Source organism: Apteryx mantelli, chromosome 28, assembly GCF_036417845.1.
Source record: "Apteryx mantelli isolate bAptMan1 chromosome 28, bAptMan1.hap1, whole genome shotgun sequence".
Classification (NCBI taxonomy): Eukaryota; Metazoa; Chordata; class Aves; order Apterygiformes; family Apterygidae; genus Apteryx; species Apteryx mantelli.
Genome location: NC_090005.1, coordinates 1,241,963 through 1,365,883, shown reverse-complemented (window position 1 = coordinate 1,365,883; position 123,921 = coordinate 1,241,963). Strand labels below are relative to the sequence as shown.

General features: G+C 58.1%; 6 protein-coding genes across 7 annotated transcripts; 2 read left to right on the top strand and 4 right to left on the bottom strand.

Annotated features, from left to right (window-relative positions):
• Positions 1–3,548: 3,548 nt before the first annotated feature.
• Positions 3,549–28,152, top strand: RARA (retinoic acid receptor alpha). Of its 2 annotated transcripts, XM_067312042.1 has the most exons (9): positions 3,549–3,659; positions 11,501–11,833; positions 24,631–24,779; positions 25,316–25,457; positions 26,305–26,465; positions 26,549–26,725; positions 26,822–27,026; positions 27,253–27,411; positions 27,853–28,152. In XM_067312042.1, the coding sequence occupies exons 2-9, from the start codon at positions 11,656–11,658 to the stop codon at positions 28,062–28,064; spliced, it is 1,383 nt and encodes a 460-aa protein (XP_067168143.1). In that variant the 5' UTR covers positions 3,549–3,659; positions 11,501–11,655; the 3' UTR covers positions 28,065–28,152. The 2 variants fall into 2 exon arrangements, with proteins under 2 accessions (XP_067168143.1, XP_067168145.1); XM_067312044.1 differs by lacking the exons at positions 3,549–3,659; positions 11,501–11,833 and adding an exon at positions 18,596–18,810.
• A 1,607-nt stretch (positions 28,153–29,759) lies between these two features.
• On the bottom strand, positions 29,760–30,404 carry GJD3 (gap junction protein delta 3). Its single transcript, XM_067311779.1, has one exon. It carries the CDS (start codon positions 30,402–30,404, stop codon positions 29,760–29,762), a length of 645 nt encoding a protein of 214 aa, XP_067167880.1.
• Positions 30,405–33,293: 2,889 nt separating this feature from the next.
• Positions 33,294–54,895, bottom strand: TOP2A (DNA topoisomerase II alpha). The gene is made up of 35 exons (XM_067312003.1): positions 54,824–54,895; positions 54,037–54,183; positions 53,750–53,840; positions 53,158–53,221; positions 52,444–52,589; positions 51,876–51,973; positions 51,324–51,536; positions 50,977–51,150; positions 50,720–50,821; positions 50,085–50,222; positions 49,772–49,910; positions 49,367–49,524; positions 48,810–48,935; positions 48,235–48,345; positions 48,036–48,141; positions 47,185–47,294; positions 46,308–46,400; positions 45,712–45,826; positions 45,271–45,392; positions 44,764–44,912; positions 43,796–44,027; positions 43,538–43,672; positions 43,216–43,416; positions 42,418–42,613; positions 41,009–41,100; positions 40,247–40,387; positions 40,077–40,160; positions 39,256–39,453; positions 38,206–38,311; positions 37,755–37,898; positions 37,192–37,342; positions 37,000–37,061; positions 36,534–36,659; positions 35,214–35,434; positions 33,294–34,865 (listed from the first exon to the last, which is right to left on the bottom strand). Exons 1-35 carry the CDS (start codon positions 54,854–54,856, stop codon positions 34,716–34,718), a joined length of 4,674 nt encoding a protein of 1,557 aa, XP_067168104.1. The 5' UTR covers positions 54,857–54,895; the 3' UTR covers positions 33,294–34,715.
• A 1,346-nt stretch (positions 54,896–56,241) lies between these two features.
• Positions 56,242–63,229, bottom strand: LOC136994338 (collagen alpha-1(XVIII) chain-like). Its single transcript, XM_067311778.1, has 21 exons — positions 63,004–63,229; positions 62,741–62,883; positions 62,396–62,467; positions 62,188–62,250; positions 62,026–62,076; positions 61,639–61,854; positions 61,088–61,444; positions 60,736–60,855; positions 60,576–60,629; positions 60,267–60,380; positions 59,892–59,993; positions 59,734–59,778; positions 59,079–59,106; positions 58,885–59,033; positions 58,614–58,748; positions 58,414–58,476; positions 58,211–58,279; positions 57,963–58,031; positions 57,466–57,660; positions 56,841–56,968; positions 56,242–56,726 (listed from the first exon to the last, which is right to left on the bottom strand). The coding sequence occupies exons 1-21, from the start codon at positions 63,185–63,187 to the stop codon at positions 56,516–56,518; spliced, it is 2,568 nt and encodes an 855-aa protein (XP_067167879.1). The 5' UTR covers positions 63,188–63,229; the 3' UTR covers positions 56,242–56,515.
• Positions 63,230–67,355: 4,126 nt separating this feature from the next.
• On the top strand, positions 67,356–74,735 carry IGFBP4 (insulin like growth factor binding protein 4). Its single transcript, XM_067312144.1, has 5 exons — positions 67,356–67,713; positions 72,515–72,663; positions 72,866–73,000; positions 73,125–73,249; positions 74,149–74,735. Exons 1-5 carry the CDS (start codon positions 67,365–67,367, stop codon positions 74,192–74,194), a joined length of 804 nt encoding a protein of 267 aa, XP_067168245.1. The 5' UTR covers positions 67,356–67,364; the 3' UTR covers positions 74,195–74,735.
• A 2,921-nt stretch (positions 74,736–77,656) lies between these two features.
• On the bottom strand, positions 77,657–91,347 carry TNS4 (tensin 4). Its single transcript, XM_067311954.1, has 12 exons — positions 90,406–91,347; positions 85,131–85,578; positions 84,472–84,902; positions 83,624–83,710; positions 82,841–82,960; positions 82,405–82,497; positions 82,148–82,225; positions 81,578–81,649; positions 80,486–80,654; positions 79,856–79,924; positions 79,484–79,510; positions 77,657–78,906 (listed from the first exon to the last, which is right to left on the bottom strand). Exons 1-12 carry the CDS (start codon positions 90,908–90,910, stop codon positions 78,777–78,779), a joined length of 2,229 nt encoding a protein of 742 aa, XP_067168055.1. The 5' UTR covers positions 90,911–91,347; the 3' UTR covers positions 77,657–78,776.
• Positions 91,348–123,921: the final 32,574 nt, after the last annotated feature.

The window sequence follows — 123,921 nt, the reverse complement described above, 5'->3', positions numbered from 1 at the left end:
CCCTCTCTGCCTTCCTGCTGTGGGCGCAATGGGGAAACTGAGGCAGGGGCCGCGGCAGGGCTCAGCGGGACGCCGAGGTGGCAGGTCCTGCCGTGGGGTGGCGGCAGGGCGGCTGCCGGCTGCCGGCGCGGCTAAGCCGATAACGGCGCAGGGATATTTATAGCCCGTGCACTCGCTGGCATGGCCGGCGTGGGGGGCAGCCGGGACGGCACCGGGCACCGCAGCGGGTAACCACAGCCTGCACCCAGCACCCGCCGTGGGGCTGAGCCGCCACCCAGCGCCGGGGGGCAGAGCCAGGGCACGGGCTCCCTGGGGGCCCCTCTGCCGCCGTCGGCCGCATCCTGCCCCCCGGCCGTGACACAGCCCCGCGTCACCCTGGCCGCGGAGCCGCGGGTGGCGGTGGCCGGAAGGAAGTGGCTGGCAGCGTGCGTGACCGCAGTGACGCGGCGGTGACATGGGCGCAGCGGTGCCCGCGCCCCCCCGGGTGCCCATCCCCGCCCGGACGCCTGGGCCCCGGCTCCCAACATCGGAGATGTGGGGCTGGGGGGTCCCCAGTCCCAGCAGCGTTCGGCCTGGGGGGCCAGCACAGAAAACAGCCCCGGCCCACGGCACGGTGACACGGCTGGCGCCAGCCCTGCAGGGTCACAGCGGCCCCGGTGCCCCCGGCGGGGCCATCGCCGTGGGCGGGAGGTGATCGGCCCCGTGCCGGCCCTCCAGCGCCCGCTTTCTGCCGCAGTGGATGAAAAATCGATAGCGCAAATTGATTCACTCGTGCGGGTGCTGGAGCCTCCTGCCGGAGCCGTTAATCACCCGCGCGGCGAGGGGCCGGCAGCGCCGCGGCGGCAGCGGCAGCACGGGCTCGGGGACGCCCCGGCCCCTGCGCCGAGCCCCAGCCGCCGGCAGCACCAGGGAGGCCACGGGGACAGCGTGTCCCTGTCCCCTTGCTCCGGCACACGCGTGTCCCTGTCCCCTTGCTCCGGCACATGCACGTCCGGCTGCCCTGGCACATCCGTGTCCGTGCCGCTCAGGCCAGCCAGGGCCCACGCAGGCCGTGGCATGTGAGCGTGTCCGTCCCCGTGCTCACGCGCGTGTGCGCGGCGGATCCAGGTGCCCGGCCCGCGGTGGCATCCCTGACGTCCTCCCTGTCCTCCGCTGCACTCTCCTTACATAAGCGGCCACGTGGCCGGGCACAGCCCCCCTGCCGCGCTGTCACCGCCGGCACCCAGATCCCATCTGACAGCCCGTTTCCACTCGGCTGCACCGGGGCCGGGTGCCGGAGCCGGGCTGCAGGGCAGGACCCTGTGCGACCCTGCCGCGCTGGCACTACGGCAGGCCGGGGATGCTGGGCCCACGCCGCTGGCCCTGCCCGGATGCCGTGGGGTCCAGCCACCTGTGCCCAGCGCGGCCCTTGGCATCCCACTGGATCCGGTCCCTACGGCAGCCAGGCAGGATGTGGCCCATGTGGGTGCCGGGGCTGCCGCGGACCCCGCGGTGGCCGGCGCGGGGGCATGGGGCCGCATGCCCGGCCGGCCGCCCCGGTGGCCGCGGAGGAGGGGCGGCCGCGCGCACATCTGGGAGTGATTTGGCACATTCCTCTTGGCTGAGCACATGCCGGCGGCCGGGCCTCGCCGCGGCCGGCGGCCCCGGAGCGCCGGGGAGGGGGCGCATGGCCCCCGCCGAGCCCCGCGCCGCTGCCCCGTGCTGGGGCCCGCTGCCTCCCGCCATGCTTTGCCGAGCGCCCCGGGTGCCAGCAGCACCAGGGGGAACCGAGGCAGGCGAGCGCTGCCCGGGGAGGCCATCGGGGACCCAGGTGTCCTGGCATCAGCCCTGCAGGGACCCGGAGAGCGGTGGCTGTGTCCGAGGGCTGCCGGACCCCCGTGGGGCCGGTGCTGAGGCCGCCCGCACTCCTCACACGTGTGCCTTCACCGCGTGGCCCTGCTCCGCTGCGGCCCTGCGCCCGGGCCACAGTGTGGCAGGGCCACAGGGAGCCGAAGCGGACCGGGGGGGGGGGGGGGCTCGTCCCCGGGCAGCCCTGCCCCTGCCCAGCGCTCATGTGGGCTCTGCGTGGCCCAGGGACGTCATGGGACCCATCCCCTGCCATCGCCCCGGCCCGCAGTGCGGGAGCTACTGGGCACCCCGTCCCCTCCTGAGCCCCTCGCTGGCTCCCAGCCCCGGGCGGTGGTGCCCCCTCCTCTGGCTCGGGATGTGTTTCCAGTCCCTTGCCAGCTGGAAGGCCGGGGGGGGCCGGGGGGGCACGTGGCCGGCCTGCCGCGGGAGGCTCCCGCGCGGACATGGCCCCCACCAGCCCCAGCATCCCGGCGCGGGGCTTTGCCAGGGCGGGACCCAGGTGCTGGGGTTCTCCTTTTTCTTCCCTTTCTCGCAGCGAGTTGCTTTAAGCCGTCACGCAGCCCTCGCCGGGATCTGTCCGGGTGGGCAGCCGGCGGCGGCGGCAGCGGCGGCGCAGCCCAGCGGAGCCCCGGCCCTGCAGGCGGGATGTGGTGGGCACCGGGGCCGGTCCCCGGGGCCGGGCGCGGGGGCTGCAGAGGCAGCAGACTGCATGTGCGTGTGCACACGTGTGCGTGTGTGCATGCGTGTGTGCATGCACGTGTGTGTGTGCATGCGTGTGCACGTGGGGGGGCAACACAGGCTCCAGCTGGGCCCTGCAGAGGCAGGGGGCGGCCAGCTCCAGCCCCCCTGGGGTGACTCGGCCCAGCTGGGGGCAGGCCGGGGGTGCCGGGGTGCAGGACTGTGCGTGCTGGGGGCCCTGGGTGCCCCCCAGCCCTGCCCCAGCCAATTGGGGCAGCTTGGGGCCCTCCCAGCCCTGCCACTGTAAGCCGGGGGGGGGGGCTCAGGGCCCCCCCAGCCCCATCCCACCGGATCCCCGGTGACCCCCACCCTGCCCCTTCGGGCCCAAGCGCCCGGGGTGACCCCAGCTCCACCACCCCCCCACTGGGTTCTGCCCCGTGGCCGTGGGTGACCCCTGCCGCCACCCCCCCGGGTGACCCCCAACCTTGTCCCCATGGTGTGACACCCCCCCCCGCAGCCTTGGGTCACCCCCAGGCTGGGGGGGAGGGAGCAGCTCGGGACCCCCCAGGGGCAGTCGACCACCTCCCCGGGCAGCGCGTGGGGGGAAACTGAGGCAGCCTCCGGGCCGGAGCTGCACCACCCCCGCGCGGCGCCGGTCCCTTTAAGCGCCCCCCCCCCACGCACACCCGCGCGCGGCGCGCGCACCCACGTTCTCCCCTTCCGCCTTCTCGATACATCAAAGAGTTACAATGTAGCCAGCGCCCCGCCCCCGGCGGCTCCCCATTGGCCGGCGGGGCGGGGCGGGGGCGTGGCCTGGCGCGGCGGGGCCGGGGCGGGCCGGGGCGGGGCGGCGCGCGCCCTCCCCCGCCGCCGCCGCCGCCGCCGCCGCGCTGCCGCTGCCGCCGCCGCCGCCGCCGTCGTGCCCAGCCCAGCCCAGCCCAGCCCGGCCCAGCCCAGCCCAGCCCAGCCCCGGGTAAAGTTTCCCCGCGAGCACATGACTCGCAATGGCCGCGGCCGCCGCGCGCTGAGCCCCCGCCGCCCCCCGGCACCGGCTGGGCCGCCCCGCGCCGCCATGCAGCCGCCGCCCGGAGCCGCCCGGCCCTAGGGAACCGGCGGCGCCTCTCCGTGACCAGGTACCGAGCGGCCCCCTTCTCCCCCCCCCTCCCCTCCCCCCGCCCCGGAGGCTCTGCCCCGCCCGCCGTGTCCCGGTTCGGCACCGGGCTGGGGCAGGGCGGGCGGGGCAGAGCCTCCAAGTTCCCCCCTCCCCGGGGAACCCGTTTTTGCGGGGGGGGTGGGTGGCGGGTTCGCACCGGGACCGGGCGCCTCTCGCCGCGGGGGAGGGGGGGGCTGCGGGGGTCGCCGCCTGCCGGCGGGGCTGCTCGGGACCGCCCGAGCCTGGCGGTGCCCCTCGGGCTGGTCTGTCCCCCCCCCCCCGGAGTGGGGGTGCTGGGGACCCCGCGCTGGATTAGAGCAGTGGGTTCCCCCCCCCGCCCCCCCCCCCAGGTTTAGGATCAGGTCGCTGGGTGCTCCAGAGCGGGAGCATTGGGTGCCCCCTCGCCTGGATTAGGGCTTTGGGTCCCCAGGAACAGGGTGCTGGGAACCCCCCCATCCTGGGTTAGGGTGGTGGGTGCCCCCCAGAAGTGGGTTGTTGGGTTCCCCCCCCCCCCACAGGAGCAGGGTTTTGGGGCTGTTCCTCCCTAACCCCCCCCCCCCAGAACAGGGGTGCTGGGGGCAGCAGGGACCTGCCGGCGGGGCCCCCCCCAGGGCTGGGTGTCGCAGCCCAATTTCCCCTCCCGGCAGCGAGGGGGGGGAGCTGGGTGCACCGCCGCTGCTTCCCCTTTCTGGGGGTGCCGGGGAGCCCTGGGCACAGGCGCCGGCCCGGGGCGTCCAGCACGGGCGAGCGGCCTCCGTGCGGGACGTGCCGGGGGGGGCCGGCGGGGCGCAGCGCCCGCACCCCGGGGGTCGCCCACCGGAGCTGTGCCGGGTGAGTGGGGCTTTGGGGCGCCCCAGGCCACCCGGGTGCCTCTGGGTGCCCGTCCCAAAGCTGCTCGGCGGCGGTGTCCCCCCCCCCCCCCCAGCGCGGCCCGGTGCCCCCGGTTGCGCGAGGCGCGGAGGGGCCGGCGGGCGCGCGGAGCGGTGTCTGTGCCGTTTCCTGGCACGGCTCGGCGCTAACCTGGTGCTGGCGGAGGTAATTCTCCGAGGAGGAAGTAATCTCTCTCCCCGCAGCTGACAGCGCTGGCGCGGCTGCAGGCGGCGGGCAGGGGGGCCGGGGAGGGGGCGCCCGCCGGGGCCCCGCCGCGCGCCCCCGCACCCACCGATGCTGCCGGGGGCCCCGCTGGACCGCCGGCCCCCACCCCGGCTGGGCGGGCTGAGCCCCGGCGTGCTCCTTGCAGCAGTGACCGGGTAGGCGGGGGGGGGCTCCCACTCTGCGTGAGCTGTGCCCGGTGGGGGTCCCCACCCCCAGGGCGGCCAGGAGGGGACACAGGAGCCCCGGGTGACCTGTCTTTTGGTGGGGGGGCCGTGCTGGGGGGAATCCCTCTCCTTCCCAAATCTTTGACCTTTGACCTCCTTCGGCCATTTGGGGTTATCCCGTTCAGGGACTGGTTTTCAGGCTCACGGTCCCGTCCCCTGCGGGCGCCCAGGCTGGCTGCGGCATGGAACAGGCTGGGGCATGGGTGGGGGGGCCCTGGCGAGCCCTGGCTGGTGCCGGGCCGCGGCGCTCGGCGTCACGGCCGGAGCCCGCCTGCGTCCGTGCCGGGATTAGCAGGGGATGGCTCCATGGTTTAGCGGCCCCGTGCTCCTGGGCCATATGTCCCTGGCGGGCTGCGCTCCCTGCCCTTGGGGGGTGACCTTGCCGGCAGCCCCGGGACAGGCCAGTCCGTGCCGTGCCGGGATGGAGGCGGGAGCTGGGGAGGCGGGTATCCCGCCGGGACTCCCCGGGACTGGGGTGGCCAGCCCGTTGCTCCGCTCTGCTTCCGGAGCCCCCTGGATAAGGCTGCTAAGCTTCAGGGCAGATCCGGAGGGGCGCGGGCTCCATCCGCGCTGCTGGGCTGTCCCACCAGCCAGCATGTCCATAGGCACCGGCTTACCGGCCCGGAGCACCCTGGCTTTGCCACGGCCCTCCTCCAGCGCCCGCCTGCTCCCGCCCCGGCGCTCGCTCCCGGGGCTGCGCTGTCCCCCGTGCCGGAGCCGAGCCTGAAAAGGGCACGGACCGAGCGCGGCACCGCGCGCCCGGCCTGCCTGCCTGCCCTCCGGCGCTGGTATTTACCAGCTCCGCGGCTCCTGCTCTATTTATAACCGGGAGGCTCCGTCGTTGCTATGTGCCACGCTCCGTCTGCGTCTGCCCCAGGCGGGCGGCCGCCCCCGGGGACGGGCCAGCGCCCGCTTCCAGCGTGACCCGCCTGGCGAGGCGCCGGCGAGGAGCCGCCGGGGTCCCGCGGGGCTCTGGGGGCAGCGGCCGGGCGGGAGCCGGTGCCCCGCTCTCGCCGTGGACCCCTGCGGGATGGGCGCGCGGCGGAGGGGGGTCCTGCGCCCCGGGGGGGGCCCTGCGCCCTGGGTTGCCCCGGGGCTTGGCTCGCGCGGAAGGGCTGGCGCTGCCCGGCAGGCGGCGGGGGGGGGCTGCGATCCTATCTGCAGTGACACATGTGCTGATTACGGAAAATGGGTTAATCTCTCCTGAGGCTGGAGGTGGCTTAGCGCAGGGGGGGGGGAGTGGCTCGTGGCCAGCCCTGACGGGGGGGGGGCGCATGCGCCTGGCTTGGCCGGCCCTGGGTCTGACCTCTGAGCTGCATCTCCTGCAGAGCTCAGGCCCGTCTGGGGGGGGACGCGACCTCGGCACCCGCGTCCGCAGCCCTCGATGTCCCCCTGAGCCAGCCAGCACACGTGCTCCCGTTGCATGGGGTGTCCTGGCACTGGGGCGGAGGGGGGGGGGGTTAGCCTGGAGCTCGGGGTCATTTTGCCCCTTTTCGAGGCACCCCGGTTCCCGCATGCCCAGTCCCCGTCCCGGCCTGTGGAAGAGGCTGCACAGACCGGGGGCACGGTGCCGTCGAACCCAGGCGCGCGGGGGCGTCGTGGCCGCGGGCCTCTTGGGTGCACCCGCGCCAGCCCCGTGCGCCGTGTCCTGAGCGGCCCTTCGCCGCGGGCTGGCCGCGCAGCCAGCTGCACTTGTCTGCCGGCTGTCGCCGAGCCAGAAAGGGCTGTCTGGGGCCGCGCTGTTCCCGGCAAGCCGTTCCCAGGGCGGCCTGGCCTGCCTGCTCTGAGCATCCAGAGCTAAAAACAACCTGGGGCTGTTGCGAGCAGCCGCCGTGTTGCAATCCGGCTGCTTCCCGGGAGCCAGCAGGCACCCGTGCCTGGGAAGGGCACCCTCGGGACTACAACTCCCAGCATGCTGTGGGCCGGCCGTGCGAGCAGGGGGGTGCTGGGCAGGGCTGGTGCATGCTGGGACCTGTAGTTTCCTGGGGCTGCACCCCTGGCTTGGCTTAGGGGCTGCACTGCTGGGTTGGGGTCAGGTGGCTGGGATGGGTGCTGGGTGGGTGCCCCTCCGTTGTGTCGGGGAGGCTGGGAGCCCTGTGCCCATGGGGCAGGCAGCAGTGGGGTGCAGGCATGGGGGTTCCCAGGCTGCAGTGGGGTCTCTTGCAATGCAAGGGGCTGGTGGATAGGGTTGATCCCAGCAGTTGCTGGAGCCTTTTGGGGTCAGCTGCCTCTTTCCAGCGCTCCAGAGAGAGCTGGGAGTCCAGCACCCAGGCCGGAGCCATGCCGGTCCCGCCAGGCTGGAGCAGTGCCTATGGCGCTGGCCGGCAGCCGCTCGGCTCAGCTGGGGCCGTGCCTGTGCCGGGGGCTGCGGCGGGGGCCGGGGCACCTGTTGCCAGAGAAGAATGGCGCGTCTGGTGGCGGGTGTAGGAGGTGTAACCGGAGCGGCGCGTTCCTGGCGGTAACCGGAGCCGGGCAGGCTGAGCCGCGACAGGTGGAATTTCATTTTGCAGCTCCAGGCCCGGCAGCAGCGCATGGGGGGTGCTGGGGGGCCCTGTGCCGTGGGGGCCGGCGGCGGCTCCCCGGGGTGCCCGTCTGCGCCCCGGCAGGGATGGGGAAGCAGGGTGGCACGACGGCACGCAGCCTGGCGTGGGGCGGGCGAGGGGTCGCGGCGCTCGGGGACGATGTGGAGTGGGATGTCGTCCCCACCGGGCAGCGCAGGGCTTGCAGCTGGCACCGGGGCCCTCCTGGCTCGCATGCCTGCCCGGCGCCGGGTTCACGCGTGCGAGGGGAAGCGGAGGCTGCCTGAGCCCTGCCTGTGCGCGGGACCGGCCGGGGGCACTGCTGGGGGTGGGGGACCCCCGCTAGCCCATGGGGTGCTGGGGCTTTGGGGTGCTGCAGGCTCCCGCCAGGGCTGGAGCCGCCCCGCGGAGCGATGTGCAGGACCCCTCGCCGGCCGGGGTGGCTTTGCGCCCTGACGGGGGCCGGGGCAGCCCTGGCTCCGGCACGCGCTGCCCGTGCTGCAGCATGTGCAGCCGGCTCCGACCCAGCAACATCCGCTTGGCTGGGGCATGATTCACGCCTGCCCGGGGACGTGAGAAACGTGACGGTGACTCAGAGGCCGGGATGCTCCGGGAATACGGGGAGGGGGTCTCGCCGCCGGCCCTTCCCGGGGGGCACCTCGCTCCGCCCCGCCTGGCGGCACCGGCTGGCTCTGGGGTTGCCTGGCCGCGGCTGGGGAGGGCCCGCGGCGGCGGCCGGGGCCGTCGGCCTCGCGTGTGAGGCCGCCTTGGCCTCTTTGCTGACAGCAGCGAGGAAACCGCAGGCTGCGACCGCACAGCGGATCCGCGGGCGCTTCCTGCCCTGCCCGTGGGGGAGGCGGTGAGAGAGCCCGGAGCCACCCCGAGCACCGCGCCGCGGGCTCCGGCCACGGTTTGGGGTGGCCCCGTGACCGTCCCGGCGAGGACGAGGAGGGGGGACGCGAGGGGAACGGGACCGGAGCAGCGTGGGGCCGGAGCTGAACCGAAACCCGGCAGCCTGGGAATCGAGAGCGGCGAGGGGAAGCTGCGGCCGGGAGCGCTGCGGTCGCAGGCATGACAGGAAGGGCTCGGCCGCTGGGTTTGCCCGCTGCCCCGATAGGCACCAAGAGCGTGGCCCGGATTTGCCGTTGCCCCGGCCCCGGTGGCCCCCGCGGTGCCAGCCGGGCAGGGCGGTGCCCGTGGTGGCACCCCGGCCCCGCTCGCCGGCGTGTCACATCCGGGGCGCTGGCGCTGGCATCGCCGCGCGGCCCCGGCAGGAAGCACGGCCGGGTTCGGGGGCACGAGGCGGGCAGCGGGGCCTGGGGGGGCTTTGGGGCTGCTCGCTGGGGCTCTGCCCCCTCCCCGCCAGCCCCTCCTGGCTCCTGCGGGGCGCTGCGTTTTCGTGGCCCCCGCGGGGCAGGGATGGGGATGCCGCGTGTCCCCTCCCGGGGCTGGGGATGGCTGCGGGAGACGTGCACCGCAGTGCATCACCCTGGTGCAAGCCATCGTCCTCTGCAGGCAGCGCTGGCCGTGCCGGGCGCGGGGGAGCTGGATGCGTCCCTGCCCTGCGAGCGTGGGCAGCGCGTGGGCTTCGTGCCCGGTCTCGGGGCCTCTAGGCTCGAAGGCTGGCGGCCTGGGGGACCCCAGGGGCTGCCGGTGGACCCTGGGAATGGGAACCGTCTGTCCGTGCGTCCGTCCGCTCCCTGGGGCCGCCCCCGGCTTGGTCGGGAGGTTCCTCGTGGCTGGGATTTGGCCCGAGCTCCGTGGCCTTGTTTTCTGCGGGGCTGGAATGAGGCTCTGGATTCCAGGAAGTACCGATTCCCGGCCAGCTCCTGCCGGGGAACTGGAGGAAAAGGCGCCTGCCCGGCCAGGCTGGGGAGGCCGAGGGGCTCCTTGCTGCCTGGCTGTGCATCCCCATCCCCACCTTCCCGCTGCCACCCCAGGGCAGCCCAGGAGCAAGGTCCCTCCGGGACTCCTGGGTTCAGCTCTGAGCGTGGGGAGCGGAGCGCGGTGGTCCGGGGGGATTAACCAGGCTCTTCCCTTGCCTCTCATGTTCGGGAGCAGCAGTGAGCTGCAGGGTGGGTGCCCCCTCGCTGGCACGGTGCACCGGCGAGAGGAGACGGTGCAGGGCCTCACGGCCAGCCCCGTGCCGCGGCCCCATGTCCGGCCGGGCACTGGGGAGGCCTGGGCACGCTGCGGAGGGGACGCGGCTGCTTTTGGGGTGCAGCGCAGCTGGGCTGGGGCCGAGCTGAGGGGCTGGCCCTTGCGGGAAGCTAAGCAGGGTCCGCCTGGGCCAGCGCACGGATGGGGACCCTCTTTGGGGCCGTGGTGGCGGGGGGGGGTGCAGGAGCAGGGCTGTCAGGGCTCGGGAGCCCTCTTGGCTCCCTGTGGCTGGGATCGTCCTGCAGCCGCCTGCACCCGTCCCCTCTGGGTTAGGGGGCTTGTGGCGTCCGGGCCGCCCTGGCAGGCCGCGCTGGCGTTGTTCTCTCCCAGGCCCGCGGTGCGCTGGGGGGGGGCGTGAGCAGGGTTGAGTAATTGGGCCCCGACGGAGCCTGGCGCCGTGCCTGGCAAGCACTTGGCACCGGCAAACATAAACAGTTCTTCCCGCGCCTCCCTCCCCTCCGTTCCCCCCGGCCCGCGTGGCTCGGGGGCCGCGGCCCGGCTCCGGAGGGTGGGCCCCGAGCAGACCCCGCGCTGGGCGCTGCAGGGGCTCGGGGCAGTGGGGTTGCAGACAGGGGCCCTGCGGCTGCTGTGCCGCGTCGCCCCGGGGGGGCCCGCGGGTGCCGTGCAAGGGCACGGCCCCGCGCGAAGGCCGTCTCCTCCCGGCGGCGCCGCCGTGCTGGCCCGGCCCCGGCGGGCGAGGGGGGGCTGCGCCGGCTCGGCCACGCGCCCCGGGCAGCGGTGCTGGTCCGGCTGCCAGCGCGGTGCCCCGCGGGATGGGATATCCCACGCCCGGCCGCAGCACCGGGCAGGGCGACCCACGCTGGGCTGCAAACGGGACCCGGGATGTCCATCCCGGCGGGCAGCCGGAGCGCGGGGCCCCCGGCCTGGGAGGAGCGGGGTGCACCCCGCCGGCGGGCGCGCGCTGCCCCGGGCGGCCGGCAGCACCCCATCCCGGGGGCCCCGGCCCTGGGGGGCGGGCGCGGAGCGGGCAGGGCTGTGCCCGTCCCGGCCCCTCCCCAGCGCCTCGCCGGGCGGCCCAGCCTTGTTCCTCTGGATCCTTTTCCGCCTCCGCGGGGCCGGGAGCCAGCACTCTCGGCAAATAAACATCCCCCGCCGGGCCTCGCGCCAGCGCTTAAATAAACAGCCAGCCCGGGATTGTGAAAGCCCCGCGCCCCCCTTCCCACCGCCGGCCCCCCGCCCGCGGCCCGGCTTGGCGCGGGGTCCCTGCCCGGCGCGGGAGCTCCCGGGCGCCGGCGGCGGTGGCACGGCATGGGGCGAGCCTGCGCCCTGCCGGGCACCGGGGCCGCCCCACGGTGGGTGGCTCGAGGCTGGGCAGAGCCTGCTGGGTGGTGGGGAGAGGGGCTGGGTGAGCCCCCTCCAGCCGCGGTCAGGCAGCAGGCTGAGCCCCCTCGCGCTCGGTGCATGCATGGGGCCAGCGGAGGTGGCCGGGCAGTGCGTGAGCCTGATGTCGGAGCAAATGCTGGGCTGGAGCAAAGCCGCTGTCCTTGGGGGACCCTGCAGCGTCGCAGCTCCCTTGCAGCCCGTGTGGGTCCCTGGGGCAGCCGGGGCCGGCAGCATGCGGGGACCCTGCCCTGGGGGTGCTCTGTGCACCCTTCCGCAGCCCTGTCCCGCTGCGCCGGGAGTTAGAGACCTGCTGCCCGCGGGCTCTGCCGGCTCTCGGCATCGTTAGTCTCGGGCATCGTCATTAACCTCGCGGCAGCACCAGGACAGCGGGGCTCTGGGGAAACTGAGGCAGGGCCGGGGCGGGTGGGAGCCGGGCGCCCCAGCCGCGCCGCTAACGCCCCTCTCTGCTCCCTCCGCAGCCGTCGCCGGAGCCGCTGCCGCCTGCTCGGGCCCGGACGTGCCGCGGAGCGCCGGCGGGGAGGCCGTGGTGACCGTGCCGGGCCGGCCGCCGGCCCCATGCTCTGCCGGGCCGCGGCGCCCCGCGCGTGAGTCGGCCGCCCCGGAGCCGCCCGCCATGGCCAGCAACAGCAGCTCCTGCCCCACGCCCGGAGGGGGGCACCTCAACGGCTACCCCGTGCCCCACTACGCCTTCTTCTTCCCCCACATGATCGGGGGGCTCTCGCCGCCCAGCACCCTGGCCGGCATCCAGCACCAGCTGCCCGTCAGCGGATACAGCACGCCCTCGCCGGCCAGTGAGTACCGCCGCGCTCCGGGGGGATCGCGGCTCCGGGATGCGCCGCGGGGCGGCAGGGATCCCTCCGTGCCGTGCCACGCTGCTCTGGGAGGGCTGCGGCACTGCATCCGAGCTGCCCTGCGCCGGGAGCGTTGTGGAGGGCTGCTGGGAGCGCCGTGCCGCGGGGCGTCCCCCCGCCGCGCTGCCGCGCCGCCTGCCCGCGCGGGGCTTTATAAATAGCTGCAATAACAGGAAACAAAAGGGCCGAAAGGATAAACAAACCTCTCGAGGCGTGAAGGGCCCCGGCTCCGCCGGGCACCGGGGCCTTCTCCCGGCACGGGAGCCGGCGAGGTTTCCCAGTGCATCCCCATCCGTGGGGGAACCGCGGCGGGGGCGCCGGGGATTTAACTGCTGCCGCGGCGTTTGTCCCTGGCTGCGGAGGGCCCGGGGGGCGGCCGCGTCGCAGGGCTCCCGCGCGGCCCCGGCCGCGGCTCTTTGTTCGCCCCCCGGTGCGGCGGCGGCGGCGGCGGCCCCGAACCAGCCCGGCCCGGCCCGGGCGCCTGCGGGGGAAGCGATAAACGCAATCATCGCGTCTGCTCCTGATTCAATTTGCCCCTGACAGGCTCGTCCATCACGGGGGCCGGGGATGGCCGCCCCGCCGCGGCGCGGGAGCAGCTGGGAGCCGTGCCGGAGGCGGCTGCGCCGGCGGTCCCCCCCCCTTCCCAGCCCCGAGCTCGCTGCGTGCCTCAGTTTCCCCAGCCCTGTGCAAGCTCCGGAGGGGGCAGCCGCCAGCACTGCCCCGCGCCCGGCTGCACCCCGGGGTGCCGTGGGGCCGGTTCGCCGCCTGCTTGCACCGGCGGGGGGGTGGCAGCCCCCTTCCCGGGCTCCCGGCTCGCGCGCGCCATCCGGGGAGGCCCCCGTGGCTCGGGGTGCAGCGGGGCCCCCCCCAAGCCCGGCCCCTGCCCGGGGGGGGCCGGCGCAGGCCTGGGCAGGGCCGGCCTGGGGCGCTGTCCCCCGCCGGAGCCGCCCCGGCAGCGCTGGGACCTAGTGGGACCAGTTCAGCGACTGGGTGGCGGCGGGTGGGGCCCCTCCCCCGTGCTCGCTCGGGGGCTGTTCCCGACGCACGGCACTGTGGGAACGGGGGGGTGCGCTCATACCCCCCCCACCCCCCCAAGCAGTGGGGACGGTGATGGGGGGCACCACCGGGGCGTCGGGCAGGGCTGGAGGGTGCCCCGGGGCCCGGATGCCTGGGCTCCCTGCTGGGCAGGGTGAACTGTGCCTCAGTTTCCCTTTGGCGTTATTGCAGGGATTGGGGGGGGGGGGTCGCTTTTGGGATGCCCCGGGATCTTGGGGGGGGATGCCCCCGGCGATGCTGTGTCGGGGCATCTGCAAAGTCCAGGGGCTGCTGATCCTGGGGGGGCCCCAGGGTGCCGGCAGATGCCCTGCGATCCCAGGGGCTGCGGATCCTGGGAGGCTGCCGGCTCCCAGGGGATGCCGTGCCTGGGGATCTGCAGGATCCGGGGTGGCCACATCGGGATCCCGGCCCCGGGAGGCCGGGCAGGGGCTGGCGTCCCCCTCGGCGCGGCTCGTGCAGCGCTGGCGAGCGCCGCCTGCGCCCCGAGCTGCGCCCGGGCGGCCACGGGCCCGGGAGCGATGTCCCCGTGGAAGGGAAGCGCTGCGGGGTCAGTGCCCGAGCTGGGAGGGGACCCAGGCGTCCGGGGAAGGGCCGCCGGCCTCGGGGCTGCGGCTGGCGGAGCGCGGAGGAGCCCCGGGCGGCTCCCGCACGTCCCGTCCCATCCCGTCCCCAGCCCGGCCGCCGGCCCGCCCTCGCCAGATGTGCTGCAGCTGCGCGGCCCCGGGGCCGAACCTCGCGCCGTCCCCCGCGCCGGGCCCGGGTGTCGGTGACGAGCCGCCCGGGGGGGCAGCGCGGGGCATCCGGTGCCTCCGTGAATATTTAACGGCGTTTGGGCTGCGGGGGAGCTGCTGGTGCCGGATCCGGCCCCCCGGGGTGCCGCGTGCTTTGTCCCGGCATGGGGAAACCGGATCGGCCGTATCGCTTCCCACGGGCACGGCGGGCTGGTCCTGCTCATGCCCCCCCCCCCCCCCCGGGGAAGCTCCTGCCCTGGCCGCTGCCAGGCCGGGGGGGCCGGAGCCGCCTGCCGGAGCCCTTCGTGCCGGGCGGCGAGCGGCAAAGGGGAAGTGAGCGGAGCCGCCGGCACGCCCTGGGCACCGCGGGCCGGGGAGCCCCCGCCAGCGCTGCGGCTTCCCGGCGCAGGGTGGGGACGGGCGCCCGGCCGGAGCCCCGGCGTTGGGCAAGGCCGAGTCACGGCATCCCCGCGCAGGCATGCGCCGGGCGCGAAGGGACCCAGGCGTCCTGGTCCCCAGCCCGGCCGCGGGGCCAGCAGGGAGAGGGGGCTGGGGGCACGGCGGGGCGGGTGCACGTGCCCCCTTCGTGCTGGCTGGGCTGGTGGTCGCGCGCTGCGTTTGGCGCAGGCTCAGCTGTGCGCATGCGTGCGTGTCTGTGCACGCACGGCAGCCTGTGCAGGGGTGCGGGTGCGTGTACACTGCGGGCTGTGCGGGGCTGGCTGTGCGTGCATGCGCGTGTGTGCATGCGCTGCATTTGGTGCAGCGCTGGCTGCGTGCATGCTTCTGTGCGCTCAGTTGAGCGCTGGCTGCGTGTGTACGCACACACATGCATGTGCTCAGTGCAGCGCTGGCTGCATGTGTGTGCGTGCATGTGCTCAGTGCATCCAGTGCAGTACTGGCTGCGCGTGCATGCGCATGTGTGCCTGCATGCGCTCAGTGCATTCATTGCAGAGCTGGCGGCATGTACATGCATGTGTGCATTTGCCTGTGCTCGGTGCATTCGGTGCAGCACTGGATGCATATGCGTGTGCTTGGTGCGTTCAGTGCCGAGCATGCACATGTGTGTGCGCGCGTGTGCTCGGCGCACATGCATGTCTGCGCCTGCACAGCTGTGTGTGTGTCTGCGCGCACTGCGCCTGCTGCAGAGCAGGCTGCGTGGGTCCGTGCCGGGGTCTCACATGTGCACATGTGTCTCTGCGTGTGTGCGGTGCTGCCGTAACCGTGCCATCGTCCCCATCGCCGGGCCGGGGGGGTCCGGAGCGGGAGCGCGGCAGCGGTGCTATCTCGCGGCCCCCGCGCCGCAGGGGCCCCGGGGCCGATCCCGTCACTCGACCCGGCAGCTCCGGTTTCCTCCGCGCCGCTGCTCCCCCGCGGCGCCCCGTAATTAATTAATTTTTAAAAATTAATGAGCGAAAACGTGCTGCCGGCAGGCCGGGGGCGGCGCGGGGGGGCGGCGGGGCGGCCTTCCCGCCGGCGGGCGCTCTGTTCTGCTCCGCTCTGCTCCGCTCCGCTCTGCTCCGCTGCGGGGGCGCGGGCGGGCGGCTGTGCAGCGCCGGGCGCGCAGGGGCCGCCCCGGGGGGGGGGGGTCCAGCCCCGGGGGGGCCGCCGGCCCCGCTCGGCCGAGATTGATGAGCGCCCGGCTCCCGCGCCGGCAGCGCCTGGGAAAGCCCATTAAGGCGGAGGGTTTTCTATCACTGTCACGGGCCGGGATTGGGGAGCGCCGCCTGCTCCGGCCGGGAATTCGCCGCGTTCAAAAGCCGCTGAAGGGGATAAATGGGCCCTTTTGAAGTGGGCGGGCGGCGGGGGGGCGCCCGGGGGCCCCGAGGTGCCGGGCAGGGGGGCCGCAGCCGCGGGGATGGGGCTGGCGCTGCCGTGCCGGTGGCGGAGCCCCCGCTCCGGCCGTGCCGGCGCTCCCGGGATGCGCTCGGTATCGCGGCGGGCGCTCCCCCTCGCCCGCTTCCTCTTGGCTTCTGCCTTCAGGTTTTCCTTCTGATTTTTTTCTTATATCTCCGTTTCTTCCTGTTGCCGCCGGAGCGGGAGGGAAGGCGCCCGGCGGGGCTGCGTGCGTGGCCGCGCGCCCGGCCCGGAGCCCTGCACCGGTGCGGCCGTGCCGTGCTGGGCCGCGCCGCGGCCCGCGTCCCCCTCCGTCGCAGCCGCATTCTTTCCAGCGCTAGTAAATGAGTCAAAGCAGACATTTGTCATGTTCGCTGCAGGAAGTTGGAGGAGCGCTGGGCTTTTGTTCAGAAACCTGCTGGCTAAGCAAAGCCTTTGACTTTCTATTATTATTTAAACAGGCGCTGCTGATCTTTCTCTCTTGCACAGACACACACATGCCTCCAGGCTTTTTTCTTATTCTTTTTTTTTTTTCCCCCCCCCTTTCCCCCTCTCACTTTTCGGAGGGGAGGGCAGGGTTTAAATAAAAGCCGATCAGCCCTAGCTGTTCACTTTGGGGCCGGGGCAGGGGAGGGCTGCGCGCGGCCCCGTGCGCACGGCGGAGCCGGGGCGCCGATCGCGTGGGTGTGCGCGGCCCCAGCGGGCGCCCCTGCGGCCTCGCGCGTGCTGCCACGCACGCAGGCCCGTGGCATGTGTGTGTTCATGCGTGTGCACGCGTGTGTGTGCGCATGCTGGGAGCGGGGGTCCGGGGCTGTCCTTGGTGCGCATGCACACATGGCGACACACTTGCACACGCATGCATGCGCACACGCACGTTTGCCCCTGCACCGTCCCCGCTCTGGGCACGTGGCCCGGCGGAGCAGCCGTGTGTGCAGGGGGATGCGTCTGCCGGGCTGCGGCGGCGTGCACACGCGTGTGCCCCTCCTGCCCTGCGCGCGTGGCCGTGCCAGGGCTGAGCTTGGAGCCTGGTTTCTCTCACCAGCACCCCTACGTGACGCCTGTCAGCAGCCCCCGGCGCTAAACCCCGTCCCCGCTGAGTGCTCGAGGGCGCAGCAGGAGCCCGGCGCTCGCCGGCGGGCGCTTGGCGGCAGCTCGGTGACCATGTCGCAGGGCCGGTCCCGCACCGGTGCATGGGGCGCTCCGTGGTTCTTGCATCCGTGGGGCAGGAGGACGCCGGGCTCCTGCTCCCAGCAGCGGTGCCCAAGCAACCCGCGGGTGACACGGGGGCTGCAGGGTGCCCCGGCAGCCCGAGCAGAGGTTTTAGGCCTGGGGGGTGTAAGAGCACCCTTGCAGTCGGCTGCAACCACGCGGTGCCCGGGGAGCTCGGCGAAGGCCGAGAACCTCATCCCGCTGCTGAGAGCAGGCGTCGAGCGGGGCCGGGGCCGAGCCGGACCTGCAGCGCCAGGACTCCTGGGTCCCTGGTGGAGCCAGGAGGGCCGGAGAGGGGGAGCGAAGCTGCCAGTTCCCTTTGCAGAAGGGAGCAGGGCAGAGCGGGACGGGGAGCCCCGACCCGGCGGGGCGGTTTGGGGCTGCGCATCTGGCACGCAGCGCCGTGGGGCCAGGCCCGTGGGGCGGCTGCGGTGGAGGGGAACGTGCTCCAGCTAGCGAACGGCGGGGGAAAACACGCTGCAATGAGGTTACGGGCGCCCCTGGGGAAGTGGCCCAGCTCCGGTGCGTTGGGCACGACTGGCTCCGCTTTACGGCGTGGTGGCGGCGTCCTGCGCGCCTCCTCGGGTTCGGGGCACTGCCGGGGGGCTCCAGCCTCGCAGCCCTGACCGTGCTCGCGGCCCAGTCCTCGCCGTGGGTCTGTCCCTGCCCCAGGCGTGGGGTGGTAGAGCTGGATTGGCGGTGCTGCGTGGGGTGATGCTGCTCTGTACGGGCTCATCCTGCCCTGCGGTGCTGTCACCGCTTGTGCAGGCCTGGGGAGGGCTGCGGGTCTGAAGCGTCTCCTGCGGTGGGGCCGGAGCAGCAGGAGTATGGGGAAAAGGTGCAGCCCTTGTGCATGTGCATGCATACGTGTGCAGTGGGAGCACGCACATACGCACATGCACGCAGTGGGAGCATGCACTCATGTGCATGCATGCAGCAGGGCCATGTGCACGCACACCCCCCCCCGTTGCAGCAGGGGTGCATGCACACACACACGTGCAGCAGGTATATGGACACATGCACACACACGTGCAGTGGGGACATGCTCCCACAGGTGCACCCGTGTGCCGTGGGTACACATAAACACGTGCATGCACATGCACAACTGCACCAGTGTTCGGCGGGGCACGGTACTCACGCGCAGCGGGAGCAGGCACGCATACGCCTGCGCATACATGTGCACGTACATGCGTGTGCGCGCACACGCGTGCAGCCGGGCGCGCAGCCCCCGGCGGGGGGGCGGCCGGGGGTCAGGGCGAGGTGAGCCCTTCCCAGCCGGGTTCACCCGCAGTTCACCCGCATCCCATTAGGCAAATGAGCCGCGGCCCGAGCGGCCCCGCCGCCCCGGCCCGGCCCCGGCCCCAGCCCCGGCCCCGGCCCCGAGAAGCAGCGCACCGAGCGGCGCAATGCGGCCGCCGCGCAGCGCAGCGCAGCGCTGTCCCTGCGCGCTCGGGGCCCCCCCTGCGCGCCCCGGTTTCCCTTGCGCCCCCCTTGCGCGCCCCGGTTGCCCCTGCGCGCCGCGCTGCCGGGGCCGGTGGCGGCGGAGCCGGAGAGGAGGAGGAGGAGGAGGAGGAGGGGGAGGAAAGGAAGGGAAGGGAAGGGAAGGGGCGGCCCCGCGGCGCGGAGCGGGTTAAGGCTGCTGGGAGGCGACTCGTGTCAGGAGGGACCGGGGCTGCCGGAGCCGCCGCGCTGCAGAGCCGGCGGGGCTGCGCCTTCCTCGCCCTCCTCCTCCTCCTCCTCCCCTTCCTCCTCCTGCTCCTGCTCCTGCTGCCGCTGCTGCTGGCGGGCTGCGCGCAGGGCGCAGCAGCGCGGAGCCGGCGGCGCCCCCAGCCGCCCCCCCCTCCCCTCCCCTCCCCGGGGCGGGGGCCATGGCAGCGCGGCGCGGGGGGGGGCGCTGAGCCGGGCGCGGGGCCCCCCCGGCCGGCAGCATGTTCGAGGCGGTGGAGGTGGCCGGGCTGCCCCCCAGCCCCTTCCTCGCCATGGATTTCTACGGGCCGGCCCGGGGCTGCCTGCTGCCGGCCAAGGGCCCCCCCGCGCCCGCCCAGGGGCCCCCGCCCCGCGCCCCGCACTGGAGCAGCGCCGCCCGCTGTAGGTACCGCGCCGCGGCCCCCCCGTCCCCCCCCGTCCCCGGGGTCAGGGTGCTGCGGGGCTCCTGCCCCCCCCCCCCCCTTCCCCGGGCTATTCCGGGCCGGTATTAGGAGGCCGCCGCGGCTGGGAAGAGTTTCCTGAAAATCCTGCTCTAATCCGGAGGCTGGGCTGGGCGCTGGGCGCGGGGCTGGGCGCTGCGCTGGGAGCTTGGCGGGGCGCTGGGAGCTGGGCAATGGGTGCTGTGCGCTGGGCTGGGTGCGGCCCTGGGTGCTGTGCAATGCGCTGGGTGCTCTGCGCTGGGTGCAGAGTACTGGCTGCTGGGCTGTGCACTGGTCCGGGTGCTGTGCACTGGTCCGGGGGCTGTGCACTGGGTGCCCAGTACTGGCTGCTGGTCTGTGCACTGGTCTGGGTGCTGTGCACTGGTCTGGGTGCTGTGTACTGGGTGCACAGTACTGGGTGCTGGTCTGTGCACTGGTCTGGGTGCTGTGCACTGGTCTGGGTGCTGTGTACTGGTCTGGGTGCTGTGTACTGGGTGCACAGTACTGGGTGCTGGTCTGTGCACTGGTCCGGGTGCTGTGCACTGGTCCGGGTGCCGCGTACTGGGTGCACAGTACTGGGTGCTGGTCTGTGCACTGGTCCGGGTGCTGTGCACTGGTCCGGGTGCCGCGTACTGGGTGCACAGTACTGGGTGCTGGTCTGTGCACTGGTCTGGGTGCTGTGCACTGGTCTGGGTGCTGCACACTGGGTGCACAGTACTGGGTGCTGGTCTGTGCACTGGTCCGGGTGCTGTGCACTGGTCCGGGTGCCGCGTACTGGGTGCACAGTACTGGGTGCTGGTCTGTGCACTGGTCCGGGTGCTGTGCACTGGTCCGGGTGCCGCGTACTGGGTGCACAGTACTGGGTGCTGGTCTGTGCACTGGTCTGGGTGCTGTGCACTGGTCTGGGTGCTGCACACTGGGTGCACAGTACTGGGTGCTGGTCTGTGCACTGGTCTGGGTGCTGCACACTGGGTGCTGGTCTGTGCACTGGTCCGGGTGCTGTGCACTGGTCTGGGTGCTGCACACTGGGTGCTGGTCTGTGCACTGGTCTGGGTGCTGTGCAATGTGCTGGGTGCCGAGCCCTGGACTGTGCACTGGGTGCTCTGCACTGGTTTGGATGCTGCGCGCTGGGTGCAGAGTCCTGGGTGCTGGGCCGAGCACTGGTTTGGGTGCTGTGCACTGGTCTGGGTGCTGGGTGCCGGCTCCGGGCTTCGCCTGCCGGCCCCGTGCTGCCGGTGCTGCCGCCGGGCCGAGCCGTGCGCGGCTGCCGCCCGCCTGGGCTATAAACAACCCTTGGCCTAGTTAGGCGAGCGGCTCGGCCCGGCCCGGCCTGGCGCTGGGGCCGGTGCTGGGGCTGGCGCTGGGGCCGGCCGGCGAGGTGGGGGCGCCCGGGCAGCCGCCCCCGGCCGCGCTGCGCCCCGGTTCCCGCGAGCGGGGGGCCCCGGCGCCCTCCCAATGCAACGCCGGCACAATCCAGTTAACCAAATACCGTGCGGCGCCTTTCGGCTCCCCCGCGCTTGCAGGGTGTGTGGGGGGGGGGGGCACCGGCCCTGCGCCCCCCCTCCCGGCCCCGGGGCCCCCGGCGCGGGGTGCCGCGGCCTCCCCTGGGCGCGGGGTTTCCCGCCGGCGCTGGCGGGTGGCTCCTGCCCTTCCCGCGGTGCCGGTGCCGGGGGCCAGGGGCCGGTCTCGCTTTGTGTCCCGCGGCACGTGCGCCGGGGGGGGGGGGGACACACACGGGACGAGGGCTGCGTTTCGGGGAGGCGCTGGGGGCCCCCCGCGGCCTCCCCGGCACGGTGCCCCCGGGGCTGCCGGTGGCCAGTGACGGCCACCGCCGCGCTGCCGGAAAGTCCTGCCTCTGCCTTGCCGGACTTTCGCCCGTGCTGGAGGCGGTGGGGCCGGGGGGCCGGGGCGCCCCACTCCCCTGTGCCGCGGCGGCGCCCGGGTCGGTCCCGCTCCCCCGGCAGCTCCCCATTGTCCCGGGGCTGCGCGACCTCCTGGCTCCTACCGGCGGCAGCGGCGGCGGCGCCTTTGTTTGCGGCCGGGGGCTCCGGCAGCTCCGGCGCGGGGCTGGCGCTGCCTTTGCACCGTCCCGGCATCTCCAGCCCCGCGGACCCTTTCCCCGCGCCCGGCACGGCGGCAGGGTCACGGTGACCCCGCGTCGCCGGCTGCCCCGGCGCCCTTGCGCAACGCCGAGCCCGGCACGCGCGGAGGTGACAGTGGCCCCGGCGCTGCGGGGCCGCCGGGCTCTGCCTCGGTTTCCCCAGGGACGGCGCTGCGGGCGCCGGAGCCGCTGGCGGGGGGCCAGGCGTCGGGGCCCGGCCCTGCCCGCCGGGAGGCGTCTCGCTCGCAGGGCGCCGCTGCCGGAGGAAGCGCCGCTCCTTTGCCGAGCGGGGAACCTGCCCGGCGGCTGGCGCCCGCCCCGGCACCGCGGCATCCGGGGCCTTTCCACGCCGCCGCCTGGGAAACTGAGGCAGGAGGGAGGCCCGGGGCTGCCACGATGCTCGGCACGGCCCCGCTCTCCTTGGCTGTGCTCCGGTGTCCCGGATGGTGCCGGAGGTGGCCAGGGGGTTGAGCGCCGTGCCCAGCGCCCCCGGCAGGGCCGGGCGTCCCCGCGGGGGGCAGCAGCCCCGCGGCTCCCTCCCTCTTTCCCTCCCTCCTTCCCTCCCGCCGAGGCGCAGGAATTCGGGGCACGCGGGATCCTTATCTGCAGGAAAGCCCTGGGAGCGCGGCCCACCCTCGCGCCTGCGCCGCCGGCCGCGGCAGGGCCCCCGGTGCAGGCGGCACGGCGCCCCCGGGGATGGTGCCCTGCGGGGAGCGCCCGGGCGATCCGGGGCCGAAAGCAGCTCCCGCTGCTCCGCCGGCCGCTCCGAGGCGCCAGGCGGGGAGCCAGGACACCTGGGCCCGCTCCGTGTCTCCGGCCGGGCAGCAATGTCGGGGTGCCGAGAGCCCGGCCGGTGGGTCCGTGCCCGGTGGCCCCGGGGCCGTTCCCACGGCAGGGCCGTCTGGGGCGGCTCCGGCTGGATTTCCTGCGGCTCCGGCAGGAAGCGGCGGGCGGCAAGCCGTGCGGCGGGCGGGAAGGAGGGCTTCGAGCCGGGAGCCGCGCTCGCCCGGGGATGCGCTGCCGCCGCGCAGCATCTGGTTTGCAGCTGGGCTCCGCTTCCTCTCGCGCCAGCGCTGGGGCGGGGGGAGCCGGACGCCTGGGCCCTCTCCTGGTTCGGGAGGAGAGGAGGAAGGGTTGGGGGAGGGGCTGGGTGCCCGGATGCCTGGGTCCCCTTTCCTTGGTGTCCTCGCACCCTGCGGGAGCGGGGCAGGTTCGGCACCGATCCTGCCCCGGCTGCTCCCATTGCCCCAGTGCCGGCAGGGGCACCAGGCCTGACGCCACCATGAGGGGCAGCCTCTGCTCAGGGCTGCCGAGGGTTCGGCCCTGCCCCATGGTCCCGGGCCTGGTCCCCTCTCCGTGCGGCCCCCTGGTCTCCATCCGCGTCCCTTTGCCGGGATGCGAGGTGGCCCGGCCGCCCCGGCGCGGGGGATTCCCACGCGGTGGTGGCGGAGCGGTGCCAGGCGCGGGGACGCCGCGGGGCCCCCGCCTCCCCCCTCTGCCCGTGCGTGGCACGTCAAAATCCTGTCAAATCTGCATTTTGCGAGTGCAGCTCTCCACGAGGAAGTTCTTAAATTATATAAAAGAGGCGATAAATTATAGGCGACGGTCGCTCAGTCACTTTAATGGATCCGCTCCCTCAAGTGGAAGCGGTGATTTATTCAGCGCGCCGCCCGGGGAAGCATTAAGCAGCGCGCGCGGCACGGCGAGCCGCGACGGGGGCCGCGGTGCGGGGCGTCCTGCGCTGCGGCGGGCGCCGCCACCGGGGCCCCGGCTCCCCCCCTCGCTGCCTGCTTGGGAACTGGGAACCGGGCTGGTCCCAGTGTCCGTGCGCCCTCGCCGATCCATCCCCTCCCGCCGGGCTGGGGCAGCGCCGGGTGCGAAGCGGCCGCTGGGCTGGCGAGGTGCCCGTGCGCCCTTGGCACCGTGGTCCTGGCGTCGCCCGCCGGCCGGGGACGGCGGGGAGCCGGGGCGCGTGCGGAGCCGTGCACCCTTGCACGGGGGTGTCCCGTCCGTGGTGCGCGGCAAAGGCTCCCGCACCGCTTCCCGCTGTGCCGGGGGGTGTCGTGAGTCCGGCACCCCGGACCCGCCGGCGCAGGACGGGCTGCGGTGCCGGCGCCGCCCCGTCTCGCTGCGCGCTGGTGGCGGGGTGCAACGGTGCGGGCGGCCGTGCGTGCCCCGGCCCTGCGCCCTCGCTCTGCCCCGGCAGCCCCGGCTCCGCGCGGGATGCAGCCCCCGAAGAAAGCAGCCCCTGTGCGCGGCCGCCCGCCCGCCGCCCCGGCACACTCTAATTGCCGAGCCGGACGGGCCGGCGTGGGGGCGCGCGGCCGGCGGGATGCGAACAGATCCGCCTTTGTTGGCGCCGGGAGCTTCCCTTTTGTCCTCGGGGGCCGGGCGCCCCGTCCCCTCCCGTCCCCCCCGGGGCCGCGCCGCGGGACAAGCCCTGGCTTTGTGGGTGGCTCTTTCTGCATTGTCCCGTCCCCGCGCCGGTGCCGTCGGCGGCGCCGTGACCTTCAGCCGGCGGCATCCCCGGCACCGGCCGGTGACGCCGCCGTGCCCGGCCTGCCGCGGCGGGATGGGGGCCCAGGCGTCCGGGCTGCCAGCCCCCGCCTCGCTCGGGCGCGCGAGGCCCCTCTCCCCTCCCGGCGCTGGGGGAGCGGGCCCAGGCGTCCTGGCTTCCCCCGCACCCCCGAGCCTTTAACTCCCTCAATCCCGCCGCCTTCCCCAGGCCCGGCGAGGGCCCAGGCGTCCGGGCCGCGGCCCCCTCCCTCCCTCCGTCGCTGCCTCCCTCCCGCTTGGCTGCAGCCTTAATCCGTCACGAGGGGCGGCCGGAGCTGCTCAGCGCCGGGCGCCTTCCCCTCTCGTTAGGCCTCTTCCTGCAACGAGCTTCGGCCCGGCCTCGGCCCGGCGCGGGGTGCAACCGGCCTCCCGCGGGGCCCCTGCGCGGGTGCCGGGAGCCGCCGGCTCGCTCGGCTCGGCTCAGCTCGGCTCGGCTCGCTCGGCTCGGCTCGGCTCGGCTCGGCGCGGGGGCTGCCGCGTTAACCCTGCGCGCGGGGCCGGGCCTTTAATATCCTGTTTGACTGGTTTACTTGGCTCCGACTTAAGAAAAACATTCGGCAAACATCCTGCGGAGCCGGAGCCGGGGCACGCGCTTAACCCCTGCCCGGCCGCGGGGCCGGCCCGCGCCGTTTTGGGGTGCAGCGGGGGGCCTTTGCGCTTCCCCCGGCGCCAGGCTCCTCCTGCAGCGGGGGGCTGGGGTCATCCCGGGGGGGGGGGGTTCGGGGTGCGGTGGGGCAGGAGGTGCTTCCCGGGGGGTGTTGGGGTGCGACGGGCACCGGCCGCGTGCCGGCGCGTCCCGTGTCTTCGATTCGGGCGCGGGGCGGGCAAAGGGTGCGGCGCCGGACGTGCGAGCGAGTGTGCCGTGCCGGGCCCCCTCGCAGGACGCCCCCGAAGCCGCGCGGGGGGCTCCTGGGATGCGCTTTTGGTTTTTTCTTTTTTTGTCTGATTAAATTCCGCATCTCGCCGTCCCGGTGGCCTGGAAATGTCAAGTTGCATCTTTGCAGCTCGCGTCCTCGCCCCGCCGGCCCCGGGGCGGCCTCTCCCGCGTGGGGCAGGGGGCCGGGGGGGCTGCCCGGGCGCGGGGGTGCCCGCGGCCTCAGCCCCCTCTCCGCTGCCGCCCCGCAGCCGTCGAGACGCAGAGCACCAGCTCGGAGGAGATCGTGCCCAGCCCGCCGTCGCCGCCGCCGCTGCCGCGCATCTACAAGCCCTGCTTCGTGTGCCAGGACAAGTCCTCGGGCTACCACTACGGCGTGAGCGCCTGCGAGGGCTGCAAGGTGAGTGCCACCACGGTCCCTGTGCCACCACGGTCCCCGTGCCACCACGGTCCCCATCCCGCCGCGGCCCCCATCCTGCCGCAGTCCCCATGCCATCCTGGTCCCCATCCTGCCATGATCCCTGTGCCACCACAGTCCCCATCCCGCTGCAGTCCCCATCCCGCTGCAGTCCCCATGCCATCCTGGTCCCCATGCCATCCTGGTCCCCATCCTGCCATGGTCCCTGTGCCACCGTGGTCCCCATCCCGCCGTGGTCCCCATCCCACCGTGGTCCCCATCCCGCCGCGGTCCCCATGCCATCATGGTCCCCATCCTGCCATGATCCCTGTGCCACCATGGTCCCCATCCCACTGTGGTCCCCATCCTGCTGTGGTCCCCATGTCACTGTGGTCCCCATCCCACCACAGTCCCCTGTGCCGCTGTGGTCCCCATCCCACTGTGGTCCCCTGTGCCACCGCGGTCCCGCCGAGCCAGCTGGGCACCGCCGGGGGGTCCCGGCCACCGGCGCCGACGGTGCCCGTGCCGTGTCCCCCCAGGGCTTCTTCCGCCGCAGCATCCAGAAGAACATGGTGTACACGTGCCACCGGGACAAGAACTGCATCATCAACAAGGTGACGCGCAACCGCTGCCAGTACTGCCGGCTCCAGAAGTGCTTCGAAGTCGGCATGTCCAAGGAGTGTGAGTGCGCGGGGCCCGGGGGGCCGGGGGGCCGGGGGGCCGAGCGGAGCGGGGCGGCGGGCAGCACCCGCGATCTGTGTCGCCGCCTGGCCGTTGCCGGGGCGACGCGTGATGGATGATGTCAGAGATAAATGACGGTGACGAGGCCTCCCGGCGTCTGCGTGCCAGTTGTCATGGTGCCCGGCTGTAAAACCCCCCCTCCGCGCGCGGCGGCAGCAGCATCGCCGGCAGCTCGATTAATAACGGGGGGGGGGGCACAGCTGTCGCGCTCGCCCCCTCCCCCAGCGCAGGGGGCCCAGGAGTCCGGCCCCATCTGCTTGCTCCTGCGGCGCCGCGTCCCCCCGCTCCAGGCTGGTGGGTTGGGGGGTCGTTGGGGGGGGGTCAGCCCGAATCGCCGGGGGTCCCGGCACCCCCAGCCGGCTGCGGGCGCCGGGGGCTCGCGTGGGGCCGATCCCGCGCCGCGCCGTGCCGGCTGCTGCCTCCGGAGCACGAGCGCGCCCCGATGATGAACGCCGTGTCACAGCTGCAATTTTCCCCTTCCCGAATTACCCCGGCGCCTTTCTTTTTTTTTCTTTTTTTTTTCCCCCTCCGCTCCGCTTTATTGGATTTGCGGCGCAGACGGGAGTGAGCGATCTCCGCGTTGCCGGCGGCCGCCCCCCCCCCCGCTCCCCGCGTGACGGATGCGGTGTCGCCCCTAATCGCCTCCTAATGGCTCCAGACCTTTTCTTAAAGAAAAAAGCCTCGTGCGGCTGGCAGCTCCGCGGCTGCATTCTCGGCGCAGCCGGGCGACACCGTGTCCCGCCGGGGCGCTGACCCTGCCATCCCCCCCCCTCTTCCCGCTCCGTAGCTGTCCGAAATGACCGGAACAAGAAGAAGAAGGATGCGCCCAAGCCCGAGTGCTCGGAGAGCTACATCATCACGCCCGAGGTGGAGGAGCTGGTGGAGAAGGTGCGCAAAGCCCACCAGGAGACCTTCCCGGCCCTCTGCCAGCTCGGCAAATACACTACGGTGAGTGCCCGTGCGGCCGCGCGGGGCGGGGGGCCGGCGCCGGCGCCCCCCGGCTCGCCGTCACCCCCGCCGCGCTCCCGCAGAATAACAGCTCGGAGCAGCGGGTCTCCCTCGACATCGACCTCTGGGACAAGTTCAGCGAGTTGTCCACCAAGTGCATCATCAAGACGGTGGAGTTTGCCAAGCAGCTCCCCGGCTTCACCACGCTCACCATCGCCGACCAGATCACCCTCCTCAAAGCCGCCTGCCTCGACATCCTGGTGAGAGCGGGGCCGGCGCGCGGCCGGGCGGCGGGGCCGGGGCTGCCCGCGGCGCTGAGCCCCCCCCCCCCGCCGCCCTCGCTCCCGCCCCCCCAGATCCTGCGGATCTGCACGCGCTACACCCCGGAGCAGGACACCATGACCTTCTCGGACGGGCTGACGCTGAACCGCACGCAGATGCACAACGCCGGCTTCGGGCCCCTCACCGACCTCGTCTTCGCCTTCGCCAACCAGCTGCTCCCGCTGGAGATGGACGACGCCGAGACGGGGCTGCTCAGTGCCATCTGCCTCATCTGCGGAGGTGGGTGCCCAGGCCCCCGTCCTGAGGGCTGCTTTGGAGAGACCCCCGCGATAACGAGCCAGCTCCCTCCGAGCTTCTCCGTCCGTCCTGCTCCCATCCCCTTATTCCCGGCCCGGAAAGCCCCTCGGGATCTTGCTCGGGGCAGCCGGCCCAGCCTGGCCCCCTCGGTCCCCGGCGGGGAGGGTGGGAGCGCGTCAGTGTGTCACCCCGCAACCGCTGCCCCCAGACCGCCAGGACCTGGAGCAGCCCGACAAGGTGGACAAGCTGCAGGAGCCGTTGCTGGAGGCGCTGAAAATCTACGTGAGGAAGAGGAGGCCCAACAAGCCCCACATGTTCCCCAAGATGCTCATGAAGATCACGGATCTCCGCAGCATCAGCGCCAAGGGTGAGAGCTGGGGAGCGGGATGGCTGCCTGCCTGGGGGGGGGGGGGGGGGAACTGGGGGGATCAGGGACCAGGGAAACCATCCCTTGGGCACAGCATCCTCGAGGATCAGGGAAACCATCCCTGGGACACGGCATCCTCAAGGACCAGGGAAACCATCCCCGGGGCAGGGCAGCCTCGAGGAGCGGGGAAACCATCCCCAGGGCAGGGCATCCTCGGGGACCGGGGAAACCATCCCCGGGACAGGACATCCTTGAGGACCAGGGAAACCACCCCTTGGGCACAGCATCCTCGAGGATCAGGGAAACCATCCCCAGGGCAGGGCATCCTCGAGGACCAGGGAAACCATCCCCGGGACAGGGAATCCTCGGAGGGCCGGTGGCATTTCAGGGGTGCCAGAGCTGGGGCTTTCCCAGCACTGCTGACACCGTCCCTCCCCGCAGGCGCCGAGCGGGTGATCACGCTGAAGATGGAGATCCCGGGCTCGATGCCGCCGCTCATCCAGGAGATGCTGGAGAACTCGGAGGGCATGGACACGCTGGGCGGGCAGCCGGGCGGCTCCCGCGTGGGCAGCCTGGTGCCGCCCCCGGGCAGCTGCAGCCCCAGCCTTTCGCCCAGCTCCAACCGCAGCAGCCCGGCCACCCACTCGCCGTGACCCGCGCCCGGCGCGCGACCAGGACGCCGCCGCCACCGCCGCGGCCCCGGTGCCCGCAGGGGCCGGACCGCGGCCCCCCACCACCACCGCCGCCGCCGGGGCAGACTCCTCTGCGGCCCCTTCCCCGCCGGCTGCGTCGGTGCAGCGGGGACGGCCGGGCGCCGCCAGCCCCCAGGATCGGGGGGGGACCTGGCTCCCCCCCACCCCCAAAAGAGGACGCCGAAGCGGAGCCGGGGCGGTGGTGGCAGTGGGGGGGGGGGCAGCCCGCAGCCCTCCCTCTGCAGCCCCCCGGGGGGGGGGGGGGCGAATGAAGTGCTTTGGTTGAGTTACATTTCAGCGGCGCGCGGGGCACCCCGGGGCTCGCCTTGGCGTTTTCTCCTCCGCCGGGGACGGGGACGGTGGCGGGGGCGGCCCCGGCCCCACCAGCACCAGCACAAAAACGGGATCGCGACCACAGAGCCCCCCCACCCCCCCACCCTGGCCCGGCCCGGCCCGGCCCGTCCTGTCCGTCCGGCCCCGCGGGGAGCGCCCAGCCAGACCCCCCCCCACGCCGAGGAAGCAGAGTCATTTAAAAGAGAAAGAAATCAAAGTATATATATATAAATAATCTATAAATATCTATAAATACGTTTTAAAACCTTTGTAAAAGTTTGGAGGGGTTTTTAGGCCTGTGCAGGTGGAGGGGGCACGGCGGGCGCTGCCGGGGGGTGGGAGGGGAGGGGGGGGGCACACGATTTATTATTATTAAATTTTTTGTTGTTGTTGTTGAGATTTTAGTGGTTTTAGAGTCTCGGGGGCGCCGGCGGGCTCCTGCCGCGGCCCCCCCGGCCGGCGCGGGGCAGGGGCAGCAGGGCCGGCTGCGGGCGCCCGGCGGGGAGCAGGGGCCGGCCGGCACGGGGAGGCCGCGGGGACGGGGCGGGAGGGGGGAACTGGCTCCAGAATAAAGTTTATTTATTCTAGTGCCTGGCTCATTCTTGCTGCGGGGGCACCGGGGTGGTTTGGGGGGGGGGGGGGGGCTTTGGGCACCCTGAGGGGTCCCTGCTGCACTCTGGGACCCCCCTCCCCAGCTCTAGCTGCTCTCCAGCACCATTCCCCCAAATCCGCCCCCAAAATTTGGGCTGGGGCAGAGCCCTTTGGGGTCCCCAGCACCAGGAGAGCTGTTCTCCTGCCCTGGGCACGGCTTGCAGCTCCTATGCTGCAGAGGCCTGATGCACTCGTGACGCCCCAGCAGTGTGAGTGTGCGGTGGTCCCTGCCGGGGGGGGGGGGGGGGGGGGGTGGCCCAGCTGAGGGCAGGAGACCAGCCCCAATCCATGGACTGGGGGATGCCAGCAGCGGGTGAGCTGGTGCTCCCGGCGCTCCCAGCACGGCGCAGCGACGGGACCTGTTTGTTTTCCTTTTATCCGTGTTTTTTTCCAGCAGCTGTGGGTGAGTCCCATCCACCGCCCACAACAGGAACTGGGGGGCAGAGGGGCACGGCGCGGCCGGGGCTGGCGTTCCCGGGGCCGCGGGCAGCTCCCAGGGGACCTGGCAAGGGCAGAGCCGGGGCAGGACATGCCGCAGACGCCCAAGTGTGATTCCCGCTTCGGGTCAAAAAGGGCTCCTGGTGCTGCACCCCCCCCCCAACCCCCCCCCCCCCCCCCCCCGAAGCTGAGAACGGCCTCACGTCGTGTCAGCGATGGCGGGCGGGCGCGGCGCTAGACGGTGAGGTCGCCCCGCGGCGGGGGAGCCTCGGCGGGGGCCGGCGGGGCGCCGGGGCGGCCCTTGCGCAGCAGGTGCGCCAGCTCGGCCAGGCTGAGCAGCGCCGACACCAGCCCCACGGCGAAGTAGAAGTGGATGAAGACGGTCTTCTCGGTGGGCCGGGACACGAAGCAGTCGACGCGGTGCGGGCAGGGCCGCCGACGGCACACGAAGAGCGGCTCCACGCGGAAGCCGTAGAGCAGCCCCTGCCCCGCCAGGAAGGCCAGCTCGGCGGCCACGCGGGCCACCACGCTGCCCACGTAGAACGCCTGCACGTGGCCGGCGCCGCGGCCCGGCTTGGCCGCCTGGTGCACGGCGTAGATGACGAAGAGGGCGGCGGGCGCCGAGAGCACCACGACGTGGAAGACGAGGAAGCGGTAGTGGGAGATGGGGAAGGCGGCGTCGTAGCACACGGGCTTGCAGCCCGGCTGCTGCGTGTTGCACACGAACTCCTCCTGCTCGTCCTCGAAGACGTCGCTGCCCACCGTGGCCAGCACCAGGATGCGGAAGAGCAGCATCACCACCAGCCAGAAGCGCCCCACCATGGGCGAGTGCTCCTGCACCGCGTCCAGCAGCGAGCTCAGGAAGCCCCACTCGCCCATGGCTGCGCCGCGGGAGCCGGGACCTCAGGAACCAGCGATGCCCGCGGGAACTGATGATACCTGCGGGAACCGGCGATGCCCACGGGAACCAATGATACCTGCGGGAACTGATGATGCCCGTGGGAACTGGCCAGGCAGGATGACGCACAGTGATGAAACCAGCCCACTTGTGTCACGAATGTTCCAGGGCCTCTGCCAAGCTCTTGGAGATGGGTGCAGGGGCAGCACCGTGGGGGTCTCCCATCCCCTCACCCCACGCCCCAGGGTGGGGGTCCGGCCCCGGTACCTGCGGTGGCGTGCTGTTCCCTGCTCGTGGCGTCCCAGCACTGCTGGCTCCGGCTGTCCGGTGCCTGTCCAGCCAGGATGACGGTCCCCGCAGCCCCGCCTGGAGTCCTTTTAAAGAGACAGAGCTGCAGGGGCGCCCGGAGGGAAGGGCTGGGCTCTGCTGGCCCGGGGGAGGCCTCAAGGACAAATGCGCCAGGGACTGGTGGCCTCCTGCCCTCCCCCTTTGCAGAAATGTCCCCCCTGCCCGGGCCACCCCGAACCCCGGGGGGGCTGCTCCTGCGAGACCATCAGGGCTGTGCACACAGCGGTGCTCGGGCTTGCAGCACCACCCCAAACCCTGCATGGCCTTGCCAGGGTGGTCGGGACCACATGAGGGGCCTGTGGATGGCAGCCGCATGCCGCCCTGGCTTGTGCCTCAGTTTCCCCTTCATGCACTGTTGGGAGGTTGTGATGTTTCAGCCTCGGGACTGCGTTGCCCCCGTGGGTGGCCGTGCAATGCCCACGGCAGCCGTGGTGGGCTCCAGCAGCATGCCGGAGCCCTCAGCATCCCCAAACCCACAGATCCCAGCGATTTTGTGATGGAGAAAATCCCGGTATAGCCAAGGCAGTGCATGAAAATGCGTGCGTGCGTGCGTGCGTGCCTGCACCCACAGCTCTCTATAGAGACATTCGGGGCGACACCAGAGTTACCGGAGCGGCTACAAGACAGCCCAGAGCAGCCTGCGCCATGTGGCCTCGCTGTTTGCTCTGCAGGTTGGGACAACTGAGTCTCCGGGCGTGTTTGCAGCCAGGAGCACCGTAAATAGCACAGCCCCCCGGCGGGGCCGCGCCGGAGACGCTCTCCAGAGCCCCGCAGTGGAAAATCTGACAGCGCTTTCCACACTTGACTGGCTGCCAGCAAGCACCTCGGCCGCCCCGATAGCGCCGGGCGCCCCAGCGCGGCTCGCCGGCTCCCCGCGAGCGGGGAAAACCTCTGGGGAGGGTTCCCACCTGGGCTTGGCTTCCATAAGTCGCCCACCAGGGAAAGGCCGGAGGTGGGCGCACAGGGAAGCCGGGGACGGGGGCTCCGCGCTGCCCCTGCCATCCGGCCACGATGCTTGATTTGGGCTGGGGCGCGGTGGGGGCTGGCGTTCCCTGCGCTCCGCGGGTAGCTGCTATCTCCGCCGGCCGGCTATCTATCTATCTCCTGCCGCTTCTGACATGACATTTACAGTAACCATGCGAGGAGCCGGGCTGTGCCGTTACGTGCCGGCGGCGAGGAGCAACCGGCACCGGCGCGCGGGGGCCACGCAGGGCTGCGACGCCTGCGGAGCTCCTGCCCTCGCTGCGCGCTGCCCCCGGGGAGAAGCCCCCGCTCGGCACGGCGCCGGGGGCGATTCGGAGCACGTGCATCGCTCGCGAGCAGCGCTCTTCAGCCGAGGACCTCTGGGCGCATCTGAAACGTCACCGTGCTCACCTACAGCAGCTCCTGCTGCGTTTTAGGAGCAGAACTTGCTGCACGCGACCCTCCGCCGTTACGTGGCCAGGCTAACTGTGCCCCCCCCCCTTCCCAGCCCTGCTGCACAGGCATTCATAAGAACTTTTCACTCGGAAAACTTTCTTGTGGAGTCAAAGTAGTGGTCAAGCCCGTGGTTTTGTAAAACCACAGCGTCGGCAGCCAGGGATTAGCAGGAAAGAGGCCGGGCAGCGCCTGAGCTCACCGCAGGCACAGCCTGCTCCAAGCTGCTCTCGCAGCGTCCAGGTCACAGGCAGCAGCTTAAAAAGTTGGAGGGTGGCAAGCGCCACCCTGCTCCCGCTGTGGAGCCGCTGCCGGCATCTGCGACCGCGAGCTGACGCTTGGGGCCCGCTGGCTATGGGGGGGGTGGGGTGGGTTTTGCATGCCGAGTTGCAGGTCAGCCAGAGGAGGAGGCACTTCCAGCTAAGCACGTGGACTGGACCGAACCCAGGCTCCCGGGGCAGAGGGAAGAAGCACCAAGTGCCCCGCTGCTGCCCCCACCCAGCTGCAAACCCTGCCGCAGTGGGGCAGCGTGCGCAGGGTGCTGGGGCCAGCGGGAAAGTCGCTGCTGCTAGGCCCTTGCCTCAGCTCTGCAGACACCGATTGTGCATCCTACCTCCCTTTTTTGTGGTTAATCGGGCAGGTTTATTGGACATAGCCCCTAGCTGGCCATGACACGGTACATGCCAACCCCACACTTGGTCTTTGCCCACAGCTAAACCCAGACCACAGCTTGGGCCAAGCCCTCTGCTCCTGTCGCACTAACTCATCATTCACGCTGCTGTGGCCTCAATCATTTCCATGACAATGCCAATGCCAAACTGGATAATTCCAGTGCAGGAAATAAACTAGGAAGTAATTAGTGTGTTTATACAATTGCAACTGCTATGAAAAACACAAAGCAATGACCCATTTAGACCACAAGTCTTGGCAGCAGAGCATGGAAGCTGATGACCTCTTCCTCCTGAGAAAATCAGAGTTTCAAGCATTCACCATTAGCAAAGACAACTACAGAGCTCTGGAGATTCCACCACAAGTGAAAAATGCGGGGAACAAACAGATAACAACCACCCTTTTTAAATGCAACCATCACCATTACTGAACAAAACTTGTGTAAAAACACTTTTATTATGTAAGTATTAAAAAGGACAGAAGCTCAACTGAAGAAAAAACACAAAAAATATTTACATAGACAGTCAAGAAATAACACTCAGCACCATAGAAACGGCTCTATGAAAAGCAAAACATTTAATAGATGAATACTCCAGTGAAGTACTTCTGAAGGGAAGAGGAAGATTTTCTTCTTTGCTTTCTGCTGAGGAACACGAGCGCTGCAAGTCATCCATGCCCTGTGACCACCAGCTTCCAGCCATTACACTGAACAGCCCAACCACTTAACAGCGCTGAGAGGTGACGAACAGGCCTCACAGCAGACTGCACTCTTCGTGCAGCTCAGCGTGCAGAAGGGGAAGTCACTCTTTGTCCCCAGAACAAACATGTTCCGGGTTTGAAGCATGAACTGCCAGGAGGAACTTCATGCTGCTGAGCAGCCATTCTGCGGAACAGCATTTTCTAGTGCCAAACATGGCAGCAGAGGAGCCCAACACAGGAGAACCTGCTGCTTTCCAAAATGTGCATTGGAATAATCAACCTGCTCGCTTTAGAGTTCCCACAGATCAAAGTTCCTTTTTGTCTCCTTTGCTAGGATGAAGAATCTCTGGCCAGCCTGATGCTGGATTCCCCTCCTCACTAAGTTGGTTTCACTCAGAGGCACCTCAGGCACTAAGCTCAGAAATGTCCATTTAGTTCTTTAATGGTATTTTGCAGTCACAAGCACCTCTTACCTGAGGATGACCTCTGGGCTGAACATGGGGTTTCCTGGCAGTAAGACAGAAGATAAAACTGCCAACACTGAGTACAGTGTGGAGACAAGTCTGCACAAACCTTCATTACCAGATCTGATTTTAAAAACCAAAGGCTAAAACTCGACATGACAGAAATTGAGCAACGGGGGCTTGCACAGACATAAAAGACTGTGAAAGTAGGGAAAGAAAAACACTAGCATGGAGTTTTAAACACCTTGCATCTCACATGTTAAATCTCTGTGGTTGTGCAGTTTAAAAAAGTTTATCTAAAGAGGAGGGGATTGATACGAGAAGGTATTTTATAGGATTTGATATGTATAAAAGTCTGCTTTGATATTAAAATGACCATAAGGAGTCAAAAGAACTACCAGGGCCTCCAGCTAGCTAATGGATAAGAGGGAAGCTCATCAGCGCTAGCTGGGCACATTATTGCTCCATTGTTCACAAGAAAGGGGGAAGGGTATTCTTGTTTAAATGAATTTAAATTATTTAAAACCAGAGAAAATTAGAGCTGTATTCACTTGTATCAAACGTTTCTGGACAAGCTTAATTCAGTAAAAGGATTTTCTGATCTGAGATGTAGTTTTTTGGTGAGAACCTGCCAAGAGCTGTGCCCAAAGCAAGTTTATAGATCAATTCAGATCAGCGGTTTAAAATCTTTAAAATTCAAAATATGTCATCCTCATCAGACTCCTCCAAGTACTGCATAGGTTTTTTGAGACGTCCAGGCCTTGTTCGGGGCGCAGCCGCTGTGAGACTGTCCACATCAGCGGTTAAATCAACAGAATAGCTATCATCATCTTCCACCTTGGATTTCTAGAGAGAAAGCATAGTCAAGAAATGAATAGTGAATCGGAGCATAAACAGGCAACACTCAACATAAACCTCGCCTCTGTGTCACTGGTGAGGCTGTTGTTCACACCGATTAGACCAAACCTACAGCCTGGGACAGCACACACGCCCACCTCCCTCTCACCCATCTTCTCTGTATCCAACAACAGACAGCTGTCGTACAGGAGATTCTACCTCTGCCACTTTTTTTCTGCCAAAACAGCCCATAACACACACTATGGTCCGTTTCCTCCCCTCAGAGGTCTTGTGTCCCCCAAAATTAATATGGCAAAACCATGAATGCTTGGCTATAACGTGTGGCAGAGTACAAACCTTAGCTGCAACTGATTTGGAAGGCTTTGAGCCAAAATCTGAATCTGAATCTGAAAAGCTTGGCTGTCTTTTGATAACTTTTCGCCCCTTGGTCAGGCCAGGCTTCTTGGGAACCACTGTTTCAGCATTAGAATCTAAGGATCCCTCCTTCGAAGTTGTCTTGCTGGATTTTGGTGCAGCTTTTTTCTTGGCTAGAATATCCATGATGGATGGCTGGTTACCTGAAATAGAACTCTGCATTTAAACCTGTTTTGCTGCCTCTTCTCATTCACAGATCTTACTTCCAACGCAAACATGGCTCTGCAGTATACTGTGAGGTCACCGCATAGGTCATCTTATTTTGCAGCACAAATTCCTAGAGAGATACCTATTTACCAAGATTACTAGAAATGAACTTATCTGCTTAGTTCCGCTATGTTTAGAAGATCAAATTAAAAAATACTCTAAGCAATTTACAGATTATTTCAGATTGAAAAGTTCCAAAATCCCAAGGCCATGCAGCCAATCTTACACCTTCAAAACTTTAGCATAGAGAACGAATTTATCATCTATACTACACAATTTAATTTTTGAATTCTTTCCTACCTCCATTTTGACATATTTTTAACAGCTTCTTGAAGCATCTCTCCAAACTGAGCTGAAGTGAACAAACCATTTCTGAACCACAATAGGCTTTCCCAGAATTTAGAAGTGGAAAAAGTAGCTATTTTGCTGTAAAGTAACACACTTTACTGCTGGGATCAATAACACATAGTGATGGAATATGTAAAACCAGCTAAACAGCTTTCAAAGTTTGACAAAGACTCTGGGCTGTTAAGTTTAAAAAAAAAAAAACTAGGTCAAATGCCTTAGATTTGTGTGTTCAAATTAGCACTAAATAGATCAAGCTATCGCCTAGAAGCTTTTCTTCTTTTGGGGAAGAAAGCTACCACTGAGTAGCTTTCTTCCCAAAAAGTCACAGAAGAGGATGTTGACTGCAACACAGAAATTCCATTCAGATGAGTTTTGCCATGTATTACATAGCACTATAGGAAGTATTCCTTTTTCCTGCTCCCAAATTAAAATTCACTCCCTTGAATAATGTCTCAGATGAACTAGAACATGATATGTTTGGAAACAAGCTTGTTTAAAAATGACAACAATTAGACAGCCTTTGCTGCAAACCTTACATCTTTTCTGAAATAAAAACTCAAGTTATTCAAAGCCTCTAAATGGCTAGCAAAAACACGCAGATTTTGTTTCCCACAGGAATAATAATCACTATCTAAAAGCAGTCTTCAAACGACACTATAAAACTCGGAAAAGCTATCTTTGCCTTACCCTTTGTGGCACTGGCCTTCTTAACTGCAGCAGGTTTTTTTGGTTCCACTTTACTGCGAGGCATGGAGACAGAAGGAGCTGTAGGAGCTTGGCTCACATTTTCATCATCAACATCTTGGACTTGAACTGAGTAAAGAAAGTGGAAAGCAAGTCTGAAATAGTTAAATTATTAACTCTATCTGGCTATAAAAATCAGAGCAGAAGGAAATAATTTTGAGCAACTTTATAAAAAGTAGAACAACTATCAAAACTGGATTAATCACAAATTCGATTCAAGATAGAATCAGACAAAAGCCAAGCTGAAGTGAAACAAGCTTGCACCCCACCATCAAGGTTTCTTTGCAAGAGGTCCAGTTGCGATTGTAACATCTGCCTTCATCACAGTGTTAAGCACTGATCAGAACATCCAGCTCACTCTCTTGGAGTTTTAGGAAAACCAACAAGGTTTAGAATGTCTTATCCTTACCAGAGATAGCACTTTGCACAGGTTGTGGCTTGGGAGCTTTGGCTGCTTTTTCAGTAGTTTTCCTAGAATACAAAATCCCAAGTATTTTTTCAGCTGATGATGCACTAGTTGCAATGAGGAAAAAACATTTCTATATAATACTAAAACAAGGCGCATAATTTATTTCCAATGACTATATGGAGAAATACTCACTTTGGAGCAACTTTGGGCTTTGGAGCAGGTTTTTCTTTCAAACTTGTATCTGAGTCAACGCTGTCTTCACTCTTCCCCTGATATTCAGACTCTTCATCTGAGCTGGTGAGATCTTCATCCGAGTCTGAATTGATCATTGGCTTGATTTTGGCTAATGAAATTACACAGATGCATGCATCTCAGTTTCCTTTTCAATATTTTAGTTGCAGTTATTAAAAAAATAAACATGCAAATAAAAACAAGCAGATACTGAGAGTGAAAGTGAGAAAACTCCAAGTCACAGGTGTGTTCAGGGCTCATTTACCAACACCGTATTTGATTTGATGAGATAGCTGCGGAATTAAAACCAATAACCTTATTTCTCGTTACTCATTTCTGTTTTTCCTTGACAGATAATTGTGAAAATCTGCTCAGATGGTAGAAAATTCTTAGTTGTTACATATAGTAAAATAGATAAGCTGCTTACAAATGATTTCTGGCTGAGATCTGAGTATGGAGCTAACTGGTCTGTCCGATTTTCTCCTCCACAGACTCTCCTCTTTTGCATTTGTGTCATCACTTACCTGCTGCTTGGCGAACCACTCTCTCTCTTCGAGGAGCCACTTCAATATCACCAGACTCTGAATCAGACCCTGAGTCAGACCAAGGGTTTCGTTTCTTCATTTTCTTTACTGGTTTAAATGGCAAAGTGGCCTGCCTCTTAGTACCTGAAAAATAATGGGAGGCAGGATGTATCAGCAAATGCATTCCACATGCATTTCAAGCTCAGTAGTCCAAGCTCAACTTAGAATACATCACTAAATTCAGAGACTTCTCATTTAAACATTGAAGGGAATTAGTAATCATGTCTCCAGTTTGACTGTTATTCAGGACCACTTTGTATATCTCTCATCTAGTTTTTCCAAACATATTGATCCCAGATGTCACTTGCCACTTCAGGAAGTGGTCAGATAACCAAATTTACAGCGCTTCCCCTCACTTTCCAGTGATGGAATAACACATAAAACTGTTTACCTCTCTCAGTATTAAGCTTCCGTGCTAATCTTTGTTTAAGGCTTGAAGACTCTTTATCTCCTGACAAGTTCCCTTCTTGATTCTCGTCAGATTCATTTTTTTCACTCTGAAGATACAACAGAGATCAGATAGCTAGCTAGTTAACACAACTGGAAGAAGCAAATAGAGAGCAACATAGAAGCAAGCTGCTTATTTTAGATGTATGAAAGCTGTAGGAATACAAGAAACCTGAATTTATGTAAAACTGATTACAAGCAAGTAAATCCGACATGATCAGTCTCCAGATCAGGCAACTTAAAATGTAACATCCAGCATTAACAAAAATAGACTTTTTGTCCCCACACCTAATGAGAGTGCTTTTGTGTGCTGATGACAGCATTACTCTAGGGTGTGTTGAGGATGCAGAATTGAACAGGCTGGGTTAAAAACAACAGTGCATGTTATATGGAAAAACTGATGGAACCCTCTGTAGAAAAGGAGCAGTATGTCTGGCTTACAAGTCAGAACAGGTGAGGGGATATTTTAATTTTCTAGATTGCAAATGGCTGAACGGCATAATTTCAAGTAGCCCTATAAAAGAGTTAAATCTTTATTTCCGTAATATCAAGAACAATAATTGCATTAAGTGACTAAAAGCATTACTGGAAATGCAAAGGCTGTTCTAAAGAAGTGAATTTACTAGCTCTACTTCCTGCCTGGTAGAGAATTTACAAAATCCCCAGGACACCTAGAAAAACCTTGCATGTACCTGCTTTTTCACTTCTGAGCTACCAACCCATCTCTATGCCATAGTGATGTATGTTCTTGCCAAAAGAAGATTCTACTCTAAGCCATCTCCTGTTACGTTAGTAATTCTATTCTCCTTTACTCTGAGAAACATCCATTTCCAAGGTCTCCCATGTCCTAAGATTCTCTCGCTCTCCCAGAAAGTAGAATAAAACTGCTTCATTAGGATACCTTCTGCTACCAAGAACTATCAGTTCTTTAGGGTTGAGTTAAAAAGGATGTAAGGAAAGATTAAGTGTTTGGAGGGGTTTTGTTTTGTTTTACCTTCATCTTCTTTTTAGTCTTCTTCTCTGCCTCTGCCTTCATCTCTGCAGTTATCCGAGGAACAACCCTTATGCCATGAGGTGATGGCATTATTTCTGTCAGTTGCATCTTCTTCACCTTTGGTTTCCCTCCTTTTGCTTTTAAAGGTTTGCCAGTTAACCCTACCATCTCATCCTGAAGTTGTCTGGCTTCCACTGCCTGCAGAGGTGAGTGTAAAACAATACAGTTGTGAGAACACAAAAGGAATGTACTACTGGAAAAAAAGAAAAAAAAGTCACAGCCTGTGCAGTAAATCACTCTAAACTTGCTGATAGATTTCCTAACATCAGACTAAGTGAAGCTTCCCAGCCTGCTACAGATTTGCACATTTTCAAGGAATGATTCAAACCAGAGGTATAGTTTAGTTTAGTTACTTGGGGAAGAACAGACATGAGCAGTGACCAGGTATGCTGGTGCACAGACATCTGCCCACAATTTGGGTTCTGTTCAGTAAAGGCCAGGTCCTCCCTCACCTCCTTCAGTGTTCAAAAACTTTTGAACTAGACCTCATACTATATCTCAGTACCAGTCTTCTCTCAGCCAGCCTAAAACTCCTCTTCACTATTCAGCCTCCTAATTGAGTCTCATTCCAAGAGCCACCTTAGTGGTTTGACTCCCTGCCCCAGAGCAATGGTAATCCCATCCAGCCTAGGAAGATGAAGAAAGCTTTCAGTTCTCCTAAGAGAGTGCAATTCATACAAGACATTCAAGTTATCATCTTTAGTTTCTAGATGAGACTGCAAGCCCAGGGAGTCAGTCATCTGCACTGAACATCCACGTACATCAAGCTCTTCAACGAAGGCAGCAAGATCTTCCTTCCATAGATCAGAGGAACTCTTGCACTTAAGGTTTTCCAGCTCCTTTTCCTAAAGTGAATGATAGTTGAGAATCATTAGTCATGTATTTTAATCCAGCATCTTAAATACTTGTACAGGAAAAGGAAAAAACATACTTTGCTATCTCTCTGCTTACAGAGCTCATCTTTCTTTTCTTTAGTCAGATACCAGAGGGGCATATTCAGTAGATAGTTGAAGTCTGGTCCGGTAGCTGGAGCTGATTCTTTGTCACTCTCATCCTCTTCTTCTTCTTCTTCCTGAATGTGGATTTAAAACATTGTCAACAAATGTATCTACATACAATACTAGGGCTGCTGATCATGTCTGGATTACATCAGAGGTCCTCCATACACTTGTGGTGTCCTAGGCTCTTCTAGGACAACTCAAAGATGAAATTATGCTTCTTAAAGCTTCAGATGCTATCACATAGGAGACTCCATCTGCAAAAACAGTTCCCCAAGACTTTTGCTCTACTTGCTCTGGCTTCTCAAACAGAATCTGTCAGATCTTAGAATCTGTCTTAATAGTCCAGATTCTCCCCAGGCTACTTAAAACAGTCACACCTTCCTCGCAACCCTCTGACAGCTGTGACTCACAGTTAGAACAAAACCCTTAAGAAACGGCAGAAAGTGCTGTGGCAGAAGTTTCAGAAAGACTTGATCCCAGACAGTCTCAAAAACAATGTCTAGGTCTCAATAACTTCTGAAAAGATACTGAACTTTTACTGCTTTTATGTCTCCTACTACAGACCTACGAGCATGCCAGCTCTTCAGTCCTGCAAATGGGAAAGCAACTTGAGCGTCTTCCTATAAATCCTGAAACCTCAGAAAGATAGGAGCCACATAAAATCTATTTGGAGAGGATGACTGAAGTATTACCTTGTTTTGCAATTCCTTCCAAGCCTTCACTGGATCAGATTCATACCCTCTCTGAATAAGGACTTGAATCAGCTCCTTCTTGGGTTTGTTTTCTGTAAACAGATGTTTCAGTATTGTCATTTACTGACTAGTACAATCACTGTTAGGAAAGACAGATGAGCTTCAAATTTTGGACCCTACGGTTATAACAGCTCAGCATCCTATAGGGTTCTGTGAAATACCCTCTCCTCATTAGAGGTGGGACACATGAAGCCTGAAATTACACCAGAAAAAAAGGTCCTATTTAACAGGTTACTTGTCAGCTCAGCATTGCTTCTACACCTGTCAAGAACATCTGTCAGAGCACTTTAAATATTGTTCTCCTTCATTTCCATGTAGGCATTTCCCCTGGCTTAAGTAGTTTTTGAACTTGGAAAAAAAAGTGTCAAAAAGGTTTTGTGATAATAGACAGCCAGGTGGAGGCAAAAACCTTCCAATACCACTCATAGAAAGGCTTTGGCATAAGCTTGCACCTTATTAGACATCACCTGGGCAAAATACACTCTAAATGCCCCAACCAATGGAAATGTTTCAGTTATGAGTTTGCTCCCTTCTAAGATAACAAAAGCAATCAACCATGAGAAACAAGTACGAATGAAACCAGGCCTATCAGTCTTGGAACAGCTCATTAAAAAATCCCACGAAAATGCATTTCAAGGGAATTATTTCTGTTCCTGAGTCAAGTCAAACAGACACAGACTGTTAGGATCATCGGGCTGCCTTCAGACACAAACCACAAAGCATCTTATGACACTTTGTCTAGCTGTATCCTCCATGAACACAAGTGAAATACAGGCTGCCTTTTAGACTGAGGTGGAAAAGTTGATTGAAAAGTTGGAATGCTGGGAACAAAGATCTGTTTCTTTTCCTAGCTCATGATTCTCATATGTTGCTAATTTGAGTATCTTCTAAGTTTGAAGCCCCAGTCCACTGAGAGCATAATTTGGAATATTCTTCAGAGGTTCAAAAACATAACATGGAAGAGATATAGATTCTTAAGAATTATGCATTTAAACAGAAAATATTACCCCTTTAAAGCCCTATCAATACTTAACTTTTATTCCTATTGAGTCAGAAAGATAGGAATTTATGCTAAACTATTTAAAAAATATTTCTACTCTCAAAATAGTGTCAAACACAGTAGGAAGGCTGTATGAGTATCCTATTTTAATTAATGTGTGCATAATGCTCTATAGACCAAGGATATTTTGTGAAGCATTTTCCTCTTATATGTCACTAGAACAGAAAGATAAGCTCTGGTGTGGCTTGTTAAGAGCCAGCTTGAGGCTGAGGGGGTGCTGACAGAACTGAAAGGAGCACCTGGTCATTCTCCCAATTTCGTAAACCATGTAACTGAAAATGATACATACCAATCACAATTTTGCCATCTATTTTCTCCAGGATGAAACGAGCCTGGTTGCTCAGTTTTGCACAGTCAGCACCCAACATTCCAATAAGCCATTCTTTCCTCAAACTGTAATATCGGAGTCTGAGTTCAAAGAACTCTTTTAGAATATCCTGGGGAGACTCATACTTCTTGAGAAAGCCGACATGGTCAAAAAGAACCTGCACCAAAGAGCATAGGCGTTACGATCATACGACTGATTTTCAAAACCACTGAAAATTAGGTACAAAACACACCGATGGGATATACAGTTGACTTATCTAACAAAGTATACAACCTTAGTGTCACTTCAAAAATGACTTCAGTTTGCAAGCACAGCAGCAGAGATGATTTTAGAATTTCAAAGTTCTTGGAAACACTAGGGCTAAGGTTACTTGAATCTTAAAGCTATATGTTGGATAAACACCCGGCAAACTCCATATTGTCAAGATCCAGATATTCAGTGTCAATATCGTTGTCATGATGAGGGTCTCCATGGACTGTGTGACTTCAGATTGCTTCTACTCATGCTGGCAAAACCATACTGTTTTGTGGCCATACCCAAGCCTGTCTCTGAATCTTTTAAAGGCATATTTGGAAAGCTGATTTAAAATCAGTAACAGTAAAAAATAAAAGTGAATATGTTACTTCACATGAGCATTTTTGTTACATCCAGCAATTGCAGCTGTCCATGCAGTCTTTGGTGCCTTATGAAAAACATCTGAGATAAACATCAGACTTTCAATTAAAACAAGAACTTTCTGCAGCAAAATCTGTTACATACCATGGAGTTGCATGTTAAATTTGTTTGGAGTTTGAAGACCTTATGCAGCCCCACTGCTTCAGCTTCAGCTAGTTTTTCTTCACTCATCTTCACTATAAACTTCACTGTGGTGTCTGTGTGATATTCTTTATAGTCTGTGATTAGCGGGGGTGTCTTCTCAGTACCATTTAACATTGGCTCCAGAACTTGCTCTTTGTAAGTCTGAGAAAAGAATCAAAGTCAGACCCATGTTTTCCAAGGAAATGAAAATGCCAGAACACTAACCACTTTTTGCTTTATAGGACAAACTATACATTCATAGGGTAAATTCAGCATTTATTACCTGTGTCCATGTTCTGACAGGCAGCTCAGAGATCTCAATGGTTGTAGAATCAAGGATAGACACTTCACCGCTTATCACATACTGATTAGGTCCCAGCTCATCTATTGTGCCTTTGAAGTTCTTGTAGCTAGGAAGCTAAGCAGAAGAGAACACTGGGTTCAGTGTTCATGCAAGTGCTTAAAAGTAGAAGCATCAAGTGCTCCAGGATATGCTGAATAGACTAATGAATAAGAATATATTTTTTAATACATTATTTACCATTGGCAAGGGTTCTTCTCCATCCATCAGACGACGAATATTATTCACAACTTCCCTGATATCAAAGTTGGGGATCTTACAGGACCAGCCAGTACCAATCCCTTCTGCCCCATTTATCAGCACCATTGGGATGATGGGGATATACCATTCTGGCTCCACGCGTTGATTGTCATCATATAGAAACCTCAGGACATTGTCATCCATTGGTGGGAACAGCAACCGTGCTAGCGGGCTAGAATCAAAGAGAAAAATGTAAGTCCAAATTCTTGTTACAGAACAGTGACCACTATACAAAAAGAACCTTCAAACCCAGACCAAACACAGAAATCTGGGATATTCATATCAGCCAGCCTCAGCCATACAGCCTGGGTGTCTACGTTAGCAATCTAGGCTTCTGGAGTAACAGGCAAAATAGAGGCGTGTCTTAAGCAGTCTAATCAAACTGTACAGGTTCTATTGACTATATGGGACCCTAAGCTCCTACTTTAATTATGTAAATCAGATGCTTAATGTCTGGGAAGATTACAATCCTCTGTATTCTTTGCCCTAGTACAACAATCACATATGTGTTCAAGGAACAGATTTGATCAAGTGCAACCTGTGTGGCTATCAGCCCATAGAGAATAAGCACTAATATACTAAAACTAAGCACTAATATACTAAAACTTAACTTTCCTACTCAAGCTCATTTTTTTTTTATCCTACCCAAATTTTCCCCTTTGTTTTTGCTCCCATTTCCATTTGCTCTGCTACTCTTTTCTGTTCTGTGGGAAGACAACAGCAAAGTTCACACCTCTGAACCAAGAATCCAAATTTCACTTGAATATTCAGAGTAGCAGTGATTTAAGTTGTCCAAATTTTTAGAGCTTTAAAGGGAAAAAAATAAATTTTTCATTTTAAGTGCTGTCAGATCAAATCTTGTAATGTGCTAAGAATATTTAAGATGGTAAATAATCTTTAACACTGACCTGAGCATCGTAAAGATGTATCGAGGGCTGGCGGAGTCTTTCCCACCATGCAGCCTTGTGCCAAACTGTCCAATAGGCTGTAGCAAGTTGAGGTTATTGCTGCCCACAAAGTTCTGAGCTAAGTTAATGATAGTCATCATCAGTGATGCCTGCAATAAAGGAAGGTTCAAAGTTAAAAATGCAGAATTCTTCGTTGAAAGGACAAAGTTAAAAGTAGAATTCACATCAAGAACAAAATTGATATGAAGGATAAGCTCAAAATACTGCAGGAAACTCTCACTGAAAGTGTATTTGGTTATTACTACCTAAAACATCAAATTTACTGAACTGTTGACAAAAAGAGTAAAGGTACCGGGCTCCTTTTGGTCAATACAGTAAGTTTGGAGTTCGTATGCAAACATCTAACCCTGAGTTAGAAGCATCCTAACTGTTAAGGCAACAGAAGATTTCTTTTTTCTTAAAAAAAAAAAAAAAAAAGCATTTTGCACAACCAGATTAGATTCTTACCTCACCATGATGGTATGAGGACATCTCAGCTACAGAACCAGCCAGCTGAGCAACCTTCACCTCCCGCTTATCATTTCTTTTGAAACATGTGAACAGAACTTTTCTTTGACCTGGCTTCAAACCTGTACAAAAAAAAGAAAAAAGTGACCTTGCAATTACAACATAAAGTATTAGCTTCTTTAGTTTCACTTAGCTTCTGTTTTCTGGAGGCTTTAAGAACTACATATACACCTAGAGTCAGCATCATGAGATTTAGGTACTTGCAACTACATGCTACAAAACGGACAAGACATTTAGTCCAAAGATTTAAAAAACCAAAAACTTGGAGAACAGAAAATGGACTTTAGAATATCGACCCTGAAAACTCAGCAGGTTACCCTGATTCTGATAATATGACATGCAAACATCCATTTACAGAGTCACTAACTTGAAATTGCTTACCATCAACCAGAGATGGGATTGATCTTTCATTATCAGCGTTTGAGAACAGGACTAACTCCTTGTTGATGAAGTCATTGTATGTCAGCCAATTACTATTTTTCCCATATAGGTAGTCCTAAGAAAAACAGGTTTAAGAGTGCCTTAATTTTAACAAGGTCTAATCTGTTTCTTAGCTCATACTTGTCTGGTTTTGCTAAAATGGAAGTTCATTGCAAGACTAGCTAAACACAAGCTCAAATGCTGGTAGTATTCTTAGCATGGAAAAACAAAACATTGCTTCCCATGATAGAGGCCTGTTTTATAGAGAAATTACTTTTTACTTCATGAAGTCCTGTTTAAATTAACATTTCCCTCTTGATAAAGTAATTTGAAAGATAAGAGCTAAAAATCACTGGACAACTGACACAGAGGCTGCACTAATGAGATGACAGAAAAGGCTGCTTTGCAAAATCTTGAAACATTATAACTGTCCCATAATCTGGTGACTGACTCACTGACCCTAAGCCATGTGCAGCTCTACCATGCCAGAATGAAACTGAGAACAGCCCCAGGGAGCGAAAGGAAACCAGATTCCTTCATATATTTAAACCTTTTACCTCTGGCAGGCCATGCAGCTTCCGTTGTCTTCTATCTTCCATGAAATTGGTCAGCCACTCCTTTCGCTCTTCTACCTTCTTCTTGCTGAAGGCCTATACATTACATAATTACATCAATTCTAGGACATTCTATAGTGTGCCCTACTGGACCACTTGAGAAGAGGAAAGCATAAAGAAATGTTTTAAATCAGGGAATAACATGCTAAACAGGCTGGCTTAACAGCCTAATAAGTGCAGTAACAGGTTATTGGAGCTAAAAGTATTAAAAACAAGAGCATAATTTCCACCAGTCTTTAGGAGACATGGTGTTAGGCTCAACTTTATGAATCTTTTACAGAAGAACAGAAAACCAAAGCAAATTTCCCTGCTAATATAATTAATACCTTGGGAAAAATCTTGGTTTTGGTCATTGGCTAATAACTCAGAAGAATACTTAAGAGTCAACATCTACTTAAGGTGAAGAAGTTCTCTGAAGCAAGAGCTGTTTTAAATCACTGGTGGATCATTTTACAAGAAAACAATATGAAAATCTGGGGGAGAAAAGGCGAGGGGTTTCTGCCTTAGAGAAAATTGCATCATAACATGCAGAAAAATATTAAAAGAATATTTACCATTATGTCTGAAAATGTCAATAGGTTTGTAGTGAAATAGTTTGTTCTGAGCTATATTTAAAAGCCATCATTAAAAGGGTGCTCTTGGCCTGAGGTCTGTGGACAGATTTGCTTCCACCAGCTAGTCTAAAGCTGTAGCCTTGGTAACAAAAAGATTGTCTCAAGCCCAAAGGCCTCTAAGAGCATTTTAAGAGAAAATACACAGCACTAAGCAGTAGAATACCAAAGGTAGTAAGTCAGCAATTAAATCAAGTATTTTTAGTTACCAGGGTGATTGCAGCATCATCCTCAGGACCAGAATATTTGAAGCCAATTCGATGTTTTGCCATATCTGCAAAGTATTCTTTAGCCTCCTTCGATGTGCTGGTACCCAAACCTGCAGAGACAATACAAGTTAATCCTAAGCACTTCTTGCTCAAATTAAGTTGCAATTTAAACAAATGTTTTGTTACATCTATCTTTTGTGATGCATCATGTGAAATGTTAAAACAGTATGATTTTATTGAAAACCCTAAGTTACTTCAAAATGAGAGGTAAGGTATCACGAAAAGCACAAGAATTAAAGGCAAGCAAGCAGCTGCATGCTATACTTTTGGATTTTGCCCAAGACTTCCATAGATGTCTGAAACTATTAACTGCAAATTGGAAAAGACTCCTCATCATCCAGCTGTTGTTTGGCAGTTGGCAACTTGCTTATCAGGATTAAGCAATTCTGGAATAAGTACTCAGCTTGAAATGCTATCATTACACATGGACTGTACTATGGACAACAGAAAAAAAACTGTCAAAGCTAAGCATATTTGACCAAGAGGGCTGAGCGAATGGATACCTACAGTACTGTAGTTCCATTTTGAGAGATTTTGTTGAAGCTAGGCAGTGATCCCCCAGTTAGAGGTTATGGTTTCCTTACTTTGAAACATGCTCAGTGTTGATGTACGAAGCTTTTTAACAAATGCATGTGACAAAGTTTATCAGAATAAGTTAAGTTGGAAGAGATTTTCAGAGATCATCTGGTGCAAAGCCTTTGGGCAAGCAGGGCTAACACTGAATTTAGACTATGAATGAAATGGCTCTTATTTGGATCATTTAACTCCACCCTATTGGGTTTTCTACAGACCTTTATAGTACTTGATTTTCCATGAATTGTGATTCTGCGTATTGTTTTTCCATTCTTCAAACTCAGGAATGCTGTAGAATGGTATTTCTTCTTTGTTTTTGGAGACCTGTAATGAATGAGTTTTGTCCTCGTGAAATGAGAGGCAGATGTGGATCAACTAATCCTTACTCATTCACCTTACCATCCACTCAGCCCTTACCTTTATGATGGGAGTAATAAATTCCTCCAAAAAGTTATGTCTTAGAAGAGATGGCCAGTTATGATGGATGAAGTTAATCAGCAAGCCTTTGATATGAGAACCATCTTGATCCTGATTTTTTTTTAAGAAAGCATATTAAGAAGGGACATGATGGAAAGTGACAATTGTTAGCTTAATAGCAAATGACTGTAATCAGCCCTACTAACTTTCTCTTCCAAAGATGTGACCATACAAGTCCACCTTTTAACTAGGGAAAGGTAAGAGAAACAGAAAAGGCACATTTTTAGTCAAAAAAGCTACCAAGGTCTGGTCAAGGACGTTGTACCAGATCTATTATAAGACTGAAAAGACATTATTTAGCAGTTTGGTGATGCTGCTCCCCCCTCTACCTTATCTGTTATGTTTTGTGACTGAAAATTTAGGATGACCCACTAAAAAAATAGAACAATAAAAACAGATGAATACAGAGAATTAGGTACAACAGTGCCAGTGGGAGAAAGGTAGTATCTTCTTCTTTGCTCTGTATAGCAGTGCTTTTTCTTCCTCTCCCAATGTTGAACTTTAGTGAGCCTAACCTGATCTGTCATAATCATAATCTTTCCATAGCGAAGACTCTTTAAAGATTCGTGATCTTCATAGTTCTTTTTATATTGTAAACCCACAATCTTGATGAGGTTGTTGATTTCAGCATTTTCCATGATCTAGAAAAGATCATACAGAATAAACTTATCTGCCAGACTTGAACTGTAGCTCAAAAAGATATAAAATGATCCACTATAAGTATCTCCTTTATTGTGGCCTAGCCTTGTCAACATTCTTTTCCTGTTTAGAAACTTATTATTTTTAAACTGAAGTCTAATACTTAAATTATTCTATGTCATTCCAAACATTTTGTAGTCCACAACACAAATGCTATTCCTTCAGGCAAAGCAGTGAATAGGACTTGGTCAATATTCCCACTTAACCAGCAAGGCATACTGAAGGCGAGGCTAGCTTCACATATTTAAGATACTATTACTACAAGTTACAATATTCCAGGTGTCCAGTTGTACTGACTCGGTTAAAACATATTGCATTACACAAAGGATAACACATCTTCTAATATGTAGACTATAAAGATGTTCCAACTAACCTGTTTATGAGAAGCTTCTCTGACGTTGAGTATTTTCCCACGAAGAGGAAATACTCCATATTTGTCTCTACCAACCACTCCTAGACCAGAAACAGCCAGTGTTTTGGCTGAGTCTCCCTCGGTCAGGATAAGTGTACAGTCTATAGAATTCTTGCTGCCTAAAAAAAAGCAAGTCAATTTTCTAATTAAGTGCAATCAGAGTTTGCAAGCTCACAAAATGAATGAGAATAAATATCTTCTAATGCAGGTTTTGTTGGACCACACATAGGACTGACTGCAAAATGAAGATAATCTATAATTATAGAATTTTCTCACTTTCTTTGGGAGGTGATTCTCTCATTTGTCTGACAAACGCTTTCTAACTGTTTTTGAATGAACTGGCTAGAAAGGATATAAAACACTTACCAGCATCATTGGCATCATCCAGTTTAGGAATGCCCTTAATCTTAGTGTGTTTCACAGCTGAACATTTCTTATTTAGCTGCGTCTGAGCTTTAAATTTTACCCAGTTTAGGATACTTTCAACAATACCACAGCCAACTGCCTGCAATACAAGAGACTCAATTGTGAGAAAAGCCTTAACTATGACATAATTTTAGGATATATACTCATTTTTTTTAAACTGACAGTAGTTCATAAATAGTATATTTGCCACATTAAGCGTAAGATGCAGCTTTATAGACACCTATAACTGAAATCAGTGTATACCAGTACTTACACCCTTGATAAATTTTTCACTCAGTTTACATGTTGAGCCAAAGTTCTTTGCCTGCAGAGTCATGTTCTCCTTAGTCTGAGAGTCAAAGGTTGGGTTTTCAATCAAAGCATTCACAAAAATCCACATGTGGTTCTTCACCTGTAGTTAAATACAACCACCATTACAAATTATACAAGCTCATTGCACAGTGCCTTCTGACATTTGCCTATCAGAATCACACTGAAAGGAGAACTAATTCAATTATCACTGTATTTTTTTTGAATTTTTCTAAATGTCTAATTAAACAAAACTGACAGAATTTAGGACAGCTAATGAACATTCATGAACAATACTATATGATCTGGGATGTTAAGAAGCTCTCCTCCAAAATAGGTATCATCTGATATTTTTAGTGCATCTGCACTGACTTATGGTGTTCTGATTACAAAATACAACAGCTAAAGGAAGAGAAGACTGTTAGTTGGTTTAAAATGGAAAATGCAAGGCTTCTATAATTAGTACACTTTTTATATATTATCTTTATAATAGAAATATTTATTATAAATTAGACTATTGTAATAATTCATTAAGTTGTAGCTACAATTTGCAATAATGCTAGAGTTACGTTTTCTATTAGGGAGATTCTGAGTTTATACCTGAAAAGGCTTCACTCCAACTCCGTTTTTGTTCTTCTTCTTCACAACTTCAATGAGTTTAGTCACAATCTGGTCAGCTACATAATCAACATGCCTGCCGCCCTAAGGCAAAAAAGGACCAAAGATCTTGAGGTGATTCCATTAAAGGTATGTACCTTTATTCAAAATAAGTATGGTCTTTGCGCCTTAAGAGATTAACTATTTTTCACTAACATACATTTGAAAATACCTAAGAATACTAATAATGAAGAAGTTACCTTTGTGGTAGCAATGCTGTTGACAAAGCTAACTTGCTGGAAGCCTTTTTCACTTAAAGTCAAACACACTTCCCACCGAGAATTTGGTTCCTCATGGATAACCTTAAGCGTATTACCAGTTTCATCTACTTTGTCCTTTACATAGAGGTCCACGTAGCTACGGAATCCTTTCACCTACATGCAGATAAAAGCAGAGAATTTGTTTATAACAGTGCCTATAAATACTATAAATAATCACTCATGTAAATTTTCATTTCAACACATATAATGTAAATTGCTTGAACAAAATCTCTTTGTTTAAATAGCATGAGAACTATAGGTATTATTTCCTTTAAATGCTCACTCACAGGCAGTCTCTTTCCATTTAGGAAAACTTTGACATCCTTTGTGGATCCAGCAATATCATATGCTCTTCGAGACATTAGAGCTACAATATCTTTATCCAGAATTGTCATTTTAAACTTTGAGAGATCAGGTTGGAAAGTGATACATGTGTAATCATCTCCATCAAAATACTTCAGTTTCATTTCACCAGCCTTTCCCATGTTGTCTGTCCAGGTCTGGAAAAAGGAATTGTGTGAGTTACATGTCTAACAAATATGAATAACTAAATTTTTAAAACCAGAGAGCCAATTTACAAGTTTTAAGTACTCTGAGATTAAAAAAAAAAAAAAAGTTAAAAATTAGATTCTGATTATGTCTGCCCATTTCATTATTTATTTGAATCAAAACTGGCAGTACGGTAGCTGTGGCCCAAAGTTATTCTAGTCATTCTACAAATACAAATTTGCACCATGCAAACAACACCTAAATCGGAATAAAAACATAGGCTCTTATTTGAAAATCTCACGTATAACCTTACTGAAATGAGAAAACAGAATTAAATAAGGTGTCCATACCTGCTTAAATAATTTTTTGTATTCACGACATGCAGTTTCTACTGTAAATTTTGTGCTAAATATGTTGCACAATTTGGCTCCATAACCATTTCGACCACCTGGAATTGCAACGCAAACAGACGTGTTGTTACATTTGTTCAAAACCATCTAAAATAACTCCAGACTAACAAGAATTCAGTCACTTCAGCACAGTCAAAGTACGACTCACTATAAATGACAATATCCTACAAACTTAGTACACGACTATGAACCCATATTTAACTGGAATTAGTGTTCAAAGGGAATTCCTCCTGCTCTTCATGTTTGTACCAGTTTTATTATAAAATACAGCATGCAGACTTCCTTCTGATATACTAAGGAACTCCATTTTTTTTGCTGCATCGACAACCCTTCTTTTTCTTAAGAAGGAGAACAGCAGGGGACCAGTTAGTGTCACCTTTATTCAGAACAAGCAGTCTTGACGCAACCTAGTAACTACTGCTCACTCACACCAGGTAATTCAGTTCACACATTTAAGCTGATCAGGCTGCACAAAAAACATTAGCACATAATTTGGAGACTTCCCTACCTGTGACTTTCTTTTCATCATCATCATAGTTGCTTGATGTTAATAGCTGTCCAAAAATAAGAGCAGGTACATAGACCTTCTCCACTTTGTGTTCAACAACTGGAATACCTTTCCCATTGTTCCATACACTGATCGTGTTATTCTCTCTGGGGGAAAAGAAAGTGTGTCTTTAAGACTGGAAATTACTGAGCTATGAAATAAATACCATACATAATCTCTGGGAGAAGGCCACCATTTCATCAAAAGTAAATTTCTGTTCAGCTAGTGCAGAAACAGCCAGCAGAGGGTGGACAAGTCAAAAAAAAAAAAAAATCCTTCAGCCTCAGATCTGCAGATACCATCTATAACTTGGACAACTATGCTTGAAAAATGAAAATTATCTATGCTCAGTAACAGAATAAAAAGGTTGAGAAAAAGGAGGAAATCACCACAATGGAAAAGACAAAAAAAAGAAACACGAAAGCAGTGATTTTACAAGTCAACACTCTAAGAGACCAAGAGACCTAAACAAGAGAAAGGCTTTTGTAATTGGTCAATAACACTACACAAGTTGGCAACTGTGGAGCTCCAGGAGCTGCATTTGGTCTAACCTGAATGGGCCTGTCCAGAGAACTCTCTGATGCCTAACACCAGCCTAACAGAACAGTATCTGAAGAAGAAAATCTAACACACATGAGCTGGGAAAGCACTGAACAAAAATGAAATAAAACTTACGGATCAATTGTAATTTTAATGCACGACATGTTTTTATCCCTCTGCTTGTTGTCTGCAGCATTGACTAGAATGGAAAGATTGTTATTTTTAGCATATTACACTCTCAGTCAAGACAAAAAATATTAACTATAAAGTGCTTTCAGTAGAACATATACACAAATTGAAGAAAAGATGCTACTAATAATCATCCTGGTTTGCAAAGATTTTGCAAGTTACAGAGATAAACACTACAGGATAATACAAAAGGGAGAATCTGGGCTGAATGAAATTGTTTTTATAATATATAGTGCCATCATCCCAAGAACGGCTTACAGTTTAGTAGCACTAATGGAAATTAAGACAGGGCAGAACATTAGCATCCAATATTTTGAAGCACAATCAACAAACTATATACTCTGTGAACACCATCCATTGGATTATGCAACAGACATTACTTGGTCAACAATGCAGCTGGATAAAAGTACATTTGCCAAGCTCTTAATTTTAGTTCAAGGTTCTCTTACACATTCAGTACCCAGAAATAACTTAAAACAAAACAAACAAACAAAAAAAACTTGCTAATCACTGACCCAACAGATATCTTGCAGCTCACCTAGAATCTCATCAAAGATTTTGTACAAGCCAGGCACGTAGGTCACATCTCTGCAGTTGAGGCCCACATCCTCATCAAAAACCCACATTTGCTGAAAAGAAAGTAAAAAAACCAGCATAAATCCCTAAGTGTTTTGCAGATTTCCTACACATTCTGTTCCCTGCCATCAGTGTGTAAGGCGGAGGCACCCAGCACCGGTTCCCAGTTAGCTGGCGGGCCATGTTAACGACCCCCCCCCCCCATGCTGGGTGCTGCTTAGCCCCGGGGTCCCCCCTGCCCCGGCGCACCTGGGTCACCAGCTCCACGGAGCCGATGTAGGTGTCGGGCCGGAGCAGGATGTGCTCCAGCTGCGTCTTCTTCTGGTAGATCCGCTCCACCGAGAGCCGCTTCTTGGCGCCGTCGCCCTTGGGCACCCGCGGGTTCTCGTCCAGGGGCTGCTCGGGGAGGGAGACAAGGGCCGTGAGGGGAGCGGGGACCGGGCATGCCGGCGAGGGGCAGGGGGCGACCCCAGGAGGGGACAGGGGCGGCGGGGGACCCCGACACGGTACCAGCGAGCCTGGGGGAGGATCCCGAGGGGCGACATGAGGAGACGGGGGGGATCTGGGGCAGGAGACACCGAGGGGGATCTGAGGGGAATTGGGGGGGGGGAGATGAAGATCTGAGGGGAATTGGGGGGGGAGATGAAGATCTGAGGGGAATTGGGGGGGAGAGATGAAGATCTGAAGGGAATTGGGGGGGGAGATGAAGATCTGAAGGGAATTGGGGGGGGAGATGAAGATCTGAAGGGAATTGGGGGGGGAGATGAAGATCTGAGGGGAATTATGGGGAAGGGAGATGAAGATCTGAGGGGAATTATGGGGAGGGGAGATGAAGATCTGAGGGGAATTGGGGGGGAGATGAAGATCTGAGGGGAACTGGGGGGGGAGATGAAGATCTGAGGGGAATTGGGGGGGGAGCGAATCTGAGTGGATCTGAAGGGCTCGAGAGGGGTCCGAGGGGAGCGGGGGGATCTGAGGGAGCCGAGGGGACGGGGGATCCCGCAGCCCTGTGGGGGCGGGGGCCGCACGCACGCACTCGGAGGGGCGACGAGGACTCCTCGAGCTCCATGGCGGCGGCGGCGCTGACGGGCGGCGATGGCGGCCCGTTAACCGCTCCGGGCGCGTTTCAAACCTCCGCTCAGCCCGCCGAACCCGCCCCGCCAATCGCAGGGGGAAGGCGGGGACACGGGCCCCGCCCGCCCACCTCCCATCGCCAGTCACAAAGCGCCCCGCTCGTTCAAACCAGCCACTCCGGCCTCGGGGGAGGCGGGACCCGTTCAAACCTCGCCACTCACAAGGGACATCTGGATGACGGGCAGCGACCTCGACCAGTAGAGGAGCAAGAGGGGAGGTGGCGGCGAGGCTGCGTCCCTGGCGCACGTCAGCGGGGCCGCGGTTGCCCGGGTGACGGGTTCCAGCCCCGGGGGCGTGGGGGGAGCCGCGCCCAGCCACGGCGGCTTCGGGGCCAGCCCGGCTGTGGCGGTGGCCGGACGCCGTGAGCAGGCCTTGGGGTCATGCTGGGACACGCTGGGCAGGTCATGGGACACAGTGACACACTGGGCAGGCCCTGGGGACACGCCGGGACACAGTGACACACTGGGCAGGTCAAGGGGACACACTGGGACACAGTGACACACTGGGCAGGCCCTGGGGACGCACTGGGACACAGTGGGCAGGTCATGGGGACACACTGGGACACGGTGACACACTGGGCTGGCCCTGGGGACGCACTGGGACACGGTGGGCAGGTCATGGGGACACACCAGGACACAGTGACACACTGGGCAGGCCCTGGGGACGCACTGGGACACAGTGGGCTGGCCTTGGGGACACTCCGGGACACACTGGGCAGGTCATGGGGACACACTGGGCAGGCCCTGGGACACAGTGACACACTGGGCAGGTCATGGGGACACACTGGGACACACTGGGCAGGTCATGGGGACACAGTGACACCCTGGGCCAGCCCTGGGGACACACTGGGTCGGCCATGGGACATGCTAGGACACAGGCCCTTGGGGACATATGTGTATGTGTGTGTGTATATATATATAAAAATATAAAAAAATAAATAAATACACTATATATACACACACACACACACACACACACACACACACACACACACACACACATCCCCCATGCATATTTTTTTATATATATATATATATATATATAGTAAACAACCCCGGAGCCCAGCTGCTTTCGAGGTTGTGGCACTTTGTTGCGGCAGAAACCGAAACCGCTTCCCGCTGCGAGGGCAGCTCCCGGTGCCCCGGTTGTGCCGGCATCGCCGCGGCGGCGGAGGCGAAGTGCCCCGCTCCTCGGGGGGGGGGGGGGGAGAACCCTTGGGAGGCTCCTCGGCTCCCTTGGGCTTCCCAGCGTTGCCGCTCCGCATCCCGCTTCCCAGCTGGCCGCGACGCCCCTGCCAGGGTCCCCCCGCCAAAAAACACCGACTTTCTCTCAAGTTTATTTCTGGGGAATTCACAGTGTTTGGCCGTGCCGGAGGGCGCCCCGGGATGCAGCCGGATGCGCAGGGGGAAGCACGACACCGGGATGCCTGGAGCGGGGGCGAAAACAGCCTCTGCCGGAGGGGATGGGAATAAGCGGGGACGGACGGAGGGACGAGGACGAGGCGCTCGGGATGGGGCCGGGGCGGCGGATCCCACGTCGGATCCTCCAGCGAGGCTCTCCGGAACCGGGAGGGGGGGGCCGTCCGCTCCGCCCCTCACCACATGTGCCGGTAGGGAAAGGCGACCTCCACGCACAGGACGGCCAGGAACTCGGAGCAGTTGCGCCGCTGCCCGTCGAGGAGCCCCCCGCGGCCCAGGGCGGCCGCCAGCCCCTCGGCCGTGCCGCCGCGCCGCCAGCCGTGGCAGTGCCGGCCGCGGGCCGGGCCGCCGCGCGGGGTGCTGCCGTGCCAGGCCAGCCGGCGGGGCCTGCGGACACAGCGCCGCGTCCTCGCGGATGGCACCGGCACCGGCACCGGGGCGGGGGGCACGCCGCTCGCCCCCCGTCCCCGTCCCCGTCCCCGTCCCCGCCGCCGCGCTCACCAGAGAGGGTCGCTGAGGACGTCGCGCCCGTCGAAGGTGTAGATGGGAGCGCGGCGGGTGCCGGTGCTGGTGCCGGTGCCGGCTTGGCTCTCCAAGAGGGAGCTCCAGCTCTTGGCCAGCAGCTGCCCCTGTAAGCGCGAGCGAGGGTGGTGATGGAGGGGGGAACGCGGGATCCCCTTGGATCACCCAGCCCCCGCGGCGGAGCGAGCGGAGCCGGAGGCTGGGAACGCGCCCGGCCGTGCCCAGCGACCGCCCGGCTTGGAGCATCCCTGCGCAGGAGAGTTTCATCCGGCCGGGATGCGGGTGGGCTGCTCCCTCCGGTCTGAACTCTTCCTTCCCCCTCTAGCAAAGCAGAAAGCTCCGAGGGAAATGCAGAGTTTCCCAGCAAGGCTTGCCAGACTCCCGGGAAACCAGGCGGATCGGCGTGGCATGGAAAGGGAATATGGAGGAAGGGGGACAAAAGGGTTTGCAAGCTGCCAGCGCGGAGCCTGGGCACATAAGGGAAACCCAGAAAGCGACAGTCCGAGCCGAGCCTCCGCAATGCAATGCCGACTCCAGCGCGGAAAGGCCTTCGGAAAAAAAAAGAAGGGGCACGGAAAGCCGGCCGCGGCACGGGGCTACCTGCCTTCAGGTTGACGACGGGCAGCGTCCTGTCCGTCCGCTTGACGATGGAGACGAGGTCCTGGGTGGGGGCCGAGAGGAAGGCCCGGAAAGTGCCATAGAGCCGGGCCTCCTGGGACTGCCGGTAGCACTGCAGGTCGGCGCCCCGGATCCCGCTCATGTCCCCGGAGAGGGGCGCGTTCAGGGCTGCCAGGCGGAGCTGGGGAGGCAGGGAGGGAGGCCGGGCACCCCCTGCGCCCGGGACCCCGCGGAGGCCCCCGGCGTCGCTGCTCCTCCGCCCTAAGCGCTTAAACCTCTGGCTGTCCCGACGGGACACGGAGGGATTCCCCCAGGCGCCAAGCCCTGCCTTTCCCGCCAGGATGCGGAGGGTTTTCCCCGGCCGGAAAGCCTTGCCTTTCCCAACCGGCTGCGGAGGAGGCCCCTGGGCACCTCTCCCACCTCTCCTGCAGCCGAGCAACCCGTGTCCCGTGTGCCGGGGCCGGGAAGCGGGGCAGCTCTTACTGAAGGGACCCTGGGGGCGACGGTGGTCGGCAGCATCCTGGGCGTCCCTGGTCCCTCCTCCCTGTGGACCTGGAGGAAGGTGGGTCACATCCAGCACACCGATCCCGGGTGCACCGGCACGCTGCCTCCTGTGCCGTGATGCCGTGGGGCACAGTCCCTGCTCCGGCCCCGGGATCTGCGTGCACCCAGCCAGCGCTCCTGGGCCGGAGGCTCATCCCTGCGGCACATCCCTCCCTCCCCGTGCTCACCAGTGTTTCCGTCTGCGCCACCGCGGGCGGCTCCGTGTTGGGACCTTTCGCCTGTGCCTGCTTCGCCTCCTGGGCGGAGAGGAGAGGACGGTCCCGCTGGCGCCTGTCCCTTCCCACGGCAAGCAGCCGGCTGGGGCATCCCAGGGGGACGCCGTCGCCTTGCTGCGGCGGGAACGGACCCGCTCGCCGCCCGCACCCCTCACCTGGTACCGGGGGGGGGACGCAGAGGGGTCGTCGCCGGCGAAGAGCGACTCCGAATCCTCCAGCTGCCCAACGCGAGAAGCCCCGGGGCTGGTTAGAGGGGAGCCGGCCCGCTGCCTCCCCGGGGCCGCTCCGGGACCAACGCGGCCCCGAGCCCGGAGCTGGCTGCAGGAGCCCGGAGCCCCTCGCCCGTGCGCCGTACCAGGAGCCGGCTCCAGCCCCGCGGGGTCCGCAGGAAGGCGCTGCTGCCTTCCCGCACGTACACCAGGCTGCCCTCGGGCACGGCGGCGCCCGACTTCAGCATCAGCTCCTTGGACCTGAACACCCACGTCTGGCGCTGAGCGGGGGCGAAGGGCGGCAGCGGAGGCTCGTGAGCCAGCGCCGGCGCGGGGGGCAGCCCCATCCTGCGCCGCCGCACCGGGCAGCTGGACCCCCCCCGCGGCCTGCGCCGCCCCGAGGGCGCCCGGACCCACCCGGAGATCCGCGCGGGAGTCCGGCGGGTCCGTCCGGGAGGCTTCGGCGTCTGGAGAGCCCAGAGAGGGGCTGGGGTTGACCCTCCGCGGCCCGGCACATGGGGGCTCCCGCGGGAGCCGGCCCCACAGGGACACGGCGCTGGGGTTTCCTGGGAGGCCGGAATCAACCCGGACCGCCCAGGAAATGCCCTTACCTGCTGGCCAGGCTGCGTCGGCGGCTGCCTGCGAAAGCAAACGGGGTCTGCGGCTGCAGCGCTGGGCACGCGGCCGCCCTTGCCCGTGCAGCACCGGGCTGGCGCCGGCACGGCAGTCCCGGTGCACGGAGCGGGATGCACGAGCCTCGTGGGGACGTGGCTGGGATGCGCGGGGGGGGCTGGGATGAGGCGCCTTGCCCGAGCAGAGGGGTGCCGGCCCTTGGCCCCGCGGTGGGCAGGGAGCTGCCGTGGGCACGCAAGGATCCTGCTTACCGGCTGCTTGCAGGGAGGCTGGGCGTGGACGGGGTAAACCCTCTGGAAGCAAAGAGGCTGGATTGCGAGGTGCCCCCTTGCACCGTGCATGGTCACACGCACGCGTGAGCGCTGGCACACGCGTGTGCGCAGCCCTCTCCAGGCCTTACGTTGAGGTAGAGGAGACCCGGTGCTCCGGGCGGGCCGGGGGGGCCGGGGGGGCCGGGATTGCCGGGGGGACCTCGAAGACCCTGCGGTAAAGAGCGGTGCAGAGATCGGACCGGCGCCTTTCGGCGCTGCCTTTGCAGGGGGCAGCGATAAGCAAGCCCTGGTCCCCATCCCTCCTGCTCCGTCGCCCTCCCGGGGCGCTACGGCGGGGCCGGCAACGGCCGGGCGATCTCACGTGTGGGATGATCGCGCCGTAGATCTCTGGCTCCTCTTTGCCGTTCTGCGGAGAAAGAGGGAGAGGATGGAGGCTCTGCTATCGTCCGTCTGTCCCTCCGTCTCCCGCAGAGCCCATCTCAGCTCTCCCCTGGGCTCCGGCAGCTCCGCAGGACTCACCGGTGGGTACGGGATGGGCACCCAGGAGCCGGCGGGGCCACCGGCGCCGGGGAAGGGGAGGTGGTGGCCGGGCTTGCAGCCGTGCTCGCCGTAGCAGCATCCCTGGGAGAGGCGCGGAGAGAGGCGCGCTGAGAGCCCGTGCGGGGCGGCGGGGGGGGGGGGGGGGTGCGCGCGCTGCGTGCGTGCACACGCGGGGGTGCCCGTGCGCGCACGCCTGACTCGCTCCCCCTGTGCCCCAGTCCGGTGTGGGGAATCTGGCCAAGCTCACAAGTGAGATGAGCTGGGCCAGACTCAGGCAGACCCCCCCCCCCGGGGCTTGGGCTTTGGCCGTGCCCCGGTGCAGGGGGGGGGAAGGTGGGGACGCGGGAGCTGCACCCGAGGCCGGCGGCCGTGCACGGTGCTACTGGGGCGCAGGGGTCGGAGGGAAGGGGCGCCCCAGCCAGCGCGCCCGCGGCTACAAACCCGCTCTCCAGGGTCGCCCTTTTCACCCTGGAAGAAAAGCAGAGGGGGCCCATGAGCACCCTGGCTCCGGGGGGGGTGGGGGGGCTCCAGGCAATGCACATTGCTTTGCTTTGCGTGGCTCCGGCGGCTCCGGCCGCGCTCCGGCTGGGCACAGCGCGAGCGGGCCAGAAGCTGCCCCCGCCTGCGGCCCCGAAACGCGTGCCGGCCCCTCGCCCCGCTCACCTTGGGTCCCGGCGGCCCGGCTGCTCCGTGGTGCCCGGCCAGGCGCGAGTCGCACTGCCGGGAGAGGAGGGCACGGCTGGAGGAGCGCCGGGGGCGGCCACCCCGTCCTGCCCCCCCCCCCGGCCACCTCCGAGCACCCACGTCCCGCGGGACCACTCACCCTGTAGTCTCCCGGCGGTCCCGGCGGTCCCACGGGACCCGGCATGCCGGGGGAGCCCGTGTCGCCGGTCCGCCCGGGGCTCCCCGGCATGCCCGGCAGTCCGTGTTCGCCCTTCTCGCCCTGCCGGGACACAGCGCGGGGCTCAGCGCCGCGGACACGGGGGGCAGGAGCACAGCACCCCACGGCCCCCCCAGACCCCACAGCGATGGGGCTGGGGGGGCCCAGGAGTCCTGCGATGGGCTCCTCGCTTCGGGCTGCTCTGCTCCGGGAGCGCGGACCGTGCTGTCCCGGGGCAGAGCGTGGGGCCGGCTGCTCCGTCCTCCCCCCGGCTGGTCCGGAGCTCCCCCCTTACCTTCAATCCGGGGAATCCGGGCTCCCCTCGAAGCCCTGGTTTGCCGGGGAGCGACGCAGGTCCTGCGGGTCCGGGGGGCCCTTCGTGCCCGGGTATGCCGGGGGGTCCTTGGGAGCCTGGAAGTCCCGGCGCCCCCGGGGCTCCATCCGGCCCAGCCGAGCCTGGAGACCCCGGAGGCCCTTCGGCCCCCGGGAAACCGGGTGGCCCCACAGCCCCCGGAGGGCCGGGGGGTCCCGGCTGGCCCTCCCGCCCGGGCAGCCCAGGGGGGCCTTCGTGCCCTGGGTAGCCTGGGGGGCCGGGCTGCCCGGGGGCACCGGGGGGGCCTGGGTTTCTCCCGGGGCTGGATGCTCCCAGTTTCTTGTCCGGTTGGAGGAAGGAGAAGCAGAGACGGAGAAGGGCAGCGAGATGGATCCCACCTCCACTCACCTTCCCTTGGGCTGCCGTGGCCGTGTGCCCTGGGGGTCCCGGCCCCAGGGCCGGACATCGGCCCCAGCACCGGCATCGCCCCCGGTGCCGGCATCGCCCCCAGTGCCGGCCGCCCCAGCCCTCACCTCGTTGTCCGAGCCCTTGGCGAGGGTGGCTGGTGCTGGGGGGCTCCTGGCTCCCGAAACGCCTGGGGGTCCCGGAGGTCCCGGGGGTCCCGGCAGCCCTGGGGGGCCCCGGGGACCCTGGTGACCTGGCGGGCCTGGGTTGCCTGTCTTCCCTCTCTCTCCAGAAAATCCCGGCTGGCCTCTTTCTCCGGGGGCCCCTTGGTCGCCTCTCTCTCCCTGTCGGGAGAAAGCAAGAGCCTGGCTCCCGGGGCGCCCTGCCCCGCCGGCACAGCACCGCTGCATCGTCCCCGGTGCGAGAGCCCAAATCCCGAGCGGAGAAGGTTTTGCACGGCCCGAAGAGCCGGCGGGTCCCCGAGCGCCCCGGGGAGGAGGGGGAAGCGGAGGTACCTTTGGGCCGGGCGGACCTGGGCGTGCAGGGCAGACGCACTGGGAGCCGTTCTGCACGGGGGAGAGCGCGGGAGCCGTGAGGGACGTGGCCAGCGGGAGCAGGCCGGGAGCCAGGAGCGGGGAGCAGGGAGCGGGCAGGGCCGCCCCGCGCCCCGGGCTCACCTGCGCGGCAGCATCCGTCTCGGGGGCCGGGGGACCCCGCCGGGGCGGCCCCTTCGCCGTCGCCTGCGCAGAGGAGCGGGGCTGAGCGCGGGAGCCGCCGGCAGCCCGGCCGTCCCGCCGCAGCCCCGCGCCCCCCCGCAGCCCCCGCTGCCCTCCCCGGCGGCAGCCCCCCGCCCGGGGGGGGGGGGGACCCGCTCCCCGCCACCACCTGGATCCGCAGGAACTCCTCTTCCTCCGCGCTGCCCTCGAAGATCTCCGGGGCGGCCGTGGGGCGGCGGGGCTAGGACAGACGGGGGGACGCGGCGCGTGGTCAGACGGACAGGCGGGAGCTGCCGCGGCCAGGCTCTCTCGCCCCGAGAGCGGTGGCTCCGGGCTGTTGTGGCTGCGCACGCGGGCGGGCGCCGATAAGGGGAAGGACGCGCGGCGAGGAGCCTGGCGCGAGGCCGGGGAGTTTCCCGAGGGGATGGAGAGCCGGGAAGCATCAGAGCAGCCCGGCTCGGGGGGATGGGGAGCAGCTCCCGGCGAAGCCCGCGCGAAGCGGCGGGGAGGGCACCTGGGCTCGGGCGCGCGGCGAGGCCTGGCCGGGCGCCTTGGCGGCCCCCTTGGCGAGCGGCTCCCGTCTCCTGGAGGCCGTGGCCAGCGGCGGCTTGCTCAGCTGCACTTTCCGCGTGGGCTCCGCGCCGCCGGCATCGCCGCCTGCAAGAGCAAAGGGACGGCCGGACGGGGAGCGCGGCGGTGCGGCCGGCAGCCCCTCGCCCCCGAGACGGGTCCCCCGTCGCCATGCCCGGAGCCGCGCAGCACCCCGGCCGTGCCTACCTTCCTCCCGCGCCAGGGTGGGCGGCGTGGGGGTCGCGGTGCCGGTGCCGGTGCCCAGCTCCGGCGTGGTGTCCTCGCCGCCCAGGCCGTAAAACCACTGGGCCGTGCCGGGGGGCAGGCGGCCGGCCAGCGCCGAGAGGATGCAGAGGGCGCGGAGCAGGCGCTGGGGGCCGCCGGGACCCATGCTGCCGGCCGGGCTCCGGCTGCCGAGCGTAGTGCGGTGCGGGGCGGGGGGGCCTGGCTCGGCCCCGACGGCCGGCCCCGGCTGTTATCACGGCGGCCCCCGACACGCCTCCGCACCCGCCCCGCGCCCCCGGGCCGCATCCGGCGGGGGCTGAGCGCCCGGGCAGCCAGGCTGGGGGAGGAGATGCTGCTGGGAACGGGAAATAAAGCTGCCGAGGAGGGGAGCCCGGGCGAGGGCTGGCGGAGGGCGAGGGGCTGCAGCTGGGTTGGCTCCTGGGGGTCCGTGTGGCTCCGGGGTCCTGACGTGGAATGGGGCAGATGGAGCCGTGCTTGTGGGGCGGCACAGGGCTGCGAGAGCCCTGAGAACGCGTGTGCAAGAGAGAGGTGCCAGCATCCTGCAACGGGCGCAATACCCGCACCGTGCCGCGGGTGCAAGCCCTGCAGCCCTAGTGAGCACGATGCCTGTGCCCCATAGCGGGCGCGATACCGGTGCCCTGCAGCGGGTGAAATCACCCTGTCCTGCAGTGGGTGCAATACCTGCACCTGCGGTATGTGCAATCGCCCCGGGTGCAATATCTGCTTCTTGCAGTGTGTGCAATCACTCCGGGTGCAACACCTGCACCCTGAGGCATGTGCAATCACCCCGGGTGCAATATCTGCACCCTGCAACGTGTGCAATCACTGTGGGTGCAATACCTGCACCCTGAGGCATGTGCAATCACCGTGGGTGCAATATCTGCACCCTGCAATGTGTGCAATCACCCCGGGTGCAATACCTGCACCCTGAGGCATGTGCAATCACCGTGGGTGCAGGTATTGCACCCTGCGGTGTGTGCAGTCGCTGCATCCCGCAGTGGGCACAAATGGCCGTGTGTCTCTCCCGCTCCATCAGGGACAGCCTGGCCTCGGAGGGCCACCCTTGCTGGGGGGGGTCTCCAGCCCTTCTCTCAGCCCCCGAATCCCCTGCTTGGCCTGACCCACAGCCTCTTTCCAGGGCTGGGATGGCTCCAGACCCTGTCAGGATGGGTTGCGGGAAACCAGCAGCCATCCTGGGCCCTCCCCAGCTTCAGGGAGCCCACAGATCCCAGGAAAGCCGAGCCAGGAGCCCAAGGAGCCCTGGGAGCACGGGGGCTTCCCGGGCACCGGCAGGAGAGCAGGGCTGCCCCGTGCACCGAGCACCCTGCTCGGCTGCAGGGCTGTGATTTCGGGGCGGGGATGGCGCGGCGGGGGCTCGGGACGGACCACGTCTGCGCCCCGGGGGCTCCGTGCCCACCAGCTCCCTCTCCGTCCCGCAGGACGGTGCGGGGAGGGGGGAGCCGGGGCTGGAGCGGGGGCACAGTCCCCGGGGACCGAGCGGCGAGCGCGGCCCCATCCCCGGCGCTCGGCCCCGCTCCCGCCGGCCCCGCAGACACAACAGTCTCCCAGCGGGCGCTCAGCGCTGCCAAGGCCTGATAAGGTGCCGCGGCCCCAGCGGGGCTGGGCACCTGTTTGGGTTTGGCCCTGGGCTGGGACACCGTGTCAAGGCTGGCGCCTGTGGCCCGTGTCACGGCCACCGCGCGCCCCGCCGGGGCAGGGGCTTCGGGGCAGCCGCGGGGTGGGGAGGTGGCGAGGAGGGCCGGCGGGTGCGGGGGGTGCAGAGCCCGCCCCACAGCCTGCCCCATGGCCGTGGCACCCCCCTCGCCATCCCTGTCTGCGCCATGCCCCCGGGAGGAAGAAGATGGTCCTGGGGGCTCCCAGCACCACAGCGCCTGTCAGTGGCAGCCTGCAAATGCCGGCATGCAAGCCTCAAAATGCAGGTTCGAGTGCTAGATGTGATCACTTGTGAGATGAATTTGGGGAGGGCTCAGCCTGGGCCCCTGCCTTGCAGGCTGACTGTGCCGCTCTCGCGGGGGCTGATATGACCCCCCAGTATCGCACCCCGCAGGGCCCTGGGTCTGCTCCCAGCACTACCCTCCCTCAGGTCCTCACCGCAGAGCATCCTGCCGAGCTTTGCAGCCTGCTGGCCACGACGGCTGGGCTGCAGCCACTGTGGAAATCACCCACCTCCGGGCCGGAGCATCTCGGCTCTTCCTCAGCCGCTCACCTCCCCAGGCGGATTTGCCAGTGCGGAACTGCAATGGCTGATCCGCGACAAACTTGGTGCCTCCCCGCAGGGGCTGCCCTGGGGAGGGCAACGGCAGTGGCAGGGTCCCGCCGGGCGGCCCGGGTGCATCGCGTCCCCATGCGGGACGTGGCCGGGACAGGCCCCCGCCTCCCGGCACCCCGTCGCAGGGGATCCTGCCAGGGGCTCGCCGGCGCTGGGAGCAGGGCTCGGCTCTGTGCCTGCAGGTCTGTGCTGTCCCCAGGTGCGGGGACGGGCTGCTCCCTGTGCCAGCGGGCCCCTGGGGTCAAAGGCGCCCTGCAGCGCGTGGCTGTTCCTCGGCGGCCCGTGGCACGAGTTCTGCAGGTCTCTGCCTTACACCTGACCACAGTTCGTCCCCGCTGCCAGGGACCCTCCAGGAGAGGGGCTCCCCCCCTTGCCGACCTGCCCCGCAGGGTGCAGCACCTTGTGCTGCCTCTTGTCCCTCTGCCCTCGTCCGGGGACACCAGGCTGCCCGGGCCCTGCCCCAGCCCGGCCCTGCGGGACTGACCCTGCCCTGGGCTGCAGCGAGCCGGCAGCCGCTTCCCGGTGGGATGCTCCGGGCTCCTCTCCCCGCTTCCTCCCAATTTTCTTAAATAGCCACTAGGTGCCGGCAGCTTTCGACTTTTCCTCCCGTGCGCGGAGCCGGGGTCCGGCCGCAGCGGGGCTGGGGGCCTCGCAGGGCTGCGTTTCCCCAGGGGACCGGCAGACACCAGCTGCCACAGCAGGGACGATGTGACTCGGAGAGGGGCAACAACCCCCCCGCGAGCAGACCGGGGCCTTTGCCTCCGGGGGGAGCAGAGGCAGGCTGGAGCCTGGCGGGACAGGCCGGAGCGGGGGCATCGCCGCAGCCGTGGGCTCAGCCGCCCTTTTGCGCTGTTTTGCTGCTAACGCCTTTGCTCCCGGCGCCGGCCCTGCTCCCCCTGCCCCGCGGCCGGGCACCTCCACGGCCGGGGCTCAGAGCCCACCCGGGGCCGAGCGGGGCCCGGTGCGGGGGCAGTGTGCAGCAGGGCTTGCTTGTTCCCAGGGCGGATTTTGGGTCTGACCCACGTTTCAGGCATCCCCCCGTGTGCTTCCCAGTTCATCCCAGTTGCTCTCAGGAGCTGACGGGCCGTGGCGGACAGGGTGCTGGGGGAGGCTGTCAGGGACCCTGGCAGCGGAGGGGCTGCAAGGGGGTTACGGAGCGATGGGATGTGCGGGGGGATGTGTGCCAGGGGGCCTCGACAAGCTGGGGGGGCTATAGGAATGGGGCTACAGGGATGGGGGTCTCCAGGTAGGGCTGCGGGGGGCAGCGGGGCAGGGATGAGCGTGCAGGGACGGGGCAGTGGGGCAGGGCTGGGGGCTCCGGCGGGGCCGGGACCGGGGCGGCGCGGGGCGGCTCTGCCCGCGGCCCCGGTGCTGAACTGCGCTCCCGGCGCCGGCGGCCGCCCCGGCAGCGGAGCAGCGAGGCCCGGGGCCGGAGCAGCCTCCCCGGGGTCGGGGCAGCCCTTCCCGGTGGCGGAGCAGCCCTCCCTGGTGCAGGAACTGCCCTCCCCGGTGCTGAAGCAGCCTTCCCCGGTACCGGGGCAGGCTCCCCGGGGCCCAAGAAACCCTCCCCGGTGGCGGAGCAGCCCTTCCCGGTGCAGGAACTGCCCTCCCCGGTGGCGGAGCAGCGCTCCCCGGTGCTGAAGCAGCTTCCCCCGGTGGCGGAGCAGCCCTACCCGCTACCGGAGCAGCCTCCCCGGTACCGGACCAGGCTCTCCGGGACCCAAGCAGCCCTCCCCGGTGGCGGAGCAGCCTCCCCGGCGCCGCGGCCGCGCCGCCCGCTGCGGGAGCGGCCCGGCCGCTGGGCCCGGTGCCGGTGCCGGTTGCGCGGCGCGGGGCGGCCCCGCCGGTGGCCCCGGTGGCGGCGGCGGCGGCGGGAGGTGTGGCCAGGGGCCGCATAAAGCCGCCGCCGCCCCGCGGCCGCCGCCAGCGGAGAGCCGCGCCGGGCCGCGCCGGGCCGCGCCGCGCCGGGCCGGGCCGGGCCGCCTGCAGCGCCGCGGAGCGCGGGTGCGGAGCGGCGCGCAGCGGAGCGGCCATGCGCGGGGCGGCCGGGCGCGCCCTGCTGCTGCTGGCGGCGGCGGCGGCGCTGGGCGGCGGCGAGGAGGCGATCCAGTGCCCGCCGTGCTCGGAGGAGCGGCTGGCGCGCTGCAAGGCGCCGCAGGGCTGCGCCGAGCTGGTGCGGGAGCCCGGCTGCGGCTGCTGCGCGACCTGCGCGCTCGGCCGCGGCACCGCCTGCGGCGTCTACACGGCGCGCTGCGGCGCCGGGCTGCGCTGCTACCCGCCCCGCGGCGTCCCGCGCCCGCTGCACACCCTCATGCACGGCCAGGGCGTCTGCACCGACCTGGCCGACGTCGAGGCCATCCAGGAGAGCCTCCAGCCGCCAGGTAAGGCGGGTCCCGGGCGCCGGGGGGCCGCGGCGGCGGTGGCAGGGCACGCGGGGATGTGGCTGGCCCCCTGGCCCCCTGAGCAACCCCTGCCCCCTGGTTCGCACCGGCCTGCTCGCTCCGGCCCCGCTCGCCCAGCACGAGTGAGGCCGGGAGCAAGCCAGGGTGGGGGGCTCAGCAGGGTCACTGCAGTGGGATGGGATGGGGTGGGATGGGATGGGATGGACGGGCACCAGGAGCACCCAGGGCAGCAGCAATGCTGGGCTGCGTGAGCTCCCATGGCTGGGTACCACGTCTGTGCCGTCCTCACCAGCTCCCTGTGCGGCAGTGCCACCGGCGGGCGAGCCCCTGTGCCAGGCAGGGACGCAGCCTGTGCAGGTGGGGACGGCGTACGGCGCGGGGTGCTTTGGAGCCCAGCCCTCACTGCCGAGTGCCCAGCACCGGCCGGAGGGCGAGCAGGGCAGCGCGGGATCCTGCAGCTGCACGTGGCTGGGGGAGATGCTCCCGCTGCACGGTGACCCCCGTGCTCCCCCCTTCCTAGGGATGCTGCCAGCGGCTCTGCCCAGCACCACCAGAAGGAAACAGGAAAGAGGCCTCGGGGCACCTGCTTCCCTCCGCAAACCGATTGGGCCTTCTCTGTGGGCCAGGGGCTGTGACACGAGCTGTGTCATTTCTCCTCCAGCACAGTGTCCTGGCAGCCTGGAGGGGCCGGGGGACGGTCAGGCCGGGGAAGTACAGGGGTTGCAGCCCCACTGTACCTGCTGGCTCCGCTCGTGCCACTCTGCATGTCGACTGCGGCTCTCTGCCCCCCGTGCTGCCGGCGCAGGGTCCAGGGCGCAGGAGCAGAGCTGAGGTGACAGCACTGCCCTGGACCCGCTTGGGCCATGCAGCAGCTCTGGCAGTGGGAACGAACCACATGCTGGGGGCTGAGCGTGGGAGCAGCCTGGAGATGTGTCCAGGAGGGCTCCGGACAGCGCCACCGGCCCGCTGGTGGGGTTGGATGCCCACGATCCCATCCCCATCCTGTTCCTGGGATGCAGGTCACGCCAGGCTCTGCAGGTCCCTGGGGCACAGCCTGTTGCGTTTGTAGCTCCCTGGATGTCTGCAGCCGGGCTCATCCCACTGGGGCCCCGTGCAGCCGGCGAGACGGCCCGTGTGCGGCCGAGGAGCTCTTTTCCCTGGATGCCAGGCTCAGCTCTCACTGCCCTGGGCAGAGCCAGCGGGAGAGGGCAGGAGCAGGGGACGGGGCTGGGGAGCAGCCTGCTGCCGGGACGGCCCGCGAGCCGGGTGCAGCCTGGCCCGGCCGCGCGTCCCCGCGTGGAGCCAGCCCCAGCGCCCCGCGGGCTGAGGGGCCGGAGCGGTTTGGACGTCCCGGCTGCTGGCCGCGAGCCCTGGCGTCCAGCCCCGCTTTCCTCCCCGCGTCGCCGCGAGGCAGCGTCTGCCGGCGACCCCGCGGTGCCCAGGGCCCTGCGCGGAGCCTCCCCCCGGCCGCCCTTCTCCGGGGGGCAGGGTTTGGCTGCGAGCGGGGCCTGCGGCGGAGACCCCCTGCCCTGGCCGCTTGTGCCGATCCCACATCCTGCAATAGCTGTCTTGGCTCCCGGGCCCGGGGCTCCGACGGGCTGCCAAGGCCTGTTGGTTTTGGCTTTGCCCCGTGTAACGCAGCATTTTTTCCCAGCGCCTGTAGGAAACAGACGTGCAGTTTTTTTCCTGTTCTTCCTGTGGAGCTCGGGACTCTGGCGGGGGACGGGTGGGCGGCCGCGGGAACCCGGCATCTGCAGCCGGGCGGCTGGCCGGCAGCTCCGCGGAGAGCGGGCAGGGAGAGCCGGCAGCTCCGCTCGCCCAGGACTGCCCAGCGGGTGCCAGGCCCGGCTGCGGCTCTGCGGCGCCTTGGCGTTGCAACCCTGGTGGGAAGATCCCAGCGGGATGCTGGAGCCGTGGCTCCCCGTCCCGGTGCCACCGCAGCCGGACAGAGCGGGGCCTCGGGAGCTGGGCTCCCTCTCTCCTTGGGGGAAAAAGCCCCGGCTGGGCACCGCGCAGGCTGCCGGCAGTGGGACGGCTCCCTCCGGTTAGGAGGGGAGTTAAGAGCCTATTTGTGTCCTGGTGCAGGGGCTTGCGGCTGCCTGTTATCCCTGGCACAGAGCACGTCCAGGCCGGTGCCGGTGCCGGGAGCGGCGGAGGAGGGAGCGGGCAGGCGGGAGCAGGTGCTCCCGGCCCCGCGGCTCCCGGCGGCTGGCCCCATGCCTGGCTCAGCCGCGTCCCGTGGTGCCGTGGCCGGGAAGTGGTTAATGTGCAGCTAGTACAGTAAACACTTTGTCGGGGGCGCTGGGTGCGGGAATGCTGCATTCCAGGGAAGAGGCTTGGGAATCGGCGGCAGGGGGTTGGGCCAAGTTTGGGGTTTCGGAGGGGCCGGACGGTTGCTCCTTGCTCCGCGGCTGGAAAGCTGCCTCTTCCCTGTGTCTCCTCCCGGGGCCGCCCAGGCTGCCGCCCCGGAGCGCGTGCGCGGCTGGACGTGCCCACGGCATCCCGGAGGAGCTGAAGATCTCTTCCCCAGCACGTGGCCAGTAGTTACGAGGGATTTAATGCTGGGTAAATAATTATGTCCGGGGAGAATTGACCCCGTGGAAGTTGCCACAGGCAGAGGGTGAGACGGATCCTCTTCCCTGCCCTGTACACAGAAGCGCGGGCACCTGGGAGCTCCCCGCGGCACCCGGCTCCGTGCTGCCTCTCGGCCTTTCCTTTAGGACCAGCTTGTCCGCAGCTGGCAGAGCGGCAGCGTTGTTTCTCCCGGCTTGGTGCCCACAAGGCGATTAGGCTGGACCCGGCAAGGCCATGCTTCACGGGACAGGCTCCAGCGGGAGCCAGCACGGAGGGAGATGCCGGGGCCCCGGGCGGCCGGAGCGCGGGCAGGACGAGGGCCGGGTTTAGTCCGGTCATGGCCCCGGAGCATCCGCCTCTCGTTCGTCCCCGTGCGGGTTTGCCGGGCCGGCGAGGTGCTCGGCAAAGCCTCGGCAGCGCGTGGGAAGGGGCTGAGCCGGGAGGGGCTGGCGGGCCGGGGGCCTCCGCGCTTGCTTCCTGCACAGCCTGGTGCTGGAGTTTAAAGAGTTTAAAGAGTTTAAAGAGTTTAAAGAGTTTAAAGAGTTTAAGGAGTTTTTCAGGGCAGCTTGGTGCCGAGGACGGGGGCGAAGCCTGGCCGGGCCCCGTCCCCAGAGCCCGGCTGCCCCGCGACACCGCCTGCTTCATGGGACCTTATGAAAAGTTTATTGGCATCTGGTTTTATTTAAACCACGAGATTCGACACGGCGGCAGCGTCCGGCAGGGGGGGAGGAGGGGAGCTTCTGCGGCGGCGGCGGCTGCGGGGTTCCCGGCCCCGGCAGCGGGTCCCGGAGCGGCTCCGGGCGGGAAGGCAGGGGCTGCACGGGGGCCGCGCAGGGGAGCATCCCCGGCCGAGCCCCCGCGAGCCCCCGGTGCCCGCGTTGCGACACGGCTCGGCGGTGCGTGCTGCCGGGGCTGGCATCGCTCCGCACCGGGGTCCTGGAGCCCTTCTGTGGGGGGGGCGCTTTGGGTTCGTGTTTCAAATTTCAAGGACCTGAGCCATTTCCTGGAAAAAAATGACATATTAAACGAAAAGCAAATAGCACACGAACGGAGGAGAAGGATTTGTCACCACGGCGCCGCTGTGAACTTTACCCAGGCCGCCGGGAGCTGTTGCATGAGCCCTTGGCGGCGGGCAGCCAGGCGGGCTCGGTGCTCCGGCTCGGCACTCCTGCGCTGCTCCCAGCCCCAGCGGTTTCCAGCCCGCTTTCCGCCTTCCCCCCAGCCCCGACACATTCATTACATGACAAGGCAAGCGGTGAAACGGTGCAGCAGTGGCAGCTTTCTGCCGCGTTGCCCCGCGCCAGCACATGCCACCTCCTTGGGAAGCCTCCCCGCCGTCGCTTGCCGCCCTGCTGATGGGCGTTAGCGGAACGAACGAGCAGGAGCTGCAGCTTTTAGAAGAACGTCGAGCTCCCCAGCGCCGGGCGCATGACACTCGTCTCCCAGCTGCCAACATCTGGCATCCCGGGCTGGAGCCGCTGTGAGCACGGACGGAAGTGCCCGGTGCCGCCTTTCAGAAAGGGGCCCTGCTTGTGGTTAACTTCCTTATTCCTGGGACTTTTTCTTTCCGGTCTGATGCTGAGCCTCCCCGAGGCAGAGCGCGTGGCTCCCCGGGGCCGGCCGGAGAGCCGGGGTTTTAGGGGTCCTGGGCTCTTGGCGGTGCTCCCTGGCCGTGGGTGGCCTCCGTGCCCGGGGTCACCTTCCCGTCCCCTGGGCTTTTGGGGACGTGGTGCCGTGGGTGGACACCCAGAGCCCGGGGCACGTGGCTGGCACATGGCCGGTGGGTCACGGCCAAACCCTGCTGCAGCGCAGCGCAGCGCAGCACACCCCAGCGACCGCCTGGCACCGTCACACTGCGAATTTGCAATGTTGCAATAGCAAATGCAGGGAAACGAGCCCACGAATCGCGGCTAACGAGGTGTGAAAGCTCCCGAGAGCCTTTTCCAACCTTGCAAGTGTGGCAGGGGCAGGAGCGAGCGGGGCGGGGGCAAACGCAAGCAGGGAGCGCGGCGGGGGCAGGAGCGAGCGGGGCGGGGGCAAACGCAAGCGGGGAGCGCGGCGGGGGCAGGAGCGAGTGGGGCGGGGGCAAATGCAAGCGGCGAGCGCGGCGGGGGCAGGAGCGAGCGGGGCGGGGGCAAACGCAAGCGGGGAGCGCGGCGCTTGCGGGCTCGGCGGCACTGACCCGCGGCCGGCTCTGCTCTTGCAGAGAAGGAGGAGATCGACCACCCCAACAACAGCTTCAGCCCCTGCAGCATCCAGGACCGCAAGTGCCTGCAGAAGCAGCAGGCGAAGCGCGTCAACAACGGCAACAAGATGAGGAACAGCGGGAACCACCGCGAGGAGACGAGGCCCATAGTGAGAGCCGCATCCCCCCGGCGCCGGGGCGGCGCGGGATGCACGGAGGGCAGCGGGTGCTGGGGGGGGGGGATGCCCGGGGCAGGGGGGGATCGGCAGCCCCGGAGCCAGCCCGGGGCAGCTCCATGGCTGGGGGGGTCCCTGGGGCTGCGGCGCTTTTTGGGGGGCGGCCCGGCCCCCTCTGAGCCCCCCGTTCGCGCAGGCGCAGGGCTCGTGCCAGAGCGAGCTGCACCGGGCGCTGGAGAGGCTGGCGGCGTCGCAGACCCGGACGCACGAGGACCTCTACGTCATCCCCATCCCCAACTGCGACCGCAACGGCAACTTCCACCCCAAGCAGGTAGGCGAGCGCTCCCGGTGCCGCTCCCGCGGGAACGGGCGGCAGAAGCTGGGAATTGCCGCGGAAATGGCTGCGGTGGGCTGGGGCCGGACCAGCGCCCCTGACCGAACCGCGTCCCCTCCAGTGCCACCCGGCGCTGGACGGGCAGCGCGGGAAGTGCTGGTGCGTGGACCGCAAGACGGGCGTGAAGCTGCCGGGCTTCCTGGAGCTGAAGGGCGACTTGGACTGTCACCAGCCGGCGGACAGCATGTGAGCGTCCCTGCGGGCGCCCCGTGCCGCCCCACCGGGGCCGCCTAGGACTGCGAGAGGGGCTGCGAGCCCGGAGCAGCTCCCCGGGCCGGGGGCACCCCGGGCACCAGCGCCCCGACGTGCCGGCGGCACCTGCCCTCCGCCCAGACGCTTGCATGGAAAGACGCTGGCCCAGATGGTGTCGCGTGCAGGTCCGGGGTGGGTGCGGGGCCGTGGGGCGATTTTTGGGTCGCTTTGCCAGAGCTGGGCGAAGGAGAGCGCCCGAAGTCGCCCCGTCGGCCTCCCTCCCCGCTGCCGCTCGGGGCTGGCTCAGCGCCCATCACCGTCCCATCTGGGCTGCTCCGGCAGCCCTGCAGGTGCAGCAGCCGCTCAGCTCCCGTTCGCGGCCGAGCCCAAGCCGGCCCCCGGCCCCCGCCGCGCTGCAGTGCCTTGCCATGTGCCGCAGCAAGAGAAGTGCCTCGAGCCCGGCTGTCCCCGAGCCCCCGCGCCGGGCATCCGGGAGGGACCCTCCCGTCCTGGCCGTCGCCCTGCCGCCCTCTCCCGGCCCCTCGCCGGAAGTTCGGGAGCAGGAGCGACGCCTCGCCGATGGGAAGGGCTTTTCTGTGTCCCCCTTCCTCCCCCTCCCAAAAAAAGTTTTAAAATATTTAAAAAATGCAGTTGGTGGATTTAAAACCGGCTCTATTTGGCCCGTTCGGCTGAAAGGCTTCATCCATGAAAAATGGGACACCTCCGTTAATGCTTTTTGTCTTTGCGCCTTCCAACTTGGCCAACTTGACAAAACCAAGATGAATTTCTGAAATGCTTCAGTGACGCGAAAACCGTGGGTTTTGCCAGCACAAAGGTTCCCGCAGAAAAATTTTCACTACTTTTGTAGCTTTTTTTTTTAATTTTTTTTGAAGCGCTTCTGTGGGAGCCGGCCGGGTCGGAGAGCGTTCATCGAAGTGACTTTTGGGTGACAAACTGCCATTTTGGTTGCAAGGGAAAGTTTGCCAAAGCCGGGAGCGACTGCGCTGCCGTTCCCGGCTCCGCTCCTGTGTCCCGAGGGGCCTCCGGAGCGGCGGGCAGGCGTCGCGGCCCCGGCGCAGACGGAGACGCTTCAGTTTTAGTGAAGCGCAGCCTCCTGCTGCCTCCGGCGGAAGAGGAGCTGGGTGGCATCGCCTCCCGCGCCCGGAGCGCCGGCGTTTCGTACCGCCTCGCTCCTGTGGTTTAAGGCTGTATTTACACGTGGTCGTTATCCCGGTTAAGGCGACCTGCCCCCAGCCTGCGTTCTCGCCCCGGCGCGGTTTTTGTCACTGCCTCTTCGGAGCGGCCCGTCCCTGCAGGCTCCTTCCGTGTGTAGCAACGTCCCTCTTTTACCAGTAAACTTGAAGCTTTGTATCGTCAAAAAGGGAAAAAAAAAAAAAAAAAAAGATAATTGCCGTATTTAATTTTCATAGTTATTTGACGTGTTTCTATCGAGCGTGTTTTGTCTTTGCGTCGCTTTAAAGAAAAAAGAAAAGAGCGGCGGTGCCCGGCTGGAGCTGGGATCGTGATCCAGCTCCGCTCCGGCCGCCAGCCCGAAGCAGGCGGAAACCGCCGGGACTCCCCCGCGCTCCGGGGGCAGCGCCGGGCCCTGGGGGCTGTTTTCTGTCGTTTCGGGGGCTGGCGGCCACCGGGCTGCAGGCGGCTCAGGCACGGAGCCGCCAGCAAAAATACCTGACGGCTTCTTTCCGCGCGCATCTGGGGCCGTGACGGGCTGCAGATGGAGCTGGCCGGGCATCGCCCCCGTGGCCCCCCGTGGGACATGGTCCCCCCCAGCCATCCGTGTGCCGCTTCCCGGGGCCGCGGGAGCAGGTCCAGGGAGGCTGGCGGGGGGGACGGGATGAGCGGGGGGGGCTGCAGCGCGGCGCCTTGGAAGCGGGGGAGAAAAACCCGCCCGAAACGCGGGCGTCTGGTTTGCAGATCCCAGGAGCGGGCTGCGGGAGCGGGGCCAGCGCCTGCCCCGGCGCTCGGCGGGACGCGCGGCCGGGGGGCTCGCGGGGCCGGCGCTCGGCGCCCTGCCTGCATGCCGGGCTTGCAGCTCGGGGACACGGCGTTTCCGAAGGCGCTTGGGGCAGCAGCAGCCGGGGGATACCGGCACGGGAACACCTGGGTCCCCGCGGGAGCAGACGCGGCATCGCCGCAGTCACGTCGCACCGGGCAGCAAGGCCGGGTCACGGCGTCGCGGCTCCCCGGGGCCGGGGGCAGCCCGGTGCTCCGCGGGCCAGAGCGGAGCAGCCGCCGGTGCTCGGGGTTGTGCAAACAGCGCGCGGGAGACGGGCCCGTGGGAAGGCAGGCGGCTGCAGCCAACGCAGGCGAGCGCTGCAATCTGCTGGCGCAGCAGATCGGCAGCCGGACCCGGACGCCGCCAGCTCTCCTGGAGCCCGGCCCGGCGCCGCGGCCGACGGCGAGTGCGGCTCTCCTGCGGGGCCAGCGCCGGCCCCCTCCCGCCGGCTCCGGGCCGGGCTGCTGCGGGGCACCGAGCCGGGCTCGGGAACCAGTTTAGCCAAATCCACACACGTACACGCGTGTGCGTGCGGCCGGTCTCTGTTCTCCGCTTGCGCCGGGCGAGGATGTTCCTGGGCGCTGAATCCCGGCCGGCTGCGGCCGGGGGCCACGGCGGCTCCCCCCTGTGCAGGCAAGCGCTCGAGCGTCCGCGTGCCCGTGCCCATGCGTGGGGCCCCCCCCGTCCCCAGGGAGGCTTTCGGGATCCTGCCCGTTGGCAGCTCCGGCCGGATCCCAAGCCGCCGCCGCCACCGCTGTGGGGCATCGCCCGGCCGTGGCAGAGAGGCTCCTCGCACCGAAACCGCAAACCCGGCCAGGATGGGACCTGGGTTTGTTACGAAATGGCTGGATCCGGACCCAAGAGCCTCGACCAAGGGCTGCGCTTCCAGGAAGCCTGGAGCAGACTTTGGAAGCCACGAGGAGCTCAGAGAATTGTTTGTTTTTTCCTGAATCAGGTGGTTTTGGCTGAACCATCCCCACAGCGTCCAGACCGATGCTTCAGCTACGTTTCACGGGAAAAGGGCTTTCAATGGACTGAAAAGTCCAAGTGCCGAAGACGGAGTTTGGAGCCGGGCCGGTTCCCTGTTCCAAAATCATTTAGGGTTGAACTGAGAAAAGCAACCATTGCCCCCATTACCCAGAAAACAAATAAACCCTCTTCTTCTGTTGCTGGGAGCTTTGCAAAACGGAGCTGGATTTCACAAGCGTGCCTGGGGGGACGGGGCGCCCGGGACCGCGCCGGCGCAGCAGCGGGGGCGGCCGCCAGCTCCCCCCGGCGCAGCGGAGCTTGTGTGCTGCCGCACTGCCGTTCAGAGCCAAAGCATTTGAATTTTCATATTCCCTTTGTGCTTATAGCTGTTTTCATGAAAAACCGTTGTAATACACGCAATGAATTAGAGCGGGGCTTGTTCACACGTTGCATAAGCGAGCTCCGGGTCCCGGGGGCCGGGCTCTCGCAGGCCGTGAGCAGCCACAGAAGTAATTAAGTGTTTAATGAAAACAGCTCTGCAGGAACCAGCAACTCCGTCCTTATTTACGGCTCCCAGCTGATGGGCAGGATGGACGGAGGGACGGTGTCGTGCTGGGGCCCCTTGCTGGCCGCAGCCCGCACTGCACCGGGTCTCATCCTGCCCGCCCCACGCCCGGGGGCAGGGTGCAGCGGTGCCCAGGAGCTGTTCCTAAAGGATGCCGGGGTTTCTGCGGGAACAGGACTGGATTCGGAGCAGCCGAGGGATGCATGAACCCATGGAGCTGGGTGCAGGCATGCTCGGCACTGGGCTGTGCCGGACCTGGGCTGCACGGGGGGGGGACAGCGAGGGCCGAGCCCGAACCAAGTGAAGCCGAGCGGAGATCATGGCTTTCTCCAGCAGCTCCGGGTTTGCCGGTGCAGCGCCCAGGGGCTGGCACAGCGCCTCTCCCCCAGGCCGCCGCGCACCAGCCCTGCACCCACTTCCAGCCCGTGCTCCCGAGCCCTTCCAGCCTTGCGTGCCTCCGCCGGCGCGCTCTAGAAACGCTTGCCGCACGTACGGAGCCACGGTTTCGGAAAGGAGCCCGCTGCCCGGGACGCGAGGCTGTGGCGCGCTCGGGGGCGAGTTAGCCACGGCTGCCACCTCCCGCCGCCGCTTTCCCGGGCAGCGCCCCGACGCAGACCCGAGGCTGACAAAACCTTTAGTTTCTCTTCTCGAGGCCGGGTGCTCCCCCCTCCCCGATACAGCAAGTCTCAGTAACTCATAGAGTTGTTTTCATCGTTGCCAAAGAGCTGTTTCATTTGGATGCCGTTTCAAAGTCTTGCTGGAGGATAGCGACTTTTTCCTTATGTACAACGCATACATACACTTGGCAGTTTAAGAGAGCGAAGCAGCATATTTCAATTGCTAAAGTCTCTGTGTTTGTGGCGAGATAAACGATCCACCAGTTTTATTGAAAAAACCCTTAAGCGGGGTTTGTTAGCACACAGCCCAAATTAAAACAATACAGTGGAACAAGGTAAGCAAGTGGGAGAAGAGAAGATTATATGTTAGATTCAGAGCAGCTCTACTCCGCTCTGACATTGCAGCAAGAGCTGGATCTTCAGCTGGTGTAAATCACAGCAGCGCTGACTTCCACGAGGCTACGCCAATTTACGTCATCTGAGGATCTGGCCCAAATTCACGAAAGTCACGTCCAAAAACCGAGTGTTTTACTGTCATGAAAATGTCAACATTTACTTCTCAGCTTATCGCAAAGCATGTAGGTTGAGCTAGTTTGTAACCCTGCTCTGTGAAAAAGGGCAAGAGAATTTACCAGCACCTGGCAGAAATACGCTGTTCTGACATTTCGGCCTTTTTGATGCTTCTTGCTCTTTTAGGGAAGCAGGATTCTTCAGCAGGGTCTAGAGATTTTTATATACTTTGATTTGCAAAACTGCCTTCTGATACAGGTCTGTCTTCAAGGTAGAGAGCCATCTCCCTGTCTCTAACAGACCTTCCCTCCCTCGCCATTGGGAGCGAGGGGGGCGTCAAGGCTGAGTCTCTGAAGGTGGGAGCTCGGCTCCCCAAAACGTGCCTCAGATTGGACACCCCACAGTCAAGGCATCCCCCAGCATTGGTAGGAATCTTAGCCAGAGTATTTCAATCCTCCATGGAGAAAATAAAACGGCGCATGCCAGGTGAGCGAGCCAGCAGTTTCGTAAGGCAAGCCCAGCTTTCTCCCACACGCGTCTACTCTCGAGCCAGGCACAGCTTTCCGCGTGTTGGGATCCTGACGCGTTTGCCATCGTAGTGAACGCTTCCATATGATTCCACATGGAGGCCTTGAAAGAACATCTGATTCCACCAGAGGCTTCCAAGAACTGAGCAGTGAGTATAAAATCTTTAACTGAAACTCTTGACATGACAGTATGTAACAAAAAAATATAAATATGAGCTGTTGCCAAAATGCAACCCAGAAGCAGTAAAAAGTGAGGAACCGTCTCAGCAGTATGTGGGCAGCCACCGGCCCTGAGCTGTCCCAGGGTTTATGTCCTCTACAGACCTGGCAGAAGCTTTCTGACAAAGTCGATCACAAGAGACGCTGGCTGCACAGTGTCGTACTCTGCAAACAGGTGACAGAGATTCTCCGAATCTGTTTGGCTTTTGGCCACAAACCCAAAGATTCTTTGAAAAAGAAGAGAGAGTCTTATTTAGTTTGCATGCAGGAATCCAAAGGAATATGCTTAAACTAGCCCCAGCCACAAAGCAAAATCCCAGCTCCAACAACTCTGCCTTGGCCTGTTCCCCAATCACGTTTACTTGGAAGGAAAACAATTGGGAGAAGTATTTCTGGCAAGGCCTTCCCAACTGTAAAAAGTTTCTTGAACACAAGGTAGAGCCAGATATCAACTCACTTCCTGAGTCCAGAGCAAACAAGCAACTCGGGGAAGGTTAAAGGATTCGGATGGCTACTTTCTATTTAAGGGGACACAGAGAACATTGGGCATTATCTCACCCTCGCGTCTAAACCTTCAGAGCAAAGACTCCATAAAGCTTCACTCATTCGTCCCACAACTCTTCCAGCCACCACGTTAATGTCTATTGCAACCCCGATTCATTTTTAAGCTTCAGTTCTGTGTTGCTTCCGTAAAGGCTTGCAACACACCCCACTCAAGAGTCAAGGCTGAATCAAAGCAGCCATCTCCCCCCTGGGTTTTCATCGGCATGCTGACGTTATGGGAGGTCCTTGGGCAAGTCTTACCTTGAAGCCCTGCAGTACTTCTGCCACCTGAAGGAAGAACAGAATTGGATTTGTTCAGAAGAGCGATATTTAACTCATTCAGCTAGCTGCAAAGTCAAGGTTTATATTTAGCTAAAAACCCCTGCAGGTTAAGCCTGGGGTGGGGGAACTGTGCATCTGGTTGTCTGGGAATTTAAGCAGCGCAGGAGATCGGAGCAGCACTTCCTAGCGCGGGTGTTCGGCCCCAGGGCCACGCTCGGCTCCGTGGGAATCACCCTGCTCTCCCTGGCGGGAGGCACGGGGGCCCTGCGGGGAGCCACGGCAGAACGAGCACTACTCAACAGCAGCTTTTACTAGCGTGAAGGGTCTCAACCCACAGAGCAGCTAACTCACTTTCTGTTTTCAGGATCCATCCCACAGAACCTGATGGCAGCCAAGGGATAGTGTCTTCTGAAAAACACCCTGTCAGGGGAGAGGAGCAGAACGCAGCGTTAGAAAAGGAAAGTGCCTGGACAAGGCTGGTGGGAGAAACAGACATTTGCAAAGTCCAGTTGCTCTGGAGCACTTCTGGCTGCTGGGAAGGGGAGGTGTGGAGGCCCTTCTCCCGAGGGCCGGCCTCGGAGCTGACCGCTGGCAAACCGCGCGCGGTTCTTGGGTTCAGCCTCGTCCTGCCTCCCACTGTTGAAAGACCATTGAAATGTTGCCACTAACTTCATTTAAAGCAGAATCGTGCCCTGTGCTGTAAAAATAAGGGGTTAAGTCCATCCCCGGATTACAACATGGATTTGTCCTAGCAGGCCAGTTTTTCTTGATATGCTGCAAATCAGCAAGTTGGCAGAATAACAGGCAAAAAGAAAGCTGTGCTCAGATCTGAGGATTCAAGAACGAGCTGCATTTTCACAAGGCATTTAACTTTCCCGCTGTTCACTCCCACCAGGATCTCACCCTAGGTGAGCCCTTGGCTGCGGCATCAGACGGAGAGCAGGGCAGGGCAGCACTTTGTGTCCCCAGTGCCGTTCTTACTTTCTCTGGATGTCCGTCAGCGTGATTCCCTGCTCGGTCGCTTTGAAGTGCACAAGGGTGGGTGTGGGCAGCGTCTCCAGCTCGAAGGTGGAGGAGATGGCTTTCTGGATGGCCGGGGCTCCTGTGAGCGTCTCCATGTTCACCGAGTTAAGGTACAAGACATTGCACACTGCAAGGACAGCACAGAGCCAAGGTTAGCAGCCCAGGGGCCCTCAACCCCCTTGGACACTACTCTAGCATCTCTCTGCTCCAAGTACATACAGCACCTAGCACAAAAGTACCAGGCCCAGAACCAGGTCCCAGGCATCATCATGCAGAACTGGATGCATTTTGGAGGGCCAGATGCAAATTAAAGATTTGGTGACTCAGAAATATTTCACAAACTTATTTTGGTTTACTTTAATTCTTTGCACTAATTGTTTTAAAAGTCGAAGTATTTAATTTCCGGTTTCTAAATGTCACATTTGGATTTTTTTTCCCCTGTTTATTACATATTTCCTTTAATGAAAAGCAGAAATACCCCAAGCTGACTAACTGCTCAAGCCCAACCTAAAACATGACATTTCAGGCTGATTGAAATGTTTAAAGGACTGTTCTGGGTCAAACTAAACTTTTCAGCTTGCCAACTTATTTTTCAGAATTTCCAGCAAAACAAAGTAGTTTCTGATTCCCACGACTATGCTGTGACCCCGTCAGCGCTGTCTCCTCCCCCTCACTCTCTGTTCTCACCTGGAGCCCATCCACCGCTGAACATGGGCTCTGGACACCAGGGTGCAGAAGTGAAGCAAAGACGTTCTTCCCTTCCTGGTGTAGAGTTTCTAAGCATCTCCCATAAAGTCCCACAGCAGTGTAACTAAACAGTGGCTTTAAAGAGCTCCAGACTGCACTATCCCTGTCCTAGGGACTCCAGAGGTTCAAAACCCACCAGCTAGACAAAATCAAGGGCTTAAAAATCAAGGGACACTGGAAATCAGAAAAGTTTAGGGTCTTTTATCAGGCTTGGGAACTCAAGAACTGTCTTTTCAAGCCTGAAGCTCTAGCTAGGGGAAATTCAACTGTTCCTTGGTCAAAGGGCCCTGATCCTTTCCTCACCAGCAGATTTCTTCAGCAGGGACACCGCTGATTCTGGAGCACAGTCTGGGCTATTTTCTCCATCGGCAAGATCTGCACAAACAACAAACAGAAGCACCGATGTCCACGGTGAAATTCCTTTTCGTGCAGAGGGCACACAAGGACTAGGACTGTGTGAATTGCAGGCTTTTAGAGCAGCAATTAATTTAATTGTCCTCCACCCCCCTCTTCCATGGCTCTCCTGGCTCTCTTCACCTCCGATCTCCCCACCCTCAGCAGCCCTCCCTCCCCGATGTGCATGGCTGACCACCCTCCATCCCCAGCAAGAGCAAGTCATCACTGTCTCATGCTCAAGTCAGGACCTGCGGTTCCCTGCTCCGTCTACAGCCAGGGCAACCAGCCACATTTCTGCTCGCCCTTCCCACAGGGGCACCTGAGCCGTTCAGCCCCCTCCCCACTGCTGGACCATGTGCTGCTGACAGGTCACCCTTGCTCTGCCATTTCCCCAGACCCGGAGGCCAGGAGGGACTGCCTGGAGCATCTCTCCTGCCTGTGACTCCTTCCCGTTGGCCTCCTGCTTCAGGCACCTACCTCGGGTGGGGATGCTGAGCTTGCAGGGCAGTGCCAGCGGCGTGATGGCGTGCTGATACACAAAGGCGGAGAGGCTCCCTGCAACACAGAACCGCGTGGTCAGCAAGGGCCCCGGTGCCTGAAATCTCCCACCCAAGCCAGGGTGGGCATAGCAAGCTCACTGCAAGGTCGCAAAGGAGCTCTGGTGCTTTGAGGGGCTTTTGAAAGACACCTCACAAAACTGCCAGGGCTGCTCTTGGGGGTGGCATCGTCCTTACCAAAATACAGCTCCTCACTGGCTCCTTTCAAGTGCACCCCTTTGGCAGAGGACTCAATGAGGAAGTGCCGGACGAGGTCACTGCTGTCATTGCCTTCAAGCAAGATTGAAGAGAGCGTCAGCGCCAGCACTGGTGCAGTTGTTTCTCCCCTGCCCTCTCCGGCCCACCCCGGGGTCACCGCGGCAGGAGGCCGGGGCAGAGGCAGTGCCCAGCGCTGCTGCCCCAGGGCACCCGCTGGGGCTGGTGCTCTTCGCGGGCAGGAGCGCTGCAGGGCTCCCTGCGCGGGGATGAGCGGGCATGCACACATCCCAGTTCTAGCCTCTTTCGCAGAACAAGAGTCCTGCTGCTTTTTAGCTTGTTTAAACACTGCAGAGTTCGGCCAGTTTCACTTAACACCCTGAAGCAAAACACCACCTTTGTGAGTGAATCCCTGTACCTGTCTGGCTGCCGGACGGGGAGACAAGAACCTTCATCGCCAGTCCAAAAGACCCCCGGTACGACGTGCTGTCTCGCACAATGAACGTGCCTGGCTCCTTGTCCTTCAGCAGCTGGATAGCTGTCAAAGCACAGGCAGAGACTGAGCCAAGCAAAACAGGTGGAACCTCCCCTCCTTGTATTTAGCATCCTGCCGATGCTCTCGCTGGGAGTCATTCCTTGGCAGCAGCAAGAAATAATCAGGAGAGGCTGCTGAGCGCTCACACGTCCTTTGTGCAGGTACAGACTGCAGTGCCACAGCACTACGCAGCTCCGCAGCGGCTAGTAGCCTGCTGCCTGCAAGGGCAGCTCAAGCAGTAAATGTACTTTCTGTCTCAGGGGCCCTGGCTCACCCCTGCAGGTCACCTGTCCCCGGGGGCTCAGGGACTTGGACCCTGGGAACTGCAGAATAGAGTCAGCCCCTTTCAGAGCCATGTTGATTAATGCCACGGTTACAAAAGCAGGCCAAGCTTCCCTGGACCTGGAGGGTACAGATGGAGCCGTGGCACAGCTTGCATCCCTGAGCTTTCCATCTTGACTAGTGAGCGGATCTCTCCATGCCCACCAGCTCCCAGAATGTTTTTCATTGCCATCATCAAGTCACTCCAGGACCTCAGCACTGGTAGCAGCTGAACTGATCTACCGCAGAGAAGCAGATTCCACTCTGAGGAACAGCCAGTATTCCTGCCGACTTGCAGAGAGAAAGCTTAATATGGGATTATCCTGGCAAAGACACTTGTGTTACCTTGTTCCCTTGTTATGCTTGGCTTGAACCAGTATTTCGATGTGTCCATCACAAACTTCATGGTTGGTTGCCCGTCTCTGAGGGGACCTGCAAGAGATGTAACTCCTTCAAGCAGAGCAAGGAATATGAATCCTCTTCACAGAGAGAAAGAGGCTGTGTGTCAGGGATGTAAACCCTAAAGACCTTCACAACAGACATCACTGAGGAGAACAGAGCCCTAACAAAGATGTTTCTCTTTCAAGCTGGCCAGGGTTGAAGTGTTTTTTCAATCCTTTTGATCAGAGCTTCCTCCCTGCTACTCAGAATAATTCATTCTGCACACAATTATCTTTCTTGGCATGCTGTGACAGAGCTGAGAGGCAGCACATGAAGTCCCCTGGCAGTACCAGTCTGCCCAGCCCTACAGAAGTCCACTGGACCATGGTGATTTACACCAGCTGAGGATCTGACCTGCTACAGCCCTCCTCCTTTTCCCATGAGAATCCCAATTAAAACACTCTGCCCTGACAGCTGCCTCTGCTAATCTCCTCCAGCGAACAATAGCCCTGTTGTTTGCTCTTGAATGGAGGACCTTATAGACTTTGGATATTTTTCGATGTCCTCCAGAGCAAACTGGAACCCTAACCCCTCCTCCCCACATGTTCTGAGTCCCCCAACAAGCATGAAATGACAACATTATGGTCCTTGTTCTCAGTGGCTATAAACAAACATATCTGCACCTCCTCCAGTGGGACCAGGACATTTCTGCCTGTTGAACATATGCCCTAGGATCTTGTTGAAGGAAACACCATGGTTGATGCAGGGTTCCTCCACCCCGAGAAATGCCCTGCAGCAGGGAGAAGACTTACTGTCGGAGACGCAGGAGAGCACCGGTGCAGAGAGCGCGTTGTTCAAGCCACCGAGCCCAGGGGACAGACCACAGCTGGGAGGAGGGCTCTGCTTCACTGAGGCTGGAGGGCCTCTGGTCAGCCGAGGAGATGCGTCTCCTCGCTCCAGGCACCCGTTCACCAGCAGTACTGGGATGTCAGCTGTGGAGTTGAGGATGGAAGGGGGGCAGCTGCTGGCCTGGCCCTTCTGGGACGGGGACATATTGGCTTTGGTGGAGCAGGTTAACCCGGGCTGGAGGGAGCCCAGGCCAAAGGCTTCTCCAGCGTGAGATCTGACGCTTGGGGAAGATGGGTAGGGGCTGCCAAGGGATCCTGCAGGGGACGGGCAGTCAGCCGAGCAGCCAGCAGCGGGGTGAGCATCTGAATCATCGTTGTGCAGTGAGTAGGTGCTGCTGCAAGAGGAAGACACAGAGTAGAAGGCAATTGGCAGGAGCTGTTTAGTCGGAACCTAACGCACAGACCACCCCGGAGACTGCAGCTACAAGGAGAGCTCAGCCCTGCTTAGATGTTAACTCGCCCCCGAGGAGGAAGGCCCTGGACAACAGGACTGGGGGTAGCTGTCCCATGCCCCTTTCATCTCCCATCACCAGCCCCAGGCAGAGACACCAGGCTGCATTTACCTTCCAAGGACATAACTGGTGTCCGATCCAGGACTGGTGGACAGCAGGGAGATCCCGCTGGTCCTTTGCTGTGCCCTCACAACATGCAAGGGCTTCAGCAAATTGTCCAAGCCCGGTGACGTGCCGAGGAGAGCGCTTGGGCCGTAGGAGATGCTGTCCTTCTGTCCAGCAGCGCACCGCTGGGGGATGGCGATGCACTCCGATGCTTTGCTGCAGGTCTGGGAGGCAGCGCAGCTTAGGGGGCCTGCCCGGGGGCTCTCAGGCCCTGGGGGGCTCGAGAAGACCACGCTGCCATTCGTGCTGTAGTTGCCTCTGAATCCCCCTTTTTGGGGCAAGAAGCCGGTGCCTTGTGGGGACCTCGAGAACGGCGTGCCAGACGGGCTTGGGGAGCCCTGCAGCAGCTCAGGACACTTGGCTCTGGCTGGCGTCATCTCTATGTATTTGAAGTCTGGAGGAAGAAACAGGAGGTTGTTAGCAATTCAGCGTTTGAGTCAGGTTCGTTAGCTAAGCTCCGTGGGGGATACGTGTCTCTGCTCTTCTCGTTATTAATTTTGGCTCCAGTTTCCAGCCCCTGCAGGGAGGGCGGGGGGTGCCGCTCGCCCAGCGCGTGGCCCTGCAGCCGCTTCCACCGCGGCAGGGCGGCTCGGCAGCCGCGTGGCCGCGCGAGCAGCCGCAGGGCTGCCTTTCCCCGGCGAGGATCGCGGTGCTTGGCGGGAAAGACCGGCACGGCCCAACGCTGGGCTTTCATTAAGCCCCTATAGGGGCTGATTTCTTCACTGATACCAAGTCGCAGTGACCCACCCAAGCGCTGGCAGGCGCTGCGGGAGGACGGGTTACGTACGGTCATATCTGACTGCACTGAACCCCCTTTGCAAGGATTACACAGCTGGCGCTTGCCGAGACCTGCAGCGAGCGGCGGGTGTTTCCTCCAGCAGCAGCTCTGTTTGTACCTGACTCAAGAGAAAAACATCTGGCTGCTCCCTCGAGGGATTACATCAGATTCAGAGGGTGCCCAAGGCAGCCGGTGCTTCCTGGGGGAAATGCATGTCCCTGCACACCCATTTAAGGCCCTAAAGCTCGCCGGGGTGGATGAGCACGGGGTGAACGTCACCTGGCCCCAGGCACAGCTGGACATCTGCGCCGCAGCTGGGGAGCTGAAGGTGGCGGGGAGTCACGTGGGACAAGGGCAATCACGGGGCTTTGGCTATCGGGTAAGGGACCACGCGTGCCAACGGCGAGCGCGTAGCCCAGCACAGGGGCCGGCTCTCTGCCTCCCCCTGTTCCCACCTGCGGGAGTCCCTTCAGCAGAGAAATCATTTCCCAGGCAGCTTCCGTGCCCATGTTCTACTGTGTGTTTCCTCCCGCTATTCCACGCGTGCTCAGGGCAGGCACCGCATCTCCTAGCCCCCCTTGCTCGCAGCCGCTTAAAAGGTAACGCATCTGACGGAGCACGGCTTGCTCCCAGACCTTCAACAAAAGCTCGCAGGCAGCACGAGGGGGGGCCTGGCTCCTGCACCCAGGTTTCTGCTGCACATCAGCCGCAGGACGCACCACCTCTACGAGCCGGCCACGTTCGCAAAGCCCCGCTGTGCCCTATTCCCTGGAGCCAAGCTCCCGCCTGCCAGATGTGGCTTCGAACACCTCTGCTGTCGCAAAGGACACATACAGCGGAAAGGAGACGAGCTAAACTAAGCTATAGGCCACACTATCAAATACAAGACCGGGACCTTCCTCCAGAAAGGGGCCGTTTCGTCTTCCACAGACACACTAGGTTCAAAGGACTTAGGTGTAAAACCAGAGCTCTGGAGGCTGTGCTCAGGCTCACTGATTTTAAGCCGAGAGGGAAATGTCATGATTGGTTCCGGCTTCCCTGCAAAGGGATTTTCACCTACCAGTTCCTTGAACAAGGCCATAAATTCTCGCTGAGCTAGAAGGTGCCTTTTAGAAAGAGACTCTCAGCTTTGATTTAAGGACTTGCAGCAATGGCGAATTCACCTCCTCCCCAGGGAAGTTGTTCCAGTGGTTAATCACCTTCACTGCTAAATCTGTGCACCTTATTTCTAGTCTGAACATGTCCAGCTTTGTTTTCAGCTCCTGTATCTTGTTCTGCCATGGAATTTATGACGGTTTCTTGCTCTCATGCTTAAAGGTGTTTGTTGGAGAGGGAAAACTTTTTTGCTGCAGCAGTTAAAAACTGATCTTAAAAATCTTGAGTTTCTTTGCAGTTAATTTCATTATGCCTAAATCCTGCCCTAGAACCTACAGTTAAGAGTATCCAGCCTGGGGAGAGCAGCTAACTGCGCATTGCCAAGTACTGCAATCACTGTTTACTGCAAGGAACAACCAGACCTCTGGGGCATAAGTTTGATGACTAGGAAAAGCACAAGCCTGTACAAAAGTTACTCTTTGAGCCACTTCTCCAAGTCAACCTAAGCGCAGGATTGAATCGGCACAGCCAACTGACAGCCGCTGAAGAACCCCGTTAAGCCAGAACTGGTGGTCTCTGGTGGGAACGCAGCTGGACCATGCTCTGGGAATGAATCAGAGCTGCAGCTTCCCTGTCCCACACCCTTACTGCCTTTGAAAGCCAACAGTAGTTCCTTCAAAGCCCGTCCTTGGAAAGGCTCATGGACCACATGGTTCTGGTATCAGTGTGCAAAGCCCTTGTAACAAGATCTTGGCTGGACACTTTTTGTTAATGTCTCCCTCAAAAGGGGAAAAGAAATGTGTCTTTTAACTGTCCTTTACAGAAATAACTGAAAAGTATCTGTGCACTGGGCTAATAAGGCCCTTTGCCTCCTGTTGAGGCTTTTGCTTATCAGATGTGGTTAAGCCTTAAATATTTGCTCAGGATCTTGGCAATTCTTTCAACATCAAGGAGTGGCAGAAGTCCCACAAATACTAAGTCTGACTCTCACGCAAGCTGAGAGGACTGGTCTCCTCAAAGAACGATTAGTACCAGGGGTAATTTGTCTTGTATAACTACAGCATCTAGTATGCAAACTCTCCCTTGATGGAAAACTTAAAAGCCCTCAGCATATTTTCCACTAGACAAGAACAAAACCTCTCTCGGGTGCTCCTTGGGCACCATCCATCTCCTACCAGCCTTCACGTCAACTGGCTGTGTTTTGCAGGGAACTCTCCCATCAGCTCCTCCTGCTCTCTTTCCTTTAAAGCAATTCACTAAAAGACAATGGATTTGCAGCCAAAATGGGGTGGGGTGGCAAATAAACATATACACATATAAATATATAGATACACACACACACACAAAGTAGCTGTCTCTGGTTTCAGTTCCTCACAGACTTGTACCTTCACACCTTAGGCAAAAAAGAGAGGCATAGAAATTATTCAGAAGGTGCAATGGGGAATTGTACAGTCCCTCCCTGTACTGTCCGGAGGAGGAAATGGAGGCAGGGAGCCTTCACGGAGCAGATCTATGGTGGCAGCTGGAGCGACAGCACCAGTGGGAACAGCAGTGTAGACAGAGGTTGCATCTGGCCGCAGCAAGAAAACATGGGCGAAGTGCGTGTTCCCCTCATGCTCCCCGGGATGGAGTACAGCAACAGAAGGTTTATGTAAAAGAGAAGAGTCGTTAAAAGATAATGAAAGCTGAAGTGAGACTTTTCCCACTGAATTCAGGGCCAGATTTCCAGATGTTCAGTTCCACACTTGGAGCCAGATTTTCAAAATCACTTGCACACTCGCTGCCTGCTGAGCTCCTCGGGAATCCAGCCTTTGAGTGCGATGCCTAGAAGAGGCATTTAAATGTCTCTAAAAACCAGCCTGAGGAGCAAGGAGTTGAACTTGCACTTTGTCACAGTACTTTATCTGCAAGGCCACCCCCTGCTGTCTCGGTGAAGCTGGACGCACGTATACCGCTTGCTCCAGAAATGCCCAAGCCCAGCTGCGTGCTCACACCGCTGCGACCTCCACGCTCCTCGGCTTCCGCATATCTGCTTCCCTGTTCATGCATCAGCGAACTCACACCTGCCGGGGCTACAGCTCGGTGCACTTTAAGACGTACACCATGTCCTCCTCCAACCCCACATTCCTCATGTAGGAGCTTTCATGAGGGCTCAGGGAGAACAGAATTTGTTTCATGCTTTTAATATCCTGTCATTTGACCCTCCTCTGGAACGAGGTCTGGGGACAGATTTTCAAGGTATTTTGGTATCCGAAGATGCAGATAGGCAATAAGGATTTTCAGAAGCACTGAGCCTGAATCTTTAGGCACCTACTCACATCAGAGATCTATTCTCCAGTAGCTGGTGTAGCAGAAGATGTGCTGCAGCATGCAGCACACAGTCTGCTTCGAGTTACTGTGTGCATAATGCATTGGCCAGCTAACGCACTGCGGAAGAGTGGTAGGCAAGAAAAGCCTGGGCCAGAAGCAGCACATGTAGCACAGCTTTGAATTGCAGAGATGACAGCGAGGTGTTGTAGAGGGTTCACGTAAGGCACCCAGGGATGAGAGCGGAAAGAGGGGTTGGTATGTCCTGATGATGTTCAGCGTTGCGTATGCCAGGTATGCTGCTGGAGGAGTGTACAAGCCCTGTAAAAGGAATCTCCCTTGCAAAATCATTCGGAACATTTAAATTGGAAGGGTTGTGTAACGATCAGTACCTTAGCCCAGGGCTTTGGAAATCTGGCTTCAAATCCTTGTGCTTCCACAGGTCAAGTATGACCCTGGGAAAGGCTCCAGTGCCCTTTCGTAGAACTGGGGCTTTGCTGTGAGGTTAAACACATTACAGACGTTACATGCAGAGGTCAGCGCCTGTCTCTAGTTATTGAGGGTAATAACTTGGATTAGGAGTTTACAGAGAGCTACAAGTCTAATTTCTCTTGAGAAACATTCTCTCCACACACAGGCAAAAAGATATCAGATTGAATTAAGGGCTGTTCTCCCCGTTCCTTTTGGCTCCTGCTGAGCTAGCTGGACACGCGACATTTCAAAAGTAATCAGACCAGGGCCACCTAAGTACACCAGTTAGGCAGAAGGGCAATCAGCCTGGATACACAAGCTGCTCGCCTGCTCCTTTATGTCAAGCACTGGTGTGACAGGAGACAGTATCCCCTGCGAAACATCAACCCCACTTGGGACGAAGGGGGATGTCATCAAGGCCCTGTTTCCAGGCCTTCACAAGTGCACAGGACCTCACTCTGCATGCACCGGTCCGCGGCTGGTGTGTGGACAGCATCACTCCTTGGACTTTACTAAGGTAAAGTATGAGCTATGCTGGCTCCGCTAAATCAGGATGATTTTTTGTCTCACCTGTTGCCTCTGGATCTCGTTTCTTGGTTGCAGCAAGGTCACTCTGAGAAGCAGGTTGGACAGCATCCTTCACCGGCTTGCATGTGAGTGGCTGAAAGGTTGGATCGATTTCCAGGATCAGCTGGTTGAGACTTTCTATTGATATATCCAAGGTAGGAGACACCACGTGAGCATCAGGATCCACGCTGGTGTCCTCCGCCTTTGGCTGACAAGAGACATTGGGTCTCTCCAAAGAGGTATCCTGCTGCCCTTTCCCTTGAGCGTGGGAAGCCACGTGCTCGAACGCAGGGTGGGTCCTGTACAGTCCTCCGTTAGGAAGCAAATGTGCCTTGGCTCGCACCATGGTGGACGGGTCAGCCCAGCCATCTGTTGAGTAGCAGCACTGCGTTCGCAGCGTAGAGCAGCCCGGGTACCCCGCTGGATGTAAGCTTTTGCTTTCCTCCTGTGATGCAACACACACGGTCTGTCCAACCCGCAGCACATGGTTTGGTATGACCTGTGACATATTTTTACTTTCTGGTTTGACAGTTCAGAGTCCAAAGGAAACCTCCTCCTCCTCCTCCTCCGCTTCGTCTTTAGGATACGTTTGCCACACGCCTTTCACTCCCAGGGACCTCAGACCCTTTCTTCAATCCAGCGTCTCAAGTAGAAGAAGAATCTAAAGAATGCAGAGAGAGGAACGGTTATAGGCATGCTCAGACTTCAGCGGAAAAGCCTGTAAGAAAGGGGATTTGGAGTGCAAACCTGGAATTCAGCTCGTAAGAAAATAAGTCACTCCGTACTTTCTTTTCCGCTCAGTTCCAGCCCTCTGTTCCTGGTGTCACCGTGCATTTGGGCAAGTGCAAGGAGGGTTAATCTGCAACAGATTTTCAGGATTCAAAGGCCTAAAAAGTTATGTTTTGCTTTATTTGCACGGTGATATTTTCTTGGTTAAGAACGAAACAAAGCATCAGTCTAACAACTTTTGAATGGGATCCTGGCTCTCGGAAGCAATCCAAACAGGCAACGGCAGGCAGCAAGCCCTAAGCCACGCATGGCAGACTCGTAGCAGGCCAGAAAGACGGAGCTGCCTGCCAGAGCAATGTTCTGTGAGTGGGTGTTAATTTAATCCGAGCCTTGTATTTTGCTGGTACAATGCGAGCTGAGCCCTGGAACGCCGTGTATGTGCCTGCGTTCCCAGGCCAGGTGCTGCTTGAGCAATCTGATCGCTGTTAAATTTTGAATACTCTCTGCTTTCGGTTTAGACGCAAATTATTATTTAATTCACCATTAAAAAAGAAAGAAAGCACAGCAGAAGGCAGGTTTCCCTTGGGGGGTTTCTGGGTGTGAGGTCTCATGATATCATTTGGAGGTGGAGGAAGTTGTCCAGCGGCATTAGAGAAGAGAGCAGGTTCCCCCCCAACCGAAGTTCTCCCTCGCACTCCTCTTTACGCAAACACAACAGGCAGCTGCCATTAAGCAAAACCAGCTACCGCCAGATGTACGGGGGGAACCGAACCGATTTATCTCACGATGAAGAAAATAAGCCTGGCTTCCCTCGGTACCCGCTGTGACAACCCAAACCCAGCGTTTCGGCGCTGGGTGACATAAAAGTCGAGCGAATTGCCCCTGTCCCCGTGGCGAGGGCTGCCCGGGCGGCATCCCAGGGACGCGTCCCTCCGCTCCGGCCCTCGGGAAGGGCGGCCCAGGCTGCGGGCTCCGACCCGCCAGCTACATAGGGACGACTGCTCTCTCCCATCAGCGGGGACCGCGGGACCTCCAGGGACCGGAGCCGAAGGATCCCCGAAACGAGTTAATCCCACGGCTCAGGGCTAGCTTTTTCATATCCTGTGCGGTTCTCCGTGCGTAACACATACAAACAGTGGGCTACGCTTATTAAAATATTTGTCCTTTCCTGCATCAGTCGTGAATGACTGGCTTATTTACTTGGCTATCTCAGATTGATTAACTATCGAGTCAGAGGATTAGGAAGGAGACGCGTTGACTTCAGGCGGTTTCTAGCCCCGGGGCGGGCGGAGGGCAGAAGCGCTCGGCTGGCGCGTGCGTCACGTCTGGTAAGCGGTGACTAACTGCCATGCCGGGCGCTGGGAGCTATTAGTGCGACGAGACGCCGAAAGAGGCTGGCTTTGCCCTCTGCGGGTTATACAACCCCGGACAAACCAGTCCTCTTCCTGGAGGAAGAGACACCCCAGAATAGAACAGACTCACAAAAATCAGGGAATTACGAGCAAAACATTGCTGTTGCCTGTTGCTACTCGCAGCGCGAGTGGCACCGAGGTTAGCTGCGGATCATGACTCACACCAGCCGCTCGCCCAGGCGCTGGGAGAGGTTTTTAAGGACTCAAGAAGTGAGTAAATACTTCAAAGCCATTCCGCTTCTTTCCAGGCAGGGACCCCACTGCGTCAGCGGGCAGGGCAGCGCGCGAGGCTCGGCAGCAGTGATGCATCCCGCGCACAGCTGCGCTGCAGAAAGGAAAGCACCGCAGAGACACGGCTATGACGCCTTTAACTGGAAATCAGGCAGCCACGTGGTGTCTCTCTACTGTAACTGACACCGATTAACGCTGCAGATGGCAACGGGACGCAGAGCCAGCGGCTCCCCGAGGCTCAGCCACGCTGCCCGCGCCGGGGCCGTGCTCGCCGAGCCGGGGCTGTCCCGGCGCCAGGGGACGGAGGGGGACCACCGGCTTTCCAGGTGCACGGCCGCGGTGTCTTCCCAGCTCGCCACACCACTTCCAGCACCTGGTAGTTACTTGTCCTCAGCATTTCTAGGCTCCCACCCAAAGGATGCAGAAGTGGGCCAGGACCCGAGTTCCCCTTTCCCGCGGGCGGCCGGGGCTGCCCGTGCCTGCGCTGCCCACGGAACCTGCTGCTCTTCTGGCCTGATTCAGGCTCAGCCCCGCAGCACAGACAGCGTTAGCGCAGGTGAGCATTTACCCCTTTCTCGTTTCCAGACTTGGAACATGTGTTTGCCGTGGCACCACTGGCACCGGCATCGTGAGAAGTGCAACACGATACAAGATATGGAAGGAGCATTTGTTAAATAAAAAAAGAAGAATCACTCCAGGTCAAAAACACAAGCTAGATGGAGTGAAAATTGGATTCTTCCCTGGGGAGAAGAATTGCCTGGCTCCAGTCAGCACCCACAAGACAAGGCTGGTTTTAATTTACGTAGGTACAGGAATAAGGTGCAGTATGCACGAACCAGGACCGTCGGGGGGTTCCAGGAGCATGCACGCAACAGCTTCCCTCCTCTGCTGTACTCCTGCCCTGGGTTTTTGATCTTTCATGTCTGATGCTGCCAGAATTAACCTCCAAACCTCATTTCTCCTCCCTTCCCTTAGTTAAAGGGAGAGTTTGCACACAGACTCCTAACAAGATTTTCGAGATTTGGGTGCAGGCTTTTCTGTTAGAAAGAGCAAGGGAGGAGAAAGACCTGGGGATACGCAGTTAATCACAGCATGGCCATTGGCCATCAGCATGGTGCAGCCCTAGGACAAGTGCTGCCCACAAACGTCAGGACTTTCCAAGAGCAGGCAGGAATAGCAGCACCCTTGTGCACAGCCCTGGTGAGCGCCCAGCTGTCCCCCAGTTGTGCAGGGCCATGGGTCAGGCTGCAGCTCGAGGACCGTTAGCGCGCTCCAGGGAGCAGAAGCCTGTCTGACACAGGGAAGCCACTGGCACGTCTGCACCGTGCAGCGAGGCGCGATGCCCTTCGCTCCGGGAGCCAGCGGCAGAGCAAGCTCTGCAGCAGCAGCAGCAGCAACGCACCCCGGCAGCGGCGACCCCCTGCCTGTCCCGGCCGTGCTGCGGACGTGCCTCGCAGGGCTTGGCGCGCAAGCTGAAGCTGCAAGGATGACACTGCTCTGTACAGAAACACTAGGGAAAAGAGCAGTGCCGTCCAGGCTAAGACAAGGCTAGCAGCACTTGAAGGAATGGAAATAAGCTGGCCACAAACACATCTAGACTGGAAATTACAGAGTTTCTAACTTCTGGAAACAGACTCTGGAACAGAATTTCCCTAAGACTAAGGGGACAAACATGTCACAGCTTTTGGATGGAGACGGACACGCTTATAAAGGCTCTTTGTGCGGCAATTGCCTGTTCCCCCGAGACCGGGCTGAGCGAGGCTGGAGCCACCGCGCAGCCCAGGCTGCCGCAGCCTGCCCGAGCCCAAAGCTCCCCGACCAGCAAAGGGGCCGGCTCCGGGTGTCTGCATCCAGCACCGATCTCCGGGAGCCGAGCCGGAGCATCCCGCGGGACCGCCGCGCGCGGATGCAGCGTGTATCGCGCCGGGTCCGGAGCGGGGCAGGCTGGGTGCCGGCCAGGCGGGCGGCAGGGAGGAGCAGGGTGCCCTGGGGCCAGGGCTGCTCCCGGCACACCCGGGCTGTTAGATAACCGCCTGCGCGGCACCCATGGGGCCGCCACGTCACCCGGGGGCACGGCGAGCAGCCTGCCCTTCCACGAACTCGCCGGGGACACGGCACAGCCAGGCAGCACCGGCCACGTGGAGCCGAGCCCCGTGCGGAGCAAAGTCCCTCCGTGCAAGGCTCTTGGATGTCTCGCGCCTGGTTCACCCGCGGCCGCCCCCGAGCACCCCCTGCCCTGCTCGGCGGGTTTCCGCTGGAACAAAGTGAGCGCCGTGCAGCTCTCCAGCACGCGCCGGGGCCCGTCTCCGTCCTGGCTTTCCCCCAGCCTCGAGCGGATCAGGCACGGTAACAGCAATGCCGAAAACACTGCCTCTCAGCTTCGCTTGGCAGTTGCACACGCAGAGCCCTGGACGTTCCCGCGCGGTTATTTGGAGCTACGACGTACAAGCCAGGACACAGACCCGTTCGCTGCCTGAGCAGAGACCTCAAAACAGCAAGACCATAACAGTTGCCAGCTGCCAAGTCTGGGTTGTTTTTCCTTGAAATGTGAGCCCTGGGAACCTTTTGGTAGGTCTGTTACATATGCACTTGCCAGGGAGAGAAGAATGAACTGCTAGGACACCCAGGATTTAGCGAGCTCATTACACCCTTTTTAATCGTTAAGAGGGCTGCTCGGTGACTTGCCTAGATTAGCAGGGTGTGTTGATGAAGTTAGGGAAAATAGTTGCCATGGTTATGCTATGTTTTGCCTGCAGAGCTCAGAGAGCAGCGGTATCACATAGCAAATATTAATATACTTCCAGCTATCGGGGAGTCCGGCACCTGGAGCACGAGGCAGCTGGCGTCTGAGGAGGGGCAGCGCTCCGGGCCTTTTGCGAGAGAGAAGGGGTGACTGTCAGACAAAGCCCTCCTTCCCCTGCTCAAACAAGAGTGATTAAAAAGTTCAGCAGCAAAAAGAAGCCTTTATGAAATTCCAGACAGCATCACTAACTTTAGATATTTGATCGGTCCCTGGAGCCCTGTGACGGGGGCAGGGCTGGTGTGATCCTTACAAAAGGAGTTCTTTTTGCTCCATTAGGGAGAAGCGCTCTAATGTAATCCTTAAGGTTTTTTAGCAACAGAAGCCATCCTCCCCCGGCGATCGCGCTGCGAACAACCCAAACGCCTTGTTTGTTTAGCAACATTTCAAACTTCTGAAAGAGGTCTCCCGGGCTTTGGATGCGGAGGATTATTAGTAATGTTGAAATTGCTACTCCAGTGACTTCCCCTCCCACTGCCATGCTCTCTCCTCTCCCAGGAGGCATCTTCCCTTTGGTTAAAGCTCCTCCGAGTACGAGACCCAGCACAGCTGCCCGCGGCCGGCCCGGTCGCAGCAGTGTCTGGTCCCCCTTCACAAAGCCAGGAGGGTTTTCTCTCCAGCTCTTTGCGAGGTTAGCAGCGGACACAGGAAGCTCAGGGAGGCGAAAGCAAGGAGAGCATCTTTGGAAGAGGATTTAGGTTCAGAAATAGACACAATTAGCCAATCCTAGGAATGTTTGAAATGAGTTACTGGAACTTGAGATTTTCTAGACGTCCTAACAAGCTCCTTGGAGCATCAGCCTGGATTTTTCCCTTCTGAGACCATGGGCAGTTCTCACCTCAGTCCCCATGTGGGACTGTTTTAAGCAGTATTAGGTCAAAAATTGCAGCATGAGGGAAGCTGTCTCCTAGCATTTCTGGGGTGCTAAGGCAAGGGATAGGATGGGAACTGCTGCACAGAGGGGTCTGCAGACCTTTAAACATTGCAGGAGGACGCTGTAGGTCTGCACACCTCCTGCAGTCGTCCCACTGAGACTGTACAGTGCTGCATCCTTTGGTCTCAAAACAAACCCAAACTTTGGAGCCTGCAGTCACCACCTTTCACTTTCCTCTGGACTCACTCTCAAACCGAGGGCTTGAAACCTTCTGAAAGCAGCAAGCCATGCTCCACGCTCCTCTCTTGGCTCTTAGAGACAAAAAGCACAAATACCCCAGGGGTGGGAGCAGATACTCTCCCTCTCCTCTTCAGACCTTCATCATCACACCGATACAGCTTCTCTGCAATCATGCCGACGCTCTGCTGTCCTGTCCTGATCCAAGGACAGATCCTCAGGACTCTGGGTCTGGTTTAACAGCACCTTGTGATACTGACCTGCCTGAGTCCTCCCTGAACCACCCTCTCCAGCTAATCACACTTCGTGCTACCACATGGCATTTTTATCGCCTTGAACGTTCCCAACACTGTCACAGTGCAGTCTCCCGCCGGAACGCGGGGCACACATGCTCACACGCACCCACGGTCACTGCCTCATTTCTACAGGCTAAACAGACTTCAGCAGAGTGAATGAAATATCTTACACCACTTGTACAGATGCATAGTCAACAAACACCGCTGGAAACGTTAAATAGACTTCAAGCTCTGGGTGAATAAGGAAGGTAATTGCTAACAAAATAAAACCCAGAGATTACTGAGGAAAGCCCAAACCGTAGCCTCAGCAATAAGCATAAAACCATACCATTTCCAACACAACATCCAACAGCCCTCCCCACCCAGAATAAACACCACTTGGTCTCTTTGCAAGCCAACAGTATTGTTCAGGCAGGAACAACCATGTCTTGGCATATCTGAGATTTCTGCAGCAGATTTCTCCCAAGGCACAAGAATAATCATCAGCTAAATGCAAAGCAGCAGCAGAAGAAGAAACAGAAGTGATGGAAGAGAAGAGAGGAATGGATACAACTTGCAGACAACATTAGCATGGAAGATTGAAGGAAAAAAAGGACCTGAAAAAGACATTGAAAAGGCGAAGATGGCCACTAAAACCAGCTCTCAGCAGGTACCTGAGCTGCAGTTGCTTGTTCCCCTCTCCAGCACACAGCTCTTGCTGCAATAGTTCTCACAGCACCTTGGTCTCCTAAAATCAGCAAGAAGGTGAGTCTGTGCAAGGACTGGGTCCTCCGGGAGCCTTGGATTTAACGTGAGCCCAGTCCCTCCCACCTGGGCTGAGCTTTGCTCGGCCGCCCCTCCACGCGCAGGGTGCGGCCCCGCTCAGGCCAGGTGTAATGCAAGAGGGAAGACCCAGACGCCGGGACACAAAGGAGCCAGAGCTGCGCTGGCCAGGGGCCAGGCTGCCTCCAGAGCACGCTGGCACAGGAAGGCTGTCGGCACGGGGCTGCGCAGCCGAGCTGCTCGGTCGGGCGAAGGAAGCCACGGCGGCAGGAAGAGGGTTGTGCGGCTCCCACCGTACCCCCACCCCTCCGACATACAGGTGCTGGTTTGGCACTGCTGCGCCCCAGAACATAACAGCAACAAGACGTCTTGGAGGGACTTTGATATTCTCCTAGAGAGGACCTGAGAGATGAGACTGCTTGCAGCCATCATTATCACAGAAGCCAATGTCATTAAACCCCGGGGAAGGCTGCTCTAGCACAGAGGCATAGCGGAGATGCCACGAGTTTCCCAGTGCCGCAGCTGCTGAGCGCTGGGTGCAAGCTCATCCAAAGCCCAGCGCTGAACGCTCGAGCCCCAGGGGAACTATGTCCCCAACCCCTGTTGGCAGCAGAGGACCAACAATACGGGACCATTTCTGATCCCATCCACCTTCAGCACACCACACTTGTTTTCCTCTCTCAGCCACCCAGTTTCTGTGGGCCCAGAAACAGCAGGCTGCAACAAGAGCACAGGAAGGACACTGCTAGGATTTGTGCAGGCCACACCGCGACCCTGCCCATGGGAAGCATTCCTGTACCAGGCTTTCCAGGATGCGTTTCACTGCCGTGGAAAGGTAGGGGCAATAGCTCCAAGGGGCTGATTTTCAGCTGGTGCAGACAGAGGTAACTCTGCTCAGAGGAGCTAAGCTGGAGCTCCAGCCAGAGCATTGCATCACGATTTCTCCCCTCCTCTCCAGATGAGGTATCTATTGCTCCCTGGTGCAGAGGGCACCAATTAGCCCTCCTGCCCTAGGCCAGGAGGAACAGTTTAAGAGGTTACACCTTAGCCTTTCATCACCACCTGTGTGGCAAAGGTGCTGTCAGTAAGACTTGTCTAATTGAGTGCAAAGGGAAACAAATGATCTCCCAATCATGTCTAGCTAAAGGGCAGCAGTAAACTTCTGGGGCTGCTCTGGCCAGATCTGAAAAAAGCAGGTTTATCCACACCCTGAGAACAATTATCTGACTGTACATTATAGGGAGCAGATAGAAAACTTTAAGGTAACTGTGTCCCTAACTCCTGCTTGCGTAGTATCCAGCCCAGAGCAGTCTGCCTGGCTGTTGCCTTTAGCATTGCTGCAATGGAAGATAATAAATAATCCCCAAACATGTCTTTGGATCACTGTACATTTTGGCTCAAGGATTTCCTTCCAGTTTGAGTAGGCACAGAGCCACACAGCAACACTAACCTTTAAAATCATATATCTGAAATACCCTTCTTCAAGGAAACTGCCTATTCTGCTGCCCGTAAATGCTTTTGGTTTACTGCAATGTTGCTCTGCTGTTAAGTGACTCTTTGAAATGTCCGATTTTATCAGGAAGTCCACCACATAAACTGCCTTCCTTATAATTCCTTGATCTCACTTTACAATCCTCCCAACGTTTTATTTACTATCAGCCGTTGGTTGTTTTTCCTTCCTTTACATCCCTAGGTAAACAGTGTTTCACAGCGGGTACTCACTGGAATGTAACTGCCACCCCAGCCCCTTTTCTTCTGTAACGGCTGCAAGATTGCATTAGTGAGTGATCTCCTGGCAGCTTTCCTTTCTTCTGGTTGGTAAAATTCACCATTGATGAGGTACTTGAAAAATGGCATTTATAACCAGGAGGAGGACGCTCGTTAACAGGATTACTACAAGCACCACATCAGCAGTAAGAGAGTTCAGCTGGAGGAAACAGACAGGGAGAATCATTGGCCAACCATGACCTGGGTTAGGTCCCTCAAGTTGAGTGTTTTATTCAGTGTCATCTTTCAGCAGGAGGTCTGGGCTTTGCTGTTATGGAGGAGTGCGATGTTTGTGGGAGCTAGAGACAGTGCAGAATGGGAAAGCAGAAGGGCTGCGGTGGAAGAGGAAGGATTTTGGTAGGTGCTTTTATGCTCTGGTCCAGTGGCTTGCAACCTGCACTCAGAGGACACCTGGGCTTTGACGTGGTTCTTCTAAGGGGTTTGCAACCCAGGTAAGCTCAACCCTTTGTCAGCAGGCTAAAATGTATTGTTCAGGGCTAAGCACCTCCAATGAAAAATGGCACATGAGCATGCAAGTCCAAGAGTGACCCCTGCTCTGGACTGCCATATTAGTTTGCACCTAGCTTCATCCTGGAGGCCTCACCAGCTAAGAGCTCGTTCATGCCTAGTTTGAGAGCAGGTGGCAATCAGATCAAACATGACTGCGATGCTGGGTTGGCATCCACAAATGAGGGCAGCTTCCATCACAGCGACACCTATTTCTCAGCAATAAATAAATGCAAAGATGTTTGCTGTGCTTTTAACATCTCGTCCAGTTTGCCCATGGCTTTAAGTGGTCTCTCTGTCCCAGAATGATGCAATTCTTTTTCAGTGGGTATTGAATCGTTACTGCTATTGGCACTTTTACAGCCAAATTGAAATCCTGTGTTGCTTCTTTAATGTTGCTTTCAATCTGCAGCAGAGGCATTCACGACTCAGTGCTTTTCCATTTCCATTGTGTAAGGCACTCGGAGATGTCCTGGAGGGGCCAGTTGCTATAGAGAAAGGCTTGTTTGTTGCTGTAATTTCAAACTCCTCCCTGAAACATGAACACAGCGATATTGCAAGACCCCTCAGAAAAAACATTTCCCTTTGGCTTTGGTTTTGCTGGTTTTGCAGTGAAGCCAAGATGTTCAGTGGCTCTTTCGCCAAGCCATTAGCTCTTCTTTGGACTCTAAGTGCGTGGGGAAGATTAAGAGGAAAAAATGAATGAGGTGGACAGAGGGCTTGTCAACACAACAGGATATTTTGCACTATCCTTGCTGTATCACTGAACACCCCTTTCGCTGCACAGGTGTAAAAACATGTTTGCATTAGGGCATTTTTATCCTTATTTCAACTCGGGTTACGCTGAATTCACTCAAGACATTTTGTATTCTAAGCAGGGATGGCTATGAGAGAACCACATGCCAGTCAGCCATGTGGGTGTACTTACATGAAAAATCCTGCCGTAAACCAGCCTCTGGGTCACCTTCAATTTTCCCACCCTGAAGGTCCCAGACTTCATTTGTAAGCAACATATCTCTATACTCTACATACACAGTGCAGATGGGTAAGGAATGGGACAGGTATTTAGCAGCCAGGAAAAGCCACCCTTGGATGAGAACTCTTTTTGTCCCCAGGAGACAGCAGAGAGAAATCAGAGGAAGGGGGAGAATGGCACTGGGACACCTCTCTAGTCACATCTGGCAGATGGAGATGGCCAAGGAAAGCTGAGCCCTCTCCAGTCCACCTTTTCCTGCGTGTGACAAGAATGCCTCAGACAACAGCACTTTGAAGGATTCTCACCCTGGCTCTCTAGTTAGAGAGCCCATAGGACTGAGAGCCCTCCTGTTTGATTGCAGTACAAAAGATGGGTACTGTCTCAGGGCAGGATTACTGGCAATGCAGAGAAGTGCCAGCAACAGCCTGATGTGCAATGGCTTGTTTGCAGAACAGATCGACCTTCCCAACAGAAGCAGGCTGGAAAAATAAGGAATGAAAAATTATTTCAATAACAAGAGAGACAGATAGCCATATACTCAGGATCATGTAGGTTTTATAAATGTATGGTTACTTCTTTCTGGAATTTGAACAAAAGAAATATACAGATATCAATGAGCTGACCAAACATAAAAGAGCCTTTTCAAAGGAACAAATACCAGTTATGAATAAGACTTGGGAATGCTTCCCTGGAATGTGCATGTGCTAACAAGGAGGAAAGGTTAAAAAAACTCTGTATTTGTCACTTCTGCTTAGACCTGAAGATTTGTTGCTTGCGTAAGTGGAGGGAAGCCACCCAGTACCTTTGAAGGACACAGGCCAGGGAGCAAGGAGTGGCAAAGACCTTGGGCTGAAATGGCCAGGCCATGTGGAAGGGCCGGGACAGGGAACAATCCTCCAGGTCCTTCTTTACCCTGGGAAAACCCCTCCACTGCATCAGTGCCAGAATCCTTGAAGATGGCCTTCGTTACCTCCTCTGCCTTTTCTTTTCACATTAACTAAAATGGACCTGTCTGTGCAAACCGGATTTCTCTGAGCACGGCCCTACCCAGGACATGCTTATAAAACACCAAATATTAATTTGACAGTTAGAGAAAAACAGTGAAATTTCTGAGCTGGCCCAAGCAGCTGCCCCTGCCAAAGCAAGCGTTTTTCAGGAATGCTCTGCCTCTGCCCCGATTTATGCTCTGAGACCATCTCCCTCTCACCAGGGGCTCCACAAAACCTTGCAAAAACCTGACATGTGAGAGGCAGTGAAGCGGAACCATGCGCAAAACATCAAAAGTGACTCACAGGAAGTCGATAAAGCAGTGAATCTGTGTAGGAAACAAACTGTTGCTATTTTGGACCTTCAAAGGTAAAAAAAAAAAAAAAATGCAATAAGCCCTGAAATACCCATCTGAAAAAGCTATGGAGATCTATCAGGTTCCTAGGACAGATGTCAGGACTGCCATAGGACGAGCAAACACAGGCAACACAGAGGGAAATCTTTGGGGGATGCCTGACGCTGCTGCGCACTTGACTGGGCTTTGACATGGTGGCAAAGTGCCGCGGTCCAGGGCACGGGACCAGGAGTACCCACCAAGGTCCAGAACTGCCAAGCGCACGGCAGTCCCTCTGCCAGGCAAGGCAGGACACCCCTGAACACAGCCGGAGACACCCTCAGCCGCACCAGCCCCTCCTTCCAGCGTGGGAACACGTGGGCACCGCATCCACCGCCGCTTGGTGATGCTGAGCCCAAGCGTCTAACATCGGTGAGTGCGCGAGGTGCCTGACGGAGGGACCTCGAGCTGGAGACTCACGTTGGAAACATGCTGGCGTAAGAAACAGCCCTTCACAGCTCTGTTAAACCCCATCGCTGCAGGGCGCGCTGGAAGAGCCGTGTGCGCTCTCCTGCGGAGACCTCACTGCTGCTTAATCCGCTGTCAGGTGAGTCACCCTTATTCTTGGAACAACAAAATAGTTTACTCAGAGCTGTGACGAGGCCCTTTAGCTCCCCCGAGGGAATACTAATCAGCCTCCTTTTATGGAAAAAGGACCTTTTGTTTTCTAGACCTTTAAGGTAAAGTTTCACGGACTGAAAAAGCAAGCCTTCGCAGAAGCCACGCCGTGCCCAGGGGCAACGCTGCTGTTGCGCCCGGGCTCCAGGTGAAGGTGAGAGTCAGACCCACGGCCACGAGCGTTGCGAGGGAAAGGCCCCGCTCCTCCCTCGCACGTGCACCCGGCCGCGTGCTCTGAGGTGCGGGCTGGCCGGGGCTGCCCGAGCCGGCAGATGCGGCTGTGCAGGAGGGAATCGAAATGCGGCCGTTACGGCACGGAGCGTGCCAGAGGCACGGCTTGCAGCAGCGTGCTCCGCATCCGTCTCCACATGCCGGGTGGCGCGAGGGCTTCCACACCCAGCGAGGGGAACACCACTGACGGGGCAGGAGTAAGATGAGGTTCTGCTGCTGGCCTCACACGGGCAAAGCTGGGGTGGCAGTACTGGGTGGCTCCTGCCAACCTCCTTCAAGGAATTACCTTGTTTTGGAGGTGGAGCGCAGAGAAAACTCCTTTTTTGTCCAGTCCTGGGTCACACTGGTAATTTTTCATGTGCCCAGAAGCTAGGCACCAGACAAGCCCAAAACAAGCCTGGCATCTAGAGGCTCCCTGCTCCAAAGGACAGTGATGACTTTGGACATGACTTTGCATGTAATGGAGTCTCCTGAGCCACTGTCCCTCATCACACAAACTCTCCCTGCCGAGCTGAGGTCCAGACGATGTTGACTGTGCAGCCAGTCTGCATCTAGGGCCAGACGTGGCCCAAACAGCAAGTTCAGACTTGGTGAGCTGCGGTCAGGGTAGGCAGTTGTGGTTGGGCCCAGGCCTGCAACCCAATCCTGGCCTTAGGTCTTCTAAGCGTGTACAGTATTGCTGTTTCACCTCCTGGACAAGGAAAAACATAACCCCTGTTGACCCAGGATACACATCTTTGACTTGTCAGGGGTATGCTTTCCCAGAGGCTGGGGAAATTAAAGCCAAAAAAGAGCACCAAACAGCTCTCTGCACCATGCATTTGCTACTTGCATTTAAATTACCAAGTGTAAGAGCCTGGATTCTTCCTTTCTCAGTCAGCAAGCCCTTTTCCTGAGGTGGCTTTTAAGTGACCATTCCTGGTGAGGGTACTTCTCGCAGGGAATAAATGCCTCAGCATTGCTGTGGTGACCCCTGTGTCTTGCCGCACGGTACGTGATGCTCTGGCAGGCAGAGGGACACAGCAGGGCAGCATGGGGTGTGCCCACGCGGTAGCACCTGCCCATCAGAAGTATGGATGTCAGCGTCCAAAACTTTCCTTAGAAAGATACGTCTGGGATCCACCCCGGATACAACTGTGAACAATCTGCATTTATGTAAGATGCTGAATGAATCATGGAAGCAGACCACGTGTCATCTGGCTCTCCACCAGAGACACATTTTAGCCTGTGCCAAGCAACACCATCTTCTTACTGCTAGTCAGCACAGTCTTGTGTTGGTCCTGCAGGCCACCTCAGCCAGCAGAATCATAGGGGACCCTCAGCAGAGTCGTTCGTGGGGGCTCTTGCAAGCTGGGGTACTCAAGTTGTCAGAGGAGTTTCCCAGTGCCCGTGCCAGACACCCCACATTAACTCAGCAATGAAAGCCTGATGCAAAGGCATGTGACCATGGGCCAGTACAAGAATTTCCAATCCAGGCATGGAACCATAACATCATCTGTTTCCTGAGGAGGGTGTAATGCTTCCTTCTCTCTTGCTGCTAACACTGAAGTCTCTGGGAGTCTGCTTCTTTAATCACCAGTCCCTGTGTACTGCCTCGGGCTTTGTCCCCAGCCTACTCGGCCAGAAAGTGAATGGGACACCTCCAAGGAGTATATTAGCAATGGTTCAGTAGGCACTTCCTCAGTTCTTCTGTGCGTGACTGTGGACACAGGGCTGTGGAGCTGCTGCCTGAAAAAAAAAAGACCATTTGGAGCCATTTCAGTAACTATCAATGCTGAATTCCAGGGGTTTCCAGAGGAGACTGTCCCGGCCACTTCCAGTCCTGAGCTGCCTGGCATCATGACCTACCATGCCCCAGTAAGTCAGCAGCTTCACCATTAGAAATATAAGCTGGCTTGGACTCTCAGCTACCCAGTGGGAGCTGCAGGGCCGGTTAAAGCTTGCAGAGTTTCACAGTAAGTGTCAGGAAAAATCTGATCTTGAAGGAGAAACCCTAGAGATGCTTGTGTTTATGTGTGCCTAAAGAATTAGAGGCTTCTCCTCTGCAGATCAAGATCCTAAAGGTTTTGTTTCTCCTTCACTGAAAAATCCCTAGCTAGCTAAAGTAAAAATTTCAGTTTGAAAGTGAGTCATTTTGGGAGTGGGCACACAGAGCTCTTCTCACCTGTACACCCCTGACTGCCAAGCTCACGGAAGAATCCCTGCAAAAGCTGCTCGTCATTTAGGGATTCGCCTGAATCATGGCTCTCTCAAGTACCAGCAGAAGCTGGTACCTGACGTGGCGCTTGGAGGCACACCGTTACACCATCAGACCGAACAGCATTCCTCGCGTAATCCACCAGTGAGCCACAGAGCTGAGGAGCCGAAGCACTGCTAACACAAGTCGTCGGAGGAACAGCGTGTAGCCAGTAGCGAGGGATCTCCTACACTCATGCAGGGTGAAACCTTGCAGTTAGTTTGGAGAGGCTCAGAGTCAACAGCTCACAGAATGCGGGGTTCCAGGCAAGATTTCAAGACAGACAATTAGTCAGTTGGGCAGTTCACCCTGTAACCGCTGTAAAGAAATCCAGCACAATGGGCCCTAACTTAGATGGCAGCTCGGTCCGCTGCATGAATGTGTGGTCTGCACAAAGCCTGTGAACGGTGCACAGAGCTGAGATGAAGGTGGTACATTTGTCTATGTGCATGGTTATTTGTGCTCCAGTGACCTCTCAGCAGAAGCATTTCTGCATACATTGAAGGCGTTGCAAGGAGAGAGGCATTAACCTCTGAGTTGTAGCTGTTGACAGTTTCCAACTAAATCATGGAAAGGTTTTCTTCTACACAGTAAGAGACTTGCCTGAGGTCTCATGGTGGGTGGAAGAAAAAAAGGAAATTAAACCTAGATCTTCCCAGTCTGACCACTGGACCATCCTTCCTACCTTAGAACTACATTTTAAACTAACACTGCCTATCTTCCCTTTTTCAGGAATGACACTCCTGCAACCGCACGGTAAGGAACTGTGAAACAGCTTTTGTTCTTGCAGCTGGCGTCTTTGTTATCAGGGTGAAGCCAACAAGAACAATTGCTTTCCACACTTGCTTTTCCTCTCTATAATCGGCGTTGTTTGCTCATGCTGCAATGCCCCAAGCCACTAACTGATAGGGATTGGCAATTCAAGGAAATTGCACCCATATTTGCTCAACGGAAAAACGTGCAAGCCCTACTAGGATGAGGGTAGGGAGAAGATTCCGGGCACAGCCAACCCTGTTAATTACAGCCCTTACTGCTAATAGCAGGAGTGAGTGGGAATGAAAGAAGTGACAGCACAGGAAAGGGAAAGGTAGGGCCAAAGCGTATTGAGGGCCTCCGGATGGGTGCAGCAGCAAAGGGCTAGAGAAGAAAAGGCTGATTATTGTGGGCCTACTGGGATGAAGAGGGCAAGGATGGTGAGACAGGTGAGAATTATTCAGTGCTGGAAGTCTGCCAGGGGACTGTGAGTAGGACCATGCTGTGCTGGGGGCATGGAGGAGTCTGCTACCTCTTTGCAGCTGTGCGCTAATAGGCACATGCTTGTACCCATCTTATGACGGGTAAAATCCACTGAAATCTATAGGAGCCTTTGAAAAGCAGAGGGTCAGGCGCTCTTCTCAGCAGCTGTTCCCAAATATCCCCCATCAGGAGCATTGAGATCTGCTCTAGATATCTTCCATATGGATAGATATCTATCCATATCTATCTATATATGCTCTGGATATCTTCCATATGGAGCCATGTACTGGTCATGCACAAAGGGCTCAAGCACTACTTGGGAAGTGGCATCTCCCACTCGGCTTCCTCATGGCCCATGCATCACTGCACTGGGACTTGGCAAGGTGCTTGCTTGGCCTTTGTTTGCAGCCCAGGCAAGCGGTTGGACTGCCAGGGTGGGCTTCTCTGCTACTCACATTTCAGGGGACCAGAGACAATGAAACCATGGTTTGTCTCATTTGAAGCATTGCAATGGGCTGACTCGCAGCTGCTGACACTTGTCACGGTCAAAGCATTTTGATATTTATGGAAGGCTGTTCACATCCATAGTGCAGGGTATAGCAGGGCCAAATGCTCTGCATGCTTTCTCCATGCCCCAATCCTGGACTGCAGTGCCCTTGCCTGACTGCTCCCGAGTTCCCATGGTCCTGCCATTTGTGGACTGGAAATGCACTTGCCCTGCTCTGCCCATGTTGCCCCAGCTGGACTCCAGACGATGCCATTTCTCGCAGTAAAAGAGGCATCTCTTCCATTCTGCTCTGCCAGCAACAGCTGCAGCGTCCCCAGAAACTGTGTCCTGGCTGAGCCAGCTGTGCTTTTGTCCTGGTCAAAGCCCTCAATACTAGTTCAGTCGATCCCTGTCCCATGTGGTCCAGTGCTACTTTCTCTTCAGGCTTTGCCCTTGGCTCAGTGAAGCAAAGGGCTCTCTTGCTGGGATTGCCAGGCTAAGGTACCTCCCTAACAGCCTGATAGCACAGACAGCTCACAGCAAAGCACCAGTGCCCCTGAAACCCCCTTTGCAGTGTGAGCGAATGCCAGTCAGGCACCATTTTAGGAAAAAGTTGGTTTTGACATGGGGGAACCCATCATTCCTTCTCTTTCAAGTACCTGCCTCTGCTACTGCCTAAGTCTGCAGGAAAAGGCAGGACAACAAGCCCCCAAGGTTTCTTTCTGCTCTGAGGCATGGTCTGTCTACAAATAGGGCAGAATCAGTGGGGCTGGTCTGTGTGAGCCTGCCTCCTCTCCCTGCTGGAGCTGTGCTCTGAATAGAGACTCCAGCCTCTAGGACTGTCAGGACAACACCTTTCACCAGTGCTAAATTCACTTCAAGGATAAAGAAAAGGGAGCTGCTAATGGATTCTAATGGAGCTGTAGTGATTCTCCTGGGAAAGAGACAAGCTGTCTTGAAGAGAGAAAAAGCAGTGAGCAGATCACTAGCACTTCCACAGTTGTTCTTGCTGTCGCTCTCAGACATCCCCTGGGGTCACAGCTTCAACAAATTATAACGGAGAAACATTTTCAATTCCAGGCAGGACCACAGAGGGAAGGAGGATGGGAAATTCAGCTGCCAGTGCCACCAGTCTGGAGACTCTGGGTATCTCCCATTCTGCCTCTCCAGCATCCTGATGCTTCCAGATGACATTGGCATCCTTCTCTGCAAAGGAGGTATTTTGTGAGATTCCCTGTTAGAGACGGATCTTGGCTGCAGGGGACGCGCCTGACCCCTGTGTCAGGTGCAGCATGCTGGCCTCTGTAATTTTTATTTTGCCATTAGGAATTTTCAGCGCTTTTCTCATGACATTGATGAAAATGTGTCATGGGAAAACAAAACAAACCAAAAAGAGATGTTCAGCATTTACAAGGACAAGATGGTTTGCCTCTGCTTTTGTTTGTTTCTTTGCATGTTTGTGAATTAGCACTTGCTTGCTTGCCCATGTTTCCTCCCTCTTTCTGCCCAGAACTGTGAAGTAACCCATGATGTTACAGCTCACCAGCCCCAGGACAAGGAAAGGATCGGCTCCTAGACCTTGGACAAGAAACAAACGGCTCCAAACTATAGTGTCCTTTGGTGCACTGAATGCAGGTCATGGCCTATTTATTTGCTCATTTTAATGACAGAAATGTTGCATTACTACTTCCTTTCCTGTTAATGCAAGTGCTACAATTCTGTGCCAGCAAAACAGACATGAGAGTGAGCTCATAACATTTGAAATACATGCAGAGTTCTCGGCTCTGAACACACTTCTAAGCATTATCTCAGACTTTTTTCTCTCCTTCCGTAACACACATTTACAGCTTGGCTTGCTGTCTATAATACAGGGTTGACTGTGGCTCTCATTTTGAATGTGCTTTGAGATCCTCAGATGAAAGGTACCAGAGAAATGTAAAACATGGCTTTTTCACTTTGTTTTCTGGCTAGGCTTTCCCACTGCATTGTTTGTGGTTTGCAGAAATGGAAATAATGCCTCAGTGGCCGTTGACAGGGCACAGGGGGGCAGCATTTATATGGTGCAATCTGTGTTTAAAAGAGAAGACACTGACTGCTGCCAAGAATGTGTTGTTTCTGGATTTCTTGGGCATTATCTAACTCCCTGCAGCAGCATCAAGAGAGAAGGTTCTAACAAAGTCAACTTTGGAAATATGAGGACATTCAAGCATCAAATCAAACTTTCAGACCCTTTAAAAAAATAATGAAGGGCACCATGCTGTTCCACTTAAACCAGAATAACATGACACACAGCTTGGAGAAAGATTTAGAAACTTTGTGGGAAATAATACTGGGAAGAGAACACATAAAGGGACAATTAGGGCTTGATCTCTGCAGCACACTGCAGCTCCCTCATTTTTCTGTTGGGCTTAGCTTCCCAGCAGACCTATTCTGCAACGGTGGGTTGATTTCTTTTGCCCTTTGTGCTCATTTTAGGTCTATCGCAGGTTCAGGGGTGCAAGAAATCTGATAGTCTCATGTTGCCCTCCAGTGGATAGTAACTCACAAAACACACGTGCACCCGGCACAGCCTCCCCTTGCTAGCTGAGAAGTGAAACAGGGAAGAAAGCACGGCTCAGTGTGCTCCTTACATCAGCTGTAACAGGTTAGGAGCCATGCTTCCCACCTGGTCAACCCAGACAAGCCTGTAATTTCTTCCTGGTGTTTCACATGTGGTTAATTGTGGCTAACCCACCCCCATCAAGCACAGATGCTGCTCTGGAGACAAAAAGAAGGGATACTTTCTCTACTACCCCTGAGATTACCAAATAGATGAGAAGGCTAAACGTTGTGCAGGATGACAGCCTGCTTTGCTCCTGGCCCATTGGATGCATCTCCATGTACACAGCTCATGAAAGCATCCTTATCCAGTTTGAATTTCTGAATGGAAGAATCTGCTTTATAAAGCTTTTTTTCTATTTCTTTTTCAAGTACTTGCTAGGTAGGGAGAAGGTCAGCACACTGTAGTTCTAGGAAGGCAGTGTTCTTCATATTTATTAAAGATTTGCATTTGCGCTGTGCTTTCCTCTGACTGTACAAGGCCTACTGCATTGTAGGTGCAATTGCAGTGCAAATACTCAGGTACAATTCTTCCTGCTGATGCTTCCCTCAGTACTTCACTTTCTTTTTCTGACCGCCACCTCCCATGTTTGTTCAGCAAGCGATGATAAAGACCCAATAGATCAAATCCTCTTTGGCAGCCCTGCCTACTAAAGGACTGATTGCTATGACCTGATGTAATTACATTACTACAAATCCAATACTGTGCTGTCTGGCACATGACAGAGGACAAGCTCAGAAGAGGAGAGCCCTCATCGCTTCGGTCTGGTCAGACAAGAGTCACTCTGACAGCTGACCCCCCTCCCCGTGGGGAGGGCACCTCCAGCATTAGCCTGGGCAGCATACTCCCTCCGCCTACCCTCTTTGCTTTCATAACGCTCCTTTTAGCCTGTTTTAAGTAGTTCCCTTCTCCTGCCGCCCCAGCACCGCACAGCAACCTGGGGTTTGAACATGGCACTACAAATTGGTCATAGCTGGTGAGGGGCCTTCCTAGGGCATGCCCGAAGCCCAGCACCCCACGGCAGAGAAGAGGAGGCAGCAAAGGCTGGCAGTGAGCCACTGTCAGCCCGCGGGGGCAAGGCCCGGGGTGCTAAAGGGGCCCCCGGAGAGCCCTGGCGCCCCACAGGCCGCTCTCACAGCACCGGTGCAGCGCCAGGGCCCTGTGAGGGGTCGGGGCTGCCATGGTAGGCGCTGACCGGGCCCCACTCAGGCAACACTGAGGGAAGAGCAGGGCCAGCACCAGGCTCCTGCCGGGCCCCCTGCCCGCATTCACCAGCCTTCCTCATGCCCGCTGATGTTGGCAGTTACGGAGGTCACCACCTACAACCCACCCACTCCCACCCTCAGCAAATCCTCCTAGCGCACACCCCCCCCCCCCCCCCCCCGACCCGTCCTTTATAGCCCCTTCCCCCTCCCCCCCCCAGGAGCGTTCCAACGCCGCGGGGGTGCCGGACCCTCCCTCCCCCCCCCTTCCACACGCGAAAGGCTGGCGCGGCTCTCCCACCCCCCCCGCCCCGCGAGGCGCGAATGGTGAGGCCCGGTCACGTGGCCTGGCCGCCTGCCCCCCCAGGCTCCCGCGCGGCCGGAGGGGCGCGGCGGGTTCCCGCGAGGGGCCGGCAGGGGGCGCCGCGGCGGCGGGAGGCGGGGGAGGGGGAGCGAGGGCGGGGGTTGGGCACGCGGGGGTGCACGCGAGGCGCGAGCGCTTGCAATCACGTGCGCGCACGCGCATCAAGAGGGGCGCACAGGTACAATCACGCGCACGCGCAAGTGCGGTCACGTGCCCCTCCCCACGTGCACACCCTGGTGCGAGCTCCCTATGCGCACACCTGCGATGGTGCGCATGCGCACACGTGCTCCTTCCCCCCCCCGGTGTGGGTGCGAGGGCAGGAGCGGCGCCATGATGGTGAGCCTCCAACATGGCTGCCGGGGGAGCTGTGGGGCCTCTGGGGGGCTTTGGGGTCCGGACTGAAGAGGCTCTGGGGTTAGGGGGGCTCTTGTGTCAAGGCCGTGGTGGCCCTGGGGTTGAGGGGGCTCTGGGGCTGGGACTGGGGTGGCTCTGGGTTCAGGCCTGTGGCAGCTCTGGGGCTCTGGAGTTGGGAGCTGTGTTTGGACTCTCTGGGGCCTGGAGCTCCATGTTTTGGGTTCTGGGGCCAGGGTTGGGGTGGCTCTGGGGCTGAGACCAGGGGGGTTGTGGGGCCAGGATGGCTCTAGGGCAGGGATCGGTGCTGTGGGGGTTTTGGGCCTGGGGCTGGGGGGGGCTCCAGGGCCAGGGCAGCGCTGGGGCCTAGGGCTGGGGGTTCTGGGGCCAGGCCTGTAGCAGCTCTGGGGCCTGGTCATGTCTGGGGTCAGACTTTGCTGGCGCTGGGCATGAGGCGGTGGCCCGGCTCTGGGCAGGACATGGGAGCAGATGCTCTGGCGACCCATGCACTGCCCTGGGATCTGAGAGATCTGGGCCTGGTTCTTGGCTTTCCCCCAGGCTTCCTACGTGAGCTTCAGCAGCCCCAGATGGTGCTCCCCCTTCCCCTCCGCGCTGCTTGTTTTGGCTACCCAGGCTGCAAGGTCTTTGAGATATGCCCTGTCTCCCGCTGTATGGGGGGACCCTGACATTGAAAGGGTGGCTGGAGCACTAACAACAATAGCAATCCACATTCTTCTCATAAGCAGTTCGAGGGTTGCACTTATCAGTGTTAAATGTTCTGATATTGGCAGTGGGAGGCTAAAGTGGGTGCTGGCTTTCCTGGGTTTTGCGTTCAGCTCTTAAAAATGCTCTTTGTGGAGATGTTTTTCAAAGCATTTGTATCGCTGGTTAATCTGTCTCTGTTTGCTCCCTAACGCGTGTTCCCCTACTGACATCCTTTCTTTGTACACATGCTCATGTACTGTTGTTGAATCGCTCTTGAACGCTGGGCTCTTGGCAGCCCTTTGGCTCCACAGTGTTCCTGACTCACTTTACTAAGGCAAATCCAAGCTCATGTGGAATTTGCAGACTTGTAAATGGGAAAGGTTAGGCATATTTTTGTGGCTGGTTGCTGCTGGCTTAAATCAGGCAAAATCTGTCAGCTACTTCCCACAGCAGAAATGGTGTTAAGTTGCATAGCTGGATTTTCTTTCATTCTGCCTTTTATTGGAAATGGGATGGAAATTTGCTGTTCTTGCAGTACTGACAGTGTAATGTGTCACTTGGAAGGGTTACACTGAGTCTAGTAAGCTTCACCCACTAATCGTGTGTGATGCTGTGGTGAGAATGTAACGAGAGGACGATGTTGATCAGGTATTAATGGAATCTCAACCTGCCTGGTGGTATTTGGCATGGTGTCCTTGGAGCTGTGGATTTGCAAGCTCTTCCCAGAAAAGCAATGAGAAGCCTTGCTACCATGTAGCACAGCAGTCTCTTGACTGCCTGTAGGGTGTTTATTTTTGTCATTAGAAGGCAAGCATGTGTTTCTCTTCTATCCTGCTACTTCTACAGCTGCCTACTGGGGATTTAAAATTATTTTTATTATTTTATATTTCATTTATGTCTGGAGGCTCTCTCATGCTAGACTCTGTACAAACACATAGTCTCTTTCCTACTGAGTTTACAATCTAGGCAGACAATGGATGAGAGAAATTAAGTGTTAATGGCCCCATTTTATAGCATGGGAATTGAGACCTGCTGTTCCTCAGTGTTCGGTCTAGGATCCTGCAGGGAGTGTGTAGGCAAGCTGGGAATGGAACCAGATCTCACAAGTCCTCGTCTTGTCTTTGTGCTGAGGCATTCATCGTCTCTCAGGCTGTTGTTTCTTGGAGTCTGTGGTGAAGAAGCAATCAGGACTCCTTGAAATGGGGAGGAATTGTTTCCCAAAGCCGCCCCACACCAAGCCCTCTGCTCAGGGAACCGAGTCACAAGAACAGAGCAACAGCATAGAATAAGTGTTAAAAAGTTAAAGCTGGAGTTGATATTTGGGAAGTTTCTGCATGCCCTTTGGTGCCCTGGCCATGTGCTTTCAAGTGTTGGGCAGTCTCTTCTGTGCCAAGTCAACAATGGACGTGCTTAGAAAAGCACCATAAGAACTGGGAAACTGAAGTGCTGTATCAGGGATGCGTTAATAAAAGCTGTGGTATAGACTGGCTTTGTGCTACTGTCCAAAGCCCGTCAAACCTTGAACCAGTGCTTTTAAATGTTGGCTTTGCAGTGAGAGCTGGTGGGATGTGCACTGTCCAGAAGCACCGCAGCAGAGAGCGCTTCACCCAGGAGAAGAGCAAAGACTCCAGAGCACGGGAGTGTGGCAGGTAAGAGGCAGAGTGACCTTTTGCTCAAGTCCTTCAGCATCGCTGTGTTTGCTCACAAGGTCGGGAGCTGTGTGAATGATCACCTTGACTGAAATGAAAACTGTGGCGGCAGGTTAGAGTGTCTCTACAGCTGGAAGAAGAGCACAGCAAAGACAAATGGGGTTACACCACTCCCTGCTGCCAACCCACAGAAGTCCTGTTGTCTTAATAGTTTGCCTGTGCCTGCACCTAAACGTTTTACTGACATCAGTGATAAAAATCCCACATTTCCTGAGTAGTGGTAGAACTCATCTCAGAACGTGACCTTGGCTTCTCTACTGGCAGATCTAGCATAACTGTCAAAGGATAGCGCTTGTTCAGTTACTGTGAGCTATTCTTTCCTACTGTAGCAACATCCTGGTGCAGAAACAAGCTACTCTATTTATCACTGCATTGATTTATTTATTTTTTTTGGTCTGCTTGGACATCTTTTAGAAAATGGCAGAAATTCCTTGCAGTTTGCACGTATCCCACTTCTTTGGAAATCTTTGGAAATTGTTTAGCAAAACATCTTTAAGGCTGAAAAGGGATATCTGATTCCTTATCTGTTGTGCACACACACTTTGGTTTGCGTGGGAAGAAGCGGGTTGGCAGCACGTTGTACAACAAAATATTGAAGTGTTTTTGTAGGGGGGTGTGGGGAAACTTTCCTTGATAACAGATTTTATGTCACTATACGTGGGTTTTTTTTTTTTTTTTTTTTAGTTTTTGGCGGGTGGAGTGTGGGCTGTGGGCTGTATCCCTTTCAGGTAAGAGCTATCTGCATAGGTGGAGCAATCTTAGTTGTTTTTGTTCTGTTCTGCAGAAAGCCACAAAGAAAGGACTTCTTTGCTATGCAAACAGGGGAAAGAGGCATTACCAGGGCCAACCCACATGGAGTCAGGGAGGTTTCAGTTTGCAGTGAACATGTTTGAAGGGGAAATAGAGGCAGTGAATTCTGCTGCTAGTTATGTTCTAGAGCCCCGCGATGCGCCCTTCTGGTTTCTTGAATGGTGGAGCCCCTCCATGGATAAAAGGGATGGCACATGGCAAGGCCTCTTCTGGGAGGGAGTGTTGGAAACTTGCCAGATGGAGGGAATTGAAAGTGGCAATTGCCACACTGTTAGTCTCCATTAAAAATTAGCATATGAAGTTAAATTAAACCCCTTGTATTTTGAAAGAGCACAGAAATGTAATCTTCACCTGAATGGCATCTAAGAGGTTTGGTCACTAGTGGCTGAAATAAGCATGTTTCTTCAACAGTTGAAAAATACTCTAGTTCTATAAGCTTTCATGTGGACTTTTGCTGAAAACATAGGAATTGCTGTGTGACACAATGCCAACAATTTGTTAATATGGTGGGGTTTTAGGAAAGCTAGAAACTCCCTAGCAGTTAACACAGGAACTGTTTGCCCATAGAAATTTCTGTTCTAACTTCTGCTGGCTAAGGGCTTTCTTTTGTCTTAAAAGATGAGTGTTTATACCTCTGCTAAGCTTGTTTTCACCTGCTTAAAAATGTCTAGTTCTTTGAGTCATCAAACAGGACCTTGGTTTAAATGGCGGGGTTTTCTTTCTGGTTCATCTATAAGAGCTTGGAAGCAGAGGCTTTATTTCATAGTGAGCAGGAAAGCAGTGCAGGGCTCGAGGAATTTAGGTCACTGTGGGATTTTGTAGAATGAAAAATTGCAGTTATGTTCAAGATAGCACTTCTTTGAAAACAGGCTGTTGAAATACAGGTTCTAGAGCAAACATGCGGTACTAGAAAAGAAATTGAACTCTCCACAGGTTTGATCAGGGAGTGACTAAAAATCAGAACGGGGGCCTCATGAGGAAAAACCTGCTTTTATAATGCTCACTTTAAAAACAGGAACTTCAGTTTGTGATGCTCATTTACTCTTTAAAGTCAAAACCTGCTTTCTGCAGTTGCCTGAAAAAATCCAACTCCATCGTTTGGGAAAGGACTTCTTTCAGTGGAACACTGCTGCCAATGCCAATAAGCTCTTAAGCAGCTACAGTGCAGTTTCCTGCAGGTTATTTAGTGGTAAGACATGACTGAAAAGGACCATTTATGTTTTTCAAAGTTGTTTAGGAAATTTGGGTACAAAGTTAATCAAAGATGATGCATAGGAGGTCTCATTGTTATGGAACGATGTGAGAAAGATAATCAGATTTAGCATTTAAAGTGGATTATTGAAAGTACATGGGAAGGGCCTGGGCACTCTGATTTAGAGGTAAAATAAACTGAAGCAAAGCTGTTTTGAAATAATTACCCATATATTTAAATTAAACCAAACTAAAATGACTCATTGCCCACAGGCTTGATTGCCCACAGGCAACTCTAATGTGATTTAACTAATACTTTTTGAACCCATATCTTTGGTTAATGAGACAAATTTTCCTGAGTGTTCTCCTAGAGTCCCATGGCTGCCTTGGGAGCAGAGGGGGACGGTCTGTGGATGGAGCATTTCTTAGCATTTCCCACATGGTGTCAGCATCTCTCAAAGAGACGGCTATTGTTGGTCCTGTTTGCTTGCTGGTTTACCCGGGCCTTAATAGAAAGCTCATAAATTTGTTTGGAAATCTTCTTCTGTTAAGAGTATGCCTTTTCATCTCCTGTGTTACTGAAAGCAAGAGGAGGGGAGAGCTGCTTAGAGGGTATGATGGGGAGGAGATAATGCCCAGGCACTCCTAAAAATCAGAGCTGTCTTTCTCAACTCTATGTTGGTTATTAGTGCTATATGAGATGTAGGTATGACCACAGTTGAAAGGAAACTGTGGCCCATGGACTTGTTCTGTGTATGCTGTGGGTTACTCAGAGTCCGGCTGTGCTTTGCTCATATCTTTATAGATATTACATTCTAGGGCCTGGAAGAGGTTGCCGGTGTGTGGAGCATGTTGTTGTGAGAGGGCCTTCTGCTACCTGTCTTCGCATATAATCTATATTTTTTCTATTTTCAAACAGCTTCCCCTTGCAGGAAAGAGAAGGAAGTATTTTCATCTTGGCTGCTGGTCACTGAAGCTTTATTTCAGAGTGTGGTTTAGGCCACGTGCTATGACTGACGAACTTGGTGCATGTGTGCAAGCCTTGTGAGGAGAGACTCCTTTTGTATTACTGATTATAAAGAGAATTAATTTCCAAGCTTAAGATCACAGTTACTTTTTTGCAAGGAGATCTCTCCCTCCTTTCTCAGAATGCCATTACAGGATCTGCCAGGCATGGCCAGTTGTTAGAACCATTAGGTGTCTCAAACACATCCTATCTCTCCCTTCTGCTTCTGCTTCTTCCCCTGCACCTCTCCCTGCAAAACGTGTTTTGTGTGGCTGGAGGGAGTATGTGCTGTTACTCATGTGCGATGCCTCTGAGACATGGCTGGCTTTTGACTGCTCCTGACAGGCTGCCTAGACAGCAACCCCATGGAAGAAAGAAAAATCCTCCCCAGGGAGATGTTGCTCTCCCAAGTGCCAGTCCGAGGGCTGGGGAATAGGAAGCTGTCTGCTTCAGGCTATGTTGATGCGGGCCAAATTGCAATGCCCTACTTGCTTCGTGCAGTAGCTTAGGAGTGGGTCTCCGGAGTGGGCATGTATCAGAAGCCCCAACTCCCCAGAGAGGGGGCAGCCCTTCTGCAGAACTCATGTCTCATGAGTGCATCGTCTTCCTGTCCTCTTGAGCAGGAGTGGTGGTGGCCCTGCGAATGGCGAAGGTGCCCTGCGTGAAAGGAGAGATGTGCCAGTATGGCTGCGATACTGCAGGGCTGATGAGCTGTGCTCCACCACCTCCTCGAATGTAGGGAGAGTCAGGGTGGTGGGTATACGTGCAAAGCCTGCAACCCGCTTAATGCCCCAAACAGGATACTCTGCTGAGGAGGCAGGCTCTGAGACTGTTTCAAGTCTCACTTTTGAAGGCTTTGAGACCTTCTTCTGTTGTTTATCTGCAGTGTGCTTCAAAACAGTCTCCAGTCTAATTTCTGACTCTGCGTACCTCCCAGCTCTGTTAAGCTGTTCAGGCAGCGTTGGCACGTGAGGGGTTGCTCATTTGTAAATGGGTGTGGAGTCACGCCAGAAGCTGCTGAGAGTAAAGACATTTTGATGAATCTTGTAGGTATCTGGTTATTTGCCAGGCCTGCTGCAATCCCATCTAAAATCTGGTGGAAGCCATGTCTTTGTGACTTTCAATAACTCTTACCTCTGCAGGTGATTGGGTCATGAAGTTTGAGCATTATAGCTACCTGTGACCCTTTGAGAACATAGAAGAAAACTGACTCTCTGAGCATGTTAACCTCTTCAAAGGAGTCTTGTGCAACTCCCAGTTGAAGAAAAGGGCTGAGCTGCAGAGTGGCAATTGCTGCTGGCTGTGTTAGTCATCCAGAAAGAGACTGTTTTTCCTTTTTCCCCCTCCCCGCCCTGGCACAAGGTAGAGATTCTTTCTCAATGCTTGGTGTGGCCGAAAGTTGTAAGAAACACGTTATCTTCACGGGAATCAGCCAACTCTTCCCTAAAAATGTAAGCTTTTATTTGTGCAGCCCTGGTGGTGAGATTTAGTGGTGTGTTGAATTTTGCTGCAATAGCTCCCAGAGTCTGAAACCAGTTCTACAGTGAGACATATGCAAACATGAACACCTGTACATTCACACCTCCTACTTCCTAAATGTTTGCGTATAGATGGGTGATTACCTGATAATAAGATACAGAGTGGTGAGTATACTATAGCAGTCTGCAAGGTTGCATAGACTACTGTGCTAGTTAAATAAACTGGAGAGAGTGTGAGAGAGAGAGAGAGAGGGAGGCCTTTGTACACCATTTTTGGTGGGGTAGTGTGCTCCTGCTATAGGCAGCAGAGGGGAATCTTTACTTTTCCTGTAATTAAAATTGGCAAACTGGAATGCTTAAATTGCATTTCTGAGCAACAGGAAGGCCTGCTGGATCAGGATCTGTGGAATTAAGCAGTAATATCATGGACAGACGTAGGTTTCTTGGGTATCCGATTCAGCACCTTTATTTCCAGAAAGTTAGGTGGGAAATGGGTTCTCTTTGGCTGTGTGGAACATGTAAAAGCACTGGTGTCTCTTGGAAACACTGGCCTGGAAGAGTCTTTGGAAAAGGCATTTTGACCTGTGAGTCTCTTGCGATTGTGAACATTTTATTTTTTACTACAAGATTAGTTAAGAGCCTTTTTCAAGAGCACCTTTTTCCTTCGCTGGACCATTCAGCCACTTGGAGTTCTTGGTCTGTTCTATTCTAACGTATAAAGCAGGACTTTGTCCCAGAAGAGCACAGCTTTTGAGTCTTGTGCTAGCCTTCAGGACAGGTACAGACTATGGAAGGAGTAAGTGCATTTGTTGTGGTCCTATTACTGCATGGGGCTTCTGCAGGAAGGTGTATGCAGACTTTGGCTCCGGGATGGCTCACTGGACTGTGTGTTGCATTGGAAGTGATTTAGACCTTTCGTCTCATGTAGGAGATTTTAAACATTAGAGTCTGCCTTCAGTTTGCAGAAATTTCCCAATCGAGCATATAATCACTCATAAAAATTAGGGTTTTGTGCAACAGTGCTTGTCAGCAAAGAAAGGAAAGTAAATAGCTGCTCACTATCTTATTTTAGACAATTGAATTAAAAAACAAAGCAGCAAGAAGGGAAGTTAAAGTTTCAGTTCCTGCAAACTGCAGATTTGCATGGGTTTAGCAATGACGAATAAGAGATCATACCTAGATTGGCCGTGCATCTGCCATGCATGTAGTAAAGGTGAACTGAAAGTCTTCTTACTTGTCCAAACCTGAATAAGCGTTTGTAACGAGCTGTGGCAGTGACAGTTTTTTGTTTAATATCGAAAAGATTTGACTCCCTTCTTGCTTGATAATCTTAGCTCTGTGAAGAATTGGGGTCTTATTGAAAGATGAAAGTGAAAAATAACTTTCTGTTCAGCTTGAAAATAAGTTAACCTGCTACTCAGAAGTGTGCACATTGGAGACTTGCAATCTCTTTAAAATCTAAATACATTAGATCTGCTTTTCCTTTTCAACAAGAAGGCAGGAAGGTTCCTGTATGTAGTAATAGTAATAGCTAGGTACTTACTCTCTTTACTACGTATGCAAAGTAATGTTTTATCTCTGTTTTAGTGTTTGAGACAGAGGTGGAGGCTTTACTGAGTAGCAGAGCTAGGGATAGAACCCACTTTTCCTAACGCTTATCCAAGGTTTTGACCATTGCATCAGACTGAGCTGCTTCTGTCCTTTGCAGTACCACTACTTAAAACATCGCTGAAACGTGGAAAAACTGAAGCTATCTTGACCGTATCTCCTTTGAATAGAATGGCTCAATGCCAGTCTGGAAGTTCATGCCAGCCCAAAGGGCATTCAAGCAGGAAAAGGCTTGGTAGTGAGCAGATGTTGCTAGCTAATATTTTTTTCTCTAGTCAGAAAACTTTTTCTCTTCATCTTCTTCCACCTCTCTCATTCTTACCTTCTTGTACTGTGCATTCTGCTGTTAACAGAGATCTTTGCAAGGAATAAACTGACAGTTTTGGGCAGTGTGTCTAAGTAGAACTCAACAAAACCTTGTTAAGTTTCCCATCCCTTTATGTGTCTTTGGGTTTTATGGTCACCCGTGTTCTAAACTAGAAGGTTGTTCTGCTCTCTTTTTCAGCCCTCCAGAGCAAACTCATAATAGCTCCTGATATGGCGAGAAGGTAAGGTGGCCTGGCAGGGGATTGTGCTGCTATCGTCAAATGCAGCATGGTGCTATTAGATTATCTAATTATTTTTCCCTATATGTCAATTGCATGTTCTTGTCCTGTCTCTTGAGCCAGCAGTAGGACCTGAGCTGGTCGTGCCTTACTCTAGCCCATCAAAAGTCTTTGCTTTTCAATCTGGTCGGGTCCTTGATTTATTCACTTTGAGGTCATGCAGCTGCTTGTGCTGGTAGGATTGCTGCTGCCTGGGCTGATTTACGTTTCCCCGGAACCATCCTGGGGTGGCTGAGCCGGAAGGGGAGAAATCCCCTGGTGTAGAAAATGTTGTGACAAAATCCATCACCTGTCACTTTGGAGGAGATTGATTCCCCTGTGGGAGGTGGCCACCTGGGCAAGGTGGCTCAGCTGACAAGCTGGGGAGGGAGATCTCTGGCCATGGAATGAGTTCTCCCCTGAGATGCAACACCTGCACTCCGAGAACAGGAGGCTGGGTTATTTTTCCATATAAAAGAAGATATGGGGAGAGGAAACTGTAGCCCACTGTCAGCTATTCTGATTATTGTAGAGTGCCACCACCCTTCCTCATCACCCACGTGCATTATTTTTAGGGTTTGTTTGCCTCATTTAACTCCAGCTCTTTCTTTCTTAGGGTGACAAGGACTTCCCTTCCACAGCTGCACAGGTGGCATGTCAGAAGCCACAGCCATGCCTGGAGAAGCTTCCCCTTCACCATTGTATTAATTGGTTCATTCACCAGCCCCGCAAATGACCTGGCGGGAAGCAGTGTCTGGGACAGCATGAGAAGGGAGAGGACAAGCCAATTGCCTGCACTGGATGGATGGGAGCAACTGCATTTAGTGAGGCCTAATTTCAGTTTACCTCCCCCTCCCAATCCATTTGGTATCTAGAGCTTTTAAACTGCAACTTAATACACGTTTATAACAAACACACATACACGGGTGAAAAACTGAAAGAGGGAGAGAAATGTTTAGCTGTGATTCTTTATCTGGAGCAATGAGGAGTCCGGTGCTTCTGAGCAATGAAGAGGTTTCTGCTAGTTCCCAAAATGACTTGGAGAAGGGATTGCAAGAACAGCCTGGAGTCCAGATGGCTGTGACTAGGTGATAGCTCTCTCTCTTGCTTTTGGTGTAGTTTATTGCAGAGCAGTGGCCCCTTTCTGTAACAAGGATTTTAATTGACTTTTAAAAGATTTAAAACTGAAATTGGTCCCAGTCCCCCAGTGAACTGTAAAAAGAAATTTCTCTTCCTCTGTCTTGCTGGTGAGAGATGTTAAATTGAGTTAAATCTGTCCTGGAAATACACCTGTTTTCAGTAACAGATTCTGCATGGTTTGGCTGGGATATTTACAGTGCCTTCTGAGGTGTGAACTTTGGTTGCTTGGTGACCTGGGTTGTACCAGTTTGATTCAGAGTTGTACGTTGGAACCTGTGCTTCTTAAAATTCAGGAATTTTCCTGTTTAAAAGTTTGGTTTGCAGTTGTCTCTGAGAAGCATAGGCAACTTGTTAAATGAGTATGGCAGCTTTCTGCAAAGCCAGAATTCCGTTTTGTGTTTTGTGTGCTGTAGCTCAGAGCTCCTGTTTCGGCAGGCTGCATCTATTGCACAGATGAGCTTCTTGGACTTCAGTGCAGTTGAGCCTTCTGACCTAGTTGTGGTAAGTGAGATCTAATGTTTATTCAAGGAGTTTTGGTTTTAGACTTTTATTTTCTTGAGTGGCGTTGTGGTGCCGTGGTCTTGAGATGCTCCATATCATTGCTTGAACCTCTGGGCCGGATGCTGAAACTAGCCTAATACTTTCTCTCTAGGGAGAAACTGTGACTGGCATGCATTATTTAGTGAAAGCAGAAATGATCCTTATTGCTTTGGCACTCGAACATGAAGCTGCATGTTTGTCATGTCTTCTGGTGTTGCCTGAGACTCCTTTCTCTTGATTCCAAGGTGCTCAGTATGTGGCTCATGGCCTTCCTTTGTTACAGACAAACAAGAGGCCTTGGTTTATTCTAGCAGCCCAGGAGAAAGTGGCAAGATGGTTTATTTTCACGGGATTTAGGTGCAAATATATCTTTCTAAGCATGAAATAACAGAAGCTGCTTCTCATTCTTGTGGTTTTTCACCAAAGCAAAGGATTCTGTGGATCTCTAGAAGGGATCCGGCATGTTCTGTGGCTGGAAATTAAGCTATAGCTCACAAATTTTAGGTGGCCCTTTCTTCCAACTGGGATTTTCTCCTCACTGATACAGAACGCATACAGCTTTGCCATAACTAAGCTTCTAAGTCACTGTGGCCACTTGAATGTGGCATAAAATAAACCTGATTACTAGTTGGTAACTTCTAATTTTTTCCAGTATTTCCATGGTCTCTCTTTGGTGTAGGGAGAAACCTTGCATCATGTTGGTTTGACAGGAATGGTTCCTCATCAGCAAAATATGTGCTTTATATGGGGACATATCTGCTTGCTTTGAATCTATTATTGGGTCAGATTTTCATGTCTTGGACTTGGCAAGGAGCACAAGCTGTCTTAAAAATGACACACACTATTCCTGTGTTTTTGCTGGCGGGTTCCAGACATGCTCTGGTGATATGGTGTATCAGAGACCTGAGTTAGCTCAGACCCTGCAAGTATAAAGCATTCCTGGAAAACACTTCACATTGCTGTTACTGTTGACATAAATTCCCCCCACAAAACATTTGTGTTCTTTGCTACTGTGAAGTGAGCCCTCTTCTAGTTTAAAAAAAAATAGTATTTAACATAGTCAAATCTGGCTTCATTCACAACTGTTTTGTGTTTTATGACTGTGTAACTTGCATCCTTGTGGTGAGGTGTGTGCAGCCGAATATTTTCTACAATAATACTGGCTTTTCAAAATGTGTCATTTTCAATGATAGAATAAAAGATGCGGAACTGAGAAAGCACCTGTGTAATGTTTTTGTTTTGTTACACTAGTATTGCATGATAGTATTATTTTACAAAGGGATCTCTGCTTGCTTATTTACTTACTGAACTATGGTGAAATTGTTAAGATGACCAGGTTGCAATTATAGGTAAGTTTTTATAAAGGATATTGACCATCCCTGTGCTTTGAGGCATAAATCAGCCATGGAGGTCAGGAAGATGTGTTCTGTAATCATGTCACGCTGGCCTGTT

Bases quoted from the DNA above. Each gene is read 5' to 3' on its own strand.
- RARA (XM_067312042.1), top strand. From the start codon at position 11,656: ATGGCCAGCAACAGCAGCTCCTGCCCCACGCCCGGAGGGGGGCACCTC. The intron at 25,458-26,304 runs GTGAGTGCGCGG...CCCGCTCCGTAG, and splicing joins AGTCGGCATGTCCAAGGAGT to CTGTCCGAAATGACCGGAAC. The intron at 27,412-27,852 runs GTGAGAGCTGGG...CCCTCCCCGCAG, and splicing joins CCGCAGCATCAGCGCCAAGG to GCGCCGAGCGGGTGATCACG.
- GJD3 (XM_067311779.1), bottom strand. From the start codon at position 30,404: ATGGGCGAGTGGGGCTTCCTGAGCTCGCTGCTGGACGCGGTGCAGGAG.
- TOP2A (XM_067312003.1), bottom strand. From the start codon at position 54,856: ATGGAGCTCGAGGAGTCCTCGTCGCCCCTCCGA. The intron at 51,974-52,443 runs GTAGGGAAGTCT...TTGCAATTCCAG, and splicing joins TGATGAAAAGAAAGTCACAG to GTGGTCGAAATGGTTATGGA. The intron at 35,435-36,533 runs GTAAGGCAAAGA...GTTCTATTTCAG, and splicing joins GAAGGCCAGTGCCACAAAGG to GTAACCAGCCATCCATCATG.
- LOC136994338 (XM_067311778.1), bottom strand. From the start codon at position 63,187: ATGGGTCCCGGCGGCCCCCAGCGCCTGCTCCGCGCCCTCTGCATCCTC. The intron at 60,381-60,575 runs GTGAGCGGGGCG...CTTTTCTTCCAG, and splicing joins CCGGGCCGCCGGGACCCAAG to GGTGAAAAGGGCGACCCTGG. The intron at 56,727-56,840 runs GTGAGCGCGGCG...CTGTGTCCGCAG, and splicing joins GTCCTCAGCGACCCTCTCTG to GCCCCGCCGGCTGGCCTGGC.
- IGFBP4 (XM_067312144.1), top strand. From the start codon at position 67,365: ATGCGCGGGGCGGCCGGGCGCGCCCTGCTGCTGCTGGCGGCGGCGGCG. The intron at 73,001-73,124 runs GTAGGCGAGCGC...CGTCCCCTCCAG, and splicing joins GCAACTTCCACCCCAAGCAG to TGCCACCCGGCGCTGGACGG. The intron at 73,250-74,148 runs GTGAGCGTCCCT...TTTTTTTTGAAG, and splicing joins CACCAGCCGGCGGACAGCAT to CGCTTCTGTGGGAGCCGGCC.
- TNS4 (XM_067311954.1), bottom strand. From the start codon at position 90,910: ATGTCACAGGTCATACCAAACCATGTGCTGCGGGTTGGACAGACCGTG. The intron at 82,498-82,840 runs GTACAGGGATTC...TCTTGCTTGAAG, and splicing joins CCCGTCCGGCAGCCAGACAG to GCAATGACAGCAGTGACCTC. The intron at 78,907-79,483 runs GTAAGACTTGCC...TCTTTTTCAAAG, and splicing joins AAGTACTGCAGGGCTTCAAG to AATCTTTGGGTTTGTGGCCA.